Below are 121,232 nucleotides of genomic sequence, written 5' to 3'. Positions count from 1 at the left end.
TGTGAATAAAAGCTTGAGACAGATAGACGATGGAGGATGCTGGTATTGTCAGTCCAGCTGTTATGCAATTCCAACGCTTGTATGTGTTGTTGACGTATTGCGCGTTTAAATTGTAAATGTAAATATAAATTATTAAAATCTTTGTACAGTACACTTTGCCCCCGACGATTATTTTAATGTGTCTTCGTTTGGAGGGAATCGGATATCTCCATGACAACACAGCGCTAGTGACCTCACGCTCTTCATCTGGAAGGCAGTCTGGAATAATGAAACCATGAACAGGGTCTTTATGAAATAGCTTACCCTTAAAATATCAACCCCTTTCTAGTTCTTCTAGTTAGAAGATGTAATACTTCAATTTTTAATCTTTCTTTCTTTCCCTCTGTCTCTCTCTCTCACACACACACCCCCACACACACACACACACACACACATTCACACACACACACTCCCTTCTCTCCAGAAGGGCTGTAATAACCTCCCAGTGTCGGGGGCTGCCTCTTGGAGAGATATCCTTGAGCCTCACCTCCATCTCTCTAACAGGTCACAGCGAGACGAGATCCAGGAGATAGTGAGCTATAGTTGAGGTCCAGATCTGCTATCTGGACTTGAATGATGGAGGAAGCCATGCAGGGACATGTTTATTGTCACCCAGATGGTCCACAATGCAGGTACAGGGCGAGTCACATCCATCCCTAATATAATTCATGGTGTGGCACCATTGTGGAGTGACTGATAAGGCCTTCACTTGGCCCAGCTCTGGTCACTTGTCTCAAGGAGACTCCAAAGAAACTTCACTCTGTACAAATGGTGGCCAAAATACCGCTGCGCTTTTACTGCTAAAACCTAGGGAGGGGTTACAGCCCCGAGAAAGACCATTTATAACCAGAGAAATCTCTCCTTGACCATTTGCCTCCTTGAAAGAAATCTATCGGAGAAGTTTTCTCCCGAGCGAATAGCGGAAATGCAGAGTAAATGAGCATTTGATTCGGATCTGAATCCAAATATACGCGACAAACCGTTATTCTGAAAGGAATGAGGTCTGTTTGGAGGTGCTGAGATGACCAGAGATAGCCGTCCAGCGCTTGTCTCAGCAGAGGGCATACATACTCGAACCAAATCACAACATGGCTCCTCAGGAGTGCATGGCCAGGTCATCGATCAGGTTATTGATCAGCCTGAGGAGACCTGATCAGTCTGTTGCTACAGTGTGTGATGAGTTCTACTTCAAACAGTGAAAGGTCAAGCTCTCTAGCGTTAGCTGAGGGAAAAACACATGGCGATGTTACAAACAGTTCAGTTATCTGCGAGTTCTGTGTTGGTAAGCACAGATTAATCCTCAAGCTTATGATAAGACAATGACCTGGTGTGTGCGCAAGCTCATTTCAAATATATATTTGCCCCAGCGCCTAATATCCCTCATTCCCAAGATGATGAAGTCAACGCAATGACTGTTGAATGAAAACTGCCCTGTAGAGTGTGTGTATCTTCACCATTCAAAACACATTATGAGTGGCATACTAAATGAGTCACTAGCTAGAGGGCTTCTTTTTTGAGGGAGAGACCATGAGTTGGATTTCTGCCTATTGAAGCAGGATCTTTATTCAGACGGAAAATGAATCCTCAAGGAACATGGTCAGGCGCTTTATTGTGTATGCAGTGTGTGGCCAGGTTCAAATTGGCAATCAATTATCAAATTAGGACTGACAGAAATGCACATCAGGAATTTCAGCCCATCAGTCCAGGCTTCTGATTGGAACACGATTAGAGGGACTTAATTAAACCCTAGGTGCTGGGTGTTTAAACATCATTTGTGTGGCGTCAGAGGGGTAGGGAAATATACATCTGGACTCTTCAGATTCTCCCGGAAAAGAAAAAACTCCCTCCTTTTCTGCAATGAATCTTGCAGATGATCCAGTGAATACTTTATAAGTACAGGGATATTGTCACTGCAGTATAAAATCGCCTATTTTTAACCCTGAGGCAGATCAGACAAAAGTCATAAACACTGAGGTAAATTGCAGCATACCCCACAACAACAATACCATCAGTGTTATTGCCTCACATTAGTCAAGATAAAATGATTCACAGGGTCTGTTTTGAATTATTCAAAGGCTTCCCCGTTCACACCATATACTGAAAACAAGACGGAACGTCTGAAAGGCAGCGTGACTGAGGTTCTGACAGACCAACAGCAGCATGTACACTTCCATATCCTCTCCTGCTCTCGCTGCTGTTGGGCGCCTGTATCGATCTCTGTGCCGGGTCCTGTCCTGTGTCGTCGCATGTGCGAAATGGAAGCTACTGCATTTTAATTTTGGGGGGGTTGTGAATTAATCATTTCCCCTGATAGCAGAGCTCAGCGCGGGGCCCTGCAGGAGAACACCTTATCACAGCAAATAGGATTCAGGAGTAGAGGAGGAGTGTAATCCTACGCTAATTGGATGAAATGGCGGTACACTTCCCCTACTTCCACGGGCTGGCGTCCATGCGGCGCCGTCCACAGGGATCTGGGAGCCACTGAAGAGGTTATTACTGGGCATCCTGAGGGAGCGTTAATACCTTAGCCCTTGTTCAGACATGCAAATAATCTAATTCAAGGTCTGGCTAATTAACAACTCAGCCATAGTAAAGATAGAGAGACTCAATAACAATCCGGGGTGTCGGTGGTTGTGCCGTGAGTGGTGGTGGTGGGGTGTGTGTGTGTGTGTGTGAGAGGATGTACGGGGGGGGGGGGGGGCAGGGGTAAGGGTGGGGAGGCACCAGGAGGGGAGATGTGTGTGGCCATTAATGGCTGGGATTTGATATTACCATGCTGTATCATTAAAACAGAAACATGAGGATCATCAAGATAGTTAAAGGTCCTAACTGGCACACAAACACAAAAACATGAAAAAGCAGATTGATATTCGTGTGTGTGCATATACAGTACTGCACATTCCGTATGATTACCATCACCCAAGTCAGTGACGTGTTGAAAATGTAAAGCGTGTTCTTGTGTGTATGTACAGTATAGTACATGCTGAGAATAAGTACTGTAACATGGTTGACATGTTATCTTTTCAGTCAAAATCTGATGGCTGTGTCTATATTTTTTTGACAGCTAGCATGCTTAAGACTAATCAGACTTTCTCCTTGAATGCCCAAGCAGCATACTGTGGGCATTCATTTGAATAGCCTCAGAAGGCTGCTCTTCTTATTACACAGGAGAAAAATAGAACATGTTTCAGGGCATCTCTATTTTTTCAGGGGCAAAATGTTAATCCAGCTTCAGCAAGGTTATACTGTATGGTCAAGGTTGCCAAATTACCAACCGGCACTAATCACCCAGCCTTGAAGCCTGTCTGGCTCTGTCCATGGTGGAAACATCGCTTCTGGCCCCTCTGCTACGCCACACCGATCTACACTCACAGTTCAGTACTCCACGAGAGATTATGGTTTACGAAACATTTTCCATCTGCAAATATCCAAAAACCTTCCCTTAAATGTTTCAGTTTTTGTCTAAATTCTTTTAAAAACATTTTTATGTGAAAACATGTGTAGTGAAACTGGATGGAAATCAGTTCACATCAATTTGACTGATGACTTTAGATCATCTGAGGCCTATATTATTGTTATCAACGAAGGTTAAACATTAATAAACACATAAAACATCCTGTCCTGGATAATTCATTAAAATTCATTGTTTCAATTGATTAATTTATCACTAAATTGAACTAAATGACTAAACTCCACTCATCTGGAATAAAAGGGCTGACATTTACTAAAGGAGGAAACTAAAAAGAGTGCAGGAAGTAAAAACATTTTTAACATCATCATTCGTAGAGATGTTCAAATTTTTGTTGTTGTTTTTTGCAAATAGATATATGTTAAGGAAATTAAAAACAAACAAGAATGTATGTGGTGACTTATGGTTTGTGAAATAGACAGTAACTGCAGCTCCGTTTCAGCCATGTACAGAACGACTGGATGTAAGTTCTCAGAGTTTGGATTCCACCTAACCTTGACATGCTTCTGTTAAGGATTCAGAGTGGATGTCGAGCTGGCCCAGACCTGCGAGTACACCTGGACCACAGACAGGAGTGGACCCGTAACATCCAGACTGTGGACGACAAGAGTCAGAGCCGACTTGACTTCCTGAGAAGGCTCAGTTCCTGGGAAGTTTGCAGATCCATGCTGAGCGTGTTCGACCGGTCGGTTGTGGTTGGTGCTGTTTCCTTCTCGGCTGTCTGTTGGGACGGCGACATCAGTGCGGCAGATTGCAGCAGACTGGACAAATTGATTAGGAGGGCAGGCTCTGTTTTAGGCGCCAGCCTGGACTCTGTCAAAGAGCTGGCAGGAAGGATAATTATGGCCAAACTGCTGGCCATCATGGACAACACTGCACAGCCACTACACAACATTCTGGCAGAGCATGGGAGCCCTTTCTGTAAGACTTCTTCTGCCACGGTGCTCAACTGAACACTGCAAGAGGTCCTTCCTGCCTGCTGCAATGAGACAGTATGAGTTAGTGAGTTGATCTGTGTACTGGATGCAAATCCTTGAGTCAGATATTCTTACTCTTGCTTGGTTCTGACCTGACTTTTAGACTTTGCACACAAGACATTCTGAAGGAGACATGCCATGAGTTTGTTTTGAAACGTAGTACTGTGTACAAATGTTATTATAATTTTTATATTGTAAGCAATACTGTGAATGATGTATGTATTTGTATTATTTCTATTTTGTTAGTATTATTTTTTACATTTATCTTTTTTTATAAACTTTTTTATTGACAGTTTACTCGGGCTCCTCTGACGCGTGAATGTCCCGTCTGGATAAAAAAAGTTCAATCTAATCTAATCCAATCTTATCATTCAATGCGTCAGAATGCAGTTTAGAATCTCTTTCAACAAATCCCATTACATACAGGACAGAGCATGTCTGAAATTTGCTTAATGATGGTATAGCGTAAAATATGGTATACCAAGTCTTAGGGTCCAATCACTCTTTTTAATAGCTTTGTAGCGGCCAGAAAATAAAGTATTCATGAAGATTGAGGAAGATGATCCAGTGAACTTCAATTTAATTGGCGCAAATTAAAACTATCCATCTTTTCCAGCTGTCCATCTATCCACTATCACCCCTCCATTGCTCGTCCTGCACCTTGATTACAATTATCTTTTAATAGCAAAACTTGTCAGCAATTTTTTCCCTGCTGATTTACATCATCCCAACACGCTGTAGATTTACAAATATAATTCATGTTTTAGTATGAGTCGGAGTAAATCTGGGACAGACACCAGATTATCTCCAGCTCTCTCTTCATATCTGATGGATATTATGACATTCGATAGAAGCTCTGCAGCGAACAGGGCAGTGCTTCACCTGTTAGAACAGAGCGGTGAGTATATGCTGGCCTTGCCTTGTCCCCGTAGAGTGAAGGCCCTCCACACATGGTCAAATAAGTGCACATGCAGACATAAATTTTTTGCAGTGTCCAATAATGGTTCCAGGCAATTAGAGATGAGGATGACATTCTGGCTTTTAATTTGGGACAAAGTGATCTTGCTCTCTCCCCCTTTCTTTTTCTCTCTCTTTCTTTCTCTCTCTCTCTCTCTCTCTCTCTCTCTCTCCCCCCCTCCCCTCTCCTCCCTCCTGATATGCTGAGGCAAGACCTTTCCAAAGATACATGACCATAGTCTTTATTTTATCATAAAATGGGATCTTGCTATTTCTGCTCTTCACACTGACAGTACGTTAGAATCCCCCATATAAGTGACTGGAGATTTCATAGATGACACCTCATGCGGCTCTGGGAATCAGCGCATCGATAACTGCTGAGCTAAGCAGAAAACGGGCACATTACTCATTTGCAGACTAGCAAACTAAATAACTAGTTGAACTTAAATAAAGGCATACCTGTGCTTCGTGAGATTCAGGTCAATAGATTTACTACTGTCTCACAACATCTTAAATCATGGAGGCTGCGCTGGCATGGTAGGGCCGCTTTTGCATTTTTGCTGTGTATAACGTCTCATGTTCGAGATCGGGCTGGCTTTCGCCAGACGCAACACGCCTCAGCCTCTCAAAGTATCAACAACAGACTCACACAGTATCTGTACAGCTATAAAATAGATCCAGCCAACAGGTATACAATCCAGCCAGGCGCAGCATTAAATGAGCCATGCATGGACAATAATCACTGCGGGATGATATAAAAACACAGAAGAAAATACAGAACGAGCTTACAGCCTGCAGAGGGAATCCTCTCAGTAGACACACATGATAATAGGTAACATAATGTTGTGGCTACAAATATTGCTTGTTGCATAACAATTAACATCAACTTATTAATTTTTGTATTCAATTTTTCGTACACCAGCTTCTGCTTAGATATATAGCAGTGATGAAAATCTGAAAATTCGGTAAAGAGGCAGGTACGAGGCTTTTTTAATGGGACTGTATATTTCAAAATGCCAGCGAGAGCTCTTCCTGTGCTATAGGTGTTTTTTTAAAGCCCATAGGTGCTTAAGGGAATGGTCTGACCATTTCCACTCTGCCCCAAATAAACTTGGATGTTCTCCATCCATCAGGTGACTGCATGGAGAGCTGACCTGTCATAAATTCTCTCTGTGGAGATGGTGACAGGGCCGAAGCCAATCTTCATGAAAAGAATAAAAAAAAAAAAAATGGCACCGATTCCCTCTTCCCATCCCCCTCTCCCAGGGCCCCCTTCCAACCCCTGCTCACCCTTCACCCTCTCTCCTGGAGCTCCCCTTCCTCCTCCCTGTCTCCTCATCCCTCCACCCACCCATCTCCTCCCTCTTCTCCCCATCTCTTTCACTCTTCCCCCCATCTCTCTCTCTCTCTCTCTCTCTCTCTCTCTCTGTCTCTCTCCCTCGTTCTCTCTGTCTCTCTCTCTCCCCCCTTTTTCTCTCCATGGGTAAGCAGGTAATCATGAGCTGTCACAGAAAGGTGACCCATTAATGTGATGGATACGGTGTGAAAAACAAATGGTGTGAAACGTGTGGATTGCTGTCCTTACTGCACCTTGGCCTTTTGTTCTGTCATATCAATATCCACACAGGGCCTCATTACACCGCGGCTCTACACAATGAGGGGAGAGCCAGGGTCAGGACGGCGCCATGCTCTCGCTGACTGGCTCCGACTGGGCTTTTCAGCTCAAGCTCAACCCCCAGGACTAGCAGGTAAACAGAAGGAAGGCTGCCTCTGGAGCCCAAGACGCAGCCCATGCACACACACACACCTACACACACCACAGACGCAAGCGGACCACACATACAAACGCACCGCAGGCACACGCTGAATGGGACCCACCGCCACAAAGCAGCCATATTTCAGAGAGAGGAGCCCGGCCGTGTTGCCAGGATGGCCCGAACCTCCAGACGACGGCAGCGTGTCCGAGATAAGCAGATGCACCGGCTTCTTTGTCGACGGCAGACACTTTTGTTTTCAGCGTGTCTTCGGTGGGATTCCATTCATCGGCATCAGACAGCTTTGCTCAGAGAGATACGAGCGTCGCTTTGTGATCATTGTGTATGTCCTCGGGCACATATACATATTTCCATCTCGGTGCCAGAGGGGTTTGCTGGAGTGGTATTTGTCTTCGATTTGTAAAGAAAAATAAATACTTACAGTCGTTTTCTCAAGGACATCGCTCATTGAGGACATCAATCCTCGAGACAAGCGCCGAGCAAGGCCACGGCATGGGCCGAACTACGCTTTAGAGGCATTGTGATCAAAGATGTGCGATGCACAGACGCATGGACAATGCAGACACACATCCCACCACCCTCATGCGGTGTGCCACCTGAATGAAGGAATCAGTTAGCTGGACTTATGTGACCAGGCAGTTGGCTTCGTCTCCCTGCAGGATATGCAGTTAGCTTTTTAAAGAGCCATCCAGCCAGTCAAGGTCAATAGGGGTTTGAGCAGCAAGGAGCAGTCAGAGTCCAGAGTGAAACCCTCTTCTGTCCATTATATCTCTCCACTGACTGGTCAAGCTCTTATTAAAGAGCTTCGTTTTACAGCCAGGACCTGTGATCCACAGAGTAACTGCTAATCGCCAATTAAGAAATATTATGGATCACAATCCATTGATTTTAAGGGCAGAGCTGAGCGAGGGGAGCCCAGGGGATCAGTGTGGAGACGTGAGGGATGTTCTCAGTGGCTGACAGGCCTGGAGACTTGATGACCCCATGTAAAGGTACTAAAAGACAAAACTGCTTATGACAGCACAGTCCATGTTTCCCCCAGAAAGAGGCTTCTCTCTTTTTCAGCAGTAGGGTTTTGATAACTGCGCTGTATGCCTGTGGCCCCCCACTTCCCCTATTCCTCCTCTCCTCCCCCCCCGCGCTCTCATTCCCTGCTCCATTACCACCACCATCTCCCTCCCACCTCCCCCCACCCCTCTCCCTCGACTGCTCCACCCCCCCCCCCCCCCCGCTCCATACCTACACCCCTCTCCTCACCTGCTCCGTCCCCCCACCCCCCTCATCGCCTGCATCCACCTAGACCACTCCACCCCCCCCTCCCTCCCCCGGCCCCAGCAAGTACAACTCATGTCAATACCACCTCGGTCCTCCCCGTCCTCCCCGTCCTCCCCAGAGGTCCACAGTGGTGGTCTATTGGACACCCCAGATGAAACGCTGGAGACTCTATTAAGGACAGTGGTTACTGACCACAGACTAATCTAGTATGACAAACTGGAGGTGTCCTGTTCTCTCCGGAGCTTGTGATGAATGGAGGGCGGTGGTCTCTGACGCTGTCACGTCGGGGGGGGGGGGGAACTGAAACAGATTGAGAGGGTGCGGACGGCAGATTGATGCTCCGGGTACTCTCCCTCCGCCGGTCTAAAACCCACAGAATCAGTCCATTAGGCGTCCTCTCATTTGCCTGTTGTCTGACTGGCGGCTGGCCTCCCGTCCAGACGTCATCCTGGGTTTCCCCGCGAGGGGACAGGAAGTACCAAGCCCACCCAGGATTCGGTGTCTGAGCACAACATTTGTGCTGTCAGTGTGTTTTTGTATGTTATTCAATGTTTTATAGGACAGCAACTTTTTTACATACTGTTTAATCCAAAGGTTTTTGTGTTTTAAGAAACCAACACCGCTTTGCAATATGCAAATCACCTTAATAATTATCAATGAGGAATGATGGATTGCATCTCAACGGATACTGACTCTCTAGTGTTGATTCTGTGTGTGGACTGTTTGCTTAGAAGGCCATGGCGTGGGCCTGCTGCATGTGGAGGGTCAACACTGAAGGAGGGCTGAACACACCAACATCCCTTCAGGGTGGGTCCTGGGATGCTGTCTGTATGTTCCCCTCTCTCCCCCTCTATCCCCCCCAAACTGTCCACCCCTCATCCTCCCCCCCCCTCCCCCTCCTCCCTCCAGTAAACCTTCCCTCCTCATCCTCACCCTCTCTCCCACATCACCCGCCACCCCCAATCTCTCTCTCTCTCTCTCTCTCTCTCTCTCTCTCTCTCTCTCTCTCTCTCTCTCTCTCTCTCTCTCTCTCTCCCCCTCCGCGATGACCACGTCCCGCAGTAATGTACCTGTGTGTGTGTGAAGGGCATCGTGGCCGCGCTATCACAGACACAATCTCACAGCACTTTAATAAGTCTGAGAGCGGTCAGCACCCTGCGCTTTAATAACAGTCCCTGTCAGCTCGCCCCGCGCACACCGCAAAATTGTCTCGTTGGAATTCTTTATGGTGGAGGCCAGAGAAGTCTGTTGATAGGGATGGAATACAGCACCGGCTCAACCCATTCTGCTTCCTGATGGGTTTCCAAGAGCCTAGCTTTTATCTGCGGGTCAAAACAAACAGGAGAAAAGACATTTACTTGTTCTGCGATGCAGCAATAAGCTTTTAACATCTACGCTGTCGTCTCTGAGGGAGGGCTGAGCCGTTCTCCAAGAGCTCTGCTTAGGCTCGCTCGCCCATGCAATAAAACATAACAGCTGACACGAGGCTCAATTCACACCAACATATTCAATTGCCAGCGGTTGTGTGGTTATGTAGGTATTGAACGCCGTAAAAAGTTCTCTAGTCAGGCAACCAGCAACTGGCTGAACTGCATCTGAACTGGATTAGGATGGACTTAAGACTCACTTAGCATTCTCAAACATTTATGTTGCCGCCGTGGAAGAGATCACAGTGGGCTGAAAAGTGCAGCGTGTTTTTCACAGCAGTCCTACATAAAGAGAGATGCTTGCTTCACACGCAGACTAAAGACTTGAAGGGTAATCAGCTTGTGTGGCTCAAGCAGTGGCAGTGTTTCGAGGCTAATGATGGGTTTGGGCTGTGTTTATGAGATGCGGCAGTGATTACAGCCTCTCATGCAGCAGCATCAGGGGCTTCTCCCTTGGTCATTCCTACCTCCTGGTAAGCAGCATTAACATAATCAGCCCGGCATTAGTTATTCATGTGTTGTTCCGAATCGCTTCGGGGGTCAAATCTTTGCTCTGTCTAATAACTTGTGTTAAATATTAAAGGAGTACATGGGCTGGCTGATTTACATGCCTTACATCCTGCCTTTTCCTCCGCTCTGACCCTCTGAGACAGACAGTACTGTAACATAGCACGTTGCTTTGAACGTGCCCTGTTAGAAGAGCGTGCTGGTAACACGCTGCTTTGAACATCGCAGCCTCTCTGGGCACTTGTGGCGTTCAGTCGCTGCATGTGGCGATGAATGAAAATAGATTAAAAAAGCTCATGGTGATGTAACCTATACGTTATTTGATTGCTTCATGTCCAAGCAGGGACTAGTCACTGCCTTAAAGCCAGACAGTCAGTTTGTGTGTATGTGTGTGTGAGAATGTATGTGTGTGCCTGTGTGTGTGGCTGTGTGCCTGCGTGTGGGTGTATGCGCGTGTGTGCAAGTCCTTTCCACTCGGCTTGCTCTGCCTGTCTGGAAAAGGGGCCTACTGGGCAAGTATGAGCTGACTCCCTGCATCCGTATGCCCCCAACTCTTGATTAAGGACAATGAGCGCTGCGTAGTGGCTAGCCAAGCGTTGAGAAGGCCCGGGTGGGCTGGGCCGTGCAGGGGAGAGGCAGGGGAGAGGCAGGGGAGAGGCAGGGGAGAGGCAGGGGAGAGGCAGGGGAGAGGCAGGGGAGAGGCCGGGGAGAGGCAGGGGAGAGGCAGGGGAGAGGCAGGGGAGAGGCAGGGGAGAGGCAGGGGAGAGGCAGGGGAGAGGCAGGGGAGAGGCAGGGGAGAGGCAGGGGAGTGGCAGGGGAGATGCAGGGGAGAGGCAGGGGAGAGGCAGGGGAGAGGCAGGGGAGAGGGGGAGACCCAGGGCCAGGGAGGAGGATGGCTGCTACTGTGAACCCTGAGGACGTCATTAGGAGACCAGTGACCTCACTGGTGCAGCGCTCCCAGCATGCCACCCACTGGCATGATGTCATACTTGACATGTCAGCTCTCATCACTGCAAGGCAAGGTGAAGATCGTCAACCTGCAGACCTGTTATCAACACCTTTGTTCCCAGTGGAACATGAGCGAACATGTGACATCACGGACATCGTCTGGCTGAAAGACCCCTCGTGTCGTATGTAAACAATCTTACACCGACCTCTTTTCTGGAAATTTCCGACATGCTTTTTGTGAAACAAACATATTCAATCTTACATTGCAGAACGAAGTCTCTGAAACTGCTATGACATTAGCGTCAGCTGTGAGTCCGGGCACACCGAAACCAAAAAGCAAAGCGAGGAGGAAGGTCCTGATTAACAACACCACACACTGAAATTGAACGGTTGCACAATTTCTCTGAGATATTCCCCCCCACCCTATAGGACCAGGAAGGCCACGCACGCAGACTAATGACCTGGAAACACTCCTCTAGGCATCCCCGTTATGATGGAGCTACATGGGATTTCTTTTTTAATTTTCTCCTTAAGAAAATAACAATCCTCCTTGGCGCTGCTCATTACAGCGTGGCGCTGGTCACCATTAGCAAATTAAAATAACCTTGCTCGTTTTATACAGAGCAAAGCATTTAAGTCCCAGGCCTTCGGGCCAAGGGGTCTGAGAAAAGAATGAGTTTTCTAAATAAAACCACGTAGCTTAAAGGTTCGCGTGTTCTTCTGTTTGAATAGTTAATGCCAGTATTACACAGCGAAGACGTTCCGTTTAGAAAAACAGCCGAATTGAACACATTAAAATTTACAAGATTTCTGAGAGTCTAAAACCACAAACCAATGCTCACATCATAATCCAACGGTTCTCTTCTCATAACCACTGTATCAGTTACTCCCAACACAAATGCACCACGGCGTAATCGAGTGAGGCCAAGGTCCAGTGGTTGCTGGAAGGATTGCTTTTGCGATTTTTGCGTTGAGAGCACTCGTACCCAGGGTGGACTGTTTAAATGCAGCAGTGGTCACACTTGGTGTGGACATCATCGCTGAGGCATGGTGAGCAGGGTGACGCCTGTGCAAGGCCCCTGCCTGCCCAGCACAGGCCCAGTGAGAGCCCTGGGCTGCCTAATCAAATATGAAACCATCACATTCACTTGGCTCTCGCAGCAATGCATGCAACAAAAACACACAACCTCCAACACAGCTCACAAACCCCCCCGTCCCACAACAAAGAGCCATCAGACAGCACCATTAGAGGGTCATTCCAGTGTACATATATAGGTGTTTTTCCTCATGTAGATAGGACATTTTTTTCTCCGATTTGAAAGACAAAACAGGATGTGCAATCTTTGATTTCCCATGAATAAAAAGTGACACAAACAAGGGAAAGGACTGAAACAGTAAACATATCGTCTCCTCAAACAAACCAAAGCCTGTTTTCAGCCTGTTGTCGCAGGAGACCGACACAACCCCAATAATGCTTTGCTGATATTAAGATTTGGGCCATCTAAACTTAATTAGGTAAGCAAAAGCAGCGAGCGGGACAAAGCACTACATGCTAATTAAAACAGTTGAGCGGTACAGCGTTCCAGACGTTCCAGTAAACACAGGAAGAGGCTCCTGATGCATCACACAGAGAGTCTCCAGAGAAAACACCCCTCTGCAAGCCGTAGACACACTAGACCAAGCCAGCCGTCACTGCCAGGAGAGTTTGCTTTTTTTTAATGGAGAAAACAAAATTGTCGTTTGTCTTTTAAATTCAATGTGTTTTAGTTAACGTTTGACTACTTGAAACATCTATGGTATAGTCATTTATTGGTGGCCGATGTATTTATACTATAGTATTGTACAATATGCAAGCACAAATGTGATTGTGATTCATAAATTTAAAGGCCCACCATGGAGAATCCTTTAAATCCTGCTTCTTTGCAAATGTGTGAGGCTTTTAAAAATAAACACTTCAGTGCCTAAATACTGTCTCATATTCAACATATCTAGTTTTAAAAGATAGAATCTGTGGCACCAAATATTTCTGGAAAGATATATGTCGTTGCATTAGACAGCTGAAACCTCCTAGAGAATATCATTTACTTTTACTGTCTTCATGTCATCCCGATAACTGTTTTGTGCCATACAGTACATGGTGTGTAACTACACTGCCTTTGTGAATATGCTTAACCCCTGACATGAGTCTGTTTGGGGTCTTAAATGGATAACAACAATAAATTGTAGCTTCATGGAACAAAGCACTTTATACATCCTTTGTTAAATTAATACCATTAGTCATTCTGGCTGTATAAATACATATGGATAATGCAGTCAAAGAGCACTTTGTTTTACCCACTGGTTTGACCTTGTCTTTTTTCTCCACATAACATTTGTAAAGATCCAGTCAACGTTCTGCACGATAATGTTATATACCCGGGATTATAGTATTCATTCTTATCCTCTGCAATGCATGTATTGTGGCGCCCTGTAAAAGCATTTGTTGCTCTGAAGATCAAAATAAAAGAGGGTTTTTCGATTGAGGAAAGACACTGTGCTTTCTCTTCCCCCTCCCCCTCTCGTTCAAATAGCCCGTCTCTGGAGAGGGGCATTGATTCCTTAATGAATGCAAGGGCAGAGAAAATGGATTTCCTCCCTTGGATGTGTCTCTGTGTCTCTCCTTTAACATCCACTGGAGCTCTGAGCTGCTTTTGATTACACACCAAGAAAGAGAGGACATCTTTGCATCTCTATAAAATATTCATCTGAGTGGCTGGGAGATACTGTTCACATTGAGGCCAGCTGAGCTTGGAGATGTGGATCCATGTTGGGATGTATGGCTGAAAGCAGATACTGGATCTAGTGATAACAGAAGTAAGGAATGTATTTATACACCAACCAACTATGATAACCTTTATTGTAACAATTGGACCACTGAGATTTTAGGATGTAGTTTGTAAAAGTATATTTTAGAGATGTGAAGGCCATGCTCACCAATTGTGGAACAGTTTAAATTAATGATACACTTGTGCTTAATTTGCTTACTTCCCTATTGCTGCACCAGCAGTGCAGATCCTATATTTCTGATGAAGACTTTGGCCTAAATATCCACTTTCACTTATTAAAACACATTTCCACAGGAAACAGACATAATCCTAAATTGATTATAATGACTGGCTTTTAATGTGTCTTAATATGTCTTAATTGGGTAATAATGAAGATAGATTTTTAAATGCGAAATTTAATCAAATTAATTCTGAGTTTCCACCCATTGACCATAATTAAAAGGGATCACGTTTATACCATGTGACAAAGGAAAACATATGAATTTGTGATTGGATTGTGAAAGATGGTCTCCATTGTCTTCAGGCTAAAAGCAAAGCCTACTTGAGGACAATAATCTTTCTCTGACACTTCACTAAACTCAAGGACTGGAGCGAGCTTGCATTTGTTCGCTGGCAAGAAATCAGTGTAATAGAATACTTATTTAACTTCAATAAAATTGTTTGCTAAACACATTTCTTCTCTGTGAATAAAGGGTTTGCTAAGTGCCAGAAGGGGTCACTGTTTAAACAACACTTCGAGGTATGTCGGTGGTTCAGAGACTGTGACTACACTCTCTCCTGGTAGTAGCTCTGGGAAGAAGACTGAAGGACTGCTGTTGCACACACCGCATCGTGGAGACCGACCTGGGCCTTGTCACAGGAATAATACCGCTTGCTCGGTATCTTCAGAATTGACTAGATGACAAACATGTCTGTCAGGTCTGTGCCAATATAGTTTAGGGCCCCTCGTGATGGGGCACCCGCCCAATGACAGAAGCAGGTCATTTCCGTCGCCTGCTTCCATAAATCCAGGGTCTGGCCCCTGTCCTGGTGCTGAGGCTGCAGAACACCTCATGCTCTGGGCCTGTCTCTTCACCATGAGCTACGGCACTGTCCCCAGCCTGCACACACACACACACACAAACACACACAAACACACATTGTACACGTACACACATGCACACACACATCACACACACCCACACGCGCGTTCACACACACTCACATACACCTGCTTGTCCAGGCTTCTGCAGATAAATATAAAACAAGCCCTTTATACGCTTTTATAGAATTGCTACGTGCTTGAAATTCTTATTTTAAAGTTTCTGTAAGGACCGCAAAACATCCAGGATGCTGGATGCGGGGGCGAGCTGGTTATGGGCTGGACTGTTCGGGAGAGCAGGGCTGGTTCTCTGGGTAGGGCTTCAAGGTAGAGGAGCACCTGACACAGGCCAGTGTGGCAGTCACACAGTGTGAACATCAGTCTAAAGGTGAGCAACACTACCTGTAATATATTCATGTCGGTTAAAATCAGGCCCAAGGTCACGATAACAACATTTTTCACATTTCTCTGGGTGTCACATGTCTTTGGCAGAATGTGCAGCATCCATGTGCCAAACATGACACCCGCGCTCACTAATACAGCAGGAATAAAAGCTCAACGATAAATAAGAAAATCTCAACCTTCCCCTACCCTACACTCATGCTCTTTTTCCCTAGACAAAAAATGCAAATAGGTCTTTGTGTTTCATCCACCTTTTACCCTAACATGCAATGACAGTCTTTATATTCCCGCTTCCCCGGAGAGAAAAATATAGGCAGCACCTCCGTTTAGTAAGACAAGGTATTAATGTTCCGGAAGGTACAGGTAAGGATCAAAATATATATGCTTTAGCGTGCAACGGCCAAGGGTTGAGCGGAATGCTAAATGTCACAGATCTTCAAGGTTATCTCTGTAGTCAGGGGCCTGGTGGAACAACCCTCTGCGTTATTCTCTGGAATGCATGCATCAAGTCAGCTATGGGTGTCGAACAGAGAAGATGAAGGTGACTTTTACACATCCAGCTTCTCTACGTGCATCCTGGCAGTCGGTTTAAAGGAGCTGTGCACCTTGCTGTGACCACAATGAATGGTTGTAATTTAGAGGGTCTAGTCGTGCACTGTGCGTGTGTGTGCGTGTGTGTGTGTGACTCTGAGGTGGGATTAGGCAGAGGTACAGTAACCCAGAGGCTAACACAGAGCACTTACACATGAAAAGTGCCATTTTCCCCCACGAGTGCCAGAATATTGAAATTAGGTCATCATGGCATCCCAGTTCAGACCTCCACCTCATACATCAACACTTCCTCCCCACCTCAGGACTCATTACACCATACCTGGTCAATATGCCATTAATATGCAGCAGACAATGGACACTGTTAACAGGGAGGGGGGTGAGAGGGAATGAGGCTGTGGTACTGCTTCTACTAGTAGAATGTTTTTCAGGTGAAAACCTCAATTCTGTTATTGTATTGTTTACAATAGTAGTCACACAGTGAAGATTTCTTTCTGTAAAGTATGGACGACTGCTGAGAGTATTTTTCATGTTTCTTCAGGTGTAAACACCAGTCAGTCTGACACGGTGAGCTATAATGTAGATTGTCACTTGGGCAGTTTACCGTCTTAACGCATGCAACACTTGTTTCTCATCATCAGCAGTGCAGATTTTCAGTTGGGTAAACTGTGTTTTATAAACAAACAATGCCGCGGGCAATGACGGGCTTGTGAAACAACCACAGGCTATTTTCTCTCCACCAAAGTGCATTGTAAATTATATGCAAACGACAAAACATTCTAGAAGTTCTGCTCCCAATGGTTTTGCAATGCAATTTGTTTTTAAGCAGGAAGATAAAGCATTATGATATGGATTGCTACATCCATTGGACTGGAAAGAGACAATGTCTAAGTGAACACAAAGGTTCTAATACTGAATGAGAAGTTTGTCTATATGAACACTTAACACCAGAAGCGTCAAAGCTGGAGGATATGAAATGTTGTTATAGCAATAGTTTTCTTGCAGTTGTATTCATATGAAGGCGAGGTATCAACTTCCTGACTAATTAAAGCGAAGCTCTGAGACAGCTGGCTGCCTCAGCCATTACAAATGGAGGAAGCCATTGTCACAACCTATGTTTCTTTCTACTTTAACTTGGTTATACGACTGGGCCAGGACGTTTATGGACTGCTTCATCCAGCACTGCTGGATTAAAACAAAATCAAGCCAAACTGGTTTAACCCTGTTTTTTCGAAGTCTTGCAGCATACCGCGTGCAGCAAAAAGCATATTGTGAACCGTGAAACATTGGTTTTATTTTATTTTCTCTTTTTGATTCGATCTATTTTCCTCGATGCCTTTTTCTTGAGTACCTTTTTCCTGCTTGTGGAAATGGGGTTTGTATTGATGAGCTGGGCCCAATATTGATTTGCCATCATTCCTGGTGTGGACATTTTCTGGTCTATTATACTACAGTGGCAGGATATTCCCCTAGCAGCAGTAAAGTGGATATATGGACAAACTGACCTTGGCAATATGGAGATAATGAAATATCCTTAATGACCCTTCCTGAAAGATTTTACAGGCTGGACTATAGACTGCCATCCCCTGTACAATAATAGTTAGTGCTGCTGGTGTTTTAGAGCCTCTAACTAAATCTATAACTTGCCATACATATTGAGAGGACTGTTAAGTCTTCTATTTGGAGTCGATGTAACCATTAAAGGGTACGTGATAGGCCATGAAAGAGGAGTGAAGAGTATAGTTACAGGTAGAACATAAAGAACACCAACAAGAGGATTAAAATAGACTGAAAAACGCTACATCTGCATAACATCGGTATATTAGCAGTGTTACTCCATACATTGTTTAAAATTCTGACTGCAGATAATAGCGTGAATTGATGAAAAACCTCTTAAATCCTGTGAGATGGGGTGTGGAGTGTAGAAGTGCTGCACCAGGGTGAGACTCAGACCTCAGCTTGTGCAGGTGAATACTGGAGATCATTATCCGTGCTTCTATATGACAGGCCTTTCAGAGATATGTGCCAATAGAGGATAATCATCCCCAGAGCAGAGCAACAATAAACTTGAGGCCGACTCCTCCGCTATCTTCCAGGAAAGCACTTCAAACACGCTACACTTCAAGCACAAAAGAACCCATCTCCTTTGATGTCATTGTCAGAAAAGGGAGTTTTTGTTCCATCACATTTAAACTCCACCTCTCCCTCTGAAATCAAGGGGGGAGACGTGCAAGAAACGTATTCTGAACATGGAGAGAGCAGCTGTGCTGTCTGACCCAGCCCTGCTCCCAGCACCCGCCAATGTCAATGCTGCTGGATGTCAGCCTGTCTATCACCCTGCTGGGGAGACCACCTCCTCAGAAGGGCCCTCTGTTACTGCTACAGCCTTGCAAGCCATCGTATTTATATATCTGCACAGATACATTTATTCTACGTTGTGTTTCCAGGCATATTCGATTGCTTCCTTTATTCCGATTTTTCACGGGCGTTTTTTTTTGTGTTTTATTTTTTTTACTTATTCTGTAATTGTGCACACAGTGAAAGCTTGAATTTCCTTCTGGATCAATAAACCCCTAATACAGAAATAAATGGAGGTTGTTTTACGTTACAGTCTGTGGGTGTACCAGGAAGTTAAGACTTGGGTTGAACTCCCGCACCAGCATGCAGCTCTGTTTACAGTTCTCCTCAACTTACGTTCTGCTTGTAGGCAGCTGGCTGAGTGGGTTTGGTTCAGAGGAGATCTGGCTTCAGACAGAGCTGGCCAGTAATGACTGTAATCACAGCTGATAAGCAACTGGGGCAAGGCAGAGAGGGGAGGGAATGAGAGGGTGAAAGAGGCAGAAGGAGAGAAAGAGTAATTGAATCTTTTGGATGCACATTCAGATGAAAGCCGTTTGGTTTGTGGGAGATGCCTTTCGATGAATGACATTTAGATTACAGAGGCGGACACTGCACACCTCCCTCTCCACAATGGAGGTCCCCGGTCTCAAAAACACTGCCTTCACTTAAAAAAAAAAAAAAAACGATTTCACCAGAGGTGGATTTGACACAGTGTAGAGAGCATTTAGAAAAATGGACTTAAAGGATTCAAGGTTTTACAGAAATTAGTCAAGCGTGTTTTCTCGCTTGTCCTCAAACCATCTATGAATGTTAACATGTGCTGATAAACATTACATTTTGACCTACAATGGGAACAGTGGTGTGAAAGCTGATTCTTAATCATCACGATCATACAGAGATTTTGTAAATGTACACTGGGGGATTGTACCGCCTCTTGTTCACATGTTTACCCTTTCTTGTGTATGTTATGTGATCTGTATATGATGAGAACCCCTCAGCAAACTCATCAAAATGGAGGACAACAGCTCTCTCTGCTCCTTCCCCGGGTTCCCTCTGTTTCCACATATTGACATACACTGTGGAGCTGCATATTCCTAATATTAGAGGGATCATATCAGCCTGCTGACACACTTCAAACGTACCCCAGATTAATGAAGCATCACAGCCAGGGATCTACAAAACCATTCGTAAGCCTGACACTTTGGAGTCAGATTTTTAAAAATTCCCAAGTAATCTTTTTGATTTATGAAAGTGTGTCCAGGTTCATCGAGAGTGATTCTAGATTTATCACATCCTGGTTAGAATTATTAATGATTTTCAATTTGTAAATCTGATGCCGCCATGTTCCAGAGCGCCCCGCAGAATCACCAAAGGCTGCTTTCATGGTCCGGAGCTGGATTCTGAAACATGATTACTTTATCAAAATATCACCACCTATGAGTTACATTTCACTTATTTTCCACTCCTGCAGAACCCCCTTCCCTTCATCTTTCTCTCTCTCCTCACGTACAAGTTCTAAACACATTTATCAAAGACCTTCCTTTCACCCTCCTCTCCACAACCACTCCTTGGCCCATGCTGTGGTTTGGATTGTTGTCTGGCGAGAATTAAACATTTCCAACCGCACAGTGTTAGTTCAGGTTTTTTATTACAGGTTCAGGCCCTCATTGACCTCATGAGGAACGTATTCCACTGTCTCTCCGTAGATCAAAAGCCAGCACCTTTACATTCAACCGACACACATGAAACTGTGTCGCCATGATGCATGTCTGACCTACTCTTCAAAAGCAATTCACAATTAATCAGTTTGTCCGACAGGTAACAATTAGAGGCTGTGTCAAGTTGAAACTGCGATGATCACAACTTGACAAGGTTTCTGAGGAGGGTAGGTCACCACACAGACAGCTGTACGGAACATTCCCTCTAACAGTGCTGACGAACAGTGGAACAGAGGTCACCTCATTCTAACGACCGTGGACAATGTCTCAGTGTTGAGGTTTTAATTTCCGTTGTCTCGTCCGTCAACGCTTCCAAACATCCACACATACCGTCCAAACTTTCTGTCTTGGTGAGTGGAGCTCCCTTCTGAATACTCCCGGTGAGGACTATCTGCCTGGCACTCTGTGAGCGTGAAGCCCATGATATACATGAACATGAATGGTCGTTAGCAGGCTTCTGCATAACTAGATAACGACCCATTCATTTGAATCAGGTGTGTTGGAGCAGGGAAACATCTAAAACATGCAGGACAGGGGGTACTTGAGGACCAGGGTTGAGAACCACTGCTCTAACAAACATGCGTTGTTGTGACACCTTTTCTGGGACTCTTTGTTTCAGGTAGTCATTCACACTGTTACCAGGAGTAGCGTCACACATATGTGATTCTGAACATTCCAACCGACTATTTTCCGATAGACAAAAACTATATGACAAACGCTATAGTATGGCTTCAAAATTTACAATTAGGAGGCTAACAAGTAACACAAGCAGGTAGTAGCATTGCTACGAGTATTATGCTAGGTTAAATGCTAGGTTAGGTTTACATTTAGCAGACGCTCTTATCCAGAGTGACTTACAGTAAGTACAGGGACATTCCCCTGAGGCAAGTAGGGTGAAGTGCCTTGTCCAAGGACACAGCGTCATTTGAAACAGCCTGGAATCGAACCAGCGACCTTCTGATTACTAGCCCGATTCTCTAACCGCTCAGCCACCTGACGGTTTACATATTTCTGTTTACTTGTGTTAGTTACTACTAGCCTACATAAAAGGAGAGGAAATCTTCTGCCAGACATTACAATTCATCCCCTTGTCAGAGGTGCACATCAGTTTTATGGTGCAACGCAGACTACCTCAAGGGCAACACGTCTGGAACTATATTTTCTCTCTTTCTTTTTGTATGTATACATACAGCCTTTTTGTATACAGCCTTGTACTGGTGTTCCCGGCTAACATAAATATCTAGCTAAAACTGTCTCCCGGTTTCACGGTTCAAATGAAACACGCTGTTTGGCCACAGTTCACAGGACGGTAGGGTAGGGTAGCATCAGAACCGGTGAGTGTCACTATCTGATTTTCCAAGCAACAAATATCTTTTTTGTTTACTTGGCAGATTTTTTTTTCCTAGGCCCTCTCTCTGGCAAACCATCCGCCAATTGGTGAGTCAGTGTGATACAGTGTTTATTGCTTTTTGATAAAGAGCCCAGGGGAGGTTGTGAGTCCTAGTGGAAGTAATTAACAGAGATGGAGGGGCGGCACTAGGAACTGTAGAAAAGTTATGCTACATGAGGGCTCCTTCAGTCAGACTGATAATGGCTTGTAATGCTTTTTTGGTAAACTTATCTCGTAGCACTCAGTGTGTACGGTATGTAGATAGAGTTTGCGTTTGTAATATGCCCTTTATGCCATGGGTTTCATACGCATGAATAAAGAAGAAATGTTGTAGCATTTTATATAGATAATCTATTTAAAATTACAATATTTTGTCGCAACAAATGTCAAACCCTTTGTAATCTTTTGATTATTCTTTATCAACTGTCAAAAGGAATGAGAAGACGACCTTGCAACCCTGACTGAGACTGGGACGAGCAAATCAGTGATGAGCCGAACACCTAAACCCTCTCGAAAGCCTTGTTAGCACACAGCTAAGATGCCACAGTTCGATATCCCACAGTGTAGTCACTGAGGCCTTGCGTGACATTCCCTGACGTTTGAAGGTCTTCTCAGGATAGATGGATAGCTTAGGTTTGGACTCTGTCCCCTGTACCAGTTCCCCCTGTGGTAGGGCTGTAGAAAAGCTACTATTCCCCACTCTCTCATCCCATTTCCAGTCTGTGTGCTTGCCTGGGGACACAAGGCCATTAGCCCGGCAGAGCAGGCTCCTCGCTTCCCTTAATGACTGTCTGGTGCTACGAGAAATGTCGTCATTCATATTTCTCCGCTTCGCAGTGTTACATTTGACGGTGATTTAGGCATTCTTGGAAGAGATTAGGCTTGATCCTTAACCCTGAAACTGAAAACTGAAATACATTCCCTTTCGTTCACACGGGAGGTCAAGGAAATGTGTCTTGGTGTTTTTAAAGGGCTGACAAACACAGTTTTCCATAGTATTTGCGCTTTTCTTTACATACGTCCAAGGACTGCCAGTGAAGAAGTATGTCAAGGGGGGTCTGAGTAACACAACAGTAGAATAACATAATTGAGAACAGATGTTTGTAACAAAAAATAAAAGTGGTTTGGTTCTTAATGAAGCATTGTAGCCTGAGAGGGGTGAGTATCTGGACTACATTGGTGTCAGAGTAGCAATGATTGTAATATATTCCTGTGGTCTGGCTGGACTCCAAGTTTGGATTTTCATGCCATGAAGAGTCAAGGAACAGTTTCTGGACAGGCCATTGTGCTGCATCACCTCCTAAATATTCCCTTCATATTCCTATAGAGTGTGTCGCCAAAATCCCAGATTTAAAGTCCCCCAAAATTATGTGAAAAAGAAACAATCATTTAGATCCAAGACTCTAATCCCCAAATTGTAAATTCCTGTTATTTTTAATGATACAACTGAGAACTTAAAAGTCTATGAGGCTTTGAGACAAGAAATGTTATCCATCCCGTAAACGGCCTTTTATTGAGAATGTCAATGATACGATCTGGTACCTTTGTTGAGGGGGAGGAGGGAGGACACTTAATTGCTCCCAGTGAGTGCCGTCTGAGGACTTGATTAGGCCTCCAACCTCTTCTCATGTTCTTCATTTGTGTGCCAACGACCTTCCTCCAGAGTGAGATCAGGCAGGGGTCGTTCCATGTCTGCAACTCTCCTGAGAATCATGCTCCAGTGACTCCCACTGCCCGCGCTTACTTCGTTTAACTCACATTCTGAAGTGTACTGTTAATATATACTGTACAGAACACTGTTAATACAATTAACCGAAACGTGTTGTAATTGAACTTTGATGTAATTAGAAGTCATTACTGAGTCTGTATATTGTAATATAGAGGAATTAAATTAAGTTGCAGCACCTTGTTTTAGCTGTAGGTAAAGCATGAAATACAAATACATGTTTCAGCAAACTGACAGCAGGAAGTGATTTCTTGCTCTTGGTATATTTCTTGATGAGGTCGTTAGAACCAGAGGAAGTAGAAACTACAGCCCAGAGTCCACAGGAAGGAGGGAAATCACAATAATTTTGCCCAACCGAGCCGTCCGCCATTAGCAAGATGAATTAGCGGAGTCCATGCTAGTGACAACAGCCACAGAGGGAAGCTGATCCTGGTGCCTTTAAGACCCCAGTTCCCAGACACCAGGAAGCAGACATGAGGACGTACAAGCTTCAGAGACCCAGCGCTCACACAGAGAGAGAGGGGGAGAGAGGGTGTGTGTGTGTGTGTGTGTTAGAGGTGGGAGGCGTGTGGGGGATGTGGGATTGTTCTGATAGAGTTGATGCCATTTTCTATTCATCTCTAAATATCAGCCCCCACCTTGAGTCCACCAAAAAATGCTAATGATTGTTTGTGCTGCATTTTGTATTTTGCATTGTGAGTAGCAGCTTGTGTCTTTGCCTTTTCAAGGCACAGGGCTCACCTGGGACTTCCCTTTTCCTTTCTTCTTTGTTGTTGCTAAGGTTAGACTGAGAGACTTGAGGCCAGGGCAGAGTTCAGGGGTCAGAGCCAGGGTACTCCACATGGCTAGCACTGCAGCACACAGGTTACACTGACCACAAATGAGGTTTTCCATGTGACTGTAACTAGCAGCCTTTGCCCAGGTGCCTTTGTTTGCCCAGACTTGCTCACCACAGAGCGAATCAAGGATTATTTCACGGAGAAAACTTTCAGATGACTTGGAAAAGAAGTGGAACATGTCCAACAAGACCTGCAGGCATGTTAGCCATAATTCTGCTAACCATGCCATGATAGATGCCCATGGGCTGTGTTAGAATATGTTCATTTCTCAGTTCATTTTTCTAAGTGTCAAAATACTAACAGGCGTGGTTCAAACAAAAGTATTGTTTTTGAGATGTTACAACTTCTAAACAGACCATTGACTCATGTCTGCTGTCACCAGTTCAGTTGAATGACCAGTTAACACATTCTGTTTTGTCACCATAACGTTCCTGGTCAGTATCCATGTGCCATTTTAGTGGCCAAAGGTTATGTGATGGGAGCTGACATGTCAAGTATGACATCATGCCAGTGGGTGGCATGCTGGGAGCGCTGCACCAGTGAGGTCACTGGTCTCCTAATGACGTCCTCAGGGTTCACAGTAGCAGCCATCCTCCTCCCTGGCCCTGGGTCTCCCCCTCTCCCCTGCCTCTCCCCTGCCTCTCCCCGGCCTCTCCCCTGCCTCTCCCCTGCATCTCCCCTGCCTCTCCCCGGCCTCTCCCCTGCATCTCCCCTGCCTCTCCCCGGCCTCTCCCCTGCCACTCCCCGGCCTCTCCCCTGCCTCTCCCCTGCCTCTCCCCTGCCTCTCCCCGGCCTCTCCCCTGCCTCTCCCCGGCCTCTCCCCTGCCTCTCCCCTGCCTCTCCCCGGCCTCTCCCCTGCCACTCCCCGGCCTCTCCCCTGCCACTCCCCGGCCTCTCCCCTGCCTCTCCCCTGCCTCTCCCCTGCCTCTCCCCGGCCTCTCCCCTGCCTCTCCCCGGCCTCTCCCCTGCCTCTCCCCTGCCTCTCCCCAGCCTTTCCCCGGCCTCTCCCCTGCCTCTCCCCGGCCTCTCCCCTGCCTCTCCCCTGCCTGAACCACATGGACGGCATGCATAAAGCTAATAAATTAACTAAATATCAAAATATTGCATGTGATGTAACAGTCTCTTTATGTTCGCGACATTCACAGCCCTGACATAGGAGGCAAGGATTTCTGATGAATAGTAAGATTCATGATCTCTCACATCAGGGCTATAATTGGCGAAAAAAACTACAACAAAAAAACCTTGGCACACAAAGATGGGAAAACATGGCTTCGGCAGAGTTGCTCTACATCCGTATTTGAAAAAACTACAACAAAAAAACCTTGGCACACAAAGATGGGAAAACATGTCCTCGGCAGAGTTGCTCTACATCCGTATTTGTTCTGCTCTGAATCATAGGTGGCCCAAAGCTATCTTGATAAATAGCTACTCCAGGCAAGCTCGGAGTATGCTCCCTGACACTGTAGGTCACATAACCTTGTTGTGGGGACTAAGACTAATGCAATGTGAAGTGTCAAGTTATTATACCGAAACCAGACTTTGGAGCCAAACCTGAGCCATGCCGATGAGAGGAAGTAGGTGGAACAAGGCAAGGTGAATACAGAAAGGTGACAGGAGGAGATTGTGAGCAAATGAGAGGGTAGATGAGCACTGTGCTGTAACACACTTAAAGGGGCAGGTGGAGTCGACGCAGGCCGATGGGAAGAGTTCTGGAGTTGATGTGAATCCTAAATGTCTGCTTTCGAGCAGGTGAAATGCAAAACGTGCCGCTGAAACGGTAGCACATGTTGATTGTCGAGAATTTGTTTGTTTACTTCAAGAGGACTAAATAATGCAGTAAGAATCCAACTTGAGGTGTCTCTTGAGACAACGCCTGCGCACCTGTCAAAGATTTGCAGCATGTTGTCTTTTGAGAGAGTTGCGGGAGGAAAACATGCTATTATTACAAAGCCAAGTAAACTTGAAGTAATCGTCTGCAGATGTTTGAAACACGCCACAGCTGTTAATACTGTGTGAAACATGAGCTATGAAATATAAATGCCACAGCAAGGGATTGAGCACGCTCAGTATCAGACCACAAGCTACAGTAATGACTTCCCATCACACCCTCTCCCCCACACCGAGCACATCAACACAGGCATTCATACACCTGACCTGGAAGAACAATATTTTACAGTAAACATCTTCCCTTTTTTGGGGATTTGATGTTAGTACACTTCACCAGAACAAAGACTTGCCACGCCTGCTGACATTACTCTACTGAGACGTACAGAGCACCTATGTCTCCTGTCATACGCCTTTCATCCCTGAACCTGCCCTTCCCCAAAAAGGTACATTACGTAAGCAACCATCAGTTTGAGGAGGAAGCTGGAATTGCTCGTACAGCAGAAGAAGAAGAGAAGAGAGAGGGAGCGAGGTAGAGACAGGGAAAGAGAGACAGAGAGAGAGAGAGAGAGAGAGAGAGAGAGAGAGAGAGAGAGAGAGAGAGAGAGAGAGAGAGAGAGAGAGAGAGAGAGAGAGAGAGAGAGAGAGGGAATGGTCAAATGACTTCAATAAGCTTTGGAATTTTGGAATGGAATTGAAAATGAAATCCAGAGATGCAAGGATAGGTGGGAGCAAATGTTAATTAACTGAACTGTTTAAATCTCAAAGGCCAGTCTGGACTCATCTCTGCATGGGGATCAGCTGTCCTGATCTACTGTACTCTCTACACTATGGCTCTTTCGGTTCTCTCTTAATAAATCTGATTCGTCTGTACACTGTACTGAGTTGAGTGCTACAGTAGTGTCAGACGCAGCAAGTTCTGGCAAAGGATAATCAGCTTAATGTGTTCAAAAGCTTTATGTAAGAACTGATAAAAATCGCTGAAAAGGTAAAAGTCAGTAAAAGTACATTAATATTGTCATCTACCTTGGCTGAAGACAATGTGGCTGTATTCGATTATTAAATGAAAGACAACTGAAAAAAGCCTCAAAGTTTACTATTTACAGTAACACCATCGCTCGGACTAACAGTAAAAGCTGAAATTATATGTAATTGTTGTCCTTATTCCCTGATCAGATTTGCTCATAAACCACAGTGGGACAGGAAACGCTTGTTTTTATGATGTTATATTTAATACACATTTATTGAAAAAAACTGGAGCAAAGCCCCCTCTAAAGTGAAATGACAGGAATGTGCTGATGTCAATGAAATATTTAAAGATACTAATGAAGAATAGGTTTATTTCCTGTATGTACTCTTTCAAATGTGCTTATTAATTTATCTCGTACAAATTTCATTTGGTGTAGTGAAAGGCAATGAGAGAAGCTTGAATTTTAATGTATAAACAACACTATGCTATTGAAATGTAACATGGGTCTTTGAACAATGTACTGTACCACACCAGCTATAAATCAAATGACTAGAAAATTAAATTTCACATTTAACAGAATATGAACTCTACCTTAATAAAATAAATGATATCTTTCTTTAATTTAATTGGCGTCAGCTCAGATCCCACAGATTGCTAATATAATTCACGATTTCCATATTTAATGATGCATGCTTTTCATGGTAAATTTTACTTAGAAAACGGTTGCCTTTAATGAACCTAGAGACTACTGAAACAGTCTCTCTCTGTCTTCATTCGTAAAGGTCCTTTAGACATGTCCTTTTGGAACCCATACGTGTTTGTTCGTGTTTTTAAATATGAGTCTTCTGTATGTAAAGCATTTAGTGTTGCATACAAATGAAGAGGATATGGGACTATTTAATTGAAACAGTACTGAACAGTACATCTATCAAGCAAGTTGGTATGGTGTTTGTTGTAATGGCTCCTCCGAACTTTTCAGAGAAACAATAAAATAAATACTTTTTAGGAAGGCCACTGAGAAAGTAGAAGAAAATGGATGTCGATTCCCATTTTAAATTGGTAACCACTGACCCATTGAAACAGCCTTTCCACCACATACCGACTGAATAACTTGAATTAGAAGCGGCTGACATTTCAGTTAATTGCACAAAGTATGTCTGGTCCATAGTAACCTCGAAACTAGGCTCAATTAAGTCTTCAGCTTCCAACCACAGTTTCAAATGAGATTAAATTACACTTAAATAGTGCGGTACGATTCTTGGAAGTTGCTTTTTATATTCACAGCATCAATACACAACTATACATTACAAATGAATATGTGTTTAGTGAAATAAAAACAGTTCTCCTATCATGAAAGCAAAAGGTTTATTCATGTTTGAAATTACACAACTACCACAGGGAAGACTTTTCAGTCAAGGGTGTAGTCTGGTTATAAAGAAACACTAAACATCTTTAATACATTAGAATCACTGCCACAAATCATTTGTCATGACTTTATCAGTCTCAGAATCACATACAATACAAAAAAAGAGAAAGAAACTTTGAACCCTGTCAAACAGAGCTTGAAATGTACAGTTCTGAATACTGAAACCACTCTATGCATTACAGTTTTTATAATCTTTTTTTTTTTTGCGTGATTTAGTAACAAGATGAGCAACATTCAAAATGTTCTTCAGTATGTACAACAGTTTTACTGTTTAGGGTTAATTTATCATCATTTTTCCCCCTCCCCTTCCCTATTCAAAATGTTCACCAACAATTTTCTTTTTCCTATTTTGTTGTCATTTTGTCCATATTTATACTGTAGTATTAATATCATCAACATCACTTTTCTAGTTTTTGTCATTTTTACGTTGCAACACAGCAACCTTCTTTTCTTAAAAGATTAAAATTTACATTAGATTACATGAAAAAAAAAGAAAAAGAGTTTACGGTATTACAAGATGTAATTACAAGATGTTATTAACGTAACTACATATAAAATGTTAAATAATGGGGACAAAAACTTATGACGGTGAGATCGTTTAGAGGTAGTAAGTGAGCACTCTAAGCTAAAGACATGTTGAAAATCTATTGGTTTCTATGAGTTTGAATGAGGTAATAGAGGCGTGTATTGATTGGTGAGAAGTATAAATACTCTTAAGCTATATTATATACAACCTATGCTAGGTGACTGGTATCCATATGTGTGTCAAAATGAAAGTGGCTGGCTTCACTGTTAAAACAAAAACTAAATACATGATTAGCCCAATACAGAACAATATCAATTGATATTTTCCTCACCTCACATCATATTCGAAACAGTAGATGTTGCGATATTATTCTCAAAACAATAGCTCATAGCGGTTTTCATCCCAAGTCTGTAGGCTGATGCAAGTCGACCGTCCGTGCTACTAAACGAAGGCTCTGTAAAACACTGGATGTGCAGTAAGGAAAACCACAGAAAGTAAAACAACAGAAGATAGTGAGATGACAACCCCAGTCACATGGAGGTGCAGGAGCTAAACCTTCACTGGCTGACTTCAGTCCTTGCGTTTGACAAAAAAAAACCCTGCTTGGTAGCTAACTAGAAGCTGGTAGGCCTAGGTGAGAAACATCCAGAGAGCCAAGGAAATTTTAAGCAAGTGAAAAAGATATGACAAAAAAGATATATAGCTATGTATATTGCATTGCAAATCAAGAATGTATTAAAATATATACGACAACACATAATGTTATCCAGCACTTAGGCTATATTTAGCTCGAGAGACCATGTATCATTCTGTTCCAGGAAAGTGATATTGAGCGTAATTGTAAACTATAAAGGTCTGGGTCTTAGTTTAAACTTTACATCAATGTGCTTACCCCCTACAACAAACAAAGAAAAGATGGTGAATCATAGTAGCAAGACTTATGAAGATCGAGATACCACAATAAACTACCAAGAAAACATTAAGAGCCAACCATGTAGCCACAGTGTGGAAAGCAGATGATTCTGGTGGATGCAGCACACAATTTTTCTTTTTTTGAAAAAAAAAACAAACATCCTTTCTGGTTGGCCAGTCTGTGAATGTCCAGGCTACCCAGCAAAGAGATCAGGCGCAGCGGAAACAGATCAATTGGAAGTATCAGAGTGCACACTCCCTGGTCCTTCTGTCGGGGAAATCACAGAAGATGGAGAGGTTGCATTTTGCCATCCGTTAGCCTGGAAAGAGAACATACAGATAATCACCACACAAAACGTAAATAATAGTTGTAATTACAACTTTCATCCTTAATGAAGGAAATGTAGTTTTATGCTGAGAAATTTGGCTAAATATTATGTGAGGAAATTCTGTGCAAGTTTAACAGGTGTCGTAGTGTCACACAGCTCCCTCCCACTGACATGCATACCCCGGATGATTTCAACCAATCAACAAGCCAGCTACGCCACAGTATGCCATATTTCTATTTATACTTCTGAGGAGTGAGTTTAACCGTTTATTCTCGGTTAGGATGGATTAAGGAATATAGATTTTGTTGTGAATTAATTAATAAAAATCGATGTTTCGTATGATCCAGTACTTTGATCTCACAAGCCGGTGGGCATTCTTCTGCATTACACTAGCATAAGAAATGTGACTCCAGGAGGAGGAAGAATAAGAAAAAAATCCTTGTGTTTCAACCAATAGGAGAGATCCCTGAAATCAATGTCTAATCAGATTTCAGCTTTGGCAGACAGCTTGTCGCTACATATTCTAATGTCAGTCAGGAAGGAGGAAGGCTGGGGCTGGGTGAGGCGGGGGACGCTGAGTGGAAGCGACAGGCCACGGCCTTTCAGAGAGAGCCTGTCTGAGCCAGCCTGACTGGGCTTGGCTCGCGGCAGAAACTAGCCTTTGCTGGATACCCTCCATCACCATGAACAAAGCAAAAGGTTAGCGTATGCTAATTTATCTATGATGCCCTTCATTATTCAAAACAATCCCTTTTGCAGTGTGGTACGCTAAGAGCTGTGGCACCCATGCGGAGCATTCTACAATATCATTTTATTATTATTATTTTCCTCACTTGGTATATGTACGCTGTATGCTACGATTTAGATTCCTCAGACTCAGAACGTTGTACCGAATGTACAAAAGTACATTCTCAGATGCCTTGTTTGACGTATTGACTTTTCGGTGAGGTTTATTTTGTGTGCTGTGGTAATTCAGTGAACCCTGTCTTAAACCGAGCATGAAAGTGAGAAACCTTGAGAGAGTGTGAAGCACTTCATTTGAGCTTGCTAGAAGTTGACACTTCCTCTAAAAGGCTCACGGCTAAAGGGCCCTCCACAAACACTAGATGACACTAAGCTCTTTGAAAACAAACAATAGTCTTTAGTGTCTGTTCAATTTTAGCCTGAACCCTTCCAGTGCAATTTAAAGGATGAAGCCAATGCACTGTGTAATGGTCATCCTCAGTAGAAATGTAAAAACAATATAGCCTATTGTTTTAAATATTCTATATGATATGGTTGTATCTGGAAGCACATCTGAAGTTTTATACTTGATCAACTATATTTCTTTTGAAATGTACATACTACCTCAAGAGATTTCCTCTCAATAGCAATTTTAGCCAGCAGGAAAGATATTCTAAGGTGAAAGAAAGCCTTGTCAACACTGTTGTCACAGTAACGGCAGAATAAAGACTGAAAATGCGAATATTTTGTTCTCTGATATGGCTGAGAGAAAGATGTCAGTAACAATTTATTTCTCCTCTGCGTTTCCCTCTTTCTCTCTCTCTCACGTCAATGAATTAATCTTTACTCTGATGGCTTTATTTTATGCACCATATTAAAAAAGAGCATACCATATAAACCCTCATCAAGGAAGATAGAGTTCACACCAGGAAGAGCCTGCAGGCTATCTGGCTCTGATTTTATCATGATGGTAGAGCCTCTGAAGCATTCAAAACAGCGAATTGAAACCCAACTAAAGACCTTTTTATTTCCATCCAACTGGAGACATGCTTATTATAAAACCAAAACTATTAAACTCAAAATGCGCTTTCTTTTTTTTTCTTGTCTGGGCTGTGATCTGGGTGTGATTTATTTGATTCCGTTTTTATCTACAAATGAAAACACCTGCACACAGTCATCAGTGTCTTCACCCAGCTTCAGGAACTTACAGAACATCACCGGCTGATGGTTAGTGGAACGTGGTTTATTAGCAGAGATACGGTACGAGCTGCTGGTTTTACAACACCTCTCACTAAATGTACCTTTGGTTTGTGATACCGTCAAACATAAACATAAAACACTACACTGTATAGAGGATAAACAAGAGAAAAGAGAACAAATGAGTGTTTAGATTTAGCCTTAATCGCAAGCACAAATACATGAACATAAAATTGTTTCAACAGTGCAACACAACAATCGTGCGGTGACACCAAATCACATCTAGGCTACATCTCGAAGAGCAGAAACACGTGAGTACTTACGTGTGGACTGTACATGGTATTCCCTCCCAGAACCTCACTGTATCCTGCTGTCTGACTGATAACATGTCGCAGGGTATCCACCTGAACGGAGACACAACGGGAGAGAGAGAGAGAGAATGCGGGCAAGCTTGTCAGCTCACTTTCTCAAGAGACGATAGTCCTTATACACATGCTCAATGCCACGTAATCAAACATACAGCACATGGCCCAGTTGGGAAAGCACTCTGGAGACACAGACAAACACACTAACCAGCCTATCCACATGAGTCGAAGACTTACTTCAAATTGTGCTTTACTCATGGCCACTGTGTGGTGAAGGTAGTATGTAGCTACATGTACATATTCAACAATTGTACTTGTATACGTAAGAAACTGTGACAATCAAAGTACTTTGAGTGGCAATGTAACAAAGTACATTGACATTAATTATAATGAAGCTATAGAATAACGAATGACACACAAGTGATACATTGCAGATAAGGAGCTAATAACTATTAAGCGCTTACATAATAATCACTGTCACCATAGCTACCGCTAACCTTTTAAATGTTTATGTGGCCCTAAAGTACAACTGACTGGGAGGACAAGCACAATCATCACAACACTACACGTAACAAAGACAGGAAAGGGTATAGGAAGAGGAAAGAATTAGGGAAAAACGCAGTACCATAAACCCAATACCAACCCAAGAGCTCAAGTCAAAGCCAAATGCACTCACAAAACTGAGTCTGTTCAAAAATACTCAAAGACGAATTAATCGACCATCGGAAGCTTATTTGATAATATAACAGCATAGATGTGTAAATATTGATAGCAATGGGGTGGGATCGTTTTAGCAGGCCAGGATATTCCATCCAAAGCGAATTCGAGTCAGTATACACTTTAGTGTTCAGCCCAGATGGCAAGGAGCATAAGTCAGGGAGGTCCTCTTTTACAGTGGAGACCTCACAGTGGGAATGGGACCTGGTCAGGCACGGCCAGCAGGTCTTATGTACTGTACTTCAATCTACACTGTGGATGGTCCATACACAGTCAAGACAAGGACGGCTCGAAGCGCTGGACCTGGCCTTGAGCGTGGGTCCTACCTGTGACTGCACATTGGCTCCGACTTGTTGCCCTTGGTAAGAATCCCCATTCAGACTCTGCATGCTCAAGAACATGTCCCCAGAGTTTGGGAGGTTAAATGACCCTGACGAACCTGAAAAGGGAAGATGTAAGTAGCTGAATAACCAGACAGCTATCAGGAAAGAGACACCACACACAGCATGTGCACACACACCCACAAACAAACATACTGTACCTACATACACTACCACACACACATCACCCAGTAACACAAAGAGAAAGAATCCTAGAGACAAGCAACGCTACAAAGTAAAACAAAGGTAAACAAAAAAGAAAGGAAGGAAGAGAAACAAGATAGATAGGAGAATCAAGGCCGGGACTAACTCTGAGGGGTGTGCAGACTGTCACCAGACAGACAGGGTCAACAAACAGAACAGAAATCACATGACACGGGAGCCAGTCTGCGTGAGGCTGGTGGACTAGGCTGCTAGCATTTCCACATCACTGACGGCCTATCTAGTGTCAGTGGGGGGGTACAACATAACATGGCAAGGACAAGGACAATAAAAAAGCTTATTAAAAGAGCAGTACCAGTGAACATGTTGGTTAAAAGACTGTTTTTGCTCTCTGCAGAGTCCAGCTGAAATTCTTCATCTTTCATCTGGAATCCTGGGATCAAGAGAGAGGGGTACTACTTCATGAAACTTTACCACATCTCTACCGCTCTACCGAAACACTCGAACTTCGAACTGTGTACTTAGAATCCTTAATTTTCTGCTACTACATACTTTATATTTGCACTTTTTTTTCAAGGCTTTGGTGTATCCCCTCTGTAGCTCAGTCACAGCCCCACTCACTAACACATCACAGTTACACTGTACATTTTACAAGTTAGCTTAGCATGATGTTAGCATATGTGATCTGTAGTGTTCAGTACGGTAGGTTGCAGTCGCAGTGTTTTAGGTTGGTGTATTCACACAGTTATGTGCTGTAACTGTTCCCCATCCCCCCCCCCCCCCCTCTCCAATTTAAAAAAAAATCTGTCTTGAATTCAACGCTCTGATATGCTGTGGAATTCGGTGTGACAAAAATGGGGATTGAAGGAGAGTCAGGGGGACGCCATGAGACCCCAGTGACATCATTCTGAACTGTTGTCTTTTTGCCAAAAATACACGTGTTTTCGGTTCACAACGTTCTCTTTATGCATGAGTTTGCCTGTCTTATTCGGCATCAACTGTCTGAAAGCCAGGAGACTGTGTGATCCCCAGGCGTGGGGGGGGGGGGGGGGGGCAGGGGAGGGGGGGCAGCCTGTCACTCCTGCCTGTCTGCCTGGGACGATGGTGCATGAGAGGGGGGGAGGTGACGGGGGCTGGGTCTGGCTGTGGGGGGAAGTCTCCTGGAGCTCGGGGGGGATGTGAGGTGGGCTGTGGGTAGGTGGCAGTTTCTGGGCCCGCGTGTGGTGGTGTTGTTGGTGCGGGGTGCCTACCAGAGTTGGGGGTGGTGGGGGAGTTGGTCTGGCTGTTCTGCACGGCGGCGGCCACGGCGTGGGCTGCCGTTACGGCGGTCTTGGCGGCGTAGAGGTTGGCCTCCTCCTGGAACTTGCCGATGTTTTTCTTGTAGCGGATTCTCTTGTTGCCGAACCAGTTGGAGACCTGAGGGAGGGGCATAGAGGGAGCCTATGTGTCAGAACCTCAGACAGACACTGTGCACTCAGCAGTGTGATTGCTTCAAGATGTCACGTTTGGCTTCATCAAGTACCCAATTCCCAGCCCACGCAGTAATGTCCACTGGGTACACCGGTTAATTAAGCCGTAATAGGGAATCAGTTGTGCGTTATTATGGATGGGAGCTTGACATTCTCTCTGTTTGTCTCCAGATAAAACCAACACACCAGGGGCTGATCTTCTCCCACAACACAAAGTTCATCTCGTTTCATTACAATACGTACCATGCCAGTTGTTAAGGAAACACTTGTTCGGCATGGCACTTGATGTAGACGAATGTAGTCTAAGTGCGGAACTGAGTTTAATGTAAGTGAATGGGAAAAGTGTGTGTTCAGAGGAAATGCAGGAAAGTCGTTTCATTTCTGAATGAACACCTAGGGGAGTCAGGTGGCTGAGCGGTTAGGGAATCGGGCTAGTAATCAGAAGGTTGCCGGTTCGATTCCCGGCTGTGAAAAATGACGTTGTGTCCTTGGGCAAGGCACTTTACCCTACTTTCCTCGGGGGGAATGTCCCTGGCTCTGGCTCTGCAATGATACAGTAATAATAATGAGATGATGGTTGTTTTGTGATGGTACTATAAATGAGCGTCCTGTCACTGAGCCAGGTCCCTCTGTCTGCCTGCTCCGAGACCAGCTGCACCTAATGACGCTATATTTAATTTCCACCTCCATGCTTACAGTTTTATACCTCCAGCACACTGGCCACTCTGCTGCCGCAATCCAACGGCATGGCATCAGATCATTGCTACCCCGCATGTCTCTGTGCTTCTAAATCTTTCATATATAGGCAATTAAAATTAATGACTATTCAGTCGAGGCCCTGTGTTGGCAGGGTTTCCTTGACATCAATTGTTTGATGGGTTTACCTAGAGGTTAAACTAACAAGCATGGTTTAATTGGAAGCAATGAAAGCACTAGCAACCATCCTTTCTACTTAACCTGCTTAGGGAGGATTTTAAGGGCAGGAAGGGTATCTAGCGTATAGATCACAAAGCACTGCACTAAGATAGATCAAGCAAATCTTAGTGCTGGCATTTCTATCACTATGTTTTGTACAATCAAACATTTTTATATCTTTCGGATCGATATCGCCTTAGCTATTAATCGAGCAGTACTTCACAATAGATGCGAGTAGAGCCACACAATTTGCAAACCGTCTAAACAAAATACAGTTTTTTCTGTCACTTGATATTTCATCATCTTATATTAAGTGTCAAATAAATAAAGTAATAGGCTGGATTAAGTGTGCAACAGTAGAAGCTAATGAACAGAACACAGATTCGATCCATAAACTGCTCTGTTTCTGATAACGTGATTGGAATGGAAGGAAATGGAATTCCATGCAAACACCTTCATTTACCTGACATGATCAGAACCTAGTTATGTGGGACAGAGTTGCTATGACTGCATCCTGCCACTGTATGGTGTTGCAAGCCCTTAGAGTTCTTGTTCTAACACCCAGGGTATTACGAGGCCATTTCCCTGCTCTCCTCACATTTCTCTCCTGCTCACTGAACTCTGGCTCCAGTGATTCCCGGGTTCAGCTAAACATTGTGTAAATGCAGGCACCATGCTAGAGACCACAACCCAATCCACAGAACTAATTCCCTTTTATCTTGTGGTAGGCCGTGCATTTAATTGGCTGCTCTGTATAGTGAGATCCAGGTTTTCAGAGTGGATTACCTGACCTCAGCACGCAGCTTCAGAGGGAGTGGTTGTGTAATGACCACGCAACAACTCCTCCCAAGAACACGACACCAGGGTGGTTCTCAGCGACCCACGGGAGAGGCCATACGACTGGACTTAATCATTCACTAGCATTTCCACCCCATTCCGGGTCAACACACTGCTCTCGTCTTCGAAAGAGAACGCATGAAGTGTTTCAAAGATCTAAATACAACTGGTTTTGGAACGCTATCTTAACCTTTTAAGGAGTGAGTTATTTTTCCAAAACGGAAGCTAGCTAGTTTTAGTTAGCTTCCGTTACCTAGCAACCTAGCATAATACTTGTAGCAATGCTACTACCTGCTAGTGTTACTTGTTAGCCTCCTAATTGTAAATTTTGAAGCCATACTATAGCATTTGTAATATAGTTTTTGTCTATCGGAAAATAGTCGGTTGGAATGTTCAGAATCACATATGTGTGACGCTACTCCTTAACGGGAGCCTTACAGGGGATCTGCAAGGGGGTCTTTTATTATCCAGATGAAGGTGGTCTCTCTGGCTGTGCTGCTAATGCTATAAATAATAGAGGAGGGAACATGAATACTTAACACCTCAGCTCAAGACATCCTTCTGTTAAATATATAATGATCTGAAAAATTGATAAATGTCGCTCATTTGAGGATGGCAAGCTATGACCCCGGTCTGTGAGCTAAGAGTCCGAGAGTCTCTCTCTGGACAATGTGCAGGGCTGCACGTCTGTGCCGGAGGGTGGAGGGGGGAGGGGGGAGGAGGGGGGGCAGCGTTCCTTCCCAGCAACCCTGCCTGGAGATTATATCAATTATGGCCCCTGACACATTCATAAACCCCCGATACAAACCACGACCGTCCAATCCCACGCCATCGTTTGGGAGGCCAGCTGTCTTGCATGCAACCTGACAGAGTGAAATAATAAGCCTGTCTCCTGCACTTAGAGGCCCATTGCCTTGTGAAGTGAGGTAATATCTCGAACAACACCATGAGATCCCCTCACATCACGGTTACCATCGCTGGTACCAACAAACCCGTCTGCGCTGGGCGGAATAATCTCAGGATATGTTGTTGGTCACACAGTCTCACACAATTGCACACTAGTCATAAAACACCACTAATTCCAGCCTCTGTGAATACAACAGGAGCATGTAGTGCTGGGTAATGTAGGCACAGACAACAGTTTGACAACCAGCCCATTTCAGCCGGATCCCCCTGAGAAGCAGAGTAACTTCATCTCCAGGTTTCAGGCTCTGGGGCGCTCTGAGAAAAGGTACTTAGGACTTAGACTCTGCATAGAGCTCAGTCACAGCCCCTCGCTACAGTATACTCACTTAGTTACAACGAACTGAAGCACTGAGAAAGTAGTCAATATGAATGCCTGCAGTGGCCTGAGCTTTTCAAGGGGAGCCCTGCTAATGGGGTTTGAGATGACTTCAAGTGAATTCTTAAAAGCCCTATTTTTTCTCCACAGACCGTTTTTTTTCTCGTGGGAACTTGCAGCGACCTGTTTAGCGTGACTCTCAGGGAGCACTGGAGTTCCGGGTTGGATTCTCTTCAACGAACACAAAGCACACTCGAGCAGGACAAGGTGGAGAGATGGACATTACTACCGCTGCGACAAAAGTCAAAACAAAAAAAATTCAAATACAAAAAGAAAACTTGTGTGAAAGCAGTTTTTATGATGGGCGTGACGGTAAACAAAATGTGACACCATCAAAGCAAATACAGAACATGGGTTGGGTGGGTGGGTGTGTGTAATGTCATGACGTGAAATAAACACTAGCCGTCTATGAAAAGGACACAAAGTTCGATCCCTGTTAGCTTCAATCAGAAGACACAGCTACAGTAGCGCATCCTGTGGTGGATCAGCCAAGCCTGCAGTGAAGCTGCAAGACTTGTCCAGTGTTATACATTTGGGCAGTTGGGCATCAGAAGGATATCCACAAAAAGGGGGGATATCAGTCCACTGTGGTGAGGCTGGGAGGGGGTGGGGTCTGTGTGCGGTGTCGGACTGTGAAGGTGCACAATACAGAAACCAAGGGAGGGTACAGAGAATGAGAACATCAACAGTGGTGCAGGAGAAGTCAGGACATACCTGTGATACTGTGATGGTGCTCCCCACCCCCTGAAGGCAAAAAAGAATGGTCTTTTACAGTTTCTGACTCCTCATTCCTGCACTAGAAAATACCCCTCCACATCCCCTCCCCACAGACAAAAAAGAGAGAACATTAAAAGATCGATTCTTATTTTATAGATCATCAGAAATCTTACTTTAAAAATTTTGGCCAGTGGCTACAACCATGAATTACTATGTACTTACTACAAAATATGAAGCACAATGGAGAGGCAGTCAAACAAAGGCACTTGGTTTGGACGTGGGGGTTCGGTGTGAGGGGTACTATTGCCTTCAGGTTAACCCAACTAAGAGGCTTTCGGAAAAAAAAAGCGGGAGAGTCACATGAAATGACCTGGTCTTTTAAACAGCGCCACCTGCTGTTAGCTGGCAGAGTCCCTGGAAACAGGCATCTCAGCCTCACACCTGGGAGTTCCTGTTATAAGCATGGGCTGTGTATGGATTGGTGGGACTCAGTGCCAGAGACCAGACTGACAGCAGCAGTGGCCTATCAGAGCAGAGGACGTAGAGCCCTCCTGCTGACCTAGCTAGCAGGCTGGCTGAGCGGACAGCGAGGACACACATGGCGGATGGAAATGAGAAAGCAAATGGCAGGAAGGCTAGCATGGACGGCTAGCATGGACGGCTAGCATGGACGGCTAAGGAGGATCTTACTGAGTATTACCAGTATGACCCCCTCCCACCCCTCCCGCTCCCTGTGGCCTCTGCTCTGACTGACTAGCCTCACCCCGGCTGAGGTGACACCCCAACTCAATGTCAGGGTTAGGTAAGGACATTGTGCTTGAGCGGCCTAGCCGCCCCTCCAGCTGGGAGGAACTGAAGCCTGACCACCCTCCAGATCCTGAGTCTAAGACAGACGAGCGACACCCACCTGGGAGACTGTGATGCTGCACTTCTTGGCCAGCTCCTCCTTGGCCTCCTCGCTGGGGTAGGGGTTGCTGAGGTGCGAGTAGAAATACTCGTTCAAGATCTCCGTGGCCTGCTTGCTGAAGTTCCTCCGTTTCCGCCTGGGTGGTGGACAGAATGAGAGAAAGGGCCCGGGGCTTGTTAGCAAGGACCAGCATGAACTCATCCGTTTGGATCGGACAAACTGCACGATAATTTTCACACATAAATGCTGAAAATAATGAGGGATGGAGGTCTGGGAGATTCAGGAGAACAATATTGTGTCGGGCTCCCGGCACCATCCTCAACCAACACACACTTGACCATCCTTCCCCCTACCAATTTATTTCCACACATACACAAACACATTACCCCCCCACACACACACATAAACATGTAAACAAATGAAGTCTATGCCCAGTTTAATGTGGTCTGTTGGTCTCTAGATGTGTAGTCCAGGCGTGTAATGGTGCTTAGCCCGGTGGACGGCCAGGCCCTGTTGGGAGGGCAGCCAGTCGGACAGCATCTCCCTGCATTATAGAAATCAGGACATGCACAGCTGAGCACCCTTCCTGAAGTGCCACAACCCCGGGGAACTCCAGCAGGAACAAAGCTACTCTAACAAGACCCGCCCGCCTGCCTGCCTGCCCTCCCCCTCCTGCCTGCCACCCTCCCCCCCATCCCCTCTGTCCCCAGGGCCCTACTTATCATGTTATTGAGCATTCGCTTATTTTGCCTTGTTTACTGCACTTCACACGACCAAATGTACTTGTGCTTTGCTTATTTGGCTTAAGTTCCCCCGCTCTCTCTCTCTCTCTCTCTCTCTCTCTCTCTCTCTCTCTCTCTCTCTCTCTCTCTCTCTCTCTCTCTCTCTCTCTCTCTCTCTCTCTCTCTCTCTCTCTCTCTCTCTTTGTCTCTCTCTCCACACTGCTACAGTCTACCAAACTGGCGGTGATGACTGCAGCACAGAACACCTGCTGTTGACCCTCGCTTCTGCGACCACACAGGTCCAGTTTACACCCACTCTGCTTCATCCTAAATGCTCTCAGATGCTGTTTAGTGTTGAGCTAATGTATGGCACATGCGTTTAATGGAAGAGTCATGCAAAAGGCTGTGGGGTACAGAAGGGCTAAACATCCTATCCGGACGCAAATCGTTTTTGTTTTTTTGTTTTTTTTGTTCGAGGTCATGGGATAACAAAAACATACTGTCCAGAGACACACACATGTAGTCATTTAGCATACGCTCTTATCCACACGCACACACACACAACACACACACACAATCACCGACCTGGCGTCGAGGAAGCGCGAGCGCAGGATCATGACAGCCTCGCAGGTGCTCTGCTTCAGCTGCATCTGGATGGAGGAGAACTTGCGGTGGATGATGCCCACCATGCGCTCGATCTCCTTGGGGGAGATGGGTCTGGTCCTGCTCTGCTCCCTCAGCAGGTTCATCACATGGGTGGTGAACTCGTTACACGCCTGCAGGAGAAACTCACGTCACCTCAGTGTCTGAGCCAGGGAGGATCTCAGCGACCCCCGACGAGCCTGTTTACCTCAGGAAGTAACCCTGGCAACACTATGTGAAGGTTACGTCACCTCAGTGTCTGAGCCAGGGGGGATCTCAGCGACCCCCGACGAGCCTGTTTACCTCAGGAAGTAACCCTGGCAACACTTTATGTGAAGGTTACGTTACCTACCATGCAACTACATGGCACTACCAGTAGTGACAACAGTGTTGTTATTTAAGAACTGCTGTGAGAGTTACATGGTAGTTGATGGAACATTAATGTCAAGTGTTGCCAAAGTTACTTCCTGACACGTGTTTGCTGCTGGGGGTGTTTTGGGATGATTGTAAGACCTGTCCTTGTGTTCAGTGTGCCTGTTTTTCTCCGTATCTGTTTAGGCTCTGGGCACCAGGAGTGCTTCTCCAACTGCCGAGAGCTTTAACGACTGTGCAGGTGAAGTCATCTATGAATGCAAATGGTGATTTGCAATTTGGCTCTGGCACTGAGAGAGTTTAAACAGCTTTTGTTTAAACCGGTAGTTCATACATGATTAATTAGAATAACTCATTTATGGAGTGTGTGCTTTAGCTCATTACTCTGAATAAAATGTGGTAAGTATTTGAATTTAGATCATTAAAACGTGGAAACCCCCTTAAGAAAGATGCCCTCCCTCCAGACCAAGCTACTTCCTCTACACTCAGAGTGCTGAGAGGAAATTAGTCTAATTCTCTGGCGCACCGAGGCATCATGGGTAAACCTCGCGTGTCGTCCCATAATGCATCTGTGTCAGCGCAGAGCGCTGGGAGAAGGAGCCGATGGTGCTCTCGTTTCCCAGATATGACCACACTGCTCCCCAGGGCCTTGTCATGTTCCGCAACATGTTGGAGATATCGTGGTCTGTTCAGGACGTTGCAGGTGTTGTGGTTGATCCCACTGGCAACATTTCCAGACACATGAATGATAGATACCAGAAGAGATATGGACGATGAGGAGCCTGTTGAATGCCCGACCAGACGGATAGCTAGTCCCGGAAAGGTCGCAAGTTCAAATCCTCCCCTGTCCAGGGTGTTGTTTTGGATCAAAAGTATCGGGTAAATGAAATGAATCCGCGCGGGTCTCCTACCTGTTCGTATTTCTCCAGCTCCGTGTGGTAGATCTGTCTGATCTGGGTGAGTTTGGCTCTGTAGTCCGAGTGTTCGATGGAGTTGTCGGCCGCGCCCCCCGATGCTGCTGCCGCCGCCGCCGCTGCCGCCGATCCCCCGCCCTTCTCCGGGCCGGACACGCCCTCCGCCAGGAGCATGTTGTCCAGCCGCATGAGCTGGGGGTCCGGCGGGTCCTCCTCCTGGGCACCCCGGATACTCAGACCTTGGAGGAGGAGAGGGGAAGGAGGAGAGGGGGAGGAGGAGAAGGAGGAGGAGGAGAGGGGGAGGAGGAGAGGGGGAGGAGGAGAAGGAGGAGGAGGAGAGGGGGAGGAGGAGAGGGGGAGGAGGAGAAGGGGAGGAGGAGAGGGGGAGGAGGAGAGGGGGAGGAGGAGAGAGGGGGAGGAGGAGAAGGAGGAGGAGGAGAGGTGGAAGGTAAATTTAAGAAAACATATGTGTATGTGTCAATCTTTCCATTATTGCAGCAAACATGGCAACTTTAATTACAGCGCACGTATATAAAATTAGATGGAACTAAAAGTGTGGGGCGATTAGCAGCTCTGCATCCACATCTCTGGCTGGTGTGTACAGTATGACTGGTGTGGGGAGTCCCCTGTGGGCATGGACTGGCCCCCAGGCTGCCTCTCCTGTGGGTGCCTCTGTGTCGCCCAGACCCAGCCCTGCCTGTCCTGTGGGTGGCTCTGTGTCGCCCAGTCCCAGCCCTGCCTCTCCTGTGGGTGGCTCTGTGTCGCCCAGACCCAGCCCTGCCTCTCCTGTGGGTGGCTCTGTGTCGCCCAGACCCAGCCCTGCCTCTCCTGTGGGTGGCTCTGTGTCGCCAGGACCCAGCCCTGCCACTCCTGTGGGTGCCTCTGTGTCGCCCAGACCCAGCCCTGCCTCTCCTGTGGGTGGCTCTGTGTCGCCAGGACCCAGGCCTGCCTCCTCAGGGGAAACATGACAGCCACATCCATACCCTGACACACACTCAACTATGAGACAGCACTTCTCTTCTCTAAGAGGATACTAAGCCCATCTGGATAGTGCTGAACAGCGTGATGCAGAGTCTCCTGCCCATCACAGTTCAGACTTTAAAACAGGCGCACTCAGAGTCCTTTAATACACCTTGTCAGTTTATTTTTAGATCCATGATTGTTTCAGGTCTGTTGGTTCTCTTGTAGATCGGTTTGCACATTGTAATAAGGTGCAAAGTACGGTTGCCATGACCGCTGGCTCAGTAGTTCCACAGAGAAAAGAGGTCAACGTGAATAATCGATAAAGTTATACAATTCAGTCCAATTAATGGATACAAATACATCCAATCTACAGTAACTACTGTGCGCCCACTAAAACGTGAGATTAGAAGGGTTGTTTCGATTCAATAATCTCCTTGCAATTCAGGGATTTTAAACAGCTCATTAAGGCTTCATTAAGATATGACGAGCTTCTGAATTCCAGCTAAGAAGATTAGTTGCTCTGTTGTGTTGGAATAGCTTGGCAATCAGACCAGTCCCTTTACCAGACACTAAACCTCGGGCCTTGTTACAGTAAGTCAGGAAGCATTGGAGTACACACTGAAACCATCTCATTCTCTCTCTCTAACTGTATATTTTGGCCGGTTTTTCTACAAGGCGAGAAAGAAAACACTACGTTGTTTTTAGTGTCTATTCTCTTTACGGCCTAAACGGTTTCCTATTAAACACAAGTGTGACTAGCTCAAAGGTGTGGGTTTTTACCAGAGAAGAGAAATGTGCGTCGCTGTCCAGAGCAGCTTGTGTTTGTGTATTTTGGGTTTAATGGTGTGAAAGCCGAGGATAAATGTGGCCATCTTGGTTGGAGACGCTGGACGGGGGGGCCAAGTCATCCATGTGGATGATATGCATCAATAGCCCTCATCCACACCAGTATGTCTACAACATTGCACACAAAGGAGCCACTCAGGATGAGCACAGCTGAACAGTCCCTCCTCAACAACAACAACAACACACATGCACTGAGAAGCACAACAAATACATAAATCACACAATTTCTCCACCACAGTGGACGCTTTAACAAACACCCACTGATGTTATTTCTTGGTGAAGTACTTTCTTACATCGGGTGGTTTCCCTCCCAGATGAGTAGGCATGTGCTCAGTGCAGTATTTCGCATCAGGACTAGCTCAGTGTTTGAGCTGATTCCTCTGTGCTGGAGGTGGTAGTGAGGAGGTATGTTTTCCATGTCGGCTATATTAAATACAACTCTGGGACACAGTGCACATTTCCACGCCAAATCCTATGTCACTTCCACTCCACTCACTCTCTCTTCAGACAAAAACACAGCAGAGGGAAGTTACAGGGCTTTCCAGCTAAAAGGACATAAATCACTCGTTTCATTCAAACCGAATAATCACAGGCCATAAAGAGCTACTTGTCTCTCGCCACGTATTACCGCTAACTTCCTGTGAGCAATAACACAGCCATTCACAGCACAGGAAAACAGAGCGGGGCATCAGGCGGGCAACTGGTAATCCTGTTATAGAGCACACGTGTGGAGGGGCCGAGACGTTTTCATCACACACGTCCATTTCTATTTGGGAATTCTGCGGACGAAAAATGATTAGTGCCCTTGCCTGCTGCACTGCCTCCGGTTTGCCTGCAGACTCACTTAGCAACACCGGGCCTCGACACCTGGGTGCACCTGGAAACCCTTTTTTTTTTTTTTTTATACGAGCTGTCGGTCAAGCTTCTCTGTGTTTTTTGGAGGATGTTTGAACTGTGTATGATCGTGCGCTCAGATAAGAGATAAACGTCAGATCATTTTTTTAATTTGCTGTAAAGGCCATAGTCCATCTGTAGCTACACATGTATGACTGCTTGCCCTCTTAAATGATCATCCGTCCATTTAGTTTGTGGTTTTAAAACAACACACCTCTCTATTTATCTCCCTCCCTCTCCCTCCCTCCCTCCCTCCCTCCCTCCCTCCCTCCCTCCCTCCCTCCCTCCCTCCCTCCCTCCCTCCCTCTCTCTCTCTCTCTCTCTCTCTCTCTCTCTCTCTCTCTCTCTCTCTTTCTCTCTCTTTATATATATATATATACAAACACATAAATATATACCTCTTTTTGTTTGTAATCATTTCCGGTTTAGGACTGCAGTTGCCTCGTTTATCATCCCAGTTGAAGCCGTGCCTGTGATCTGCACTGCACCTCTGCTGCTCCCCTGTGCCCGCTTTATTCCGTGGGCTCAGCTGACCTTTGCCCTGCCCGCTTGTTCACTCTCATCACTGAAGTGTGAGCGGGAGAGCCATAAAGCCTGAGTCCTGCTGAGCTAATGTGTGCCGCTGGGGTTATCCACTACTGCAACCAGCACTCTGACAGGAACACAAACAGGACTATGCACACGGCCAAGCATCGCATACAACTCGGTGTCTGTTTTTTTTTAAAGTGTTACTTGACTTTGAAACGTTCGTAGGACACAAGACATTCTTCTGTGTTCTCGCTTGTCTAAATGAGAGAGTCAGATGGCCGAGCGGTGAGGGAGTCGGGCTATTAATCAGAAGGTTGCCGGTTCGATTCCTGGCTGAGATAAATGACGTTGTGTCCTTGGGCAAGGCACTTCACCCTACTTGCCTCAGGGGGAATGTCCCTGTACTTACTGTAAGTCGCTCTGGATAAGAGCGTCTGCTAAATGACGTAATGTAAATGAGCAAGAAGGTTGATCATATGGAGCAGGATGGACTGTGTGCAGGCCTGGGCGGTGCCTACTGTCTGGAGGTATCTCTGTTTTTAGCTGCGTCTGGTAAATCACGTACTGCAGCTCTGTTACTCTCACAACTTTCAAAATTCCTGTTCAATGCACTGACCCCCCACAGCTCCACTCCACTCCTCTCCCCTCCCCTCCTCTCTCCTCCACCCCTCCTCACCTTTCCTCTCCCCTCCCTCCCCTCCTCTCTCCTCCACCCCTCCTCACCTTTCCTCTCCCCTCCCTCCCCTCCTCCACCCCTCCTCACCTCCCCTCTCCCGCTCGGTGCTCCCCGCATGCAGGCCGGGCTCAGATCGACACCCTGCTCATCTAATTGCATCGACCCGCCAAGGTCTCCCAAAGCTAACTGATCGAAGCAGAATTTATTTTCTGTCAATATTTGCAAAGGTCACCTGGCAGCAGTAGCCCCCAGAGAGTGAACACTGGCTGTGCCCCCCTCAGCGCCAAAACAATGGTGAACCCTGGCTGAGGGGAGCACCTGGGAAGCGCAACACCCCCCCCCCCCACTACCACCCCCCCACTACCCCCCCTCCTAATCCACCATGTGGTTGGAAGCCAGCGCCAGAGACACACACTCCAGAGACAGCAGGCGGCTAAGAGGAGCAGGAAGACAAAGAGCGCCGTGTCACTGCCTCCTTGTTCCCTGTCTCCTCTGACTGAGCGTCATCTCTCCCCCCACACAGCCGGAGGACCAGAGAGGGCTCAGCTCAGGAAGCGGGCAATTGGATCAAATCGCTATCGAAAAAATCTATTGTTCCGGCAAATAAAACATAAAGATTCTCTTTTGTTGATGTCTTTGAAAGTCTTTTTTTTTTCGATCAAAAGCTTGGCCTACATCCACATGGCACAAAGAACAAGAGCAGGCCTGCGGGCTCTCGAAAGCATGTACAGTAATTAACATGCCATTAACACATTAATACACATTAGCTATTCCCAATGTTAATGGCAGGCTAATTATCATACCTGATCCCACACAGTGGGGAGGATAGAGCCCATTTGCCACATTTTGTTACACTTTTCTCCATTGAGTGAGCTGAAAGAAATCATGTCTAATTCAGGACCTAAATCACTCTCCCGTTTTCCCCACAGACAGAAAAAGCTGGCTCGAGCGTTTCTCTGTACGTACAGCGTGAGTGTGTGTGCACAGCCTCTCGGCTTCAAACGGCATGAGAGAGGAAAGATACACATGATATTATTATTCCATCTCTGTGAGAAGCACTTCAAAGCTGTGTGTTTCCCAATGTTTTCACTGTAAACTATAGAGGAGCGAATACGGGCGGTTCAACTCTGGGGTTGATTTTTGTGTGCCGTTTGTGAGCGTGTGTGTGTGTGTGTGAGAGAGAGAGAGAGAGAGAGAGAGAGAGAGAGAGAGAGAGCGAGAGAGAGAGAGAGAGAGAGAGAGAGAGAGAGAGAGAGAGAGAGAGAGAGAGAGAGAGAGAGAGTATGAAAAGTAGAGAGTAAAGGAGGTCAGGGAAGGGATCCTGAACTGGGGATTTCCTGTCTGCAACGATGATGCATTTCCTCCCAGTGCGGTGAGTGATAAGCCAATCAGACGCGTTGACAGTGAAGTGTTGCAGCCCCCCCAGTGCTGGGTCAAGACTTCGCTCATCACACACCACCAGTGGGGGGAGGGAGAGGGGGGGGGACACACACACCAAAAAGGGTTGGGGGGGTCAGAGAAGAAGATCCCTGTCAGTTCAGGTAGCCTTTGTCCTTCTGCAATGTTGCTCCTTCTCTCCAGGGAGGACAGGATGCTTTGACAGGGGAGTGTGTGGTGTGTAAGTATGTGTGTGTGTGTGTGTGTGTATGGGGGAGTGGGGGTGGGGTTCGGGGGGGGCGTAGGGTGAGGACCCTAGACACGCAGCTCAGGGACGTGGCAGGGGGGGATGGGCCAGGGGTGGGAACAGATAACGCAAACAAACATCTTGTAGACATTTTGCCGAGCGCACCAAAATTAATCACTGTCCCATTGTGGCACTGACATTTGTTGGGAGTGACACGCAACATGACAGACCGAGAGGAGAGGGGGGGGGGGGGGGCTGGAGGAGGAGCCGGCTCAACAAGGCCCACTGTCACATGTCATGTCTGTGTGTGTGTGTCTGTGTGTGTGTGTTTGGGTGATGTGTGTGTTTGTGTGGCCCCGTTTTGTGCGTGCGCGTGCTCTGGGTGTTTCTGTCTGCGTTTCTGTCTGCGTTTGCATTTGTGTGACGTTTTGCGCACGCGTGTGTTCCGTGTGTGTTTGCATTTGTGTGTGTTTCTGTACATGTGTGTGTGTGTGTTTGTACATGTGTGTGTGTTTGTACATGCGTGTGCCCGGCGCCCGTCTCTGCCCGCCCTGGTTACTGCCCTCTCAGCCTCCGAGCGGGCAGACGGCCAAATGGTGCGGCGGTGGCCGTCCTCGCTTGGCAGTGGAGGCCGGGCGGCGGTCAGGGAGAGCAGCCAAATGACTGGACGGGACCTCGGACACAGATCAGCACACAGAGTGACCCTGCTGGACACTTCCAGCATGGGGGCACAAGCACTGGGCCCTGTATGGGTAGACACTAGCCACAGAACGAGGAGCAGGCCACTGCAGCCAAGCTGTTTACTCGACTGGGACAGTCTAATAAAGCAGCTTTCCTGTATTCCAAACCAATCCCAATGATCGCAATGGGCGACTAATGAGATTTACGGCAAAGCCGTTATACGGGGGTCTCAATATTTTATTGCTTTTACCATATGCGGCGCATCGCTTTTTTTTTCCCCTCCCGCTCTTATTTCGTTTCATATCTCCTGTTTTGATGGTCTTAAGCCGCTAGCCTTAATCTACTGCAAAGGTAGCCTGCTTCTATATTCAGACCTCAAGCTAATAATGCAAATGTAGCACTGAAAGCCACTTATGAAATACCCAAAGGCAACGAATCTCTCCTTCTCTCGCTACGGGCTTTTCCACAGCTCTAATTAGAAGATGGAGATTGCATGAAACCAGGTCACACAGCAGGTCCTGTACACACACAGAAGCGGGCATGGTACACATCCATGCCTTCGTGCAGGCAACACATGCGTAACGCCATGCATGCCTTACACTAGAGGCGAAGGGTGAAACTCCAAATGCTATACACGTTATTAAACCCATATTTTCCAATTTTTTTGGCGAAAACAAAATGGTTTAAGCTGGAGGGTTTGTGTTTGTATGTGTGTGTGTGTGGGGTGTGTATGTGTTTGTGTGTGCGTGCGTGCGTGCGTGTGCGCAGCATAAACAATACAGCAACTTGAAGAACATAGAGCAAACCATGATCCAGTGCCAGAGAAATTATTCTTTGCAGTGACATTCCTACACCGGGGCTGACAGCTCATCATTTAGATTTGGTTGCAGAGTATCCGCACAGCCTAAAGGAGAGAGAGAGACGATTCCCTCTGAAGACCGTCTTTTATAGGCTAGAATAAGACTCGGAATTATAGATACCCACCTGAGCTAGCCCCAATTACACGAGGGCAAGACTACTGTATATCCTCCTTTGACACACACTTAAGATACCTCCATTTCTTCCTCACGGAAGAAAGAGAGAGAGAGAGAGAGATGACGGTGCTCCCCAGCCAGCTGGCGCTGCCAGCGCTCCTGACCTGGGGTGGCCACCAGCTCTGATTCAGAAGGACAGGATGTTCAGGTCAGCCAAAGTCACATGATGCACCTGAACGGAGAGCGGAGCCGCGGCAACAGCGTGGCGGTTCTGGACGGAGTCTCGGTGCCCTGATGCTACGGACTGTCTCTCCCTGCCTCTCCCCCTCTCTCCCTGTCTTTCCTTGTCTCCCCCTCTCTCCCTGTCTCTCCCTGTCTCCCCCCTCTCTCCCTGTCTCTCCCTGTCTCCCCCCTCTCTCCCTGTCTCTCCCTGTCTCCCCCTGTCTCTCCCTGTCTCCCCCCTCTCTCCCTGTCTCTCCCTGTCTCCCCCCTCTCTCCCTGTCTCTCCCTATCTCCCCCCTCTCTCCCTGTCTCTCCCTGTCTCTCCCCTCTCTCCCTGTCTCTCCCGTCTCTCCCCTCTCTCCTTGTCTCTCCCTGTCTCTCCTTGTCTCTCCCTGTCTCTCCTTGTCTCTCCCCTCTCTCCTTGTCTCTCCCTGTCTCTCCCTCTCTCTCCCCCTCTCTCCCCGTCTACAGGGGGGCTGGGCGCTGGAGGAGGAGGAGGAGCTGCAGAGATCACGTCCAGTAACCAGCAACACTATGTGACAGAAGCAGGCCAGAGAGGAGCAGAGCAGGGAGGAGCAGGGAGGAGCAGGGAGGAGCAGGGAGGAGCGGGTCCTCTCTTTGTCTACCATGAGGATCTGATCCATGGTCTCGGTCACGACAACAGAAGCAGTTCCAAAAACAGTATTTATGCCACAACAGCAAATTAGATGATAGCTAGGCAGAGAACACCTTTGCCATTTCCCATGATGCCCAGAATGATTTCCCTTCTCTCATGATCCAGCTGCTTCCTGGTGAGTGATACCCGGCTCTGAGTAGAAAAAGGATTATTTGTTTGCTAATCATTCTCAGCGTGTATTTTACACACCATGTAATGATTCTGTCTGGGGGGCGTGGCCATGGTCTATGACTCCCCCCCTCCTCCAGTTATTCAAGAAGAACCAGGCTCTTCTTTCCCTGTCACCCCTGTCATGTGGGTGAGGTCCCTCTCCACAGAACGTTCCCTAGCAGGGCTTCACCGGAGCGTGGACAACACGCCACTGAAGCAACACAATTACTCCCATGTTGCTACGGCGTACCGGGAGGGGGGGGAGGTGGGGGGGGGAGGGGGACAGAGCGAAGGGCTCCCTCTCATAATTACAGTAATTAACAGTCGGAGATTTAATTGGAAGGGAAGGCATTAACTGTAAGGACATTGTAACGGGCGCGTGTGGAGGGACCCGTAGCTGTTAAGGCCCTTTGTCTGGGCTGACTGGCTGGCTGGCTGGCTGTCTGGTTGCTGGCTGTCTGTCTGACTGGCTGGTTGCTGGTTGGCTGGCTGGTTAGCTAACTGGCTGGTTAGCTGGTTTCTGGTTGGCTGGTTAGCTGACTGGCTGGTTAGCTGGCTGGCTGGTTAGCTGACTGGCTGGTTAGCTGGTTAGCTGGCCTGCCTTTCCACGGCTTCTGAGCGTGAGAGCTGACACAACACAGCAGGGTTGAGAAGACAGGGCTTGTCACGGCTCAGACTGCAGCCAGATAATTAGGTGCCAGGTTAATGAGAGCACAGGCGCTTGATGGCATTTGGTTATTGTATGTGGGCAATTAATGACTTTGTTTTGATGTTTTTGTTGCCCACTTGTGTGGACTACACCATCCACGACACGCTTCAGGTTTGAGTGCCGTGTTTTGGGGGAGGTGAGGGCTATAGCACTGACCTTTATCTCAAAAAACAATAGTTTCGTTACAGATGTGTAGAACCCCAGATGTGCTCATCATTTCCTCATTGCGACCATGTGACCTTTTCAGGGTGTAACGCCTGCTCTCCCCACACACGCCAAGTGGACCGCGAGGTTGCAGCGTTCACAGAGAACACAAAGAGACCTTCTCACAAAGAGGTTCTTATTGGTCCATTAACTCGAACGTTTTTTGTGTTTGTGAAACATATCCTTTTATGAAACACTGCCTCTTTTATTCAATGGGATTTACCGGACAAGAATCCAGTTACCCTCTTCTTCAGCTCTGCTCTTCAGTCCAACTGCATAACACTTTCTATTTTGGAGTCTGTTGTTGGCTTGTCTGTAGTGGCCAATTAGCCTGCTGTAAGATAAATGGGCACACACAACTTTGATGTCCATCTTTTTAATAAGCTTTGGTTTAGATGACATCTATGTGAAAGGGTTCAATATTTTTCCCAGCTGGAGAGAAAAGGGGTTTTATTCAAAACTGAGAAATCATCTAAATAGCATTGGCGGTTTAGACTGTGGTGGGGATCAACACGCTCTGTGACTCTGTGACTTTGCTCGTATTTATTACCTTCTTCTGCAGATCGTATTGGACATCTTAGTTATGGAGATTAGCCAGCAAGAGATGATTTTGAAAAGCCTCTTCAAATGTGTTTTTGTAGCACAGTGACAACTTATGTGCAAATAAGAATATAGCTTCTAAATATTCAACTACGCGGTATAATCTTGGCAAAAGAAATTACTGGGCGCATAGAAATTGTATTCTGTGCGTGATATCATATGTGATAGAAACAAATTAATTCCACAAAAATTGTCTGAGAAATCCGATCAGCCATGCAATGTGATATGGCTCTGTGACCAGGCATAGTGTATGGAGTGTTTTGTGCCGAATCGCTCCAACTAGCCTGTGGACGTGGCCCTTTATACGTGTGTGTAACTCAGCCAGAAATAATGTAAATGTCTGGAGAGTCTTAAGACTGAGCATGGCTGTAAAAAAGCGGCCTGTTTCAGGCTTGTAAAACAAGTCAATAAATACAGCGGCGAAGCCGGGGCTTCTGGGCTCTCCTGGATAAAAACCGAGATCAACTGCTTTGGTTCAGCCTGGCAGAGGAGGGTGACAGGGGCATTATGTGGCCTCATCCAGTCTGACTATCACTCCCCACCAGCTAAATCATTCACCGTTACACAGCCAGGCTGCATGCGAGACGTAAACACAGCCTCCGCATGCACTGAGTGGACGACCCCAAACGGCTCGGCGTGGACAGTGGGCAAATGCACTAAATGCTGCCTACAGCTGGCACTGACCTAGGCTGGGAACGCGCTTTCGCTTTCTCTCTCTGTTTCTCTACCTCTATCTTTCTCTCTCTTCGTCTGTGTTTCTCTTGCTCTCTCTCTCTCTCTCTCTCTCTCTCTCTCTCTCTCTCTCTCTCTTTCTGACCATCACACACGTTCTGTACTTTCCCAAACAGACCACCATGACAGTCCTTCTCTCCTCTCCAGACCAGAGTACATTCTGTGTCTGCCAGGATGAGCTAGCTCTCTCTCCTGTTTGCTCTACAAATGGGAAGGTGATGACACAGACTCACCAAAATGGAAACGCCATTAGGTGGGCAAACACTCCACTAAAAAACAACGGTGTCCTTATTACAGGTGAGAGCAAAGCCATAGCTTTCGCCTTTGTCATATACTGTCAACACTTCACGAAGGCAAATATTTCAGAGACCGGCCTCACTTTGGTCTAATCTGTTTGGCAGACTCTCTTTGTCGCCACAGCTGTTATTGTCCCAGCGAGGCTTTACAAATGGGAACTATCTCTGCAAACATGTTACACTTGGTCTCCCATCTCCTTCTCTCGGCGGAGTGTACACACATGCTGTATTTCACAGGACTGTCATATTCCATGAGCCACCTATCTGATACAGTGTCACAGTATGGAGTTACCTGTTTTCATTTGCAGTACATTGCAGGTTTCAGCGGGATTATGTATTGAAGGAGTGCTACAGTGTGTGTCTAACACAATACTAGAACACATACTGCCGTGCAGCCATAGATAGGCATGAGGTGGGAGGTGTCCTAAAACACATATACGGCAGCTAGTACGAAGCTGAACTCACTTTCCCCCCTTCTCTTTTCCACTGGTAAGCAACACAAATCCCTTGGACAAAATGAAATGTATAAAACATGTGGATTTCATAAATCTCTCCTTCCTGTGTCTGGGTCAGAGATATACTGTGTTCCCTGTGACTCCCAGGGTATGGGTCTGCTCGGTTACGCACAGTCACAAGAGCTCCAGAAACACTGTCAACGGAAGCAAATGCTCCGAGGGCACAATAAGCATAAATGTAAACAAGCTCTGTTGTATAATACTATTACGTTTTCACCATGCGTTTTTACATGCCATGTTATATTTTTCCATGTATCTAATGTATTACAATTATTATATATTTTTCACCTCCAGACACTCCTGGACCTTTACATTGCAGTGTTTAGTAGAAGCACAGAAATACACATTTGTAAACAAATCCCCACTCATCCAAAGACAAACAGTTGACCCTGACAAAGGAGGCAGCTCTTCCTCAAGGTTCACTGCACGGTAGCATTTCTCTCCTTGTTCGCGATACCGCTCGAAAAAACACAACATCCCGAGTCCCGGGTACGAGGCAGAGTTAAACACCCAACTGGGACGCCTTTAACCTTGAGTCGCCTACCAAAGGTAGAGACTGCCCAGGGCTAGAGGGGGACTGGGTACCACCGCTCCCAGTGCCATGCTGCTCCACAGTGGGGGCTCCACTCGGCCAGATTGGCAAAGAAGGGTGGTGGTGGGGAGGGGGTGATGGTGGTGAGGGGGAGGGAGGTGGTGGGGAGGGGGTGATGGTGGTGGTGGGGAGGGAGGTGGTGGGGAGGGAGGTGGTGGGGAGGGGGTGATGGTGGTGAGGGGGAGGGAGGTGGTGGGGAGGGGGTGATGGTGGTGAGGGGGAGGGAGGTGGTGGGGAGGGGGTGATGGTGGTGAGGGGGAGGGAGGTGGTGGGGAGGGGGAGGGAGGTGGTGGGGAGGGAGGTAGTGGACGGGGCTTCCCATTCATCTGTGCTGGACCAGCACATCCATTTAAGTTCTCCCGCTCTCTATTTGTTTTGTTTTCCAAACGGTGCTTGTTGGCCCATCCCACTAAGCAACGAGTGCAGGAGAAATTACACACACGTTCAACCTTGGTGGAGACGGCCCTGTTATTCTGAGCATCTGCTACCAGCCTGTTCCTGAGACATTCAGGGTAATTATTTCTCTAGCTTGATTGATAATCTGTGATCATTAAAGATCAGAGGAGCTAAGAAAAGACAGTCAGTAATTATCATTGCTCTGTGACTCTCCCTGAGAAGTGAAGGACTTTGAGCATTTCTTTAAATGTGAAGCATATAAATAGTAAGCAAACAAGCTGCTGTTGTTTAGACCCAGTGTGGCTGCAAGGTCACACAGTAAGAAAGGCAATGTATTCCTATGTGTGGACATGCTGTAGCTAGCTGCACAACAACAGGAGAGAGCAGACTGCTTCTCTTCCTCGCTCGCTCAAGCTCATATTCCTTGGGCAAAACAAATAACGCAGCTGACAACCTTTGAATCACTTCAGTTCCTATTTCTGCGTACTGTATAATTTAATCATTTTCTCTGACAGTTGACGATTACTTCATCACTGTGTAATGACAGATTAAAAAGTTGTCAAATTAAATATTAAAGAGGACTGCAGGCAGTTGTGAATTTTTAAAGGAATAACACAGATTGGAGATGAAATGAGGAACCTATATGCATATTTTATGCCATAGGGAATGAATCCATATATTTTCCTCCAGGCCACCTACTTGGTAATAAAGAATCCAGAAGAGACTGTACAGAGAGGGGAAATTCCGCACAGTGGAATTAATAGCAGAGAGAAATTGCTTTCACACAATGATGTCAAAACGAATATGGCAGAGTATGATCATGTGGAATAAAGATAAGGGTTTTTCTGTTCTCCTTGAGTGAGTATTTTGCTAATAGCTTCATCATTCCCTTAAAGAATAAAGAAACCAGTCCGTTTTATGAAGCTTGAATGAGCCTCCATTGAAAGACATTAACAGCGTTTATTTTTCAATAGCAGAAAGGATCAGTGTGAGGTACCCATGTGGAACGTCTCGCGTGGGGAACAGCTCTCTTATCCATTCATGAAAAGGAAACCTGACAAGTGACAGTTACGGTATGACAATTTTTGTAAGATCCGTTTTCGAAAAGAACAACAAAGCACAAAGCGATCAGGACGAGTAAGGGTTAAGTCTTCATGAAAAGAGACGGCAGTGTTCATTCTGGGAAACAACGTCTGATCCATATTGAAACGTCCCTCGAACAAAGACATAGCATGCAGATTTCCTGTATCATATCCACGTACAGACAATGTATGGGCAAATATACTGTCGACCTTTCACCCATATTCTTTTGCGTAAAAAAATAGCACTTTTCAATGTGCAGTCAGATTCTGCGGTATAATGCATACTGCATAATACGTACAGTTGCATTGCGCATAAAGCTTTACCGTTTGAAAAAATTGTTGCGGGTCTTGTTTTAATATTTAACAGTATGTAGAACACTCTTTGGTAAAACTTCCATTATACATTGTGCATAAAGGCGAAAGTATGAAGAACCAAGTCTAAATACAAGGATTTGTTATTGTCTCATAAAGATTTCAATAAAGCTTCAGAAAGGCTTAACAATCCTCAGTTGACTGTCTTTGGTAACATTATACACTGTTCTCCTTTCAGCACCGGTTCCTTTGACACGCCCTCGTGTCCATACACACTTAGTCATGCAATAAGCATCATTGTCACAGCTCCTTCCAATCCAAATGGTCCTGCCTGCACCATCTGCAGGCTTTCCCAGGCACACCGCTCTGAGTCTGCCATAATGATGCATGACTAAGTACAGTTAAAGTGTTGCAGTCTGTTGGCAAAAAGCAGTCAAGCACTTTGCTAGAGTGTCACTATGGATAAGGGAGATAGTTGAATGTTGACATAGGATGAAAGGGAGTGACAGGCTGCTCTCTGTGTGTGTGTGTGTGTGTGTGTGCGTGCGTGACCAAGACTGCAGACGTGTGTTTGTTCATTTTTGTTTGTTAGAGAGAGAGATACAGAGAGAGAGAGAGATACCGAGAGAGAGAGAGAGAGAGAGAGAGAGAGAGGGGGAGAGAGAGAGAGAGAGAGGGAGAGGGAGAGAGAGAGAGAGAGAGAGAGAGAGAGAGAGAGGGGGAGAGAGAGAGAGAGAGAGAGAGGGAGAGGGAGAGAGAGAGAGAGAGAGAGAGAGAGAGAGAGAGAGAGAGAGAGAGAGAGAGAGAGAGAGAGAGAGAGAGAGAGAGAGAGAGAGAGAGAGAGAGAGAGAGAGAGAGAGAGAGAGAGAGAGAGAGAGAGAGAGAGAGAGAGAGAAAGATAAACAGGGAGACAGGGACAGAGAGCGAGAGACTATGACAGTGTGTGTGATCATTTGGGGGATGGGGGGGACAGTGTTGAGGGGTGTGTTGGATCTGGGACAGGGTCTGAGAGGACCACCTCTGCCAGGGGGCACCGTGCTTCCTGTCCAGCCTGGCACGACACCCTCTCCCGGCAGCAGGACCTCCTCCACACTCAGGTGGTAGGACACACACACTCATACACACACTCACTTGCACGGACACTCGCACATGCACGTGCACGCACTCGTACACACAAACACACGCTCCGGCACACAATCGCACACACAGACGCGCACACATGCGCTTACACCCACTCCAACACACACACACACACACACGAAGAACAAGCATCTAGATTTCCACAAAAGCGAGCGCAGACAACCCTCCGTTCTTATGGAACGTGCGATTTGAACACAGCCAGTCTCCCTGACACCGTATTTACAACAAACCGAAGACATCGAGTCCGAATCTGGGTTTTTCCCCAGTCGTCCCAGCGTCTCTCGTCTCAAACAGGGTTCGAGGAAGAAGCACTTCCTTTTCCAGAGCAGTGCTCATTAATGCATCTTATTTAGCCCTGGCTGGCCAGCCTGTGAGAGTGAGGCTCTTTGGAGAGCCCCTGCTGCAGCTGAGGCCTGCTCGGTTTGACAAAGCAATCAGGGGGCTGGAGGTTCACTGGGAGCACTCACACTCACACACACACACACACACACACACTCTCCCTTTCTCTCCCCCCCTGTCCTCTCTCTACAAAGCCCTGCTTTTGCCACTAGATATTCAGCTTACTGCGAATGCAAAGGAGACAAACAAATGGCCATTGTACTGTTATTTCTCCTTGCCGAGTGCCTGGTCCTTGAATGCGCCACTGTCTTCTTCACTCCTTTTGCAGAGTTTAATATCGGAGGGGCTTTCATTTAAATAATCTTCAATTCAATTTTTTCTGAAAAGGGCATTTTGTTCAAGGAATGCATGTTTCCGCCTCTTCATTCTGTCCGCGACTCTTTTCTTCACTTATTATTAATTTTTGTTCCATCCTTCGCCAGCTCTCCTCCTCTTCCTCCACAGCGCCCGGACTACATAATTGATGCAAATGCTGTCACACGTGTCAAGAGGGAGATGCTGCTCCGCTGCACCACGGTGCATCACTTTATCCTGGAACATTAACTGGGGGAGAGCGGTCCCCCCTGCACGGGTGGAAAGCCAGCTTGTCAGGGTTTCCCTCTCACAGCCATAGGAGGGACTCGCGATTGTTTCATCAAGGTGATTGAGAACAGAAAGAGTTCCCGGTGCACATTCCTGGAGCTTATGTTTAGAAGACTCGCCACATACATTATTTATGCTAACCCGCCCTTCTCCCTCCGCACTTCGGGATACATCAAGGCCTGCTTCTCAGGCGTATGCGCGGGGTTCTTTGCTATTTGCACTATATCCTTTTCCCATCAGTCCCACCGAACCATTAGACACAGGGAGGGAGTTTTTTGTGCGTGACACGGACCTGAAATTATGGATTGCTTCCGTCACGCGGGGGGGATTTCAGGCCTGATGGGAAGTCTCCGGTGATTGGTGAGTGACTAGGATGTAGTCAGACAAAACACTATTAAATCTTCAATAACGGGGCCCAGGGTTTTCTGCGGGGTGTGTTGGTTTGCGACGCAGCGGGATGTAAGCAGCGCATAACAGCGTTCCTGTCGTGGCAGCGTGGCCTAGCCCTGCTACCTATAAGGAGAGCTGCCACGGTTTGGTTTCTACAACTGAATAAAACAAGAGCCTCGTAACAAAAGAGGCCGTCAATGCAGCTCTCTGGCCAGCACCTCATTGGCTGCTCGACTTCCAGAAGAATCCCCCTGCTCCCCCTCCGCCCCCTCCTCTCCCCTCTCTGCCTTGTCCTCTGTTTGTGCCCTGGCCTGTGGTACAGATTAAGTGACTTGATCCTGCAAGCATCTGAGGAATTCGGCTCCACAGAGAGGTCATAGCAAGGCCAGGGGATAGCCTTACAGGTCCTGGCTATTAGCACATCAGCACAGGTTTCACCAGCTCAGTACAGGATGGAGCGAGACCCACAGACCTGCCATTCAACACAAGGACTGTCTTCTCATTCCTACTGTATGGTCTCTCTAATTAAAGGGATAGAAGGAATTAGACCTGTAAATCAATGATTTTTTTTCTTCTTATAAATTTCACATAATGGCATTTTTTTGCTGCTGTAAAGCTAATATAAAAAGCTACCTAAATTCACATATCTGGAGTTTGGAAAACATATTTTCTATCCTTTTGTTCTGCTCAAGTTGTTGTTTGTGAAATGCAGCAGTCAAACCCACTACACTTCTGAGCTCTGTCGGAGTACAATCTCTGTACACGGAGTCTCTTGATAGAGAAACAAAAATACTGAAATATCTAGGCCCCTAGAAAAACATTTCAACAATAATAAGCTTTCTCTGCGAGAGTCGCAAGCTCTTCTGAGGTAGGCTTTGAAGCACTTGCTATGTTGACGGCTCATTCATAGACAGAGCACGGAAAGCCTTAGCGCAGTATCGCTGTAACCTCTTGCTGTTACGGCATTAATATTTAATTGTCAGTCTGAGTAAACACTACTGTAGATACAAGAATGCCCCTAACCACACAAACACTTAAAGGCACACAGTCAACACATTTGACAAAGACTGTGCCAAAGCTCGTTCTGCCTACACACACTTCATCGGGCCACACGCTGTATTGAAGAATGCTGCTTCTGGCACATATGCATCTATTAGAGCCAGCACCATGAATGTCGCTTGGGTTTTAGTGCACGTTTATAAATATTTTGATTGGCATTGAGCGGAGAGCGAACCCCCGGGCGTGAAGAGGTGCCAGCCTGTAGCAGTGCTGTTCAGGCAGTGAAGTGCATTCCTCATCCTCAGTACCCCTGTTAAACTGCTGCACACCACTGATGCCGGTTCGCAGTTGGTTCAACTCGCAAACTTTCTTTTCGCGAAAGAACTGGTTTGCTTTCAGTTGTAGACTAATTTCAGTTGGTGCTTCTCTGGAACGTTTTGGGAGTAGAAAAAGGGGATCTCAGCGACGCTAGGTAACATTTGGTTTCCATCATTGAGCCCTGAACAAAGCCCTTTCCTACGTCAGGGCAGCCTATCACCAATGGACCATATCAGTTATATATCTAAGACTCAGACCTTCGTTGTGCAAATGAAGGCCTAAGCAGGCAGGCCCGAGGTGTACATAAGTGGTGTTGGGGTTGTGTAGAGGGAGTCCCACTCAGATCCAGGAGACACGTGAGGAGGGACACCAGCAGCCAGGAGGACATCTCTCAGCTCACTATAAATCCTCATTATTTGAAATAGCATTTTTGAAGGCTAAAGAGTGGAGTGGAGCGCGTTCTGTTCATGCTTCAGTCAGAGGCAGACATGACCAGGCACTACGGGTTAATGTAATATCACAGCTGGATGCTTCCACAAGCCTCTTAAACTGCCTATTAGTTAAACAGTCCTTCTATGCTCAACGTACGAATGTGTGCAGTAACTTAGAGAGGTTAAAGTAAAGGGAATTACCCAACCACAGAGAGGGAGTAGACGGGAGGGAGACAACTATAAAAGGTACTACGCTGTACAGTTAATGTTTAAAACATGAACATTTAGGATCAGAACCATCTAACCACAAATAATGATCTTTCTTAATGGATACACTGTGTATATTCAAAGTGTTGCCTCACCATAAAAACAATTTAGTCCTCGAAGGAAGTTAAGCTAAGTTTAGAGAGAAAGAAACTCCACGGTTCACGTAGTACGACTGGCATATCAATTAGGATTGTGAATGAGAGTGTAATTGGAAGCAACAGGAGCAGAAAGAGCCGGAAATTCATCAAGGCAAGCATGGAAAAGCACAAATGGGTCCTGAAGCGACCGCGGGAGAACTTCTCCTGCACTCGTCCACTCTGTCTACGCCAAGAATAAGACCAGCTAATCTCTGCGGCCATTACCATTAACAATTAGACCAACAACCGAACACCCATTGGTGTTCGGTTGTTGTCCTGTTTGGATAGTTATAAGAAAGTTTTTTTTGTTGTTTGGAATGTTAGGGAATTACATAGTATCTCCTGAGACAGCTGGGTAGCTCAGATCTTGTTGCCCGTCTGCACTGCAAACTAGGCCTTCCTGCGTCACAGAACCATGTGTCACAGAATGTCTGGAGAACCATTTATCTGCTAATTCAGCTGTATTAGTAAACAAGATGAAAAAGAAGTCGATCAATCTAACGGCTGTCAGATATGATCTCACTTCAGCTCATCAACAGCACTTCCTGTTTGGGAAGACAGGAAGAGAATGAAACGATGTTGGTGTTTGGGGTGTCTTATTGTCCGTCGGGTTTTAACGGGGCGGAGCCTGGCGGACAGACACCGACGGTGAGCTGGTGCCAGCGGAGCCGGACGCTCGTCCGGGGCGGCAGAGGCTCGGTGCCGGGGCAGCATCTGTGTCTCCACACGCCCGCCGTCTCCTGCCAGCCTGGCACACGGGCGCCAGCCCGCCACACAACCACCGTTGCCACGGCTCCACTGTCGCTAAACGCTACGTTCTCTCAGCCGCGGCCCTCTCTTTTCCGAGGCACAGGCTTCTCCAGCTGCAGCTTAATTTCCTGTGACTTGCCTAATTACTGTAATTAAGGATTAATTGCCATTAATTATTCACACATAAGCTCATCGCAAATCATGAGGTAAATGTCTTATGAAAGCTGCCATACAAGCCATGTATAAACACACCAGGATGCCCCGGGCGGCTGAATCGATCACCCAGCCCTCCAGTAAATCTCCACGCCACACTTAGGAAAACAGCGATAACTCTCCCAAATATCAACAGCCTAACCCAGGTGATAGAGGAATCAATCCACGTGCTTTATCTGTCTCTGACTCAGTCGTTTACTGGGTTTCCAATGGCATGTCCAGACACCTAAAACTCCTGACATCCTCCCCCCCCCCCCCCCCCCCCCCACTCGTTCTGAGAAGCTTTCAGCGTGGACACTGAGGTGATGTCAGCAAGCTTCGTTGCTAGCAACAACACACACAGATACACCCACACACACACATAAATACTTCACAGATACATATTTACCCGTGGAGTTATCAGAGCTGTGAGGATTCCCATGTGCTTCTGAGACAATAATTTTAATAGCTCATGCTTCATAAAATTAGAATAATGGCCACAATGTAAATCTGCTGAATATGAAACGTCTGTGAGGGAGCGGCATGCAAACGGTATTTACAATCAGACACTTTCACAAGGCCTTAAATCAGACGGCTGAGTTTGGCCCATCGACAGGGTGGGTAAGAGAGAGAGAGACGAAGAGAGAGAAAGAGAGAGAGAGAGAGACGAAGAGAGAGAGAGAGAGAGAGAGAGAGAGAGAGAGAGAGAGAGAGAGAGAGAGAGAGAGAGAGAGAGAGAGAGAGAGAGAGAGAGAGAGAGAAAGAAAGAAAACAGAAAAAAGACAGACTGTCTAGTCCGTCACAGTGGATCTGTGAAACCTCACGGCGACCTGACAAACTCAGTCAAAATATACAAAACTGACAATTATTTTCAGATTCCTGGCGTGGTGTCTGCAAAGAGGCCGCCTCAGCAGTGACACGACACACCACGTTCTGCTGGCCCAGGTGCTTTCCACATAAACACTTCTGAAGGAGAAGAGGGTGGAGGGGTGTGTGTTTGTGTGTTTCTGAGTGCGTGTGTGTGTGTGTGTGTGGGGGGGGGGGGGGAGGGGAGGGGAGGGCACTAATTGTGAAGCTGAGGCCGTCTGTGGTAGATTAATGCAGGAAACATTTTCATTTGGGTACATAAGTTTGTTTGTCTGATTTAAACATTTATGTTAATGGCCCGTCTGGCTGCTCTTTAATGCTTTACATACTCTTGTAAACAACTTCTTAGCAAATCCATCATTTAGCTATCCTCTCTGTGTTACCCTGCTTCACCCAGGCAGTGCAGGGAGAGGCAGAGAGAGAACAGCGTTCCAGATCGAGACAAGGAGGATAACTAGGCTTCACACTTACAGAGTCGACCAGGCCCAGGCTGTACAGTTCTGTCAGATCAGCATTATTGCAGCTCGGGTTGAATTTATAGAGCGGACCCAGTGGTGTTTTATGCGTTTGCTTGATTAATTTGAAGAGCTCAACTGTTTTACTGCTGTGGTCTTTGATCAAGTTTGGTTTATTGGGATTAACCTGGGGTTCATGCGTGATCCCTGATCCATTTCGAATCATAATAAGAAAGCTCTATCTCTCCCTCTTACATTTGAGACTGTGACCTCAGGAGCCTCACATAAATATAACTGTCAGTTCGCCCTGTCACGTCACTGGGGTATTCTATCACGCCGTCGAACATCACCATCGCTACACAGCACACTTTCAGAAACTTTCACCTTTCAATTCATATTTAAGTTCACCTCTGACAATTTGCTAATCGCTACACCCATACACCCCTACGTGACGCCTTTACATCACATAAATACTACTACCTGTGAAGATGTGTCTGGTAATGTGTTGGTGCAAGGAACGTATACTGCTTCCTGGGTGTCGCTGTCAGTCAGCGTGTGTGTCGAGGGACCCCGAAGACTGTCAGTGTGTGTGTCAACCACTCCCACCGCTCCCACACCCTCCTCACCCCCCACCCACCACACACACACTGCTTCCCTGCCCTCGATAACACACACGCTCCTCACCCACAAACCTCACCCTCTCCACTCTCCATGCGACACCTCCCAGCACGCACATGCATCCCCGTCACCGACGGCTAATTGATACTTCCCTATTTATCTTCACCTCCTCGTCAGCCGGATGGCTTTTCTGTGTCACTTCACGTTTATGGACACCCAACTGCCTCGATCTGGATAATTACACTTTATGTGTTAATTGGTGTAAATACGAAGATGGGAGTTGTACGGAACATGGGGCACCGAAGCTATAAATTGTGGCGGTGATAAGTGTGGGCCCCTGCCAGGGGGACAACAGAAATACTCACAGGGACGGTGACATGTATGTCACCCCTGTCAGAGACTCAAACATGAACAGCTATGTGACATAGTGTTACCAACACACTGTTTCATGATATCTACTGTACATCACCTTGTCACCGAACCTGATATAACCAATTGGTATTAATAGGTAAAACTCCCACATTTAGCAGGGGGAGAAATGTGGTATGCAAATGTAGTATGTAATTAGTATGTAAATGAGTACCAAAGAAATTGAATAACGCAAAGCAGACAATAATAGCAAAAGCATAAATTAATTTGTTGTTTTTTTATAACAAAATGATGCATCTAGCAATTACACCAAAACTTCGGAGCGTATTAAAACGGTGTCCCAAGCCTGTGCTTTTCACATGCTAACACACAGATGGATGTTCCCTTTCATTTTCCGCTTGGTCCTTTTTAAACTTTGTGTTGTCAGCAGATGTCCTTCTGACGGAGACAAAGGGAAGGAGAAGGGGCTGGATGGCATCAGCATAGAAATGAGTTCCTCTCACTGTTCCCTGAGAAGCAGGCCTGCGCCGCCCCAGACACTGCACTACCTTTTCAACTTGCAAATGACAGTGTCACCAAATGCTATCCTTCCATCAATCAAGTCGGGGGGGTCATGAATATACAAAAGGGAGAGTGGAGCCAGCCAGCCTCCCCGTAGCTTCCCTTGGCCCAATTATACAGGCTCAGGGTTCTCTTCTCCTCCCTCTCTCTGTTCCGGGGGTAAAGGGTACAGTTGGAGACGGCCTCAGGCTTCATCAAGGTAGGTCACACATACTGGACCTCTCAAGTGGACTGCAAATACAAGTTAAATGTGGACACCAAATGTCATCTTTCTTTTACATCATTACGGCTACGGGGCATAGACAGCAGGGGGCAGTTCCACCCCCCCCCCTCTCCCTTATGCAGAAACACTTTGCCCTATACCAGACACTGCAGCCCCCCTCCGCCCCTCTGTACCAAACCCAACTAGCACCCCCTGCCCTCCCTCCCTCCTCCCCTCTCCTCCAGTCTCTCTCTGCCCCCTGTACCATACCAACCCCCCACCCCTCCAGCCGACTCACACCATTCTTCAAATCAGCTGTCAGATCATCCCAATAAATTAGCATCCAGGAGGACGCAACCCAATGCTAACGACGTCTCTGCTGAGAGAGGACCTGATAGTCGATGGCCTCTCTGATCAATACTGAGCCTCTGCACCTCTCCTCTCACACCCCTTGTTGGTCACTGAGGAAATCATCTCACGGCTTCAAAAGACACTGAAAACATTTACATTTAGTCATTTAGCAGACGCTCTTATCCAGAGCGACTTACAGTAAGTACAGGGACATTCCCCCCGAGTAGGGTGAAGTGCCTTGCCCAAGGACACAACGTCAGTTGGCAACACCGGGAATCGAACTGGCAACCTTCGGATTACTAGCCCGATTCCCTCACCGCTCAGCCACCTGACTCCCTATAAAAAAAAACATGTCTCTGTTCAAAACCAAGACATTTGATAAAACGATTGATGGAAGCTTTAGTCACAAACGTAGACACCGTCTACAATAGTGTGTCCTATTTTCTCTTGTGGTATAAAACCAAACACTTTGCAAGTACAGTACGGTAAATAGACCACAAAGCATCAATCCCCAGATACAGACACACTTTCTGTACCTGCTCTGCAATTAAAAATGTGTAGTACGAGCTGACTAATAAATCGTCTTATGAGAACTGACGTGTCTAATTGCTTTTGAATGGTGAAGGAACCTGTTCTAGCTCCAGACACTCCTGGTGAGATACCGTACATCTGAATCAGACAGAGTTGCAATGCCTTGATGAAGTACAGAACTGTAAACAAGCTTTGTTCCAATACAGTGTTTTCTTAATAAAGTATATGCTTGTTTCATATGATCCCTACACTACTCAAAACCTTCTTAATCAGACAATCTCTGAGACTGCCATGCCGTAATGAGGTGACTGAACAGAAATGCTCTAAACCAGAAACAAAAAAACGATTTGACCAGGTCTGTTTTGGGTTAGCTTTGATCAGCTTTTCCGATGTGTTAATGTGGCAACAGAACACTGGGTGAGCCTTTCAGCAGCGCGGGGAAACAGAGGGTTAATGTCTGTCTCCGGCTGAGAAAATAAATGACTTTAAATATGTAAGTGGACGTTGGAATGGGCGCTGCAAGAGTCGGGCGGGTTTGGGTAAACCAACAGTCTGTCTCCAGTCATTTATAGACCGCTATGATAAATACTATTTGTCCATGACAGTCACACGAAATAATAAACTCTGACTTCCTATAAACATTACCAAATCCTGACACTATTGATTTATAATGTCTAACAGTGACATCAAACCAAACAAACTGACAGAAACAATACCAGGGCTTGAGGAGCGGTTTGTCAACTATTAATTCTGTCAAAGGGGGTTTCGCTCTGAGCTGGGAGAGCTTGTCTTGCACTTGTCAATCTTGGCGGAGGACGGGAGAGTGGAGCGCCCGCGTGGGGCCCCCAGGCCCAATTTAGCCGTTAGCCCTAATTACCCCCATCCAGGCCTTGGCAACGACAAGGCCAGCCCGCCGTTTAAAAAGCATGTTAATTATGCAAATTATTAATTGGGCTGGTGCTTGAGGATTTGTGTTTATGCCCGGATTACAGTTAATAACTGTATCAAGCTGCATTTTAAGCATGACCTATGACAAGACATTCTGAGGTGCTGAAAGGGATATTTTCCGATACATTACCTCCTCCTCTCTTCCAAGTCCATCCCTCCCGTTAGTAGAAGCAGAATAAACGACGGGCGATTTTCCAGAAAAAGTAACAGCGAAAGATGTGCACCATTTTTAAAGGTGGTAGAGCACATTGTCAACCATAAAAAAAAACATGTGTTTATAATGTCACACACACATACCAGTGCAAACCTACACACACACACACACACACACACATAAAGGAATTTTGAAGAGGGTCTTCATGGCAGTGTAGGATTAGCTGTCAGGCTAATTGCATACACCTGTACAAGGACTAGACACGACCTGTCACTGCCTGCCTGGGAGCATTCTGAGCGCCTAAGTCTCCCCACTCCGTCAGTCCTGCCATCCTCCCTCACCCTCTCACCTACCATCCCTCCTCACCCTCTCACCTACCATCCCCCCTCATCCTCTCACCTACCATCCCCCCTCATCCTCTCACCTACCATCCCCCCGCACCCTCTGACCTACCATCCTACCCCCTCACCCTCAACCAGATTGCGAATTATACAATGACAATCGGGGGGGGGGGGGGGTCAACTTCTTCTCCAGGGTGTAAAGTAATATTTACGATTACAGGTAAGAACTATATATAACTGTATCGACCCCCCTGACCTGTTTTTACCTCTTTTGGGGGGGTCCAAGTCTTAATTAGGGGGTTCAAACCCCCCCAAGCCCCCCCGTAATTCGAGCCCTCAACCCTGCAACGCAACCAGTTCAACTTCTCCCTACCCACAAGTTCAAGCTGAGGTCATCGAAAAGTACTGTCGATTTGAGACCCATGCTCACCGTCAACAGGCTTCCATCCAAAACACTAAAACTGAAGTCCTGCTTGTAGTTCACATCCACTGCCTTTCCCAGGCTTTCCTAAAGAGAACTCCAGCCAGGTACCAAACCACGGTTCAGCTTGGAGAACACATCAACACGTAGAGTGTGGCTTCTCAAAGTTGAGCAAGCCATATGTCACCCGGTATGTCATGCTAACCCTGGTAGTGACTAGCATACCTTGGCCCCAGCAATGCAGACAGGCCCAGATATCCTGCTGCTGCTGGCCACACTCCTGGGAGTCCTGGAAGGATTTCCTGGATGGGGTTAAGCTTGATTTTGTGCTCAGACAGTCATGCATGAGTAAGAAAGTGCTACACAATACCCGAGAGCTATGAAAAGAATATCCACGGTCAAATTCTTGACATTAAGGGATTGAGCAATTTTTCTTTTCCGCCATTCCCCTTTGAAAATACCTTAAATATATTTACTTTTTGAAAGCCAGGACAAAATAACTAAACATTTTACAGTATCAATACCCAATCTAGTCCTGGTTATTCCTCTTTAAAAACACATATCAACAAGGTCAATCTATAACTCTTCGACTAGCTGGTGTCCTCAGAGGGATGTGAGTCTCACGGATACCTCTCAGATCTCTCTTTCTTGTTAAGTTTCTGTAGCAAACCTGAAGGCGAGGAGGCGACATTGCCTGTAAACAACAGCCCAGAAACTGCATCAACAGATGGGCCATGCTGAACCAGCAAACCCTTGGTGCTGCAACAGTAAACATAGATCCTGTGTTGTGGCTTCTGCTACCTAGCATTCGGGTCTCCATATAGTATGCTGCCAGCAGCGACATGGTTAAGGCTGAATGACACCATTTTGGTCAATGGCCCTTGACCGACATAAAGAAGCAGTAGAAAAGCATGTTCGGTTGTTTATCCTGTAAACACATTACTGCCCACTGCACACGCCCACAGATTTGAGGGCAACAATTATGCGTAATTGAAAAGAGAAACATGCGGAATAATAAAATGTAAAGTAATTAAATACAAACACAGACCTATAAGAAAAACAAGCCCAAGCATTTGAGCTACAATTTACGGTAACTACTTTATTCTTATGGATTTAAATGATAGCTTAATTCAGACCACAGCGAAGGCAACAGTAAATCCTGATCTGTGTGAAGGTTTGCTGCAGTTCCTCCAGAATGGTAAATATTGATCAGAGTGATTTCCCTGGGTGCGGGGGAGTAAGAGGCATCACTCAACACACTGCCGAGTAAGGGAAAACAGGAAATGTTACTGCAGAATCTGCCATTTTCCATGCAAAGTTGAATGGCTCCTTCTGTACTGCCTATGTGGAGGAGTGCTTTCGCTGGCTCGGTGAAAGGGCTCTTCATCATTGCCTAGGAGCCAGTGGAGGGAGCTCTGATGTTGATTTTACATTATTAATTTGAGACACGCAAGGTCGTAGGGGGCTGATAACCATGGGAACCACTTGTTATCTTAACACAGTTGTCAAGCTGCATCTGCATTGACTGATCGGTCAGTGATTGATAACGCCGTGCAGTGCTTAGGAAAGTTTCCTTGTGGTTAGGCATACGCGTTGCCACAACCGACGCAAATCCATCTCACTAACCGAAAATTCCCAAATGAATAACTGAATTCCGAAAGAACGTTTTACGTTTGCTCCACCTACAAGCAACAGCAGAACCATCCTCTTAAAACATACAAAACATACCCTATAAATTATCAAAACATCCAATAGTTTCCTGCTAAGAACAATCCCCCCCCCCCAAAAAAGAAATCACACACCCTGTATGAAAGAAGGCGCTACACAGAAAATAAACAGAACGAAAACCCCTGTGAAACGGAGAAACAAAGGGTCTGAATCGTGCCCAGCTGGCAGCAGATGAACTCTTCTGGAGAGGGAGCAGCCGATCCAGGGCGCCCCGAGGTCCGGGCCGGAGCCAGGACCGTAAACAGCTTTTATCAGCAATAATGATGGCATAATCCCAGCTAAAGAGGAAAGTAGCATATGGCATAAGGCTTACAACTGCAGTCCCAACAAAGCAGGGGGGATTTTCATTACAATGTCCACTTGAAGGAGGTTCTGCCAATGTGTTGTGTTTCTTACAGGTTATAATCTACCCCTGTTACAGGAACAGGACTCGGGGGAGTTTCACTGTAATGAAGATAATTTTAGTCAAGATAATGACTAAAATTTTTTTTTAAAGTCTACGCAATTATCACTAGTCCCTGTGACAGAATAACTATAGTGGCTATATAAGTATCTTACACCTTCCTCTTTGCCCACACTACCAAGGCCTTCAGACAGATCTTTTAGTGGAATAATGTGTCGCTGCCAAGATGGTCTCCAGACTGACTTCAACCTCCTTCATTGATTTCTCTCCAAGCTCAGACCATTCATTGTTTGTGACATCTTTCTGTCGGCTCTTTAACACCCTTCAACCAAATCAATTTCATATTTCTGCCAATGCCTCGCAAGGGGATGAGCAGGATGGAAACGGACTTCACATGATTTAGGAGGTCAATTTTCTGCTACAGTTTTATCTGTGGTTTTCACAAGGCTTATGAAGCTGGCATTGTGTTTATTTAAGGACATGTAATGGACAAGGAGAGACACTGTCACCGTTCACTAGGAGCTACAGTCATTTTAACAATTTCTAAACAACGGAGATAAAAACAAAGACAAAAAATATCTATATTTGTACTGGAAGACAATTTATGTAGCCTATGTTTTAAGCAACTGAAACAATTAGGCAATAAGGACATAAAAAAAGAAGATTGCATACATGCATGAATGAAAATGTGTTCCCCAGAGCTCTGTCATTGTCTTTTTTACCCTCAGAATGTTCTCGCTACACCGGCTCTTCCTACTATTAACTCAGTATTCAACACCAACAATGACCACAATAACAGCAGAAACCGACCTTGACTTTCCAGCTGAAATCTAAGAGTACCATTTGATACCAGTGTGACCCGTGCTGTAATGAGATGAATATTCTCTATTTAGCGTGGACAGCTTCAGGACAAATTCAGTGGGGAGGGCCGCCCGTGAGAGCTACATGCTGGTCACTCTTAGTTGTCAAGGTTGATTTATTGCCTCCTAGCTGTTCAATTTCACATTTTGTCCTCGTCATATCCTCGACTCGTGATCATTCTGCACTGACCCTTGTAGGGCAGGCAGGGAATATTGATAAAACAATTATCTGCTCGCCGTTCATTTGATTTTCCATTTCAATTACGGATTGGACGAGGCAAAAAGAAAAAGATTGCAGCATTGATTTTTTCTCCTACCTTACAACAGGAAGGAGGCAGCCTTTGATGGGATGGTTTGCTGACATGAAATGGAGGCAAGAGCAGAACTGCTCAGTAGATTAAGGCCTGCTGCTTCTGCCTGTTCTCCACAATAGCAACAACTCTACTTCATAGTATTGGTATTAACAGCATTTTTTTTACGCTAACATTTGGTAATAATAGACTAATAAAAGACTATTTTTAACCCAAAACAACATAAGATGTATTATAAGATAATACCCAAGACATACATGTCTTTGTGTACCACACCAATAGTACACACAGAGTACAATCCTAATACATATCCGGATCTCCACCATCCAGCTTCCAGACCAGACTAATCCCCAGCTCCACAGTGTGACGCTGGGGTTCAGTCCGGTTCCTCCCCCGGGAGAGTGCCCTCATCAGCAGGTTCATATCTGATGACTCCAGGGCTCTGGGCACGGTGACACCCCCTGCTGACCTGAGGTAACATCCATGCCTCGTCCTCTGGGGACCACAGGTCCATGAGGTCAGAGCCGTTTGTCAGTGACACCATCCCATCCTCCACCCTGTCCTGACGGTCTGCCAGTGTCTATTTGTCACTCATAAATGACAACAGGGCTGCATCATGTATGTGTGTTTGGGGGGGGGTCCTCCTCCCTTCACCACACCGGCCCCCGCCCACAACCAGACCACTAGCAGAGCTCTCCTCTGTCAGCTTGTTGTGCATCTTTCAGGGATAGTCGGACATCACCATCAACACAGATCACTGGAGATCACCAAGGGGAGCACAGTGAAACATGGACTGATCTGAACGCATGCAGACTGAAACCTGGACACGTCGAAGCATCTGTCCTCCCCTGTGATGCACAGTAACCTCCATCCAGCCGGAAGGGAGAAGAGTGATGTGTGAGGGGGAGAGACGTGTGTATCAAGAGTGGTGAGCAGGGCATGTCAAATGACTTCATTACCATATAAAGTAAATAGATTCTTCTGTAAATGATTTGGAACATTGGTAATGGGACCTGACCTAATGGGAATCCAGCTAAAACAGCCTTCTGGGAGCCTGGGAAAATCTGCCTCAGAGAGGAGCCGGCGGCAGGCCAAGACCCTGGGTAGAGGAGGGGGCGGGGAGGTGGGGCGGGTGCAAGGCTTCACAGAGATGATGGCAGGGGGGTGTGAGAGAAAAAGGAGAAAGAGAGAGAGAGAGACGCAAAAGAGAAAGGGAACGAGAAAGAACGTGGGAGAAGGAGGGGGAGAGAAGGAGAGAGAGAAGGAGAGAGAGAATAGAAGAGAGAGAATGAGTGAGTGAGAGAGAGAGGAGAGAGAGAGGAGAGATAGAATAGAAGAGAGAGAGAGAGTGAGAGAAGAGAGAGCGAGTGAGCATGAGAAAGTCGGGGGTGGGGAGGGGGGGGGCTTGGACTTCTCCAGGAATCTTCACCCATGGATGATGTTAAGAACCAGCGTCGAGCATAATCGCGTAAAAGCGCTGAGGACTTGAAAGGGGCCGATGATAATGCTATTGCTGACCAGTGATCCAGCACGATCACAGGCAGCGGCGGCGGCAGCAGCAAGGCACCCAGCGCCGCTTGGCCTCCTCGACCACGCTCCGCTCCGGTGCACACCGCGGCTCCGAGGGGAACTCACATGGCTGACCTTAAGGAAGTTTGGCTTTGATCAAAGTTTAGCGCTAGCATGATTGGGCTGCCTGCTGAAGATCAGGGGATCAGAGGGGGCTCGATGCCCGGGAGAAGAGGAGCTGGCACAGATCGGCTCCCAGGGCCACAGTCCGACCCTTCCAAAACAGGATTATGCAGGGCAATTAAGGTAATGAAGTGGCTAATGTAACGACGTATAAAGATCCTCTTCATCCCCGTCCTCTGACACAGCTCTCCTGTTTCCTGTGTCAGGTCTACCTGTCGTAACACAGCCCACACAGGCCAACTAAAGGTTGTCCTCGCCTTGTGCTGCCTCGTCAAGTTGACATGGCTAGCCTGGTACGTACTATAACACAGGAAATGACATCACAAGCACTCCAGCACAACTGAAGACATTGTGGCTCGTGGCAATGTTCGAGACACTGACCCGTGGCTGAAGAGTGTAGCAGCTCCCAGATCAGTCGACGAGAGGCGTAGGAAGAGAGGAAGAGCAGACAGAGACAGGGAGACAGAGGCGTGAAGGACCGAGACAGTGGTTTAGGACTGTGTGTGTGAGTGTGTGTGTCTGTGTGTGTCAGAGGTAGAAAGAGAGTGAAATATAGATATCTGTGTTCATCTGCGGCGAGTGCTTTGGCTCGCGCAACCCATCCCACCTCCCAACCCATCAGGCCTCCACTTGTCTGGCCGTTCCCTTTTCATTTGAACACATTTTCTAGCCCCAAATTTCACTTCAATCTCACCTCATCTCTCCATACTACATTAACCCCTGGCAATTGCCTTCCAAATGACCCCATTAAGCTGTAATTGCCTCAGCAGGCCTGCTCCCTCGCTTGTAATTCAGTGCAGCTCGCCCACCAGACGTTCCCCCGCCATTGTTTCATGTTCTGGCGCCCATCATCCAGTTCTGCCACTGCCCCCCCCCCATCCCCCCCCTCTCCTATCGTGGCCGGAGCCGTGCTACTCGCCGCTAACGCCGCCAACACCCCCCCCCCACCCCCCCCACCCCCCCTCCCCCATCCAGACCTCCGCTGTGGGCTCCCGCACCAGGCTCCAGTCTCTCTCTTCCTCTTGGCTGGCCATGCTCACAGCCCCGTTCAGAACCTCGCCGGCGATACGGTGACCACTAATACCTGCATCCACCATACGCTATGCTAATACCTGCCAAATTCATCTGAACTTTCACTATTATTCCTCCAGGGTGCATGCCGGCAGTGGATTGGCAAACAGTGCAGGTTTGCTGTCTTCAACATTAATCAGGATAGTGTTGGTTTTATGTTTCATTCTGTATTAATCACGATGGTGTTTGGTATTATTTTGCCTTTGGTATAAATCCGGACAGTGTTTGGTATGAGTGCAGCCAATGTTGACACTTGCCACGGCACCTCCAAACATCCCCTCACCTCTCCTGTTCCCACCTGGGAGCTGTTGTCAGAACTGCTCAACTTTTTGACGAGGGCCTCCATGGGTAACTAACGTGCAGATGCAGATGGGTGTGGGAAGCGATCCTGACACTGATGTATTGCAACTGGTTGCAGGTGTCAAAAGAGAAGAGAAAGGCTTGGCCAGCCATCGATGTGCATGTGTGTTGTGTGTGTGTCTGTGTGTGTGTGCCTGTGTATGTGTTGGGGTTACCCTCAGGGGGAGGGGTGGGGGGATAGCACTGATACCCATTTACCATTCCTGTCCCTCCCCTCTCAGGCACCATGTCCACAATGCCTCCCCTAACAGGTTCATTACCCCATCAAAGCCCTCCTCTCCTCCATCCCTCCCTGCTCCTCTCTGCTCATCTCCCTCTGCTTTGCTCTCCTCCCTCTCTCCTGCTCTCCTCTCCTCCCTCTCCTCCTCCTCTCCCTCTCTCTTCCCTCTCAGGATATTTATCTAGTTGTACTTTTAGTCATAACAAAAAATGCAAGAATGTTGACCTTAATATGGTAACAGCTAAGGATGGATATTCTTACATATTTAGCACCACTAAAACAATAAAACAAGGGTACTTTAAGGACACATAAACATTCTACCTAAACACACAAGCCTTCATAATGCTTTACATCTCTTTGATTCTCTCATTCTACACGTTGATTTGAATTCATGATTTCCTAGGCAAATGTTCCCTCGGAATATCAAGGTGTTTTTGTTGCAAAGCTCTAACTGATCCGGTGGGATTTGGTTCCAACAGCCTGTCTCTCCCTCGCCTTTCAACACAAAACTCTGCGCTCCAATCAAAATAGACCACCAGGGACCCCCCACCCCCCTCCCCCACCCCCCTCAGTGCTGTGATACCTGCCTCCCTGCCACAGCTCGTATAGTTATGAAAGAGCATGTATGGTACTGTTAGCAGAGAACAAAGGGCTTCCCTGTATTCATACAGTACTGCACAGCGTTAATGCATCTGAAGCCTTCAGTTTTTACCTCTCCTTTGCAGAATAGATGAAGGCTGAGAAACTAAAGGGGTTAACAAGGTCTCACCAATCATCTTTACTGATGCACTGAGGATCCAGCACAACACAATTGAGTCGTTTGTTATTCGCAAAAGGCTTTTTCTAAGATAATTATGTATTATGCTAATAATTCGATGTATGTCATTACCGACAGTTTCATTGATTAATATAAATAACATGGATCACCAATACAGGTGACTTTGGAGTGATGATCATAAACAGTTTATCCTTATACATTTATACCAGTACATCCTTCCAAGTTAAACAATAACTATACAGTCTGAAATAACATGTCTTCTGACAGAGTAAATTGTACGATTTTCTTTGAAGCTCTGTAAAATTGTGTTCATTTTTAATTAATTCTTAATTAAAATATATTACACCACAGTTTCTTCCCATCTCTCCTGATGTTCTAACATAATCAATTCAGAACCATTAATTAAAAGCTTTCGTCTCTCATCCTTAAAATCATAATGAGGCCTATTTTTCATTAACAACCTATAAGAGACTAAATAACAACGCAGGGGAGAATGGATGGCACTGGGGTAAAATGTGTCCTTTCTAGTTTCTGTAGACCTTTATCTCTGATGTGGTGTGTAACTGAATGCTGTTGCTCTGAGCAGGAGTGAATCCTCACTGATTGATATGGCTCCTTTCCACAAAAAGATTGTAAATATTTATCTGGAAGTAAAAACTGAAAATATACAGTGTACAGCATACTGTCCAAATCTATTCAATAACAATCAAGCCAGTTCATATAAGCTAGTTTCATGTATTCTATACAACATATGTATATGTAATTGTCGCTAATAACTAATGAGATAAAACATGTTTTATTATTTGTAATTTTTTACTAAAAACCCTTATTTAAATATACCATAGTATTTCGACAATTCTGAAATTAATAAGCAAACTTAGGTTCATAGTGATTGATGGACAACTACTAGCTAATATGCTTCAGATAATACATTTGGCAACCGCCAGTGCAGATAAGGCAGACAAGCCTATTGTTTTATACATTATCAACATTTTGTCATTATTTTCATTCATTATTACAAGTAATAGAAATGAATGCATCTGTGTAATAGGGAACTCCAGAACCATCATTATCCTGCTTTAAAAAAAAAGGCCTCCACGTTAAAAAAAAATCCCTCCAACTCGAGCTCTCTCTTAAGGAAGCGTAATAAGATCAGGTAATGATAGGTTCTGTTACCGGGACGACGAGGCGCATATACAGATTTTTCTCGTCCTTCTCTCTCAGGTGCTCCAGCGCTGCCTGTCAGGGCATCGTGTCTGGGTCTTCCACACGCCTGATCGAAATCGCTGCACTCTGTGTTTCAGCGGGCTGACAGCAATTTATTTGAATGTTTTGTCACACCGGAGCTGCATTTGTGTGGGCTGCTTGCCGAGGTGGCAACTGCTTGTAGCTTTCTGACACGCATGCAGGCCATTTCAACACCCCACAAACACACACACACACACACATGCCAACACTATAGGCAATTAAAAAAAGCGGAATGCTAAAACCGGTTCCTAAATCAAGCTTTGGTAAATAAGTACACAGTAGGTGTACAAGCCAACGAGAAGCTTCTCATTAATATTCAACACCTCATAAAGCATGTGAGCCTGGGGCTGTTAGCATTGTACACCTTACGAAAATGTACATCTTCATTTACACCTTCAGTCCGTACAGGTCTGTAGAAGATAAAACAACTGTGCAGTGACCTCGACCATTATGCTGCAGACAGTCAGCAGACCAGCGGCTGCTCTGCTCCTCAGGTTTGGAAATATGAGGCCAAGGCCAGTAACCGGCCCATAAGGCCATGCCCATGTCATTATGAAAACATACACCATGCTGTACAGGAAATACATCTCGAGAAATGATTTATTTACAGTCGGAGCTGAAGAAATGTCGTGTCTGTCAAGCTACAGTAAGGTATGTCACTGCTGCATACATACTGTACAACTCCTTATAATAGGAAACTTAGAATATTCAGGAAGTTAATGAAATCCTCTAAAAGACAGGAACTCTATTTTTACTCTGTTATAATTAAAGTACTGCGCAGTTATAATTTACAGCCCTCGCTTAATTGCAAGGGAAAAGGTCTGAGAGGAGATTAAAATTTGTGTGTATGTCTGTGCACGTGTGTGTGTGTGTGCACATCTGCGTCTGTGTGTGTACGTGTGTGTGTGTGTGTGTAGCAAAGATTTCTATGCATCTAAACAACAGAATCATATCTTTTAGCATCAGGGAATCAATCAAAGATTAGGTAATAAAACATGTACTGTCCTATTTTTTCCTTCTACCAGGGCCTTTGACAAATTGAGAGCAATCCAAAATCTCCATGAATCACTATTAAAGACATGTATATCATCACCAACGCATATATCTTCCCTATCCTGACCCGTAGACTAATGAGAAAAGGCCTAGAATATCTTGTCTGATTAATTAATTCAAAATGTCGGCTGTTATTCAAATGTGAGGCTGGTGTTATGTGAATAACACTTGACAGCCACGCCTGAAGAAATCATTTCTGTTTTGTGAGGCTCCTACTGCATTACTGATGATGCTTTATGGAAATGTTAGAAGCCAGGAGTATTTTTCTCCCTCCGCGCCGGCCCTCCTCCCCATGTCTCCCTCCTCCCCAGTCCTGATAGCTGGGAGACGTGCTTTCATTACTCCAGCCTGCTCACAATTAGGGTTGTTAGCCGTTCTTGCATCTGTCCTGCGTGTTTGTTCCTCAGCCAGAGCAGAACCACAGGCCAGCGCTCCAGCTCTGCAGGAGACATGCTAACAGAGAGCTAGGTCAGGGTTTGTAGATCTACATGCCACTGACACACACACACACACTGTTGCCAAAGTGACACACACTGTTTGGCTTTCCCACGTTCATATAGCTCGAGCCCACTTCATCTTTATCACTCCCCATGCCACACACTACTAATCAATGTTACTATCCACTTCTGGCTCAGAGTCCCTCGCATCGCTTGTTTTTACCCGGCATACTTAATCATGTGCCTGCAAAATTATCACAGGTGTGCAGGCAAGAACAGTAAAACGGCCCATTCTTTGATATTATACTTTTTTCTTGAGGCCTAGATTCCTGAGGCAGCGGTGAGGGTCGGGGGAGAAGACGGATGGGTTGGAGGAGGAGGGATGCAGGACTGGAAGCCTGTGGGCCTGCCTGGTGCAGACCACTCCATCGCTGCCCTCATCAAGCATGGATTCTAATCAGGGCTCGGGAGATATAAGGCGCTCAGTCATTAAATAAATTAACTCTGCCACTCCATGCTCTCCTTCAACACCCCAGAGAGGCCCGGCCGTGATCTGAATACTTACACAGGCATCAGGAGGCCCGCGTCTTCACTCTACCACCTGACAGAGCTCATACACACACACACACACAGTCACACACACGGTTACACACACACACACTGTATATACACAAACATAGACACACGTGCATGCACACACACACACACACACACAAACACACACACACCAACCACCAGCACTATCAGAGTGGCTATTTTTCATTATTTATAGAAGGATGAGAGCCACGCCTTGTGTCCTAACCCAGCTACGCTCCAATTTGCATGGGAAGCTTCTCACTTTACGTAATTGTATTAAAAACCCTAAAAGCAGACAAAGGGCATTTACTGTGCAGAATATCAACTGGGATATCCGGTTGAAATCGCCACGTTATGTATCTTTAAGGTGCAAGCAACAGACAAAGGAAAAGAAAACACAGCCGGTTGGCAGTCATCGTGGAGAGACGTGGAAGATGAAGGTTGGAGAGTCAGACTGTTGCCACTCACCGAGAGGAACGACTTGAAGTCAGATGTCTCAGTGTGGCGGCCCAGATCACTGACACACACAATCAAAGCCTAAAACACTCCTCCAGCAGGTGACACTGCACCAGGCTTACGAGGGGGAAACCGATTCGCTGTTTCCAAATGTGATATCTGAGCTCTCACACGGTCTCTCACACAGTGCAGGCCTAACACACATCAGTCACCGTGACAACAGAGGTGCTGCAGATCTGAGGGGCAGGGGAAAGGTAAATACTCCATGTCAGCATAAAAGCCACTGTCAAAACTCACAATCTGAATTTCCGCGGCTTTGTGCGGAGACTAATGTCTTTCAAAAGCCTGGCCATACACGGTGTCTGGTAACGCTGCAATTCTCCATTACCCAGAAATGAAATACCTGGTAAAGGTGGAAGTGATATTAGTGAAAGTAAGGAGAGAGCAGACGGGTCAGGGGGTCTGTGGCAGACCCAATTAAATATTCATGTGTCTCGCAGAACACAGCAGATACAGATCATTATCACGGCAGCTGCACACCTCTCGCTGTTAGCACCTCTGTTCTCCTATTGCTCTACCTATCAGGAATGAAATGAATTTGACACAAATATCGGTTTATATTCTTTGTTTGAGTGGCAAACTGGCTTTTTGTAGTTGTTGTTGTTGTTGTTGAACTCCCACAAGCAGCAACATGAGCGAGATACCCCAACACGTGAGGACCCAGCCCCATCTTAAATTCACTACAAGCAACGAACAACCCAATCCTGCCTCCTTCTTGGGGTGAAGGAGAGAGAGACAAGCCCAGCAGTACTCTGGATGACCTCCACTTTCTATGGAGAAGAGGAACCAGCCCTTTTCTGCTTTTCAATCCCCCCCCCGTCAAAGAGGAGCGAAAAGGAAGGGACCAGCGTTGCCCAAGTCGCCGTCATCAATCACGGCTTCCTGGGAGCAAGCGCGTATTAATTTCTGTCAGCCTAAACATCGCGGCGTATTGTTGTGGCGCGGCACGGTCCTCGTTCGGCAGCAGGCGCGGGCAGCTCCTCCTGGCTGCAGCATGCCAGGACCGACACGGATGCGCTCCCCAGCCAGAGGGCCATCCTCCCTGGGGCTCCGACACCAATTAAGCCGTCTCTCCGAGAGACAAAACCCAGGAGCCGGGCCTCTCTGTCGTAACACGAGCCGGCACCCGGGCGGCTGGGCACTGGCCATCTCTCTCCATGGCTTCAGACATACAAACTAACTTCAAGGTCTTAGGTAAAGAAAAAAAGGGAACATGCGTTCAGTTTAGGCTCGCGTTTTTACGTACGGCAGCTCCGGTTAGAACGTGAAGACATGGCTGTGCTCTGTATTGTACTAAGAGCACCCACAGTAAATCAGCTTAGTCAATAGTTACAGTAGCACCTAATTCCCGTATCAGATGACCAGGCTTTTAAAGCATATCCCATTGTAAACATTGATTAAAAACAGCATCAACTGATAAACAATCCCAGAACAACTGAATAGAGTAATGCAGGACGGTCGATATTTGGTAATGGAGCCGAAGCTGGTCATTCGCTTGCTTTTAGACATTTACATCAGATTTTATGTTTTTATAGGTTCCGTTTGGTAGGCAGGGAAATTCTGCCTGTCAGGACAGAACAGAACAACGCTAGGTTTGTTATGAATTAAATATAAGAAATCTTAACACAGCAGCCAATAAGAATTATTTGCCTTATTAAAGCACCAGAAGACGCTGATTAAATTTTCATTGCATTGCCGGCTTTTTTTTTCCATGTTTCTGCCTTCAATACATCATTCTAATGTAAGAACCGTGTGGAACAAAGGGCCACAGAACAATGAGGAAGGAGACTTAATTTCAAGCGTGCAAATGAGGAGAAGGGAGAATGCAGTATCTTGGTTGAAGAACAAAAACAACAGATTCTACAATAACATACTGGCTTTTCACTATCACTGGCACACACACACACTGTAGAGTGCTAAACACGGTAAAACATTGCTAAATACAGTATCAACCTTAGAAGGTTAACATAAATCAGGAAGCTAACAAACACTAAGAATAGGAAAGAGTCACTTGTATGAGTGATCTCTCACGATTCGGTATGCTAATTACCAATGTGAAACATTTTTTAAAGTGCCACACACAGAAAGCAAACCAAACAACATTACAATTTATAAAATCCTGTTCTGTGTGGACACTCAATACTGAACAATAAAAAAAAATCAGCCAAGCTAGTTTTTCAGCTTTCAGAGTGTTCAGGGAGTGAGAGAACATCAGGCGTCTGGTGCCCCGTGAGAACACCCCTTCCTTGAAACACTGGAGATAATGACATGGAGAACTATAAATAGCTGTATCATTACTGGGGACTTGCTTTGTTCCAGCCTTTCCATCCAACAGTCTTTACACTAATAACAGCTATATAGGAGGACTGGCCCACGTTCTAATGACGCGACTTTACAACATTAAGACCTGGATCGGAACAGAACGACGACACTTGAAACATCGACGAGCCAAACATCTGCTCCACTTCTTAGTGGTCAGCTCATCTAATCAATATCATGCATCACTCCCTCACACATCAACCCCCTGTAATGTAGTCCCAGCAATGCAATCTAGGGTAAGCTAGTGTAATATATTAATCTGAATGCATCTAAAACTAATTGGTTTTCACGTAATAATTTTCTGTCACTGGCAAGGGTGTCCATGGTGAGCAGGAGTAATTGGATATTTTGCTGTACTATGTACATGTCACAAGCATTGTGGTAAGTGAATGGCTTTTTAAGCTTTTACGCTTGCTGACAAAATTATTGATGACAATGCATCACAAATTGTACTTATGTCATATGTCAAGCGAAAAAAGTATCAAATATTAAAAACAGTCGTAGCTGGAGGAAAACGTTCCTTTTTCGAATGAAATTTTAATGTACCGATACTGAGTGCAATTTGGCAAACCAGCATTGAGTAGCTGACAATTCAAAGGTGATTCTCAAATTCACCAGCCAATCTCTCTCTGGTCTGAGGAGCACACTAGTGTAGTAATCGGTTAGCAGAGAGGAGACATTTTGGTAACAAACACCAGAAGTCTAATGGAGAACCATTCAATATAATTCCACATTCATGCTGGAATTCAACACATTGTTCCGCCTGCTCAGAGGTGTTTTTACTACAGTAATGTCTCTTTTCTGCACACCAGCCGTCAGTAAGGTGGGTGTCAGTGTGTGTGTGGTGTGAGTCCGTCATCTGCTTAGCAGTGAGAGAGAGTGTTACACAGAAGTTGGGGAGGGGGGGCCGGGGGGTGGGGAGGTTACCGCGGAGACAGAAAGAGGCATACTTTAGCTCCGAACTCGTCGATGTCAAACGTGTGAAAAAATGTGTGGTTGACGCAAAGAAGTGTAGAAGTGTTTTCCTAAACCACCGATCAGTTGTTATGTTTCTCTTCTCTGTCTTGAGAGGGCTACTGCACCATGTCTGCCATGCCTAATTAGCAACTAGCATAAACCATGAAAAGAAATTGCAATTAACCTACAAAAATATTGTTGGAGGATGCTAATTGTTATGCCAATTGCCATAAAGGCTAATTTGCATAACGTATGTAAAAAAAAAAAAGATGGGCTGTTGTTCACACAGGAGCCTGCAGAAAACGCTCCGAGACATGGAGCAAGAGTCTGTGTGTGTGTATGTGTGTGTGTGTGTGTGTTTGTGTGTGTGTGATAGGAGGGGAGAACTACAACAGTGGATTACAATACCGAAACACCTCCTTATTGGAATCGCAATCTACAGAGTGACGACACTGTGCTTAGTCAGACAGAATGAAATACGAACACCAGAAACACAACTATCGCTTGACACGAAAGCTTCTTCCAAACTGTCAGGCCTGATATGCATTCCTTTCCCACTTCTCCTTCTTTGTCATTTGGTTTCGTAGTCGCGGCTGTGGGGAGAAAAGGATGGGATTTGGGCGCTGCTTAGATAACGGCCACATCTTCCCAATCCCCCGCTCGCGGTGGAGGAAGTGCTAGTGGCCCTGCCATTGAGCTGTGCAGAACCCACGCTGGGAGAGAGTCTTTCTGCCGAGCATTATCTAGTCACTGCAGCCGCGGCACTGGGGCTCTCTCTAACAAAAAGAAGCCTGAGTCAATTGTCTGTCTGTTGAATGGCTTTCTGTTCCCTGGCATATATTCACTGTGGCATTTAGAGCAAATCAACACTAAAACAACCAGAGGCTGAAGAACAAAGCAGTCTTCACAAGTATTGACTTTTGATCTTCTGTCATGGGGAAGATGGTTTCACTCTGAGATCTACTAAATTAAAGTTTAAAAAAATAATTTACGGTAATTTTTTTACAATAACTGAAAAAGTACATATGTTAGTATGCACAAAACAATAATAACAGTAATAATAATAATTCATTATATTACCGTCACCCCAGATTTAGGAGGCTCATTAACTGTTTGTCAGAGTGCACTGAAATTAATGCTCCCTAAAGGGTTCAGAATGCTTACCTCCTCAGTCCTAACTCTATTTACTCAAGGTAATGCTTTTAGTCAACCTTGCATGTGGTTAATTACCTCCTCCTTCTGAAATGTATTTAGCTTGTCCTGTGTCCCAACACAGCCCACAGACACAGAGACAGAAACACTGCAGCCCGTCGAGCGGAGCCACCAGGCTGACATGAAGCCCTGTGTCCAACAGCATACTGAAACACTGGAGCCTTTTCTAATCCACTGCCCTGACCAGTGGATCTGAGCATTTATCAGCCTGAGCCCACGACAGCCCCCAACCTCTGCAGACCACCCGTTCTCCAACTTGACGAGTCAAAGGTCAGAAAAACAACAAGTCAATACGGCAGCCGGGAGGAGAGCTGTACTGCTCGGCGTCGGCGGGGGCTAAGCCTCTCTCTGTGCAACACTGTGATTTAGCCTGTAATAGTTTTCTGTAATCTCTTTCTATTGATTAAACCTCACATCAAAGGGGAGTCCTGCTGCAGAACCTCTCTCTTCCTGGTCAGATGTACCGCATGGAAGTAATCTTTCACCTTTGTTATTCTGGCCACTGCTGCTGCTGTTAGGAGCTCTTCCTCCAGGACAGGAAGGGAGAAAGCGGCGAGAGAACACCAGCCCATTGTGAGGAACCTCTGCAGAACTCATCTGATTAACACACACACCGCATGCTGTTGGTTCACCTGAACACGCCATGGGCCAATATGACAGTATACTGTACTCTGCAGTACTTATCTTTATCTAGCAGGATTTTCTTCATCTAGCTCACGGACAAGCCGGAAGGCAGCCCAGAGATGGCGTGGAGGAAGAAATAGCAAACACATTTCCTCGATTCCAAATATGACCGGCACACAATAAAATATAATCACGGAGAAAAGGATGATAATACGTTTATAACTGCTGGAACAGTACAGTATCTTCTACAGTATCCTCATTTGAATGCAAAACCAAGAGAAACTGATGAGAGAACCCCTGCTAAAAACACTCAATTTACTGACAGGCAAATGACTTCATGCAGCCACTTAATCTACTTTCTTGCATAATGCTCTCTAATTAGCATATCAAAGTGAATTAATACTTCTAGGGCATTAGCGACTAGAAACTCTTCTCTGAGCAAACAACAGGAGTTAGAGGAGAGACCAAAACTTTTAAACGCATCTTAAGGTTGAAAAATATCTCTATTAATCTATAACAATAAGCATCTGTCATCCAATCACACAAATGACGACCAGCTGATCTCACACAGAATTAACCCTCTTCCTCCAGCCAACATTGATTTGTCCATAACATTTTATTTTTTTCAATGTTCCATCAGTTTGCAGTTTTATGTGGAGAGCATGAGCCATCACTACACAGCCAGCATAGCTACGTTTGTTTGCTGGACTGCTGTCAAATTCACGACGGAAAATAATTTCTCCCGGATGGGATCATCACCAGGCTAGAGGAGCTTGGCCTCTGTGCCACTTGAGTGAACATGAAAGGGCTGAAGAGGCTCTGTGTGTGATGCTCACAGTGGGCCAGTGAAACACTGCGGTCAACAAGGCCACCAGCCCAACGGAGATCCCACAACGGCAGACAGGGGAAGGCTGTGACTCCCAACCGCAGGTTAACCACACACACACACACACTGAATCTCTCTTGTTTAAACATGCACACATGCACACACAATCAATCTCTCTTACTAAAACACACACACACACACATGATCCTGTCTCTCTTCAAACGTAAATGCTAACCATGTTTATTGTCTGTGTTTATGTCGCTACAGTACAAACACATCATGTTTGATGTATTTGAGTCTTATTCCATCGTATTTGACACTGTTTACAAAATACCCATGTGTGTAGTGAATTCAAAGTTCTACCTCACCTCTTTGATTTCAAAAGAAAAAACATATTATCACATACTGAATAACCACACAATGTAACTGAAGAAGTCAAACAAAAAGCAAAACTACCGTCAGTATAAAACAGAAGGTTCTCTGATTAGCATGACATCCTTAATGTCCATATTACCTTTCATGAAACCCGTCCTTTGTATTACAATAAAGGGAAACACTGTAGGCTAACTCAAAATTACAGACTGTAGCTCATCTATTCCAAACTGTCAAACTGTTTCAACTTAAAACCTATATTTCTCAAGATTCAGCATATGAGTTCATCTAAACTGCAAGATTTAAAATTGAGTGCTCAAACTAGGTAGCGTACAAAATATGCTCCATCGCTCACGATTTGGTTATTCGTTTGTAAAAGGCATTTAAACAAGAGCCATCAGAGAAATTACAGCCGATTACAACAACTGAACTGGTAAACAAGCTTATTTAAATAATTAGCATACTTAAAGACCCTCACGATTTGATTAGATCTTAAACATAATTTTAGATATTAATATGTAATATTGTATCCAGTATGGGGCCATGGTAACATGGGTTCTACAGGTGGTGTTGAAATCCTTTTGAATAAAAGACCCCACACATCCTCAAAATATTCTGAATTCATTTCTGCCTTTTACCTCATCCTACTTCTCACCTTCCCTCTGACAGGCATAAAGAACACCTCAACTAGGCTAGAAATCCAAGCATCCCTTGTCTGCCCCTGCGGACACCTCCTGTGGTCCAGAAGTTCATTAAGTTTTATGATCGTTTCCAAGTCCCCTCTGACTGCAAAGCACACAAAGGCCACAAATCTGGTACAGCATCGTGTGGTATTTGGAAGCAGTAGAAAACAAATTGTAGGCGTTACTATTTGTTTTAGGTTACAGAATTGATATAGGCCTACTATGCACACCAACACAAATGAAAAACTTAGCAGCAGTATTTCCAGGATAGCATTAATCTAATATATAACTCATTGCCATTGCCATCAGATTTGACCTGCAGAAACAAGCAGTGGCTAAAGATGAACCGACGCTACCTAACATTCGGAAACGAACCTATATTATTTTGTAGAATACACTGTTATGATGCGTGGGCATAAGAATATCCATCCTTGCAAACTGTTACGTCCATCAAAATAGTAGGTATATTTGACGAGACCTTACGTTTATGATATTTTTACTCTCAAAGATAGTAGGCTACCCAATCAAAAACATGAGCGACACCAACATTTAGCCTCATGTTAAACCATAACCGACAAAAAAGCCTGCGGCACAATTTTCCCAAATATCTGCCTAACTTTCTATTCATAAGCTTTTCTTTTTTTTAACACGCTCAAAGCTCTGCATTTCAAAGAACCCAAATGAGAGTTATGCTACTTGATTTGCATAAACTTTATAAATTGTTTGTATTACAAAATAATAATTGTAATTGTTTGAAGTTTGATTTTTTCCCCACACATTTACATGTGCATTAAATGTGTTCGCGTTAGGATGTAAGTCAGCAATGGACTATGTACTACTGCAAATATTCCCGTCGGTTGAAACTAAATTACTTTAATAAATTAAAAAAATCTAAAATTAAGGCGATGAAAAGGCTATGAACTGTCTGATCGCTGGATTTGAATATATATAGATATTATTTTTACGTATATCGTGTATTGTATAGCATGGTCGCCTGTGTTTAAGGTGCAGAATTTCCTTCACAAGACACGGGGAACGCTGGAGTGGATCCTGCTGAAGCGGCATACGTGCAGGTTGCCTGCTTCTCCGTGACATCGCTTAAACCTTTGCCAAAGACGTTCTGCTCATTTAAAAAGGATGAACACACTCCACAATTGCACATCAGAACGGCTAAAACAATTTTATAAATTGCCCCGTTTCAGTTCGACCTATCTTATAATGAGCGTAAACCACGTCTCCCGCTTGACATCCACGAGGTGTCTGCCAACGGAGTAAAGATGGCGGTGTGGAAACGCTTGAGCAATACAATCGTTATGTATCTTCTTCATGCAAACCTGTACTTCTGTCAGTTCTTACCTGTTTTTTCTTTGATCTCGCAGAGTACGCTGAAGAGTGCAGGCTTCATTCTGTGGCAGTTCAGTCCATGTTTCCTGTTTCAGTATAAGACAAGAACCAACATTGATATATAGTCACTATAACACAACATTTGTCCAACTTCAAGAAATTAAAAAGAACTGTTTGATTGTTTTGTTCTTTAAACAATAGCTTAAAGCAGGTGTTTTTCATGAGTGTAGCCAGTTGGCATGTAGCTCATATCAAAGTTGAAATTTGGACCTAAACTGGTTTTTCTAATATAATTGCTTTTTGAAAGATGAGCCAACTACTACAGATAGATTTATAAATTAGTTTTTACATGGCTTGTGCTTTTTCACGTTAGGACAAACGGTTCTGATACACTATCCATTAATACAAAAGTATCCTAAATATATGTCAGATGTATTATATATCATTAACCTTTATTATTGACTTTATCTCAGGATATAGGCATTATTTTTGCTAATATGCATCAGTCAGCAGGACTCTGGTGCCAAGGAAATCTACATGGACTCATAAAAGCTACCAGGTCTTCCTCTAACTTTTTATGGACTCCACATGCGCCAATACAAGTTTCAAAACTATAGCAAAAAGCTGTCATTATTACTTGTTATAGGCCTGAATGTGAATGACTTTAATGTGAATGTTTCATCCTGGACATTCGGTTCATTAGTTCTTCACACACATGGAACGATTAGTGACCTGCGGACCACAACTGAAAAATTGTGCGTCAACGTTTTGAGGAGCAAATAAAACATATAAATGAACCAACTTTGCTTGCGCCTCGTCCAGACTTTGGTCAGTTATCGTCATAATTTGGTGAAGAATGTCACCAATGTCTTGTTTTCTTCCGTCCCCATCAGTGCCATCATGTACGTGTGGCGGCGGCAGTGCCATGCCTCCTTGTACCGAGTGGCCAGACAAACTGACACCGCCAAGAGACTGCATGATCCGGGCTTGTTCATCCATAGTAGCCGCAACAGAGTCCATGCACTTGTACTGAGCCACACAAAAGGAAAAACTCATAAACACGAGCAACTACAACATGTGTTGTGAAAAAAGAGATGGTGTAAGAAAAATGTGCGTTTAAACGTATAAAAATATGAATCAGTGACTACCATTGATGATGTCAATATCGTGTCCAAGTAATCGCTTTCTTGCAATACTCTCTATTTACGCACGACCCGCAGAGTGATGATCTGTGAATATAGTCCAAAGATAAATAAGCTTTTAATTTTTCAAAACTTCTTTGTCAAAATGACCATCGCTGTCCATCGTATCCTGCACGAATCCTCTTGCCAATTTGTCTTTCTCTGATTTGATGTGGTGAGTACCGACGCACCTCGCTCATCTGCTTATTAACGATCTTCTTTTGCGTTCTCGTACAATTCCTCTTGAAAATGTTCAAATCCCCATCATAAATAACAGCCAACAAAATATCCAATTTGGCAATTTGTTGAAAAGAAAATAGGAAAAATGTACTATTGGCTACTTTAGGTAGAAATAATGTACTTGCCAAGTGTAAATATACTCAAATAATTTCCCAAAGAACACAACATATCAAAATAAATCATTGGCGGCATCAGTGCCAAATGTACTTATACAAAAATATGAAATGTACAAAAAGTTGATAGCATTAGTGGGAAAATATTAGAAAAAATAACAGCGAGAAAATTAATTAGTCTACAAGCTGTAAAGCGATGCGCAAAAATATCTGCCTGCTGAAATTTATGAGCCCGAGTCTCTGCCTGTGTGCTTTATGTTGTTTGATGGCAGCGGTAGTGAGCGATTGACAGTGTGCCAATGCCACTCACTCAGTGCAGACGTGTCAGCGCACGAGCTGTAGAAAAAAAGATAGATACAAAATCGAAATAAAAATGCACGCTCCGCCCTTCAGAGGAGGGGTCTATGTTCTTGTCACTTCTCGCTGGAACACCGAAAACAAAATGCTACAGCAATACTAGGACTGTGATTAAAATGATCAAATAACGGGAGAGTCCCACTTGCCGTATGCCTCAGTCACGCGTGCTCGTGCACCTAAACGCCGTCAGAAACTATTCCACCCATAATATAGATTCACTTAACTCTCAAAAGTAAGTGCATGATCAGAGTTTTATATAGTTTGGTAAAGAACTGATAATGAATTGCACGGGATCTCTCCTTCCCACTACTCCTCTATGGTCGCAACACCAAGCCGTGGCGCACAGAGCAGGCAAGCAGTGACATGTTTATAATATTACAACTAAGCCCCTCCAACCAATCCACTAAGAGTATGCCTACGATTGACGACGAGTGTATCCAATGGTGGAAGGTGCATGGTTCTAAAGCCCACCCACCACATCCCTCTATCATCACCGAGCTTGTACAAAAGCACAGGAACTTCGGATTGGTCGTTGCCACGGGTGACATCCACTGCACGAGCAGGCGGCGCTACCCAGAGCTCCCCTGCAGTTGCTATGGCAGCAGACTCGTTGTTGAGCTGGATACGAGGCAACAAGACCTACACTGGGTCGCATGCATTGTTTAATGATACGATGGCTGCTTGGATCACATCCTAGCTAATAGGGTTACAACAGGAGAGACCTGTTAAGTTGAATTCATTCAAATCCACAAACCTACACCTTAGTCTTTGAGCATTAACATCCAATGCATGTGTCTTTGAAGTTATTTAACTCAATCTACAGTATATTTAAGTTTAGGTTATTGTTTAAAAGGGGTTCATACGCCGTAACTTGTTTTCAATACAGAGCTTTAAAATGCACAGTTCATGTCACCGCACCACAATCCTCTTCTAACAAGTGAGAAAGCAGATGCTATCGTTCCCTTCAGCGAGGTGTGTGGCTCTCCTCCTACTTATTCACTTGACCTTGAAGTAGAAGCTCAACACACTCAGGAGTTTAGTGAATGGAAGTCCCAGGACCACTGCATTTATCATGGAAATACTGAGCTGTCAAGTCGCACTGCATACCTGTCAAGCAAGGCTCAAAGGTACAGCTCTGGCGCCTATCCTCTGGTGCAGTGCATGATTCTTCATTGCATTGCATAGCCTGTTCACCGTCGTGTTCTGCCATGTGTCAACATAATTCATTTCCGTCTGTGACAGTCCCTCCACAATAAGACAGTGGAGATACACCAGTCTGCTTCACCTCTGTTTGTGGAGCCAAGGTTTCTGAGTTGAATAACAGAATGATATGTTACGTTGTGAAACCATATTGATAACATAGATGGAGCTATTACCGTCCCACCTGCCACCCTAGACATGTTATTTCAAACAAAAACTACCATCATTAGCAGTGGAATAAGGACTTACAAAGCAGGGCGCGTTAAGTACCAATGAGTGCAGAGACTGCACTTTGTCATTCTGCTCTTCATTGTGACATCTGAAAAGACCCACAGGTGCCATAGAAAGCAATGTCTGTGTTGTCATATTTCATTTAGGCATCCTTCTGCAAAGCTCTAATTGCCTAATTAGCTTGTTAATTACAAGATTAGTGCATACTGATAGAGTGTCTGGCTCTGTTGTGATGGAAGTAATACAGTTTAAGTGAGGAAGTTATGGGTGTGTGATTTGAAAATTCTGTTGTTCGCCAGGGGTCAGATATTATTAAAGAGTTTAATAAAGTAAAGGGTTCTGGCAGAACTCCGAGTCTTCTCATTCACACAACACGTGATTGATATTTCAGAAAGTGTATTTTTCTTTTTTTTTTATCTTAAGTGATGTGTTTGTGAGTGATACTGTTAAGGATATATCTGCTGGTCTGAGTGTCGCCTTTCTGCTCCGCTGTTGCCTCGGGAACGCAGAGGAAATGACCAGGCAGACGGTGCCAGAGACGTTATTAACCAAATTACAAACAGCCTTTCATTTGGTTTGTGCACTTGGTTTATTTATTTCCCGGTATTCATCGCATGCGTGCGCTTTTTTCTCCATAATTGCTGCACACAGAAGACTATGGATGAGGCTGATTTGTTTGGAATATCTGTGTCAAGTAGTAAAGGTGAGAAATACATGAACAAGTGTTCTCTCCACCTTGTTTGGGTGAAACATACCCTGTGTGCCATGAAAAGGTATGTTAGATACATATTCTAGAAACATCAAGTTATCAAATGCATTACTATTTTGGTCAGACTTGAAATGAACTAGCATCTAACTACATAGCAGTACCTTTTGTAATAAAAAAAAACACATTGTGTGTACAAAGGAATTGCTATGTGTGTGTAAAGGTAGATAAAGAAAAAAAATAAAGCATCTGTTTTTATATGTTGTTAAAATCCACCCTGTGGTCATTAAGTCACTTCAAGTGCAATCTTAATGTAGGAAGTAAATTAACAAACCATTAAGAATGTTATAAATGCATACAATTAGCATGCAGACATTTATATGACATATTCATGGGACAGCAGTAATTTTTGATAGGGAATTTGCTGCCTCTTTTCTAACGTCAGCTAGGGTGAAGTCTGTTTGAAAAAGAGGTCTCAAGATGTGGCCTGATTTAATGGGTCATTAGAAATGACTAACCTTCTACCGGATCTGGGTTAGAGAGCTTGCTTTTTCCCCCAGATGTTTTTTGTTGTTGTTGCAACCCTAGCGTTCTGTTTTGTCTAACACTTGTCATGCACGGTTATATACCTGAACATCAAAACCAGTTTACTGTCTTCTTTCACAGACACATAGGTGCTAAAATAGGGATTTCTTTTTTGTTACCAGTTTCCGTGGTGTTTTACAGTCGTACAGTATTCCTGAGCCGTACAGAGACTAGATTACACAGTTGGCTCGCATGTCAGATAAAAGACCCTGACCAGGAAGTTCCTCTGAGCCATCAGAAGAGGGAGAAGGACCCTGAGGGGGTGTTTTCTTGGGAAGCCAAGACATATGTGAAAGATCAGGGGTAGGCAGTGAGCATGAGAGGAAGGTGAGAGGTACACAGCTATACTGCACCCCACGATCAATCATACTCTCCTTGTCCTCCCCAGACTCCAGCTGTTACACTGTCTCTACCCAACGCACCATTCTCTTTGCTTAAAATTATTACACAGGCCATAAACCCTGAAAGTGTTCAGTCCTGTTAATGTGGACCCATGTAGTGGTCTCGGTAACCTTTTCTATTGGCCAGGGGTGTGTTGGACACGGGCCATATATCCTGTCCAGAACAAGATTGAGGTTTGACTTGAGGAGGCGTTTAAGACCTCCAGTTGTAATTTCTACACTCTGAATGTTTGTTACAGTTTCATTGATCCCTAGATTCGATCCCTCGCCTCGAGTCAGAGGATTGCTCGGACGGTTCTCATTTTCACAGGGGATGTCTTAATAAAGGAGAACATAAATGACTTTATGTTGCATATGTAACTGAGGATAATTTGATTTAGATTTCGAATTGCTGAATTTTGTAACCAAATATTGTCAGAAGCCTTCTGGTGTTGCAGGGAATTACAGATGTAAAGAGAAAGTTACAAGCTATTTGAAACATTTAATGTGAGTTACACACTGACGTTTGACATGGATTAACCAATCAGCTTCTTTGTATAAGAATGGGAAACTTAAATTTAAAAGATAGCTATACTGTATTTCAACCATAGTTATATTACCTGTATTAGAATTAGAGTGAATGTACATTTTGTCTGCATTTCAGCTAACTGATACAAAAATAAGCTTATTTTTTTCTTCTTATATATAGAATATGAACAACAAAAACAAAACAATATGAACAATTTTTTTCTTCATCATGGATTTGTCTGCTACATGAATTAAACATTGTGTAAAGGTCATTGCATGCTGGACCTAAATCACTTCAGCTCCACTGCCCTCCTCTCAACATGGGTATTGACAGCATGCCAGATATGACACCATAATTCAGCCCACTGTGATGGTCACTTGATAAATAGTACCATAAATTGTTGACAAAACAATTTGTGATGTATTATGTTACCGATGGGTTGTACCGCTTATCAAATCAAGTAATCTGGCAGGCCCCTCCATTCATCAGCGCAAAGTAAACATTAGTTTGGACCAGATAGAGATGGCTTGTTTTGCTCACTGAACATGTCCCATACTGTACCACAGATCTGCACATGTTTATGGCTGGATGATTTTTTCTTGTCCTACAGTTACCTGGTCTTGATCTTCATACACTGTTAAAGCATTAGAAAGAACTGTAGAGGCAGTACTTTTATTTTTTAACATCCGTCATCACCATGAAAAATCCCTCAATTTCATCACGGCTGACGAAGCGGGGATGAGTGGATGGTGGACTGTGTGTTGTGATCAGTCTTATCAGTTGTATTCTTTCATGTGTCTTGCACGGAAAGCTCAAAGGATCGTGAAAACAAGGGAAGAAAGACGTAGAATCTGTGACTGTACGACGCTCGTCCCAATCAGGACTGTCTCTGCACCAAGGTGCGACGTGAAACATGTTTAAAGCAATTTATTTACTTTTAAAACTTCTATCGACTTGAGTCATACTGTGGAGTTGAACTGTCCATCGCCGCCGCACTTCAAACTCCCTCTCTGCACACATGCCTGTCAGGTTAGCTCGACTGGCTTCTTTGTGAGTAACTCATTAATGTGAGATATTTACAATATTTGTGAAGCACTCTAAAGCCATACGGCCTGTGCGAGTTTCCAATGCTGGAATATTTGATCTTGAATAAATCCCATTGCTCAATAGCGGTTTCAAGCACTTGATCAAGGAACAATGCCAGCATCATGTGTCTCCTTTAGCTTTGATAGCAGTTTGCTGTCCGTCCTTTTCCTGACAGTATATTCTTGGCTGGCAGTGAGTGACCTGTGGGTTTCAAAGACACATTGAAGCACTGCAAATAATATGTCCATCATGGAGACCAATGTCTATGAGTATCTATCCACAACATTTCAAAAACTCCTTTAATGATTTCTCATTAATTGGCACAATGAACCCTGCTTTTTTTTTCAACCTTGCTTTTAATCTAACACACACACATACATACAGACACACACACACACACACACATGCACACCATTTCCTTCCTCTGAAAAATATTCCCAGTTTCATTCTTTGTCTTGGTTTTAGTGCAACCTTGTTATAAAAAGTGATCAGAAGACCTATTGGTCTGTGATAATTAGTATCCAGCAATAGGGCCAAGGGGATTTATGGAAGGGGTCACTATGACAACCATAAGTCTTACTTAGGCTTCTAGTTAAAGTCACACAACCTTGAGAGAGGGAAACAGAAATGATCCCAGTGTGCATTTCACCTCGATTAATTAAAAACGCAATTACGACGTATTTCTAAGGAGACAAATAAAAATGGAGGTTTGGAGTAATGTGTTCCTTCCACTATCTTAAACATTAAGAAAACGTTCACTTAACGCGCAAGACACTGGTGTAATTTGTTAGCTGGTGATGTCATAATGGCTATTATTATTTTTCTTCTTCAGGCATTATGCGAATTACATAGTGGAAATTGCTGATCTGAAAGCTTTGCAGTGCTCCACTGTTATTATGGATGGTTTATGTGCTGTTTTCAAAAGGCGGGCGGGTTGCTTTTTAGCTTGAACAACAGATGGGAGGTGAAGGTAGAGGACATACTGTGGGAGAACTAGACTGCGATGGCAAGAGAGAAGCAAAGGACACCATCCGAACTTAGTTTTTTCCTGACGTGATGAGAAAGTTTGAAATGCCAGTGATTCTGGTGTCTTTAGTCCTAGTTTTCAATTAGGTTTTAAAAACCTTCAAGCATAGATTTTCAGCTTTAAACACATGCAGCTAAGTCTTATGGTTCAGACACTTCACAGTTGTATGTATGATGAGGGTACAGTCATGTTTTGTGGAGTTTGTTGACTACTTTCAGTGAGCTGTTATAGAAACATAAACATGAGATGAAAAGGGCTTGTTTTACGTTGGCTGTTGGTTGGTGAATGTGATTGATAAAAAGATCACTTGAGACGAAATTTAATTATATTACGATAGTACTCTGGATAAGAGCGTCTGCTAAATGACTACATGTAATCACTCCCCAGTATTCAGAAAAAGAAAGTACTCTTGTTGTGCTTGAAATAAATAACAATGTCCATGCAGCAAGACATAGTCCACTTAATAATTGTATTGACAGTGATTATTTTCATTTTATTCTGTACATTTGCCTAGTGTGGCATATCCTTCATTAGGGTTCAGCATTAAATTAAACCAGAACTAGTTTCCAATAGTAATTAACTTGAGTATATTGGGCTGCCATTATTCACATTAAAGTAACCTTTTAATAGCAAAGCCTCTAACTCCACTGCAGGTAATGACGTTAAGGAGCCCGTATTAAAAGAGAGATGGTAATGAGCTTTAATAAAGCAGAACAACTTTGAAATGAAGAGCGCTTTCAATAGAAAGGGATAGAAGGATTGGACTGGTGATTCCATTAACAAGACTAATGACTCTTTATCAGCCCTCTTATGTGTACATGAAGTTAACATTAACAATGATTGAGGATGGATCTTGGTGAAAAGAGAGGATTTTTCAAAGCTCTTTAAATAATCAGATAAGAGAAAATTAACTCACGTAATTTCAATGCCTGAGAATTGATAACGCAGGTCTTATGACCTGGGAGCAGCAGAGTGGAACAAAACTCTCCTTCAGCACTTATGGACTGTCACAATACAGTACTTCTGTAATTACAAAATGAATCTTGCTCATTATACTTGGAAAGGTACCAGATGAAAGGAAGTAGATTAAGCTAGTGTATCACAGGGGGAAACTTCGAACACAAAAAAAGTCAATGACATGTCACTGTCTTTCTCTTTTTCAGTCAACTTTTCGTAATTGACGGAAATAATAATTGTATGATTATGAGATGAGAACACATGTATAACCATGACCAACATACAATGTACATATGCAGTAGTACATTGTACGATTGTACAATTCAATGGAAGAAATATATGTTTTTGTTCATTGTAGTTCCTGGATGAATAGGACGGATGTAAAAAAAACAACAACAAAAAACGAATCTATGAAATATACAAATTAATGTCTACAATATACAGATTGATCCAAGAATAAAGGAAGACAAAGAATGCAAGGGGACAATGAGAGGACTGGAAAGAAAGGAAGTATAGTAATTAAATCCATCTTTTTAGACCAGCTGGAACTGGATTCCAGCTGACACCAGCACCTGGCTGTGCGGCAGAGGCAGCCTGGGGCTGGCGCATAGGCCCCCCCGCCTCGTACACCCGTATCCCCCACACTCCTACCTCCCCTACTCGCCCCCCACGTGCTCCCCAGATCCCCCCACAACGCCCACCCCCCCACCCCGGGCTCGTTGGATCTCCCTCTGCCCCCCCCCCCCGTCCCCCTCACCCACAGACAGTGCGAGTATCACCGCGGTGACGTTCACAGACTAATTAAAGGGATGATTTGTGAAACGCCATCTTTTTATTTAATTAATCACCAACACAAAGCCATAAAACCCATCATTTAAAAATATTCTTGTTAGTTTGCCATGCGCCTAATAGATTATGCTACATTAAAGGAGTGACATGGTGATGTATTTTAAAACGTGGAGCCTGAAAGGCCTGGCAAAGTTCCCAATAACTTTAGGCCCTGCCAATCTATTTGGTGTGTCAGCATTAACAATATATTACAAATGATTCCCACCACCTATTAGTGAAGACACCTTCCTTTTTGCCCCTCCTTTTGTGTTTCACTATACAGTTTGTTACAGAAGTCAAACATCTCAATGAATGACTACAATGAATGACTAAGTGGTTCTTATCTTCAACTTCTCCTCCTATACTTGACGTGTCTTGATTAGTAGTGAAAAATGTGTTTATTTGGAAGATATATAACATGAACTAATCTTGTCTGTTTTTAAATGGTAGACATGAAAAAAGGAGAGGTTTGGCTGAAATGGTTTTTAAAACACTGAGAGACTCCACTTCAGATGTTATTAACAGTAACTGATGTTGATTTGTCCATTAATATTTATTATTTACACATAGATCAGAATGTTAATTCAACATTTGATAAAATGTCTCCTTGCTACAGAGTTCACCTATGAACTGCTCAAAAAAAGCAAACTGAATGACCTGCTCTAATTAATAAGAAATATTCATTTAGTACTTTGGTGAGGATGTGCGTGAATAGCAGTAATGTGGTTTCAGTCCATCAAGATTGATGTGGTCAGGAACATGATGAATGCAAGGCAGGGAGAGGGCCCAATGAATCAGTGTCATTCCAAACGCAGGCGTGAGATTTTTCATGGGAGTTGAGACGATCCGACATTAAGTGCAGCATTAGTCATTGTTTTGGGCTAAAAGACTTTTGGACTAATTTACTGAGGAGCTGAAATCTGTGTGGGAAGATCTATTAGTGACAACAATAACCTAAGGCTCCTGTGTAAGGACGGGGAAATACCCTACTGTCTTAAAAAAATATTCTTTAAAAAGTGAACTTGTTTTGCTGCTGTTTGCGGAGGTGCTTCCACACATGCAGATGTTCCTGCTCAGCTCATTTTCAATTGTGTACCACACTGTAGGTAGAGGTGTGGCAGGTTTATTGAGCTATTCTGAATGGATGACATTGTCAGACCCGATAGCCGTTCCCCTCAGAGATTCAATGTTGAAATACACCCCAAGCTGAGAAGTGTCTTTACGCATGACTGTCAGATTTGATTCTCTTCTATTAAGTGGGATGTATTTGGACCCATCTTCCATGGAAGCTCACTTCATCTCTCCATCCTTCATATCCTGGTCGCTCCTTCTCCTGGTCCCTCCATATCCTGGTCGCTCCTTCTCCTGGTCCCTCCATATCCTGGTCGCTCCTTACATTTACATTTACATTTAGTCATTTAGCAGACGCTCTTATCCAGAGCGACTTACATTAAGTACAGGGACATTCTCCCCGAGGCAAGTAGGGTGAAGTGCCTTGCCCAAGGACACAACGTCATTTTTGCACGGCCGGGAATCGAACTGGAAACCTTCTGATTACTAGCCCGCTTGCCTAACCGCTCAGCCACCTGACTCCTTCTCCTGGTCCCTCCATATCCTGGTCGCTCCTTCTCCTGGTCCCTCCATATCCTGGTCGCTCCTTCTCCTGGTCCCTCCATATCCTGGTCGCTCCTTCTCCTGGTCCCTCCATATCCTGGTCGCTCCTTCTCCTGGTCCCTCCATATCCTGGTCCTTGTTTCCCTCCCTTGTCTCTGTTTCTGAGGAAGGAGCTAGAATACACGCTTGGTTGCTTTCGGTTGTTTGACTTGCACAGGGCCGCTCGCTCCCTCTCTGCCCTCTCAGCGAAACGTTGCTCGAGACCTTTACATAACCATGGATGTCTGTTTATTTGTGTGGGAAGTGGTTTTCCGTGTACTCAGAATGGCAGTCAGCTTTAACCCAGTTTATATGGCTTGGGGAAAAAGGAAGGGCATTACATCAACACACTGCGGAGTCCTACTAAGAGATGAAAACACACCTGAAAACAGCTCGTTGAGAATATACACAGTCTTAAATATCCGGTTGTGCAATGGCAGATCAGTATATCGTGATGCAGATACCTTTGTGAAGCTGTCTCACACAGAGAATCCCGGACTATGGAGGGTCTGGTGTTGTCTTGCGTTCAGTATAATTAAGTGGTACATTAGAAAAAGGTCTGGAATTAAACATGAGTATGTAAATGCAGCCTGGAGCTTGTGTTGTAGGGATTATTACAATGCAGATAAAGCCTTTCTCATAACTGCTTGTGTCTAGTGAAGCTTCAAAAAACATCTGGACCTTTTAATTGAAAAATGGCATGGTGCTTTGCCACGCTGACACTTGAGCTAAGTGAAGTCAAGCTGTTAAGATAGAAAATGCAATTGATAAGAGTTGCATTAGGTTATTGTTAGTTGATTCAGTCATTCAAGACAGTTGATTCATCATCAAACTGTAGATCATGTTATGATGATAGCAAGTTTTTGAAGAAATACCTAAACCATTATGTTATTTGAAAATGTTGTGCAGTGAATAGCACCAAGCCATACAAATTATTATTATATGCTGCATATAAACATCCTTTGGTACAACTAATACATACAAAAACACAATATCTTCCTGTCACACACCAGAGGACAGTATGACATACACACAGACAGACACCAGCTAGACCTGACTATATCTCTCTGAAGATCTGTTCCTACACTTGTCAACCTCTTGTCTCCTGAATATCCAAGTTTTGTGAGGAATTATCTGATGTGTTTGATGAATTCCTCAATGAAATGATTCATCGCCCATCCTAATGTTTAATTAAACCTCAACTCAGAGGAGGTATAAATCCACATGCCCTTACTGGGAAGCACACGTCCCATTCACGAAATAAATAACAGGCAGCGTTGAGCCATGTCTGACTGTGCTGCCCCTTCCGTCATCGCCGTGCCACCGGAACATTCCGGAACATTCCTTCATGCTCGCGGTCTGGAGCCTCCAGATTTGTGTATCGGGGGCAAGGGCTTTTCATCTGCCAATATGGCACCAGCCTGAGTGATGGTCATGTGGCGGTGTCACTAATGATCAGGCTATAATGATTCCCTGACAGGGGAGGAGAGCAATAGATCGTCACGGGAAGGAAGTTAAAGGGATGCCCTAATGATCTGCTCACAGACATAGCCAGAGGGCCTCTTATTTCACCCTCTCCCCTCAGAGCTGTTGTAATCGGCCTCTGCGGTGACGAGGGAGGGAGGGGGGGGGGGTTAGGGACAGGCTTAGGGGTGGGGGTTTGGGAGAGGGGGGAGAGCGGGGGGGGGGCAGCATGTTGTCTTAATGCGGGCTCTCTACGTAAACATCTGTCTTCACTGTATCTATATTTTATAGCGTTACCTTTTAAGCGCAGGCTGGCGTGCTGTACGCCTGGGGGAGGCTGGCTTCCGCCGGCGTGAGCCTTCAACAGAGCACGGATCAAGTCGTGATCACGAGTTGGCGTGGTGGTGTTCTAGCAGCGCGTGCCCCATATACCCACATCCCCGGTGGGTCTGGTTTCTGAAGCACTCAGCAAAATGAGGAACACCTGACTGTGACCTCTATTTTTACCAGACACTCTCTTACCCTCGATATCCCTCTCCCTTCTCCATATCTTAACCCCTTAGACTTGTATGAAGCTGTCAAGCAGTAATTAATGCAAATAACGTGCAGGGCCACAAATAGATTTCATGAGCTGTGTACATCCTGCATGTAGAGTTCTATCATGTCTTTTGTCCAATAGTACAGTTTCTCGACTGAATTAAAACCCTTAATGCCGATAGAGATATGCGTGTTTCAAACAATTGCAGTGTGTTACATCAGTATGCTACCTCAATGCTGAGCTAGGTGATATACAGTTCTGTGCACTGTGGAACACGTAGATGCAGCACATCGATGACACCTAGGACCTAAACCCCTTTGAGAGTTTTCCAACATGTATAACTTGCTTAGAGTCTCCTTTTTGCAGAGCCAGGTTTATGCAAGGCCAAGGTTTAATACAAATCAGTCTTCCGATCTCCTAAAACATTTTCAAACTCCATCCCCGGAGACCTCACTCACCCCATCAGTGTGTCTAATTACGCTAGGACCAGATTCAGTATCCACTGCTCTCAATATTATTTTATCTTATTTAAAAGAGGGGGAAATGTAAGGCAAAAAAAGAGAGAAATGCTGTAAGTACTTTCGTAATTTAAGAGAGTGCTAATGAGCGGCTGCTAACCTTTCCCAGCTATCCATCATACTGTTAAGGCAAGAGAGATTCCTTTCCAATGTGCTTCATTAAAAACTTTCTATTAAATCTGAATATGACGCCATGTACCGCTGAAATTAATAGAGTTTCGGGTACGTGTAATTCATCCTTGTGGTGTTGGAATCCTCCAAGAACATTTTAACAGCATTGATTTTATAATATGAATATTATTTAAGAGGACAAGGGTGCTTAAAAGTGTGTCTGAACAATAAAAATGCTTGACTGGAATCAATGGGTACAGAATCTGCATCATTAGTATTGATTCTGCATTGCCATTATAGATTAGAGTGTATTATTTATAAACTCTTTCAGTTATTGATTCCTGTGGAGGGGAAAACAAAGAATTGTAAATGTTTTCAGTTCCGTTTGAATCTTTTTTTCCTAAATTTCAGAATTTATGAAGGCCTAGTGAATGAATATGAGTTTAATAGTAAAAAAGTAATAATTATGATATGTCTTTGACATACGACATTTCTATCATGAAGCCATTTAGGTCTCCACAAATGGGGAAAAACTCCCTAAAGTTATTTGGTTGCACTTTCAAAAAACAGTTTGAAATGTGAATTTCAGACCAAAGCAGCTAATGTTGCTTTTGGAGTCATAATGTGATCCACACATGGAAATGTTTAGCCACATAGTTTTGAGGTGAGCTTCTGTTATGACAGGCAGATTAAGAACGTAGGTGCCCTTCGGTGGACCTCACAAATACAGCTGGCCTTGTTTGTAAGGGTCTGGGTCATGTTGTCAGATGAGAGAGGGGATAATCAACTTCTCTGACAGCACAAAACTGATAATTACCACAGAAGTCATGCTCTCCTCACGGTCTTTTATCTCCATGTTCATGTTTGGAGTTTGGAGATGTGGGGCAAAAAAAAACACATTAGTGAGGAGGAAACCAATTTGACCACCCTCCTGACAGGTGGCAATTATGTGAAATGGGAGATTTTGCACATCAGCATTAAATGATTCAAAGGGTACTCAGGAAATGTTGACCAGGTCACCAGACACACTGTCATGGTGGGCTTGGTGACAACTGTAATTAACAAACTACTACACCTACATCTTACATGTTATTATCAAACTAATTTACATTCTATTCATTTACATTACATTTACATTTAGTCATTTAGCAGACGCTCTTATCCAGAGCGACTTACAGTAAGTACAGGGACATTCCCCCCGAGGCAAGTAGGGTGAAGTGCCTTGCCCAAGGACACAACGTCATTTGGCAGGGCCAGGAATCGAACTGGCAACCTTCAGATTACTAGCCCGACTCCCTCACCGCTCAGCCACCTGACTCCCTAAATTCATAAAACTTTAATCAGGTGGACCTGATGCCACTCTATATTTATCCAGAAGTACATATTGAATTCTTACCCCTACTTGGAAATGATAACTATCTTCCATGTTTGCTCATACTGTATAGTAGTAAACCAAGCTGGGCTGCTGTTACAGTAGACATGTAGGCCTGTTGCTGTAGGCCAGCTTAAAGTGCAGTTGCTGAATCAGTGGGAAACTCTGAATCCCTCGAAAACAGTACAGAAAGGTACGGAAGTCCAAGTGGCAAATGGTGAAGTCAGAGTGCCCCCGTCCCCTGTTTGTCATAAATCACATTTGGCAGCGCAGAATAAGCTACTTGTACAGGCAGCGCTACTGGCACTACCCCTTGCCATTCATCACCTCTGAGAAAACCACAAAAAGCCAAGCTGAAATAGCCCAGCCCCCCTCCAGACCTCCAGCCCTCCAACTCCCTCCACCACCAATGGTTTTCTCTGGCAACCTTTGCAGTGTCTGATATCGTAGCATCACATGTTTGGTGTATCTGCTCTCATTCTCACGTATTTTACCGTATTAGTCAAGGATGTGTTTTTTTCTGCAGTGTGGTACCTGTGCAATACTAGCTGCGGTACTTTTGACTGGTTTGTAGAGACGAGATGTGTCTCTAAGTGTACGCTAACCTTTTAGTCTGCACCTCCAGACACTTCTGTTTTTCATTTCTGTGATGGTCGAGGCTGTGATGCCGCTGATGAATGCCAGAACCAACAGACGGTGAGAGACAAGACAAAGAAGAAGATGAATGTGTCGGAGAGTAGAATTTTTGGCAGTTCGGAATTTGACAAAATCTGGAATTCATTTTGATAATCTATCCGATGGAGAAAAAAAAATCCTCAAATTTATTTTGTCTTATGTGGCGCTTTTAACTCATCTCTCTCTCTCTCTCTCTCTCTCTCTCTCTCTCTCTCTCTCTCTCTCTCTCTCACACACACACACACACACACACAAACACTGTATCCTTGAACATGTGTTTTGTTGCTTGTTACCACAGGTACTCCTCTCAGCTTCTGTACTAGTGAGGAATGCATCGTGTGATTGAATGACATCAAAGTGATCCTCGTAAGCAGACTGAACATTCCTGACATCGCACACCCAATAAACCCCCCAAAAGAAGAATGAAAGAATGCAAAGTTTCACTAACGATACCAAAAAATATTTCCTTTTCCGAATCCTTTCAGAATAAATCACACCGTCCGACCTGTGTGTATCAATCAAGTTAGCAACGGAGACAACAAATACATGATTGTGTGACAAAATACGAGGAGGTACTGTGTGTTTCGGGTTGCAGTCGCTGCCGCGCTCCATGAGAGTTCTTCTCTGTCAGGTCGCAGGTCTTGGTGAGGCCTCTCAGGGGAGGCACTGCTTGCCGCGTTGAGACACCTCTCTCTGCCAGCACTGCTGCATGGCTGGCTGGTCCAGGCCTGGTCCAGGGCAGGGGCCAGATGTCTGCAGAGGGGGGTGAGACTGAGATGTCAGAGTGTCCCTCCTGGGCGCGGGGGCAGATGTGGGGTGTCATGACGGACGTGGGTGCCGCTGGTTCAGCTGGGATTCTGCCACTGAACACAGAGGAGTGTGCGGCTGCAGCCCGTGGGCCCCGTGCCCCCCTTCTGTTCCACGGTTTTCTGTTTTGTTGATAGGAGCCAACAGCTCTCAGCGCTTATCAGCACAGCGTCTTAAAACCCCACCGTAAATCAATGCCAGGATAAGAGCAGGGGAAAATCTTGTTAGATTGATAGTTCTGGAGCCTTGTAAACAAATATTGAAATGGGCCGTAATGCAGTCTGAGTTCTGAGTCTGTGCGAGGTTTTGCAGCCGTTTGTCATTCTATTTGCTGAGCTTTGTAATTAGCTCATTCAGGAAAGTGTGCAATAAAAACATGCAACTGACCAAAAAGAAATCCTTGGTTATGGGCACTTTCTTCATTTCATAAGCTCTCAGAACTAAAGGAATGGTTCACCGTGCACTCGGCGCACTCTGTGTGCTTGAGAGAAGCTTTCGATACCTGTGGATTGAAGAAAGAAATAACTTTTGTGCGACCTTACTAATGACCCCCATTTTAATCTGCACTTGAAATGTGAATATCGATTGACTTACAATGACAAATTGTCTTGGACTCATTTCCGTAAAGCCATCCTTTATGAAAATGTGCTGTAGGCATTAATATTAATACATCATTATCAGCTGTCTAGCTTCATAAATAAGCGCAGTTGTGTCAGAAGAGGGATATATCACCTGGGTAGGGCGCAGTCTGCAAAACCACTCTTTAAAGAGCTTTGTGAATTAATTGGGAAAATTGCAAATCAGGTAGTCAGCCAAATAACTCATTGTCACATCCAATCAATAAACTTTCTAAATCAACTCATTTAATTCATAAATGATCTTATATAGATCAAGCGACCAATTAAACAATTAGCATACATTTAGCGATTCATTAATTTAACCATTAATCACATCATTGCAGTTCAGATTTTTAAGCAAAGGAATTTGGGAGGAGCCAGGTTGGCTGGCATAGAAGCAGTATGTCATGCTTGTCCAGCGCTGCTTGTGACACAGTCAGATTTACTGGGCTAAAAAGCAATGCAATTAGAGGAGCAGTCCAAGGCCAGACCAGGTTTCAGAACTTGGCAAATGGTCTTGAAAAAAAGGAAAGGAAAGATTTGAAATACACAGATTTCACACACACATAACTGAATACACAGGACATTTGTGATGCTCAACCTCTGATTCCTCGATGCAATACCATTTACAACAGATTGCATCGTTAGACGCCTTTACTGCAGATGTTTACAGGGTTCAGGCTGTGTTGAGGTGCAGTTTAGGCCTGGAGGTGTTGATGGTCTTATCAGTCCTGCCTCACTCCGCAGGAGGTGTCAGCCCCCTTCTCTCTCTCATACCCTCTGACCGCTGGGCTTGGCATCCTCTCTGCTCACCTGCCCTCTCCCCTCCTCTTCCTGCCTTTTCCTTCCTTCCTTCCTTCACTCTCTCTTCCAATCCTCTGCAGCAGGAAGGAGAGTCGCTGGTTCTGAACGGGAGGTCAACGCGAAGCAGAAAACGGACTTTTCCGCGCTCGACTTTGGCTTTTTTTGGGCTCTCCGAGGGATCTGTTCTGCGGATGAAGCTGGTGCCTTCATGGACGTGAGTCTAATAATCTTACTGTTATACACACACATCTATTCTTGTTGTCATGACGGTCTGTTGCAGGCGTGACTGGACTTTAGCTGGGGTGGGGCGTCACACCAATGCCTCCCTCATGTTTCAGCCAGCAGGCCTTATTTGTTAGGGAGGACACACCTCCGATCGGTACCAGGTAGCCAGGTCAGCTCAGTGTGAGACAAGCGTTGTGAAGCACCACATGGTTCTAGATTGTTCTGTCACGGTTCACATTCTCACCACTTCCTTCCTCTAATTTTGTCAGCATGCTCATGTTTTTCTTTTTTTTTTGTGGGGCCGTAAAGGTTTTAGTAGTAACAACTTAAACTGAAAACACTTGGTTTCTTTTACCTCGGTCTTTCCACAGAAACCAGGTTTTATTTCCACCTATAAACAGCGAGTAAAGCAGGACTATTAGATAATAGATAAGTGTAGATGAGCATTGGCAGGTAAAAAATGCTGTGAAAGACATTTAATGTGTTTTATATCAGCCTGTCTGAATGGTCCTGGAACACTTGAATCACTCAATGTCAACCAAATACGCTGTAATGAGTCTCGCGTCTTCTCATCTGAAGACACATATGCCTCTCAGATGTCACTCAGGCTAACACAAAGGAACAAGGCTTTCAAGTCTTGTAAAGCCCTCTGGCTCACTGATATCGGTGTAGTGCACTTTACATCAGGAAACCGCCCCTTGCAGGTTTATTTAATTCTGCGTCTGCCAGACTGAGGGCCGAGGTCACAGCTTCACCTCTGTGGCTCATTTAAACATCTGGAGTTCCACAATCGAGAAATGAAGCGTATTGCTTTGACTGAGACTAAGGACACAAAGAAGAAAAACACAATGAGAAATGTGGCATCTGCTTGTTTTATTCATCCATTCATTTTTGTCGCTGCTGTTGGTTTTTCACATTTGACTTACCACTACTTTGTTTTTCTATTTTACAAATAACCTTCAGTGTTTTCCATACTCTACAAAAGGCTGTGGGATTAAATACCCTCAATATTTTTCTAAACCGCCTGACCGATCTTCCAGTCTGGCTGCAGTGATACACGCTGACTGGAATGAGCTGGCATATGTCCCCTCCCCTCCCAATCCCTCTGCCTCTCATTCCGGCTTAGCCGTTCCAGCTAGCTGACGTGCCCTGGCCTGACAGAGGAAAGTCTGGTGTGGGACTAGGCGTTCAGCAGGATATGAGTGAGGGGAGTGTCTGTTTGGGAAACTTTGCATCGCTTCCACTGCTGCCAACACAAACGGCTACCCGCCTAGGATAGTAAGTAGTGCCCAGTGGTATCAACTGGAGGTGGGTTCACATGGATGTATGTGGGGGGGTCGATGCGTTGGGGCTCTGGTTGGGCTGGGCCCAGCCTGCTAGCCTCCTTTCGGTTGTCACAACTGGTAAAGAATTGACTTTGAGCGGAGAGAGATCTCTAATTATCCCCACCTGTGCCCAGCTGCAAAGGGAGAGTCAGGATGAAGCCATTAGCTGTCTCTCTGCTGGCACCACCAAGAGTTTGTATGCATCTGTGTCTTATTTCCTTTTCTGGCACAATCAGTCCAGCAAGCTAAGCAGGCATGACTGGATTTGGCAACTTCAAATGACTTTGGCAAAGTTATGCTGGGAGGAGGTAGAGAAATGAAGAGTGGGGTTCGGTAGGATAAGAGGGGAGGGGGTTCTCCCCTCCCTTTTACTTTAATTGAGGTCGTTGCTAAGAGATAATGTTTATTAAAAACAAAAAAATGACATTTAATGTTGTTATGGTTTGTGAAAAGCCTCATGGACCACCCAAGTTCAACCTATGCACAACAAGGCCTGTCGTGTTAGCTTTTACCGAATAAACCTTGTTGGTGCATTGGTGGAGTTTGTGATGGTCTTTTGAATATCCTATCTTTTGAGGCTTTTCACAAACCATAAATGTTAACCATAACCAATAGTCTGTTTTGGAGATATTTTAATCTTTGCAGTGCGAAGTTTGTTGCGATCTGAGATGGATGATGATTGTTCATGTATTGAATGGTTATTAGAACACCTGTAAAGAGGAGAGATTCCTGTGTAGTTAAAAACTTCAGCAGTCAGGGAATGCCTCCTGTACAATCAAATTACTTTGTCTGATCTAATTGTTGTATAACAGTCATTCGAGACCCATTCATCAAGATTATCCTGGCATGGTTAGCACATTACTTCATCATTCATCGTCATTTAGAATTATGTGCCATAAAATAAAAAGCAAGACATTCAGTAACTCATAACTTCTTGGTATTTTGAATGGAAGTGCAAACCAAACCCTGTCCACAATTCCTGAAAACAATCAGGTAGAACATTGGAAGAGTTCAATTAAAAACGTATTCTGCTGTGGACAGGCTAGTCCTGAGCAATTACACACAGTCACATGATGGGCCATGCAAGGGTTAATGATAATACCAAGCGGAGGAAACGGGAATCTTAAGATCACAATTCATTTGAGAATGTCTGGGCTAAATCTCATGTCATGCCTTCAATATTGTCAGAATTCATTAGCATAGTGAGGCTTGTGTCAGGCCAGTTAGTGTGCAGGTTGTCAAAGCCATTTACAGCAATGACCAGATATGAGACCCAGACTTATGTGTTCATGGAAGAGGCTGCATTTTGCCAAGTCCACCTGCTCCTAACACCTGCTGGCTCGGCACGATTCCTTTCTTTTTTATTTCAGGTTTCATAGTGAATTATTGGACAAATTCACCTCAGAGCAAGGTCTCTGTCGACAGTGAAGGTAGACCACCAAATAGCCTGCGACAAATCTCGACACATTCTCGAACGGCGGCCACGCAAACATGGAAGCTTACCTGCATCCGTTTACGTATGCGCCTTCTGTTTTCCATTCCCGTTTTCCTTTTTTTTTCATTCCATGCTACTCTTTATTTATTTATATTCTTACCTTGAGTGTTTGTTTTCATTTTAGTCCCTTGAACCTTGCCACCCTGCGTGTGACACGCAGGCTGAGAAGGAAGATGGAGAGGCGGGCTGGTTCAGAATGATCACTATCATTAACATTCACTGGGGGGTCACTTATCATCCCTGACTGGAGGGACATGGCAGCCATTAGAGGCGTCCGCAGGTGGAGAGCTGGGATACATATTGCATTGTGCCACAATGGATTTATGTATTCGGTAACAAAAGAAAAGCCTAATGAAAAAATACACAAGGCAATCCTTTATATCTCGCTCCCATCTCAAGTGAGGCCAAGATGCCCGGTGACGAGGAGGAGCCTGGGGGATTCCTCTGCCCTGTCACTCAGGCTGTGTGTGAAGGTCCACGCTGCACACAGGTCCACAGATGGACAGGCCTGTAACGCCACCAGCCAGGCCGCCTCTCAGGAACTCCACGGTGGGACCCAGAGGAACCGCTGGTCTGAATCCTCCCGCCGTCATCCAACATCTTCTGGACGATTCTTAAAGATAAACGAATAAGTGTGTTCCTCAAGCAGGCACTCATCCAGAGACATACATGGGGGGTTTTGAAACTGTGATCTCTTGGGCTGCAGTCCAAAGCTCACCCACTGAGCTAAACCCTTCTCCCCTCCCTATTTCTCTAAACTCACTCCTGATTTTACAGTTGTGACTACAGATGCCTAGTTCTGATACGAGAAATCAGTGGCATGTTATAGAACTTATGTTACAGTGCAGTTGATTCTGTTGTTGACTTGAAATGAGGCGCTCCCAGACCACTAATAACCTAATTGTAGAGAAGACTCTAAGTGGTGTTGCTCCTCTGTGTCCTGGTGTATAAATAGAGTGTATAATGGACTAGGCCGTAATGCCATCAGTCATGCCTGCTCACAAACAGACCAGGTTCAGGTCTATCCTCATTTTCCTAATGATGGTCTGGTTTTAGGTATGTTTTTAGTTTAAGGTTTGCAGGATTCCAGCTTAATGGATACTATTTGTCAAAGGCTCAGGTAGCCAATTCAGTTTATCCAGCAAACTTGGGTGACAATACAAATTGCCAAAATGAAAGCATTTTCAACCACGGAATTGGCCTATTTTTCAAACCAATAGGTAAATTGATAATAAATTAAAAAAAACAGTCCCATCTCTGTCCTGGAGGTCACACATGACTGCATTCTTACCAGACCCTGCATGTGCTCGGATCCCAATGGTACAACACTACTGCGGGTGTGGGTGTTGAACACGGCATAATTGACGAAAACATTCCATTGTTTAGCTAATGTACTTACACAGCTTTGTGAAGCGCTTTTTAATTTTGGATGTTAATTGACTTAAGGAGGTTTTCGGTGCCAGCTAGTCTTGGCACTCGACAATGGGAGATCCTTCCGAAACGTTGTCTTTGGGGAGACGTAGCCCAGACCGTAGCCTGTGGATTCTGTATTCCATGGCGCTACACGCTAGATAACTCCCTGGGCCTGAGCCAGGGATGCCTGCCTTTTAACCACTGCTTCTCCTCGCCAGCCTCAGGATGCTCATGCACTGGCAGGCTGCTCTACATTACCTTCCTGCTGCAGCTCTTAAAGCACCACTCTCAGCCCTGGATCACAGCTGGCTGGCTGGCCTGCAACGCTGTCCTCAGCAGGTTAGAGGCCCAGCGAACAGGGATGCTGGCTGAAAATGGAGCATATGAAGGAAACCCAGATGGAATAACGAGAGCGAATGAATCCAATCATCTGCGAGAGGTTTTTGATTCTCTTCAGATCGCTAATATTTTGGCTCGTGGCTTTTCGTAATCAGCACAGGATGTTGAATCACTGTGTTAGCCCGTGGCACGCCAATGTTTAGAATATTATAAAATATTGTGTGATAGAGTAGTGTAAGGAACTGTGTCTGTTGAGGTCGGTTTATTTGACTTGACTGTCCTGCCTTGCAGGACGTCACGGACACCTAGCAGGCCAGTGTGGGTCCTTAGGTTTTCAATCTCTTCCACCACACCTCCTTCTTGTCTCATTATCAGATAGGGCTGTGTGTCAGGGCCCTGGGGAGTAGGAGGAGGCCTGTCTGTCTGGGAGGGGGGTCCTCGTCATCTAGATCATGCCTTATCATGGAGCCATATCTTCCCTCATGTATGGCTTGATTGCTCTCTGTATGCACCCTTCTCCTAGCCTGGGAACCAGACGAATCTGCAAGCTCATGTTTTATTCGTGTTTGTGAATAGGTCTGGTGATCCTGGTCAAGCGATCCTTTTTTCCTAGTGTGGCCCCTCGTTCTGGGTTGTTCAGCGTCATTTTTATATATAACAACCTTTTAAGATATTTCTATTTCTTTTTTATATATATTTTTGGATCAGTTTCTTAAATTGTTGATTGGTGTACCCCGCCCCTTTCTGTGTTAGAAAAACTCCCTCCATATTGTGCTATCACAACAGATTTGATTATTTATCCCGGAGAATCATTGGCATTGATTGATTTTCATTGCAAAACAGCAGCGCCGCCCTTCCTTTATTTAACAGAGCACACCGAGCGTGCGAGCGAACGGGCTCAGCGTATCTGCTCCGTATTCTCCCTTTTTAAATGCGTCATAAATAGCATCCTATCTTTAAAAGTGCCCAAAATGAAATGTGCAGAGGAGGAGGCAGTAAATATGCTTCGTCCCTCACGTCTCTTGTCCATGACATCCAGATGAGTGCCATCAAAGACCTCGGGGAAAACTAATTGTCTCAGGCTGCTCCTGAATCAAACAGGACGGTCCGGTTTTTATCTTTAATGATTATACTACCAACCCCCCCCCCTCCTCCCACACACACACATAAACACACACACACAGGCACTCAAACGATGACTCTCACGTGACTAAACAGGCCCCTTGTCACCTTGTTCCCTCCACTCCATAAAAGATGTCAGATGTTCCTCCTCAGAAGGAGTCTGAAGGTGACGACTGGATGGAGGACTGCCAGGAGGTCCTCAGGATCCAGGAAGTGACGTTCTGTTCCACAACAACGTCAGCACTGTTCATTCTTAACTGAGGTTGTTTTTTGTTGTTTTTTAAAAGGGTTTTTTTCTCTTTAAACTTGAGCCCATTCTCCCAGATTCTGCTTGTATAAAAAAATAAGTATAAACATAAAATCATTTGAATTACCTTTTTAAAAAAACATAACAATACTATACAGTACATGACGAGAGTCAGGAAGTTTGGGAAGGCGACCCAGTGTGTCAAGGTAAGGATGAGTTTTCCACAATGCAGCAGAAGCCACCTCCTATTGTCCTGATAGGGGAGCGCGAGCCGCACACCGGCATCAAATGGAGGTGGCATCTGGTGCCCAATTTGTCACGCCTGAATTACCCAGGAGCTGATAAAGGCTGAAGTTTTAATAAAAGTTCAGAGCAGCAGATAGCAAGGTGAAGGACACTGATGAAGTGTCTTGGGTCCTCTCTCCAACCAGAGATAACAGTCTGAAGAGAGCGAGGTCGGCGGAGAAGTGGCTGGAGCGGGCTGATTATACGCTGATTCGGAAAGAAAGAAAAAAAACGTGCAAAGCAAACGCAAACGCACATAATGGGAAAAATAATAAATAAGCAAATAAATAATGATGATGGTCTAAACGAGGAGAAGCCGGGGTGGAGGCAGTGGAGTCCTGAAGCGTCTCTGCTGTAATTTGGCTTCCCGCCAGCAGCCATTGCTCACCCTCAGCTGCGACGGAGAGCTCCAGATGTGCCAACGGCACGTTTTGGATTTTGCCAGCTGACTGCACCGTTTGATAGCCCTCTCTCTGGATGCCCATCACCGGCCGCAGAGATAGAATTAAATGATGATGATCTTCCCACAAGTTGGGTGAGGAAACAACGCATATAAATCTTGATTTCATCTCAGCGTGAGAAGTCTTTATCCATCATCACTCTTAATGAACAAGTCATTAGCAGCGATGAATGGTGCTCGGGGCTCACACGCGCCTCTGCTGCTTTTGTTTGCAGCTTTCAGGGGCAACTTCCCGTGCCCTTTGAGAGGGTCAAACTCATTTCTCCAGATGTGGGGCTAACCTCTCCACTCTCATGGTGGCTGCTCACCCATGTACTAAACAAGGCGGCGGGGAGGGGGGGGGAAACGAAAACAAGTAAATACCAGGATTCTTCCATGATTTCCGGTGATTGTCTGTTTCTCCCCTCCAGCTCTTCGCATCCCATCATCCAAAAAGCCACATTAGCAGACTCAGTTGCCGCCTATTATGGTAATTTTATGTGCACAATCCCCCCCACTTGATTCAAGCTTGCAATGTAAACAGAAAATTGGCTTTTTGTAGGAACGGCAAACTCCCGAGGAGCCTTGAAAGCACACTGTTATCCCAATGTGTTTCAGAGAGATATGGTATGTACATAACGCAGGCTAAGACATTGTCTTCTTCTTTATTTACATAGAGGATTGTGCAGACTTGTACGTCTATTACGTTTTAGAAAGATTTGGGGCTTTCAACACAAATTCTCTTTGTTTGAGCAGTAAGTGTCTGAGGAGTTTTTCAAAGCCCCTTCTGAAGAAGCCTTTATTTTGAATCTCTGTGTTCCTAAAAGCCTTCCTAAAGAATTTAACAGCATGCCCCATATACCCCTAGGCTACCAAATGCGGAATCCTAACCATCTACATCAAATTTGAATGGAGCCGTTAAGATGACCTCTTCCAGTCTCACATCTTCCTCTTATACTGTATGAGAGAAGACTGAATCAGTCCCTCTGCAACATAGAACTAAATCAGAGGTTGACATGCCGTAATTGAAAGCAAATCGCTGTAATGATGTCGCGTGTGTTTATATTTGAACACAAAAGAAAGGACAGGCATCTGACTCGCCTTCTTAGTGACAGCTGCCATGTTCCACAGTCAGCAGGGACTTAACTGTTCAACCGGAGAATTCCTCCCAACTCCACAGCTCTCCCCAGCCCCTGGGGGCCATCTTTACATGTCTGATCGCTCTCTTCACTGTATACTGTTCAGCCTTCAGCAGAGGCATTTCAGAAGTGTATTCTTTGAATGGGTACATTTACATTTACATTTAGTCATTTAGCAGACGCTCTTATCCAGAGCGACTTACAGTAAGTACAGGGACATTCCCCCCGAGGCAAGTAGGGTGAAGTGCCTTGCCCAAGGACACAACGTCATTTTGGTTGGCACAGCCGGGAATCGAACCAGCAACCTTCTGATTACTAGCCTGATTCCCTAACCACTCAGCCATCTGACTCCCGTAAGCATGCTCTTGAAGATCCACCAGCACCAGAGACAGACAAACGATTCCGTGCAGATTAGAAGCGGGTCGGTTGGAAGTTAGTTTGAACCAATACTGTGTGAAGATGGTGACTTTGTTTGGGTTGCGTCGTGGCTGACTTGAGCGTTCCACCTGGTGTGGAGCGTGTTGTTTCCTGTCCCGCCCGCTGAGTACGTGAAGCAAGTGAAACAGTCATTACTGCATGTGTCAGCGCCATAAACTACAGCGTGGACCACTCTGACCGAGGCTGCCCGGTAATGGAGGCTCTGCATCACTGTTCTGCACAAGGTCTGCTCTGCACCATCACCACCAGATGAACGCAGGGAACAAACGGGCAGCGGCATCCACGGTTTCCGTTTTTCCGAAAACAACTTTGATTTACAAGTGAAACTAAAAGAGAAATCGAAGCTCCCTAACTTTAGCACGCTAAAAGGCTGTCTCTGTTTCCCTGGGATTTGACTGTCTCACAGTATGCCTTCTTGACTGGAGGAGAAAGACGGTGATGAATATTATGACGCCAGCTGTTGTGTGTTCACCCTAAGCACGCTAGTCACCGGCGTTTATATGTGCATGAAGGATCTCCTCTGAGAGGGCCCTCATGCCCTCTTCCTTTAAGAGACATTCATAATGAATGTCCTTCTCAAAGCCCAGTGACAATGCTGTGTGTTGGATGAGAGTGGGAGGAATATAAGGAATGCTTTCCTGTCTACCTTGTTTACCTATCATCACCATGTGAGAAAATAACGAATACACCTCCACAGTGTACTGAAAAGAACCTTCTTCTTGTTGCTCTGCTCCATGAAGCCGTTTGAACGTAGGTCTCTTGTAGCCAGTAACGTAGTAGTGCCTGAGGCAGAATTCTCAATTACTTGAAAATACAGAAAGGGTTGCAGATAGGCTAACTCTACAGAGAATACTCGCCGAAGTTGGCTCTCTATTCAGAGTGGCAGATATGCCTTATTGAAAAGCTATATTTCTATAATGTTATGTTGCTGCCATACTCGAGTGAGTTGTCGCTATGGTTTCTGTATCTTCAGTTGAAGATGTCCCATAACTATCTTACTGTCACTGACGGATTAAACATTCATGTGCTGTTCTCCTTGTTTTTTTTCTATTGTCTTCACCTGGTTTTAGCCCTCTGGTCACCAACCATACCTCCTCCTAGTCCTATCTCTCTCATCAACCATACCTCCTGGTCCAATCCTTTACCACTCATGCCTTCTCCTGGTTCACCTGGTATACCTGTCCTCTGGTGAGAGGACTACTGGCTTATTTTAGTAAATCGCAGTGACTGGATTTAGTTCTCTCTTAATGTGAAAAGTTAGTTAAACTGTTCACATGTCAAAACATGGAACAGGGTTGCTAATGTGAGGAAAACGTAGAGGTGTTCCGTGCTGGAACCGTGCGCCTTCACGGACCTGTTATCTCCGGCTCTGCGCTGCATGTGAGGCAGACAGCCATGGAAGGGTGTTATTGGATGGGAAGGTGTCAAGAATACTGTGGCCTTGTCACTTACGAGCAGGATCCGATGACACTTCAATACAGGAGCCAGATTGTCGGTTACCATTCGAAAATTGAGTTGACAACACCAACTGATAAAGGCTCGATGGTCTGAGGAAACGGGTTGGTGAATAGCTGGCGATTCAGTGGTTGGAAATGTGCATGTGAGTGACAATGAAAGTGAGACGAGAATTAAGTTATTGTTGTTCTCCTATTTGGTACCTTTGCTGCTTGAAATAGTCTTACACATGAAACTATATATTTGTATCAGTCAGAGGATGTCAGTAGACATGGTTGTCTTGTGTGCATCCTTGAATCGCCAATCCTATACATGGTAGAAAGGACAATTAAATCTGAAACTCAAAACTACGTCCAACATAGAACCAAACAAAGCAGGGCTTCATCTTGTGTATCTGGTTATGGGGTCTTATCATGCACCATGCTAAGCTTCTTTAAAAGGATATCTTTCTGTTTTTAAAGAAAAACAGTTGAGGTAGAATACTATCAGGTTTGCACTATGCTGTCAAGATTTTCATTTTTATTTATTTTTTGCTTGAGAAGTTTGAGTTGGTTTTGGAAATCATCGACAAATCCCCCGAGAGCGGATTAAGCTTGAAAACCTAGCGAAGCTGTTCCATGTGCTGGCTGGCTAAGATACGAGTGCGTCAGAGGCGTGCGTGTTATTCCAGGTTTGTTTGGCAATGTCACCTAAGTCCACACTGTCTGTCTGACCTCACTCAGGCGCACATGTTATTGTGTCATTATACAATTAAAGTCAATAATCATTATCGGTCATTGAATGTGGGAAAAGTAAACGTTTGGTTTTTCAAGTTGTTGGCTTGAGATGTGAATGAATTGTACCAATGTTCGAAGAGTTCATTGTCCCATTCTCAGTTGGGAACAGCTGGGAAGCATTTCACACCTATTGAGACATGTAATTGGAAGGGAAAAAATGGTTTCTGAAGAATCCCTTTATGTTTTCCAGCCTGTCTCTGTAACATCTACTTCTGAGGAGCGCTGTCGTCTTATGGAACATTAGAGGGACGGACCTGCCTCCCCCGGGACTTGTGAGGTTAGCTCTGAGGGCTCCTGGGATGGAGCTAGAAGGCTCCCACACCGGGAATAGCTTTGCACTGCCAGTCCCAGTCAACACAGAGAGAAACGGATACTTTCTTGGCTAGATATAACAGTTCTCCTTCCAAACTCATTACGGGGAGAGCTGCACTAGCCAGACACAGACTGGAGTGCATGAGTGCATGTTTTCCATTGATTGTTTTGAATTGAAAGGTACTGTATCCATTTTTTTTTTACAACCCAAAAGTATTTACAAAAGTATTAACCAAACTTTAATCTCTTCCTGAAGTCTGGCTTTTTCAGAGCTATCTATTTACATTCCCTCGGGCGTTTGATCGGAGATCTAACAATTCTGAAGATGTTCGTTCTGATTTCTCATCTCCCAGCTCCTCTATGCGTCCCACTAATCCCTAGTTGGGTTGCGGAGACGCAGGAAGCTCCAGCACACCTTGGGCAGATGTTGAAGCAGGCTCCGTGTTTTCCTCCTCTCCTCTCCGATCAGTTCCTCTCTGGATGGGGGAGGAGGGGGGGGACACGGCTATGAGATGACATGAGTAATAGAAGAACATGGGGGACAAGGTTGACAGGTCCCAGGCAGATGTTTCCAGACGTTGATCTTTCCTCATTCCCTCCCAGCGCCAGTCCTATTGTGTGTTTACCAGTGGATCTAAACCTTCTTGATGAAATTGTAGGGGTTTTTGTATTCAATTTTGAGGAACCTAAACGTATTGTCTTTCTATGACACTGAGTCTGGATAATAATATAACAATATAGTTTTCTAGAATGACAGTGATGGTAAAGATGAGTGAATTTGACAGCGTCCCTAAAACATAACCTAAACAATCCCATTTGTTAGAGGCTTAAACTGTTAACTCGACATGGACAATTCGACAGGATATTCTCCGGCTCCCGACTCTAAATGAATGGTGTCAGGCCGACAGGTATTCTGGAAGCATCCTAACGTCATTGGCCCTTCCTTATGTCACTTAGCTGCGTTGCGAAAATGGTGAGAAGTCTAACTATTTTACAGCATGCCTCGTTTCAGCTGTGAGATCCCTCTCAGGGCTGTCACTCTGTGTTTAGGACCCTGTTCGGTGAAAAGACAAGACCTTGCCTTCCCAGAAGTCTGGGGGAACATCGCTAGACAAGACCATCGTCTTTTCTTTTTCGCTTCATTCCGCGTTCAGCACCCTACGCCACCGAGATACACCGAGATATGTTTTCACTCAATAAATTATCTATGAACATTCATCACAGGTGTTTTAGAAGGCACATCCACCTGAACTGTGGTGGCGACCGGTCTCTGCATTATCTTACACTATAATGTTACTACTTATAAGAATACGGTTTCGCTATCTTTTCAATTATCTGGTGGCATTACTGTATCTGCTCTCCGGTTTAACATTGCTGACAGAGGAAAGAAGCTCACCTCGACCAAGCTGCTTGGCCTCACAGACCCAGAAAACGTGAAATCAATACTGCATGCATTTCAAACAGGAAAATTCTGTTACTGAGTACACTGCCACATAATAGCTTGTATTATTGACATCCATGAGTTATGAAGTCAAATCTGATGCAATGAGGACGAGGAGAATAACATTTGAGGATTTGATTAGATCAGTGGGGAGACCGGATGGTGCTTTCTGGACTTCAGCGCGATCCAAAATATTGCAAAGGCATCAGAAGTGTTAACTCAATATGCGGAATGTGTAATCAAGCTGTCAGTGCAAAATACTCCTCAGAACAGCACTTGAGGTGCACATCCCCTGAACTGTGCTGATCTCAGATGACCCATTCACACTTCGTTTTCCCCCCCCTTTCTTCCTTATCCATTACACGGGAGCTGAGTGATGGTGATTTGGTTGGGGCCCAGTGAGTGCCTTTAGAAAATGGGGTTGGTTGATAAAACCCGTCCTATCAAAGAGGCTACTTTCTCATTTACATTTAGATGAGTATTGATTATTTATTTACTCACTGGAGTGGGATTCTTTTCCAATCTTATCTCTCGTCTTGTGCTTGTCACCTGAAGAAAAAAAACAGAGATAGAGTTCTTGACACCGGACCAAGATAACAGCATTTTGCAGAACAGATCAAACTTAGAATGGATCTCTCTCCTCTCTCTCTCACTTTCTTTCTCTTTATCTCTCACCCCACCACACACACACCCCTCTCTCCCTCAACCCCCCCCCCCCCAAATCTCTCTCTCTCCCCTACTCCCTTCCACTCTCTCCTTAATTCTGACGGTCAAAAGAGAGTTTGGAAAATTAAAACTGATGGCCCTGGTTCAAAGAGGGCAGGTGAAGGAATTTCAATTTACAAAGGTAACAAGTCGAATTGGTTGTCCAGACACAGTCAGAAGAGTTCTACCCAGGGTGCTCTTACCCGGTCTCATAGTGTCAGTGATAACAGGCAGGACTATCCCATCGCACAGAGCGAGGTTCCCGTGAAGCAGCCATGCTAGGGAGCACGTACAGTACACTACATGCCATCACATTCCCAGCTTACGGCTGAGTGCGGAGGGAAGGCCAGGGAAGGGTCTGTCAGGCTGCTAAACTGCAGTGAGGTGAGGGGGAGGACCAGAGCGGAGCAGGGGGTTGAGCATGCATTGCCAATGAGGCGGGGGGGCATGTGGCGGGGCTGGGAGCCGTGCGGATGTGACTCGAGGTGTTTAAGGTGGGAGGGACATGGTGTGGGGGCTCGGTTGGAAGAGGGGAACCGTGACAGACCCTGCCTGTTCTCCTCAGCCCGCTGACGGGGAGAGAGGAGTCTCTAGAGGTGGCCTCTGTCAGCTCTGCTCTTCCTCAAGGCGGAGGAACGCCTCAACTGGAGCGCTGTCTCTCCTCCCTCGCCTCTCACCCATGAGCCACGCCTGTCAACCCCCCCCCCTCTCCCTCTCTCCTGGGCCCCTCCTCTCCTCCCTCTCACCTGGGCCCCTCCTCACCCCTCTCCCCTGGGCCCTGTCCTCCCTCACCCCTCTCCCCTGGGCCTCTCCTCTCCCACCTCCCTCTCCACTGGGCCTGTCCTCTCCCTCACCCCTCTCCCCTGGGCCCCTCTTCTCCCTCACCCCTCTCCCCTGGGCCTCTCCTCTCCCACCTCCCTCTCCACTGGGCCTGTCCTCTCCCTCACCCCTCTCCCCTGGGCCCCTCTTCTCCCTCACCCCTCTCCCCTGGGCCTGTCCTCCCTCACCCCTCTCCCCTGGGCCCCTCTTCTCCCTCACCCCTCTCCCCTGGGCCTGTCCTCCCTCACCCCTCTCCCCTGGGCCCCTCTTCTCCCTCACCCCTCTCCCCTGGGCCCCTCTTCTCCCTCACCCCTCTCCCCTGGGCCTGTCCTCCCTCACCCCTCTCCCCTGGGCCCCTCTTCTCCCTCACCCCTCTCCCCTGGGCCCCTCTTCTCCCTCACCCCTCTCCCCTGGGCCTGTCCTCCCTCACCCCTCTCCCCTGGCCCCCTCTTCTCCCTCTCCCCTGGGCCCCTCTTCTCCCTCACCCCTCTCCCCTGGGCCCCTGTCCTCCCTCACCCCTCTCCCCTGGGCCTCTCCTCTCCCACCTCCCTCTCCACTGGGCCTGTCCTCTCCCTCACCCCTCTCCCCTGGGCCCCTCTTCTCCCTCACCCCTCTCCCCTGGAACACATTTATCCTCTCACACCCTGTTAATCTCCACTGTCCATATAATTCAAGATCAAAGATATCACATTGGCATGGACAATATTATGGCACACTGTTTGTATTGTATTGGAGCCTAATAGGTGCAAAATGGTTGAACATTGAAATGAGTACTCTAATGACATTTCGAAGTGAAATGTCCTTTAATTCAGTTCATGTTTTATAGTATTCAGTTTTAGCTGGAACTATGATTACTGTCCACTGCCTCACAGAAGGTGACTTATATTCCCGCTCAAGAATGGGAGGCCATTTTTCTTTGTTAGCCAGTCAGTCATTAGCCTACTTACACATCTGGATCCCCACAGCAATTTAAGAATATGGACTGTTCCCTGAGAAAACCCTAATTAGCCCAGACTGGAGAGTATCATCTTGTTTTCTATCCCCCCTAATGGATTAGTCCAAGGTCTTCTCAAATGCAAACTTATCATCAAGGAGAACATGTCAGCAGACCGCCTGTCCTTCAAACACTATCACCAGACATTTTAAATACTCTGCGCTCAATCCCACATAATCTGACCATCCCGCCCTGCTAAAAAAGTGTTGTGTAAACAGTATACTAGCCCTCCATCCCCTCCGGTCACCTTGGGGTCAGTAGACCATCGGTTAAATGTATGTCATCCCCTTCATGTCTGTCACACAACGGCCCCGGAGTCCCTCCAAGGCCTCGGCGACTGTAACCAGCGCTAATTCAGCCCTGTCAGTTTGAGCGAGAGATAAGGCCTTTGAACGCGTCCAGGATGCAAGCGCCACCCCCCCGTAGACAGTGGTGCAGTGTCACGCTGTCATCTCCCTAACACTGAGACGGGTAAACAGGCCGCCGCTTCCAAAACAGTAACCCACATTACCCTGTCAGCTAGCCTACAGCACGGCCACGGCACGAGGTGGAGGCACTGTGACAGAGATCTGTCAGAAGTTGCACTGACCACAGCTGACAGACACGAGCCGGAGATGGGATCTTTCAAATCTCGACAGAAATCCTAGTCACAAATACAGGCAGTTGAGTGAGATGATTTGGCATATTTTGGGCCAGTTTGGCCCATTCTTACACTGCCTTTGTGGCCATCGAAACTGCATAAAGTAGTGGTGCTCTGCAAAAAAAACTAGAAAGAAACAGTACTTTAAAAGCGTTGTCTGCTTGTCAAAGTGCTGCCCTATCCCCTCTCACGGCTGTCAACGAGTTTATCTTGTGAACTTCAAGATGACCTTCCTGGTTTCCATATAAAGTCGTTTTCAGAGCCTCTGTTGTTGACGGGTACCAAGG

The 121,232-nt window shown here is 45.3% G+C and overlaps 1 protein-coding gene across 8 annotated transcripts; it reads right to left on the bottom strand.

The window, feature by feature from the left end:
* Positions 1-28,449: 28,449 nt before the first annotated feature.
* Positions 28,450-89,565, bottom strand: pbx3b (pre-B-cell leukemia homeobox 3b). 8 transcript variants are annotated; one of them, XM_062451664.1, is made up of 13 exons: positions 88,730-89,565; positions 88,506-88,586; positions 88,160-88,386; positions 87,370-87,443; positions 42,670-42,911; positions 41,330-41,520; positions 40,023-40,158; positions 39,113-39,142; positions 35,086-35,251; positions 34,191-34,268; positions 33,620-33,732; positions 32,535-32,615; positions 28,450-30,282 (listed from the first exon to the last, which is right to left on the bottom strand). In XM_062451664.1, exons 2-13 carry the CDS (start codon positions 88,506-88,508, stop codon positions 30,193-30,195), a joined length of 1,431 nt encoding a protein of 476 aa, XP_062307648.1. In that variant the 5' UTR covers positions 88,509-88,586; positions 88,730-89,565; the 3' UTR covers positions 28,450-30,192. The 8 variants fall into 8 exon arrangements, with proteins under 8 accessions (XP_062307648.1, XP_062307649.1, XP_062307647.1 ...); XM_062451665.1 differs by lacking the exon at positions 88,730-89,565 and having other exon boundaries at positions 88,506-88,718; XM_062451663.1 differs by lacking the exons at positions 88,506-88,586; positions 88,730-89,565 and having other exon boundaries at positions 88,160-88,499.
* Between the last annotated feature and the right edge of the window lie 31,667 nt (positions 89,566-121,232).

Source organism: Osmerus eperlanus, chromosome 25, assembly GCF_963692335.1.
Source record: "Osmerus eperlanus chromosome 25, fOsmEpe2.1, whole genome shotgun sequence".
Classification (NCBI taxonomy): Eukaryota; Metazoa; Chordata; class Actinopteri; order Osmeriformes; family Osmeridae; genus Osmerus; species Osmerus eperlanus.
This window is presented reverse-complemented; position numbering and strand designations above follow the sequence as displayed.

Bases quoted from the DNA above. Each gene is read 5' to 3' on its own strand.
- pbx3b (XM_062451663.1), bottom strand. From the start codon at position 88,413: ATGAGTTTTTCCTTTTGTGTGGCTCAGTACAAGTGCATGGACTCTGTT. The intron at 42,912-87,369 runs GTAAGAACTGAC...TCCTCCTCCAAG, and splicing joins CGAGATCAAAGAAAAAACAG to GTCTGAGTATCCGGGGTGCC. The intron at 34,269-35,085 runs GTAGGCACCCCG...TCTTGATCCCAG, and splicing joins CCCCACCACCCCCAACTCTG to GATTCCAGATGAAAGATGAA.